Below are 137,262 nucleotides of genomic sequence, written 5' to 3' on the forward strand. Positions count from 1 at the left end.
CGCATTTAGTAGAATGTAAAAAATAATATATCATCATCATCATCATGAATCTAACATAACAGTAAAAAGTAAAATTGAGAAAAAAAATCGCCACGTGGCATCCATCTCACACTTGGCCACACACACACACACAATCATCATCATTAAGCACAAAAGGCTTCTACTAATTGAGAAGATACAACAGGGAATAAAAAACATACAAATGGAAATTGTGCAACAGTAAAAACTCAACCAGCAAATAAAAAAATCTGCTACTTTTTTCAGTAAATTGGTTTACAAAAAAATAAAATAAACAACAAAGTAAGAGTTTTATGTGCATATAGAGTACGTGTAGTCAGACAACCCAGAATTTTTAAATATACTCATCTTGCCTCATATGCAATAAGGAGAGTCTTAAGCCCAAAACCATTGTTTGTTTTTCTGTCACTCTCTCTTAAAACTGCAAAATTCATTATATAGATCAATACTAGAAACTTATTTAAGATATTTGATAGACACAGTTAAATCTGGACATGATTTTTTTGTGTCTATGTCTTCATCTATGTGTTTCTATTTCCACACATATAGTACAACAGACACGCACACGTATCCACTGGCGTCACAGTACATGGTTATACCGTCTAAATACACAACACAAGAAGTACAATGTAAAATCTTTCTCATTCTACAAAGACAATGGAGCAATGATGAACAGAAATCCTTCACTCCACGGCAATGCTAATCCTTCAGCGAGTGGTAATGCTATCCGATAGACGGATTTAGGGGAGAAGGTGTTTTCCCCTCGTTTCCTCAGCACTCGGCAGATACGATTACGCTAGCAGAGACAGAAGAGTTGAAATGAGGAAATGATTTTGGCAGAGTTCTCCTGGGCACTGTTGACAGAATATAAATTACTAACGTCCCTCCATCTGGAGCAGTTGATGGATGGAAATCGGCAATATCCTCGGCGAGCATGCGGCAGATTGTCTCTTTTATTTCCCCTGGTGTTAATCCCCTCGCCTGCGCCACGTTAATGACACTACTAATTGACTAATTTGGAGTGTGGAGAGGGAGCAGTGTGCATGCTTAGGCACGGTTCTCTCTGGTGACTCCATACACATATAAAGCACAACTAATGTATCTCCTTGTAGTGGCTAACCAAGAAGGGTGTGCAAAAAAAGGGCTAAGGAGCTGTATTTTGTGTGCTAAAGTTATCCTCGGAGGTGAAAACATTTATTTCATTGTTGGTCAAGCCTTAAATGAAAAACAAATGATTGCAACGTATGCACGGATGATATATGAAATGAAATGATTGGAAGAGTATTATATGCTCATTCTAAATCATTTTACAGTTATTAATATCTCAAGGGAAAAAAAATTATTAGTTTTCAATTATGGAATATCTGATATTTATGGGTTCTCATGTAATCAAAATTTGTGTGTGTGTGCATTAACAAACAATTGATTAAAATACAAATATAACAAAAATATAATACGCATTGGGAGCAACAGTTTTGCTAGAAAAAATTAAACAGGATCACTGGCCTATTTATTCAGAATGCCAACACATTTATGCATCCTCATCATCACCACCAATTGTCACTATCATCATCACACCCAAAATCGAAAAATAACAGTGAGACTTCTACCAATTCTAGGGCAATAACTGGATCAAAATGGTAAAATATTAAGCTTTTAATTGGTTTTTAATTTACTCTTTTATTTTTGAAGCGTTTAGCCTTATGGGTAAATGTGCATAAAGTTGGGTTTTTTTTACAGAAAGAATGCTTTACCTTCAGTTTTCATACAGATTTTAAACAGGTGATGAGTATTAACTCAGACCTTTATTGAATTTTACATCATTTAAATTATTGTGATAATTTTACGTTTGTGTAAACAAAATTCATGGTTCGGTACGTACCTCGGTTTTTAAGTCACGGTTCGGTTTAATTTCTGTACGGGTAAGGGGAAGAAATGCAACATAAAAATTGCTTGCTGTTTCTTTATTAACACAGTTCATTATTAACATTTGTGAACATCAAAAGTTTACATTTTTTTAACTATTTTAAATAAAATGCTTATTTGGATAAATAATATATAAAATAATATTTGAGAATATTCTATACAAATAAATAGAATAATTCAAATTAATGCAATACACTTTTTTTATTATATTGATTAAATTGAATAATGAATCAAATTGGCACAAATTAAATTGATTAAATAAAATGAAATAGATGGAAAGAATGAAATTAAATAGTTTAGGGCTGGAACGATTTTTTGGGTAATTCAAATACAAAAAATCATCAAGGCAAGTGTTTCCCCACAGACCATTATTACTGACGCACCACCCACTTAACTCTAAAGCTGCTCTTGACAGGTAAACACAGAAGACGCTCCCACAATTCCAACTTTTTTTTTACCCAATTGGGCAGTGTCACTCCCTCTGTAGTGCCAGAAAGCTTTACACATTGATAATGAAATAGGCTACATTCAATTGAATCGCATGGTATCAAACTAAGCCTCCAAACCCTAGAGAGAATTCTGTCTAAAATCAGCTCTGGAGGAGACTAAAGAACACAGATGACTCAGAGGAGCCTTGTTCATACACCAACAGCTTTAAACTTCAGGCCAACAACATGGTTACCTGTGGATGCACCAGAAATGTTGGATGTTTACGAGAAATAAAGTCGCAATTGCAATTTCTTTTTTTTATGTGGCAGAAACGGGCTTCCATAGATTCAGGCCAAAGAAAATTACAAAGTTTCCAACATTTGGGATCATTTCAAACTAAAACATAAAGAAAACACAGTGCAGTGCTTTGAAATAGTTTATTTATTTTTTAATCTGGAATTAATTTTTAGATTTTTATTTATGCTAGTGCTAGCGCTATGGATTCTTTTTCGCATTTTAATGTATGCGCAAAACAAATCTTATTTCCTGTACGGAGTGAGTAGCTACAGTGACACTGCGCTACCTCTAGATTTTTTTTATACATCCGACATTGTTGTGTATGTTTTCAAGTTTAATAATAATTTTATTTTAAAAATGCAGTAAAAGTGAGAGGCAGAGACTAAAAAACTTGCGGTCCACCACTGAATACTTTCCTGAGGGAACTCGGGTTTTAACTATGTTCCGCTGTAAAAAGGATTGCATTTGTTACCCCCGTGTACCCACCTGAAAGCCTTGTACCGAAAAACTTTGGTACGAATACGTGTTACACACCTAGTGCACACCTAGAAAATTGAAAGTTTAAAATGTTCCCATTTTGGGCTTGGGCTTAGGTTACGGTAGAGTAGTAACAGATCGAATTTCTGGAATCTCGACTTCAAACATAAAATTACTTAGACTTGAAAAAAAATCACAAATCAGTGAAAAAAACAAACTAAGAAAATAATTAAAATACCCTTTCAGTGTAACCTCTACTTTACTCTAGGGTTACACTGATATGTGTATTTCATAACTTGATAGTATACCTTTAGTGCATAACTGTGCACTTGCATAAATGAAATTCTGCTTAATGGAGTCAAAAGCGATTTGTGTATATAAACATTGAGTGCATGTATATATTGTTAAAGCTTATTTCAAGAGGGTTATGCATTCCTTCTATTACAATGTGTAAGTGTACCATATATCTGTCTCTCAGGGCTAATTTGTAGAGCTGAGATTTTCTTTAAGAACTATGGTAGAAACCACTAATAATATGTGGAAGCTGTGAAAATCATACTTGCATTATTTTTGTATTTGTTTTCAGCAGAGTAAAGGAAGGATCTCTCTTCTGGTACCAGATTATAAAGAAAGTGTAAGCAGCTGTCAGTGTTAATAATATTAGTGTACAGTGGAACCTCGGAGCTCGCGGCCTCAGCGCTCGCGACCTCGCATGCTCGCGACTTTCATTCCGACTGGCGACTCTCATTCAGATCGGCTCGTGAGCAACCGCGAGCTGCCCAAAACGCTAGTTTTAACATTTCTAATCGAGGTTTATCTTATTAAAATTGTCTAATAATTAAGTGTTATGGAGTGAAATAGTGTTATTTACTCATTTAAATCGATTTTGTATAGTGTTTTTTGGGTTTTTACTGGGTTGGAAGGGGCGTATCAAAAGGTCGCGAAAATTCGGAACTCGCGACCGGTCTTGGTCCCTAACCCTCGCGAGCTCCGAGGTTCCACTGTACATAATTTCCATGTCTGCAGTTGTTGCTGTGAAGATGGACATGCATGAATACTGTTCACATTTCAACTTAAAGTAAAATATTTGGGTGCTTACATAAAACTTTAAATTGTCTATAGAGCACTAAGTAATCTTTTCACAATTTCACATCCTGACCACAAGAAGCAGGTTATGTGCCTTTCTATGCAACAAAGTGGTTTATACATTGTTATAATTGTTTGCAATAATTAAATATTGCTTGTTAGTAATATGCTACTCCAACAGTTATAGCTGTTTGCCCATTTATTGCTATTTTGCTGGTAGGCGTGAGGGATATGGAAAAGAATACCCTTTCGCCTGCATTGACACAACCTTGAAAATCCTGCAGTCACACTAGCAGAAATTAGCATTATTGTGTCAGCAGTATTTAGACAGAAAAAAGCTACATATACAGTAAATAGCTGTTTTTTGTATTTTTTATTTAAATATTTTATTGTAATGTTTCTTTGTAATAATCTACTTACAAATTAGAACAGTTAAGATATTCATTCTACATACAAAGTACTTTGAACCATGACAATACACGAGGCACAAAAATAAAAATGGAATGTTAGAAGCAGTACAAACATCAAGTACAACAATTTAACTTGTATCTCTAAATACACTAACTTTCTTCCTCCATGATGCTTCCTGACTAGGAATGCTACGCATTTGTGACATTATTTTATGTCCAGCATAATGAGTATGCAGTAATCAGGAAGGCATTTAAAAGTATATATAACTGCATTATCTAGGGAGAAGGCAGATCTTTATGTGATTAGGTGTTTGAGTAGGTTATATGTGAAAGGTGTAATTGAGCTGAATAAAAAAAGAAGATAACTCATTTAAGTTTCTGATAAAATTATCATTGTGCCTTGTGGATTTCTTGCAATAAAACATACACAGTGGCTTTGCTGTTAGTATTCAGACTGTCTCTGCTAGTATATAATTAGAGGTTAATATTATTCAATTAATAGTCAACTTGCTGGTTTGCAATAAACAGAAATGGAGGTATTGTTTAAAATAGCAAAAGTAGATGAAGTATTCTGAGAATAGATACTGTGGAGTGACATATTGTCCAGAAAATATATCAGATTTTAATGTGTTATATTTAAAGCAGCATGTGCTTGGTGATCCAGGATATTAAAGTCCCTATGAAATCAAAACTGATTTTTGTTAATTTTTTTGTATGAATATGTGACAGAATTTGCATTTAGGAGATGTATGCATTAACAATGTACAGTCTCTCAGTACAACCAGTACGGAAAAACAACTTTGATAACATCATTCGGTACATTCTGTCTCATCAGATTTTCTGTGCAATCACAGGCACTGAAGAATCAGAGGTGACCCGCCCCAACAGCATGAAACTAAACTTATAAAAGTTGTATTAAAAAGAGGAGCAGCCACTCAATAAATGTCCACCCTGGCTTAGTGTTTCAGTTGAAATTACAGTAACACATTGAATAACAATCTGTGTTTCAGGATACTTTATATGGGGACTTTTTAGGATTTTATCTTAAATAAGCCTGCACTATATATAAACAATATTTGAAATGGCCAAACTAGTCCAAAACTTGTAATTCATTATATAAATAACCATGTTTTGCATGGTGTACACTATAAAGACTGAAATTAGGTGGCACTGAAAGTGCAAAGCAAACTAACAAATAGGAAAACACAATCAGCGCTTCAGCGGTAAGTATTTCATTTGTAAACTATAGCTACCTTTTTTGTTTTGTCGTATTTCTGTTGTCTTTTCTGATTTGGTATTATTATACTGTCTTTTGACTTTTGACATTATTTTGTTTTTGGAATTGTTATTGTATAAAGGAGCCAGTCAGGCTGCAGCAGAGACCTGCTTATTAGAATATATATGTCTATGTCCTTTTTATTAGTAGAAATTCAAGATGGAAGATTGTATTCTTTCACTAAAGGAACAAATGGATAGATCTAATCAATGCAATTGCATAATTCCTATATTGAATTCAATTGGAACCAAACCCAATTTTGTAATTTTCCCTACAGTAAATATATTCGAACTCTGTGTATGAACCCTATATTCAATACTAATTCTATATTTACCAGATCTTCTTAAACATGCCTCATGGTTGACTGGCTACTTGAAATCCTAGCATATGTAAAAATATAAATATAGTCAAATACTTTCTATTGCCTTATTCGATTTGTAATAAATCAAGTATAATGAGAATAACCTAAACCATAAACTAAGCAAAATTATTAAGTTCATGTGTGAAACAAGTAACAATTTCTGATGTCTAGGGTTATTAAGCTGGCTTATTGTGATCAGATAACAGAATATACTTTCTATAAGTGATTATATTCACTTTCTAAAATTTCTAAGACATTTTTGCACTGTAGGTAATAATTATGTGTGTAAATCTGCATGTGGTACCTTGCAAAAGGACTGTCTTATTGAAGTTGTATTCCTGCTTTAACTCCTGGAGTAGATTCTGGATCTCTAGTGGTTGCTTCTGGATCCACCACAACCCTGACAAGGAGAAAAGCAATTATTGATGATTAAAGGAATTAATGAATCAATCAATCAATCAATCAATCAATCAATCATTGTATGTACCAGTGTTAAGATGCAATATTTTTGCTGTCTGTTATCATTTCACACATTTCCAGCATTAAGTACAGTGGGTGTCAAATCTGATACAACACTTAGCCAAATAGGTTAAAGCAAATGCAAATATGGTTTGATTGACAGAGTTCTTTATTAATCCCAAAGGGCATATTTAGTGTAACAACAACATATAAACATATAAACACAAGAGCAACAGGAAGGACTAATACAGTGCAGATGCATATATAAAACGTTACTAGGTTACGTATGTAACCCTAGTTCCCAGAGGGAACGAGAGCTGCGTCGAAAACGCTTTGGGAACGCCTCGTGTTGTACACGCTTTGAATCATGTGTAAAATCTGGCCAATAGGCAGTCGTGATGTTTTTACAAATGTCCTGGAACAACACTCCAGCGGGCCAGGACGTAGATGCCACCATACCTCGGTTGGAATGACACTCAATTCCAAGAGGAGTGGGAATACCAGAGGCCTCATAAAACAGACAAATGGAATCCACAATCCATCTACTGAGCGTCTGCTTATTAGCCGGGAAACCTTTCCTGTGAGGGCCATAGCAGATTAACAGCTGCTCTGACTTCCTCCATGGATTCGTCCTGTGGAGGTATGTGTCCATGCCACGAGCAAACTCCAGGAGAGACGGGGCCACAGAAAGAGTTCTAACCGACAAATACCTAAGGGCCCCCTCGGCCAAGGGCTCGAAGGGGGGCTCAGATAGAGCACCAACACAACAGCCAAGTCCCACACAGGCACACTGGGTCGTAGGGGGGTCATGAGGGGGTGTTTCCCCAGCGACTGACCCACTGGCGGTAGCGGACACGTATTGTTCCTGCAAGAACTCCAGAACTGAACCAACCGGGCAGTTGACTGGGTCTTACTGGTGGGGCTTACCCCACGTAGTGAACCGATGCCATCTAGTGGCTCGGTGGAAGTGTTCCAGTGCCAAGAACACGGCCATCATCTCCAGGCAGTTTATGTGCCATGAAATATGTGACTTGTCCCACCGACCTTGGGCCACTCATGACCACTCCCCACCCCGTGAGGGATGCGTTCGTCGTTAGCATTACGCACCGACAAGGAGCTCCCAGGACGGGGCCTTCAAACAGGAAAGTAGGTTATCTCCATTCTTCTTAGGCCCGCAGGGCTTGCCGCGAGACCTTGATAGTACGAAACGGATTGCCCTTTTGGGAGAGTCTCTGAGCCACCACTGGAGGGGTCTCCAATGGAGGAGGCCAAGTGGGATCAAACTGGACGCTGCCGCCATGAGACCAAGCAGCCTCTGGAACTGCTTCACAGTCAGTGACTGGCCTGCTTTTACTCTCTTGACTGCAATGAGGATAACTTCGATCCGGGCAGGAGACAATTGTGCCCGCAACACAGTCAAGTCCCACACTACACCCAAGAAGGTGGTTTTCTGTACTGGAGAAAGCACACTCTTCTTTGCGTTTAGTTTTAACCCCAATTCCTTTATGTGGGCGAGAACAACATCTCGATGACAGACTGCCCGACGCTCTGATCGAGCTAATACCAACCAATCGTCAATATAGTTTAGAATGCGGATGCCCTGAAGCCGTAGCGGGGCTAGAGCCGCATTCATGCACTCAGTGAAGGTGCGGGGTGAGAGTACTAGGTCGAACGGGAGGATATTGGTAAGCTTTGCCCCCGAAAGCAAACCTCAGGCACCTCCTGGAAGAAGAAGGAAGGATGGCTATGTGGAAATAGGCATCCTTTAGACCTATCATAACAAACCAGTCCTCGGACTTGATCTGAGACACGTTCTCCTTGAGAGTGCGCTCAAGGAGAATGTGAAGTGTGAATCTTGAAGTGAGCGGTTCAAAGAGCGCAGATTTAGGATTGGCCGCATTCTACCATCCTTCTTCGGAACAATGAAGTACTAGCTGTAGTAGCCTGACTCTCTGACTAAGGGAGGAACCACCTCGATGGTCCCTTTCCTTAGGAGGGTGCACACTTTCCAAGAGACCCCCCTGGCATCTACGGTAGCACACAAACCGTTGAACCGGGGCGGAGGAGACCCCAACTGAATCGAGTAGCCCTCCTCTATTGTGGGCAGGACCCACCGAGATACAACTGGCAGGCCTTCTCAAGCTGCCAGGAAATCTCTTAGGCCTTATCGCTGGCCCTCTCAGAGCGGCTAGAGCTGTGCCCTGCAGCCATTGGGACCTCCTGAGAGGCGGCGGGTCTCCTCCATCCGCAGCAATCTGTTGGGCAGAAATGGAGGGAGACACCCTGTTGGGCAGAAAAGGGAGGGAGGCTGCACTCTGAGGCACATTATGTGGGAGAGTTAACAGCCTGGCCTCCCCCTCTGCCTGATCAGGAAACCAGCCTCTCAAGGCTGTTTTCTGACCCTCTCAGAATAGCTGGGGAGATCCCCTTCAGCTGTGACTGCTTCCTGAGCAGGCCCGGGTCCCCTCCATTCCCATGGGGACGGAAGGAGCCAGCCGGTGGACGGAGACTGCGCTCTGAGGCACGTCTTGTGGGAGAGCTAACAGTCTGGCCTTGTGGTGTCAAGGTGGTACGGGCACCGTATAATGAGGTGTAAATCACCCTCCCCAAACCACTGCCCGTTTGTTTGCCGGAGAGGACCATCCTCAGGTTGGCCGACCCCTTAGACTTGGGCTTTTGGGCTTCACGCCACCCGGCCATGCTGGGCCGGCACTGTGCCTGCCGAGCAGCTCTGTGCAGCAAAGAAAGTACCGCTGAAACACCGCCGACTGTGTTTTAGACTCCTGAAACCTGTCGACTAGACAAAGTGAGCCGCAGATGCATTTTCTGTGGCAAATAAGACTGACATGGAGCGACCGACAGCCCGCGTTTCCTTGGTGGCTCTAAGGGTTGGGTCGACAGTACATTGTAACTCGTTGATGTCGTCAGCCCCACAGTTAAAGTCCTTGTTTAAAACCTGGGGAGAGATAGCCAGCTAGCATCTCTTTAACCCTGGGCATCTCCCCATAGCCGCACTCCCTGAACTCTACTATATTCGCCTATAGCAAATACGGAGGAAAGGTACAGGCCACATATTGGGTCTCCCAGGACCTAGACACCTCGGTGTGTAGGTCGGGAAGAAACGGTAGGCCCCGGGGGTGGAGGCTGTGCAGTGGGACGCAGGAAACGCTCATCCAGCTTGCTGGAAAAGCGTTGTTTCTGCTTTTCGCTGGGCCAAGCTATCTCTAGCTTAGCAACAGCCTGTGTCACTACCTCCAGAAGCTCCTCGAACTGCACAGGCTGTGAGGAGTCTGTGGGCTCGCTAGCATCTGAAAACTCTCCCTCTTTGGAGGAAGAGATCTGGAGCTCCGCATTACCCGCGCCGGAAGAAAGGACCACTGAAGAGAGTGCTTCCCGGGGAAACAGGAGCTCCGCCCAGCAGGAGAGGCTGGAGATGGACTCATCCATCTTAATGCCTTCTGCTAGGTCGGCCTGTGAGCTCCAGGACCACGAGAGCCAATTGAGCATGCTCCACTCCCAAGCAAACATGCGAAAGCAAAGCTGCACAGATTCACACTCAAAGCGCTTACCTGAACAACTGAACAACAGAAGCGGATGTTGCTCCCATTGCGCTCCCATTTTGTAGCTTTCTGGTTTGCGCGACATTGCCCGCCAATGGCATCACGGCTGCTTATTGGCCAGATTTTAAACGTGATTCAGAGCGTGAACAACACAAGGCGTTCCCAAAGCGTTTTCGACGCAGCTCGAGTTCCTGAAAGGGAACTCACAATATACCACAAATAAGAAGAATAAAGGACATAAGAGAATGAAAAAGTTACAAGATACAGCTCTACATGAACATAAAAGTGGATGTGAGTTTTCATTTAATTTTTGGATTAATGAGGATTTGTTGGTTTCATCTTTTTGTGGTTTTTTGAACGTACAAAAACAGCCTCTGATCTGTGTTTGTGTTTCTTAATCTTCTGCAATGGATTACAATCCATTCTTTGTGGCTTTACAGAATAATAGGGATTTAAAAAATGAAATAAGAGGATAAAAGTGGAATGAGAGGAGAAAATATATATTTAATTGTATTTTTCTATTGTTCTACTCCAAATTCTGTTGTGCTTGATAAAAAAGTAATAATAAATAACATTAAATAACTTTATACCTGTATGCACCTTCCTCAGAATTATTTAGTCAGAAATGGTTAGTAACTTGACCTTGGTGTCCATGACACCTTAGGAGGCGAGTGACATTGATTGTCTTGACAAGCAGGTCATGCGTCAGCATTTTTTATTTTCGTCTTTGCAATTGGAAGCATAAACCTTGAATGTATGTATGTAGCACAGAAATACATTTATAAAATATATATTGATTAACAAGTGACCCTGGGATTGAGAATGATGCTGTATGAACATGATCTATGTGAGCATTTCCTTGCATTCATTTATCTCATTTGAACTGTCATTACCCGTTAGAGCTAGCAGTTATGTTTGCTATTGCGGTGTGTGTTCAGATTGCAGTTTACAGTTTGCATGGTCTTTTAGCCAATTTATTTTTCCATCCAGACTGTCTATGTTCCATGCGCATCTGTGCATTCAAGCAAACAACTCCTTTTTAGCTGACCTTTGCTTCGTGTCCAAATACATTATGTCATCATGATAAGGTCAAGATCAAAATTAAATTATAGAATTCCTAATTTCTTTTTTTTTATCTGTATCTTGAATCTAAAGAAAATAGCCTTGGTTTAAACTGGAAACATTTCTTTTTTGTTTTCTTTAAATCCCTCTTTGGATCTTACTTCAAATCCCACACAGTTATTATTTTTGCTTGTATTTAACATCTTTAGAAACAATGTTATTTTTTTTCCCCAAATCTGAAAAAAAAAAAAAAAAAGTCTCATTTGAGCAATTATCATAGTGTTTCTTTGTCCAGGAAACTTCATTTCTGACCTCTCATAAACATGAAAGTAAAAGCTCCCACTCACATTTTTGTTTTGTAGATCTCTTCATTTCAGACAGTGTATTCGTATTTGGTTATATTCTTGCTGTATTTTAGCAGTGCATTGTGTCTCAGCTGTGTGCGTAATGGCTGTAATTAATTCATTCAGGCTGGAAATCTGAAGCAGGATAAATTCTGGGGGCATTAAGGGTTAATCTATGCTGAGTGCTGGCTGTCCATGCTGCCTCTAGCAAGCCTTCTTCTCTTTGATGAGAAGCAGGTGTCCTGTTGTCATCGATGAAGCACTCATTGATCAAAGGCACGTCAGGAGCCTAGGCTTCGTCCGTCAGTCTCCAGCAGGCAGACAATGTCCGACAAGCGGAGACTGTCAGTGCTTCTCCTCCTTACGCCTCTCCTTATTCTCTCAGTCATCGGCAAAGAAAAACCTCCTCTGACAAAAGAAAGACTAGCATGAGGACTTCTTTGTTGGGTCTTGTATTTGTAGTGGATTGAATGAATCAAAATGTCTTCCTAAATATGTCCTGCTCTCTATGTATGTCCTTATGGTCAAAATACAAGGTTTGACAGCATCCCCAACAAATATGTGTTTTGTATGTGCCTTGGCTTACATAAATGTGTCCGAATGACCTACTTTGAGGTGCTGAAAATGGCCCACAACCCATTATCAGATGAACTCCCACACAGACACACCTGCTCAAACGAGTGGCAAAAAAGCTCATGTGGGGGCTTGGGAGGAAATGGAGCTCACGAGGAGGCCGCTGCAGTGCTGCAGCTGTGAAATGACTCTGAACATCACTCTTATTCAAGTGGTAATCTCTCAGCACAGTTCATTACCAAACTTTTCACGCAAGTGTATATTATCTTTCTGAAGTGCTCATATGCATTCTGCTGATTCTGCTGTATTTCTGTTGCACTGTGTCCAATGTTCTGTTTGTGTTAAGCCACTTTTTATTCAGTATTCTTTTGCATATAATTTTTCTCCCACTCAAAAAAAGCTACACTTGGAGACATTTTATTCTAAAGCTATACATAATTATTGATTTAATTACATAAAGTGTATACAATAATGGTGGTGAGCAATGACATTAATTCATAGTTTACTGTTAATTGCCTTTGTTTTAAATATTAAACAAACAGCAACTTACATTCGGTACACACTCACTGAGATTAAGATTACTTTCATGTTAATTTTCCCAAACTTAGCTGAATGTATACCATGTACATTCATGATTTGTTTAAGCTTATTTTCAACGTGCATTAAATGTTTTGTAATCTTTTTTGTCATTTTCAGTGCAAATGCCAGAGCATTATATAGTGTAAAGGGTTCTGATTAAAAACAGAGATTTTGAAATGAATAAAGTAGAAAGAATGTAGAAACATTTATTTTTGCATGCAATAATTTATTCTCCATTATTTATTTTGTACAAAATAGCTTTTCTGGCAGACTGTTTCTGCATGACGCATCACATTCTGTATAATTGGACATCAAATTCGTTCTGTACTTTTGTGCAGCACCTGTGTGTCCACGTTGTCTGTCTCGCCATGTTCCTGCTGGGAAGCACTGATTGCAGGAGCTCATTCGAATCATACCACGCTGTCCCTCTGCATAATGCTGAAGGACCAGCCTCTTTGTCAGTGTCATATCATCTGGTATTGCCATTCACTCGTTGCCAGTTTTCTCCTCAAGCAGTGCTGTCTATGACTGATGCATTCAGATTCCGTTGTCAGGCGTACAAAAGGAGCAGCGAAAATTGTGGATGTGCGATGTTGACACCACACAGCCAGCTCTGGACTGGGTGTCACAATGTCGCATAAAAGCGCATGTCGGGGTTAACGCCGAAGCCTTTGTCTCAGGTAGAAGTTAGCAGATGGAGCTGACACCATTAATATTTACAACTCCAGATGAAATGAATACATTTCAACTGTCAGTCACAGCTCAATGGAGGCAGTCAGCAGAAAACCGCTCCCTGGAGAGCTGCGTCGAAGGCACCGGGGTCTAATGAAATATTAACTGCGTACACAATGAACGAATAAATAACACCAAACCGGTTTTGACACCTCCTCAGACAAGTATTATTTAGTAATAGCCTGTATTCATAGTCACGAATACATGAAAATGAGCTCTGCTGGGCAAACAATGGGTGCGACATGTAGCTCTCAACCAAATTTTTGGCAGAAGGTGTCTTTGGGCTCTGGGTGTTTCCGTGTCCTATTTATACGGATAAAATTGTGGATTTTCAAGGCAGAAAAAAAATACATTGAAACTTGTCGAGTATTTTTTTTACTGGCCGTCTCTATCATGCTATAATCTCAGTGCAGGGATTGTGGTTTGTGTCTTTGGTCTACAGATACATCTTTGACTGTATTCTCATCTTGATTAAAATGCACAACTATAGCTCAAATACATTATATCCTTAAGAAAGCTGTCTGCCATTGTTACATTTTTATTTGGCTACTACTGTATTTTTAGTGCCTTGCTTTTAAGCTACATTCTGAGAAAGTGTTTTTTCCTTTATAGTCCTCACACCCCAAAAAACATCACATAGATTCCAGAGGGTTTCAAAGAGCATTTGAGTGACATCACTCAAAGGAGTTTCCTCTACTTTATTCTCATGCCCTGCACTGAGACAAGCATGTGTACTGGAACGTTGCCCCCTTCATATTAGGCTGTCATCTGCTGTCGGCTTTGGCTCTTGTGCCCCTGCTGGCTTCTAGACTCTCTATGGGCTCTTAAGGAGTAGGATTCCTGTCTTAGTGCCTCTCAGGCTCCAGTCGATCCTGCTGGATAATCCCATGCCTTTCTGAAGAATCCAGGACTAATCCACAAGTCTTCTGGGATGGTGATGGAAATTTGGTCAAATTCTCTCGGAAGGCCTCTAAAGTTAATAAGGCTGACCGATGATGAAAACAAGATGATGGCTAAACAAGCTGTGGTGCAGTGTTACAGTACAGCACACAGTTAACACAATGCACAACACATCGGTGGGTGTTTTTTATTTACAAAAAGGACAGGATTGTGGGGTCTAACAGTAATATTTCTAATTTTATTTACACACTTCATACATGTGCTTTTTAATTTACCAGCTTGTACTAATTAACTCACTAACTCACTGTGGTCCTGAGACCTGTCATTAGCTTAGGTTTTTTTTTTTTATTAAAAGGGAGGAAAGTAGCAGGACGGTATAATACCTTTTATAACTAGATAGCTAAAAGAGTAAAAAAAAAAATTAGGCAGCTCACCAACTTGCCAAAACATTAGATTTGTGATTACTTTGTGGGTTGGTAGCTTAAAATGGTTATTTTAGCAGCAGACTCTGTGCCTTAACTAAAGTAAAGAGCACAGAGACACACACTAGGAACAAGCAAAACAAGCTAATAAGTTTTAGAAACTTCTTGGTAGGATAGTGTGCAGTGAGAAGTGTGCAGTGAGAATATATGTAGTGTTAAAAGTAATCAATATAAAGATTAGATCCTACATATTTTCCTATTATATATCGTGTGCAACCAGAAATGAAATAGAGCAGTAGTTTACTGCTAAAATAACTTGAACATACAGTAGTTATATGGATCTTTACAAATGAATCACACATTAGCATGCTGTGTGTGTGTGTGTGTGTGTGTGTGTGTGTGTGTGTGTGTGTGTGTGTGTGTGTGTGTGTGTGTGTGTGTGTGTGTGTGTGTGTATGTATGTGTGTGTGTATTTGTGTGTGTGAGTGAGTGAGTGAGTGAGTGAGTGAGTGATCATGTGATGTCTGGGCTTTCATCCTAGCTGGAATTCAGTTTCATGTCTGGTCCATGCATATATGCCAGCTCGTTTTTCTTATCTGTCTGTTGACCCCTTCTTATTGACATTCATTTATTCAGACTCGACCTAATACAGCAAAGAACCAAAGCAGAGGAAAGAAAGAATCAGTCCTGGCGTATTTAATAGAATAAATAATACATATATGGTGAATGCAGACTGCAAAATAACACTAATAATTTGTATTTAGATTTCGATTGATGCTTCTCAGGCTTACCTTATTCTCTAACTCCTTTTTTGGTGGATATTAAAGCTTATAACAAGTGGCAATAGATTAACCACGTTGTGAATGCAATTCACATATGTGGTAGTGGTGTAACTTTATGGATTAATAGCTCTCCATATTTAACAAGACATTCAACAAACTGCATGACAATGTCGACTCTTCCTTATAAAATAGCTCTTATTTTATGTGAGATGTAATAAACATAAACAAGCCTGCATGTATTCCTCTTAAAAAAAAAAGTGGCGTCTGTGATTTATCATTAATTAGGACAGTCTGCAGGGGTTTAAAAAATACATCTCTTTAATGCATTGTTTTTCACAAGCTAGTACACTATTATGCTCAGGGAAAACACAAAACAACAATGGCTACGGTCAACAGAAAACATTTTGGATTTCTGGTTAGTTGTGATGCTGAAAGTCAGTGAGTCATGAACTAAAATGTTACACCGGTGCAATACCACAACCATGTCCACTAGAGGTCAACCTATATGGGCTATTCTCTGGTCGATACTGACGCCGATGCTATATAGAAAACACGGCAGCAAATGTGCACTTGTTAGCAGGTTTTGGTTCCCGAGCCTACCATAAACTACAGCTGGTTGAAGACTGGCTAAACAAATACAGTTCCAAAATTTACTCTCATTCTCTCTCCAAATGTTACTCTCATTCACTCTCCAAAAGCAGCATCATTTTTAACCAATAAAATATATAAGGCTATATTAAAACCGAATGATAAGAACTAAAAGCCCGTGAAGCACACCAAGCTGACGGTCGACCATTGGGGAATGTCAAGGGTTTTTTGAGTATCGCACGATTTATTTTCTTTTTGCACCGTTGGCTCGAGTTGGACAGCATTAGCTGTTTTTCAGCAATTTTGCTTGTTGAGCAGCGTTTGAGCTCGTCGGCGAGAAAGAGAACTCAGATTATCTAATTAGAAAAAAAAAAAAAGAAAAAAAATTAACAGGCATGTTGTCATTCTTGCTCTTATCTTTGCAACTTAGCATACATGATTGAAAAAAAAAATGACATGAATCCATTAGTAATGATCGCGGCAGGTGTAAACGCTGCATGTTTATATATTTATAGTTCTAGCTCTTCTGGTTTCCCCGTTTGAATGCAGAATACAGATTACTGCCACCTGCTAGTATGGGAAAGTTTTGTTCTCTCGCACAAGTGCAGAACGTGCACGCACGGTTTGGTGTGACGGATGTGCCTGCTCAAAAATCGTCCTAATTTGCAGCACAATCGGCCTATGCCGATTAATTTAAAAATAGCAAAACTCTGATCTATTAATCGGGTGGGACTGGACGGGTGCAGCTGTTTTTCAGGCAGCCTTTCTTCATTTATAGCAGCATGAAAATTGTGAGGTTTGTGACTGCAGATATGAGACTGTAGGTCTAGAGCTTTGAAACTTTAGTACTAAACAAAATAGATTTTCACAGGAGAACTAGCTAGTAACAGAATGTAAAAAATACTTCAGACGCACCCTCCTTTAAAATCACACCAGTAAAAGCTTTGCCAGAGAGCTAATGTTTAATGAACCTTGTATAATATTAATATTGCCATGCATTTACATTTATGCCGTTTGGATGCCCTTATCCAGAGCGCCCTCCAGTTATCTCATTAATACAACTAAGCAGTTGAGAATTAAGGGGCTTGCTTCAGGGCCTAGCAATGGCAGCTCGGTGGTGCCAGGATTTGAACTCAACCTTCTGTCAGAAGGCCAACGTCTTATCCACTGAGCTAAACGTTACTTCACTATTAAGTTTCAGTTTATTTCACTTTGTAATGTTAAATGTTTTAAGCAGTCGATAATGGAAACCTGAGGTGCGATTTTCTCTCACAGTGAATGTAAATGTATTTTGAGAGCTACATGACAAAATGAAGTCCAATCAGTTCTGTTTATGAACTATCAGCTTTGAAAATGTTCTTTGATGCTCATATGCTGTCAAATGCAAATTGCTTCTTTTCAGTTTAAAATGCTTTAAAACTTCACATGATTGAGGTACATGCAAAAGAGAAGCATTCGCTTTTTAGAAATGTATTTCTTGAAACATTTATGTCACATTCAGCTTATTTTTGCTGTATTAAGTAATATACACCCTTGTGTAATATACAGCCTTGCCGCTGTGTAATTGTCAAATGTCAAATTTCAGGTGTATCAGTTTTCACACAATTTTGGACACCCTATGAAGTCAGTACATCATAACACCCTTTTTGGCAGATTTCACAGCTTGTAAAGGCTTTTTCTAACCAGCTTTTCTAGATCAATGTATTTTCACTCACTCTTACAGAACACATTCTGAGATGATCTTGGGCTATGTTTCATGTACAGCATGTTTAAGATTCTCAAAGATTCTCAAAGATTTTCAATATTCTGTTGTAGAAGCAAGTCTCCTTTCTCAGCTTCAGTTTCTTTCAGGCTATTTACTGGAATCCATTGTTCCATCTATCTGTGCACTGGGTCCCTCTGCTTTGTAGGCTTTGTTAAAGAACTCATGGTTACTGAGTGTTAGGACAAGGTTGAAGAGCCTGAGAATTTATTATGCTGTGGAATTGGTATTCCTAATGACAATACTTGACCTGCTTGAACAGTCCTGAAAAGTCAATTAAGGTCTAAAGATTTAATTAGGTTCTAAGGCTGCACAACTTGAAAACATGGCACAGTAAATGCATAGGCCACAATAACATTTTACATTGTTTTATTAAAAAAAAAATAATAATAATTTTACATTCGTAAAATTTTAGGTGTGTATCTTTTTTGCAGAAAAACTCCTGAAGCCTGAACAAATAAATGTGTTGAAACCCAAACACCAGTGTGGACTTTAATAACATATCATCATCATCATCATCATCATTGTAAGGCTAATATGTATTACTTCAGGATGTATTTATTAAATTAAATAAGATTTAAATTTATTGTCAAGTACAAAGCCAATGGATGCACTAAGCATGAGGTAGTGAGTAAGAATCAGCTTAGTGCAAATGACACGGTGTACAAATATAGAGGTGCATTGTGATGAGAAAGGAGGTAAAACTGTCCATTAACCATCATGTGTCTGAATGTAGTAGTCAAACAGTTGTGCTAATGACAAGGAATAAATTGGTTTAAGAGTGCAAACAGCATTAATATTGCGCAGTACTGTTTTTTCTAATATATGATAAGGCATTTAGCATGTGTGTATTTGCACTGGAAAGCAGAAACCTCTATTTTAGCTTGAGCACCATATGCTCTTTGAGCTTTTAACTGCTTACTCATTGTCCCTCACTGACCCACAACACTGACATTCTGCTGCTTTCAGTTAACACTCACATACACACACACATGCCCACAGACTTTTTTTTTCTTTTATATATATATATATATATATATATATATATATATATATATATATATATATATATATATATATATATATATATATATATTTAAAGAATTCTTCTAAAAAAATCAACTAAAAGTCAAGCTGATAAGCATGTGCAAAAAAACTAGTATCACTCCTAGTCTATACTGAATGTGGGATTGATGCCTAACAGACTATTTTATAATTATTATATTGAAACTATATCTGCACTACACTAACGGTCTGATATGTTTTTAAAGCCAGGTACAGTATGAAAAATGGTATAATAATATGCACACACTTCCTGATCACAGCACAGATCTTTTCAGTGACCATTATTTAGTTTATATTTTAACTTTAGATATTAAGCACATTAGGCAGATGTGTACCATCATATTTAATTATTGCAGTCATTAGAGATTTTCCATCCTACCGACTGTTACACCGACATAGAATATGTGCTCACCAGCCACTTTAATAGATATGGCTGTACATTAAGGCAGTTATCCAATCAGCCAACGTGACAGCAGCACAACGCATAAAATCATTTTCAGGTTTTGATCTAGGTTTATGACACTGTGCCAAATGTAGACTCAGATTCTTGTTCTTGATTGACTTGTGAAACCAGACATTATCTTCTGCTTTTTATAGCCCATCTTGATGTGCATTTTGAGATACTTTTCATCTTGCCTTGGTTATAAGAGTGGCTGTTTGAGTACTCATAGCCTTTCTGTCCACTAAAACCAGTCTGTCCATTTTCTCTGACCTTTCGCATAACAATTCCTTTTTCAGCGGTGCTCACTGGATGACTTTTGACTAGTATTTGTGCCATTCAGTGTAAAGCCTTGTGGATCGTTGTGTATGTAAATATTAGATTTTCCATATTCTGAAATACCAAACGACACCCTAGACAATTGTCAGTTTGGGGAAGAATGGAATATAGCCGGAAAAGTCGGGTGTCTTTTTCCCATATAGTGTATGTAAGTTGTCCTATGTATTGTTACCTTTTGTGCATCCTGCCATTTGTGTGGTTGCATCGTGTTGTTCGTGCCAGTATTGTACATCACATTCACTTTTCTGACATGCTGAGATTCAGTCGAGTAGTAATGAACTGGCTTGAGCTCATCTCTCAGCATAACTCTGCAGTTGCATCAGAGTGCATCAGGCCACCTCTAATGGATATTAATATTTCTCCTGCTGTGTGAAACGACACAGAGAGTTACTCAGCCAGCGTCCTGCTGAACTAAGCAAAGGCAGGAGTAAAGCGGGAGTAATAATAAAAGCTGAGATATAGACTCCTCAAAGCTGGCTACAAACTCTAATCCATGACACAAGACCTGGAAGAGTTTGTTTTAATACATTATGTAATTGCAGTTTTCTGAAGAAAGATGCTACAGTGCCAGTGACCTCTTCATTTAGGAGAAAGATGAAATACATTGCTTTTTGTTTTTTTCTTCTGGTTTGTTGTACACTGTGCTTCAGAATTATTATCAATCTTCATGAAAAATGAATTAAAAGAAATAAGATGCAAGAAAGTGATATTTTAATGACAGTGGTATAGTGTATAAATATGATAACATATAGCTACATTCAACTATCTAAAACATCATTTTTTTCCAATTAAAACAATATATATATATATATATATTCTTCCTAAAAAATACTGGTGTTTATTAAAAGTAATAGTGTGCTTTGCTGGTCCAAGAGGTTTTGAATTGTGGTACTTAACAAAATTCATGATGCCATAAATATTCCAAAAAGCCCCTGAACAAAAGAGCCACAAAACATTTACGATCCACCCCCATATTTTATTGTGGGTATCAGGTGCAGGAACCCTTTTGTTGCTAAATGTGCTTATTTCATGCACATGGGTCCTATTACTGACAAATTTCCAAATGCAATTGTCATGTGATGACAGTATAGGAACACATTAAAACAAAAACAAACAAAGAAACATGTAAAATCTTGATATCTTCTGTAGTCTTTGTATCTTAGGCAACAAATAAAAAATACATGCAATACAATTACTATACCATGTAACCACATGACTTGTAAGTCCAATTGTGAGAGAAAAAGAGTTAAGTGCACCAGTGGCTGACCATGCATTTGGTACCTGGGCCTTTAGTGGGGACGTACCCGACTTAATCCGCCTCTTAATACCACCACTATCACGTCACAACTTTAGAAACTGTCAATACAATACAAAAACACAACATAACAACGCGTGGCATAACAGCAAGAGAGGCATTTCACATATAGAGGGTGAATACTATTTTTACTAAAGCAAGAAACCCAGTTAAGACAACTCCGATCCTCTCTACTACAAATGCAACTGTGCCACCTACATCAGCTGGAGCAGTTTAGAATCAATACTTGTTTAATAACATGACAAAAACATTACAAATTTAAATTAAATACAAACTACTCACCAGAGATGCAGACTCATAATTTGCACTGCTGTAAGCCAGTTGTACGGCTCATATTCACTGGTCTGGAAGTTGTAAACAAACCCTTTCCTGGGCCAAGACAAGCTAGCTTCGGGGTTGGCCGACCTCTCCTCACGATGTCTAGCTTTTCTTGAAAATGGATTTTTAAGTATTTCCGAGACCAAATCAATTTATCTTCCTCTGTGGGCATAAAAAAAGTCTATCTCTAATGTATTAACGTGACCTGTGACCTACAGACCTGTTTTGGCAATCAAACTTGGCTGTACCACTTTCCCTCTGACCAACCAATCAGAGGACGGAAAAATTATGGCGCTATTCTGGGCCAGCTAGCTGGGCCTGTGAGGCGAATTTGAAATCTGATTGGTTAAAGAATCAGAGCTATTTCTTAGGAGAGGAGCTAAAGAGACTATGGTTCATCGGCCAGCAGGACTGACTTTGAAGGCCCTGGGCAGATTAGATTGACATGGCAGCACACAGAGGCTGACGTCTGATTGGACAAATAAAAATCTAACATCCACATAAACGTACTGGTAGCAGTGCAGCCAAGAGAAATGCTACGAAATTAAGAGAATTAACTGTTGGGAATTCATTGATACAATTTCATGGAACAAATATTTGAATTTAGGTTGTGAATATCTTTTAGTGCGTCTGAAAGTGTTTAGGACAGCAGAGAAGGCTTTTCTGATCTGTCATGAAATATACACATTTATGTATCAAATAAGCTATGCTCAATATGTTTAAAAAAGAAATGAGATGATAGTAATAGAGGTGGTGAAATTATATTGTGCAGAATATGGCATATAAATCGTTCGAGTTGAAATTGAATCTGCTGATATGCAACATCTGCTTATGGCAGAATGCTGATTTTCATTGTATAGAAAGTGCTGCATAGTAAATGTATTTTGTTTGTAAAACAGAATAGGCTAATATGGGCTTATATAAGAACACTTGAGCCTTTTAATAATTAAAGTTCATAAGCATTCTATATGGACAAAAGTTTGCAAACACCTGACAAAAAGATATGTTCTAATAACCTCCATCCTTCTAGGAAGATGTTGTACCAGACTGTTTTGTGGTAACAGATTGGGAAAGCACCACATATGGCTTGAAAAGACAAATGTCAAAATAATTTTGTCCATGCAGTATATTTGGCATCTACAGTATAAAGACGTAAACTAATCTCATATATGTTTTCAGTATGAATGATCGTGATCATGCCATCATACTTGTCAGATATAAGGTCGGAACTGATTCTGCACACATTACAGAAGCATCATAAACAGAGCTGCTTTTACAGATTTTGAAATCACACACTAGAACAGGGCTATAAAATAAGGACCAGCAAATTCACATTCTGTCTTCACTGTTTTTTTCTTATTCCCAACTGCTCCTTAAACGATTTGTACCGATATCCAGTACATGGCTTATAAATTAACAGGATATTGCATTCCTTGTTCTTTGTTGTGTTGCTCCCTGTGTAAGCTCAGATGTTAAATCCCATTCCTGTATGTTCATGTTTTTGCCACTCACCCTTCCGCCCACTGGAGCGTAACCACCACCCCGTGCTGGACCTCTTTCTTTTTGGCTAACTGATGGCCAAATGTGTAATCCTCATATCCCTTCTGACGGAAAGCAAACGCACTGTCATCAATCAGACTTGGAAAGATACAGCCAAGACTAATGTTCTGCTGTCAAAACCCACCGTGAGATATTAGCCTAATAGAATGAGCTTCATTGTGTTCACTCAAGCTCGACGTGTTTTCTGGGAAGCAGACTGCCACGCACCTACACAAAATGTGTCACGTATTTCATTTGCCTTTGTTCATTCCTAAATGTCAGACGGACCTTGGTTATTATTACTCTATTTTATAGAAGAGCTTGTTTTTGTATCGTTGTACTGATGTTGGCTGGAAGCTGCTGATTGATTTGTAATGAGGTGTTGAAGGATGATGTTCTCCAGGAAGATAGATGAGAAATGTTTAAGACTACATTACCTCACATATTCCAATGCAACAGTTGCATATCATATCCCATTGCCACTTATAATCAGCTGTCTTATTCCCTAAAGGTTTTTGTTTTTAAATAAGCTACCTGCAAAAATAAACAAAAAACATGCGGCGATGTCCTAACATGGTGTACAAAAGCACTGCTTGAGCAAAATAACACACCACAGCCTTTTCACGTCTGCTTTAATGAACAGGCAACTGTTTTTTTACCTAAAGAGCAAAACACATGAGGTTTGAGTGCAAATAGATTTATTTATCACTGACAGCAAGCCTGAAAGTCCTCACAAATGAGTACAACCCAAGAGCAGATATAAAATCTGCGTGAGCCCATTTCCACCATTTGAAAGCAAAATAAATGCATTATTTTTAAAATTAGCTTCTAAAAAAGCACACATTTTCACGTCACCCTTGTAAAGTTTGTTTCACTTCATGTTTACACCTCTGATGCCAACAGCATTTGGGTGTGAAAAGCTTTTATGCATTATATAAACCAAACACATACTCGAGGCCACACATATATTTTGTGTTCATGTTGTATTAGCTGTAATTTTATGTGTCTCGAAACAAATAACTGCGTAATTATTGTTTTATCTGTAATTACTGTCTAAATTTACTATATATATTTATGTGCAGTTACATAATTACATAGGACATTACAGCTATAAGTTCTAAGCTTCATGTTTCAGTTTTTTGTGGTCCAGAGCATTAAATATAGACAAAACAAAATCATAGAATTTTTCTTTCTTTTTTTACTACTGAACTTGTATAATTGCACGTTTTATTTTGGATCTTAATAAATAAGGGCTAAAATGTATTCATATTGGGATTTAGTGTAATTCTTACATATCACAATTAGTTCACAAATTATAACTATCTGGATTCATTTGATAATGATCATGAGAAGTGCTTAGTTTTGTATTAAAGCATTAGTGCATTGAAATAAAACTAGGTAAATGCACACAGAAATTTAGAACTGGCGTGCTTTTGAGTAGGGGAAAATGGATCTGGAATTTTTCATCGCCTTTGTGAGTGTAGTCGGATATTTCTAAGTAGAGCTTTGCTCTTTGTACATCAAACAAAAGCGGAACAGTGAGAGGCCAAGCTCACCAGCAGCACCGGAGGCCCATAAGAATGCATTATGATCGCTCAAGTCTCCGCTTGACTATGGATTTATCGGCAGAAAATAAAATCAGTATTCTAACACATAATAATGGACTTTGGCTTAAAAACAGAACTTTTTTACATGATTACTCAAAGTTTGTCTTACAGGTCTTAACCTAATTTGTCGAAAATGTTGTTTGTTTTTTTCCCAGCATGCCCCTCTGGATTTTTCAAACAATCCCAGGGAGATCAGCCGTGCCAGCAGTGTCCTATCAACAGCCGCACTACCAATGAGGGCGCTACCACCTGCGTCTGCCGCATTGGCTACTACCGCACCGATTCAGATCCTGCACAAATGCCCTGCACAAGTACGTTGTTTTTTAATGATTTAAGGCCCATCAGAGTCAACAGTGGTGTGACCCACAAGCACAGATCCGCTGAAATACTTAATCCTTCATATTGCATATGCCTAAGCATGCAGAGCTATGCTGTTTCATCTCTGGAAACTCCTGCCATTTTTTTTTAAGAAACAGTGGTTAGTAGCTGTAGCATACTCTGAATGAAAATGTCACTCTCTAGTGTAACTGAATAGGAGCCAAGAAATAACAAGCCCAATCGGATTTGCATAATTCCCGGTGCTTTTTAGAAGAGTGGCCATTTGTGAATGAGAGCAGCACTCTGTTTGAGAGAAGAGAAGTAGAGAATACTTTTCTCCCAGTGTTGCTTTGCATTATAATAAACACAATGCTCTTTTCATCACATCACACATTAAAGAGCTTGCATGAGGAGCAGGCTGCTTTGATTTGATTCATACTAATGGAGCAATCAGAATGGTGTGAATAAAAATCGCCTTGTAGTGTATAGGAAGGAGAATAGTCCCTTAGTGGCAATACATCATTGGAGGAATGATGCAGGCTGTTGATCCTGTTCCGTGTTGGACTACTCGTTTCGATCACTCAGAATTCACAACTGGAATATTAAAGATGAGATCAGTGGTTATTTAAGTTTTTTTCCCTCTCAATCTGCTGTAAAATGTCTGCTTATTGAAAAAAACTTCTGGACTTTTTGTTATGTCTCTCCATTATCCAACCAATCAGAACAATTAGTTTTTCATAACTTTTTAAGCTTGAAGTTTGATGTTTCCTAAACAGTTTAGCTTTAAAAAAAAAAATTGTAGAATATTTTCCCTCCAAGGTACCAGATGGAAAGCTTATCTCATATGCATATTTTTAGGGGTATGACTTTTGAGAGAATATTGAAGATATGTGAATGAATCTTGAGCAATAAACCACCGTTCTACTCCTAGCTGATAAAGTTGCTGACTGCACATTTAAATTTGAGCATTTTGCAGATTGGTATGGCTTTGATTTTGTTGTCTGAATTTATTAAGTGATGGCTGGCTGTACTAGTAAATAGTCAGTGCTTATCAGTATTACCCAGTGATACCCTGTGCTGAAGGTTGAGAGTTGAGGCTATAAGGCTCTAATCATAGGCATAGGAATCGTGTGGGAAGAAAAGACATACAAACAGACGCACGCACATTGAAAAACAGGCAGCTGTGTTTATGCTTCCTAATATTTAGAAGTCAAGTTTCAAAAGTTTGTGATGTCCTGCTGAGCTCAAACTATGTCCTTTACGAATAACAACCATGCTGTAAAGAAACTTCTTCTTCTTCTTCTTCTTTCGGCTGCTCCCATTAGGGGTCGCCACAGCGGATCATCCGTCTCCATACCACCCTGTCCTCTACATCTGCCTCTTTCACACCAACTACCTGCATGTCTTCCCTCACCACATCCATGAACCTCCTTCTTGGCCTTCCTCTTTTCCTCCTACCCGGTGGCTCCATCTTCAGCATTTTTCTACCAATATAATTCATGTTCTTGCAGATACCCTACTATCACAAATCACTCCTGTCACTCTTCTCCACCCACTTCACCCTGCCTGCACTCTTTTCTTCACTTCTCTAACACACTCTCCATTACTTTGCACTGTTGACCCCAGGTACCTGAACTCCTCCACCTTCTCCACCTCTTCTCCCTGCAACCGCATCACTCCACTGCCCTCCCTCTCATTCACACACATGTACTCTGTCTTACTCCTACTGACTTTAATTCCCCTTCTCTCAAGCGCATATCTCCACCTCTCCAGGCTCTTCTCAACCTGCTCTCTACTCTCACCACAAATCACAATATCATCTGCAAACATCATAGTCCAGGGAGACTCCTGTCTGACCTCGTCCGTCAACCTGTCCATCACCACTGCAAACAGGAAAGGGCTCAGGGCCGATCCTTGATGCAGTCCAACCTTCACCCTGAACCAGTCTGTCGTACCTACTGCACACTTCACTGCCGTCACACTGTCCTCATACATGTCCTGCACCACCCTCACATACTTCTCTGACACACCTGACTTCCTCATACAATACCACAACTCCTCTCTCGGCACCCTGTCGTACGCTTTCTCTAAATCCACAAATACACAATGCAGCTCCTTCTGTCCTTCTCTATACTTCTCCATCAACATCCTCAAAGCAAATAAGGCATCTGTGGTGCTCTTCCTCGGCATGAAACCATACTGTTGCTCACAGATGGTCACCTCTTCTCTCAGCCTGGCTTCCACTACTCTTTCCCATAACTTCATGGTGTGACTGATCAACTTAATTCCCCTGTAGTTACTGCAGGTCTGCACATCTCCCTTATTTTTAAAGATCGGTACCAGCACACTCCTTCTCCATTCCTCAGGCATCTTCTCACCTTCCAGAATCCTGTTAAACAATCTGGTTAAAAACTCCACTGCCATCTCTCCTAAACATCTCCACGCTTCTACCGGTATGTCATCTGGTCCAACCGACTTTCCATTCTTCATCCTCTTAATCGCTGCTCTCACTTCCTCCTTACTAATCCTATCTACATCCTGCTTCACCAACTCCACATCCTCCAACCTTCTCTCTCTCTGATTTTCCTCATTCATCAGCTGCTCAAAATACTCCCTCCATCTTCTCAACACACTCTCCTCATTAGTCAACACATTTCCCTCTCCATCCTTTATTGCTCTAACTTGCAGTACATCCTTCCCAGCTCGGTCCCTCTGCCTGGCCAATCGGTATAAATCCTTTTCTCCTTCCTTAGTGTCCAACCTCTTATACAACTCCTCATATGCCTTTTCCTTGGCTTTCGCCACATCCCTTTTTACCTGCTGCCGCATCTCCTTGTACTCCTGCCTACTTTTCTCATCACTCTGTCGATCCCACTTCTGTTTTGCCAACCTCTTTTCCCTAATGCTCTCCTGCACTTCCTCATTCCACCACCACGTCTCCTTGTCTTGCTTTCTATTTCCAGATGTCACACCAAGTACTTTTCTGGCTGCCTCCCTCATCACTCCTGCAGTAGTTGCCCAATCATCTGGCACCTCTTCACCACCACCAAGCCCCTGTCTGACCTCTTCCCTGAACCTCACACTACACTCTTCCTCCTTCAGTTTCCACCATCTTATTCTACTTTCAATCCTTACTTTCCTCCTCTTCTTCTTCGCCTCCAAAACCATCCTACAGACCACCATCCGATGCTGTCTAGCTACACTGTCCCCCGCCAACACTTTACAGTCTCCAATCTCCTTCAGGTTGCATCTCCTACACAGAACATAATCCACCTGTGTGCACCTTCCTCCACTCTTATACGTCACCCTATGATCCTCCTTCTTCTTAAAATACGTGTTCACCACTGCCATTTCCATCCTTTTAGCAAAATCTACCACCATCTGCCCTTCCACATTACTCTCCTTAAAACCATACCTACCCATCACCTCCTCATCACCTCTGTTCCCTTCACCTACATGCCCATTAAAGTCTGCCCCAATCACCAATCGTTCTTTCCTAGGTACACCATCTTCCACTTCATCTAATTCACTCCAGAATCTTTCCTTCTCCTCCATCTCACAGTCAACTTGTGGAGCATAGGCACTGATGACATTTATCATCATCCTTTCAACCTCCACCTTCACGATCATCACCCTATCAGAAACTCTTTTCACCTCCACTACACTTTTACTGTACTCTTCCTTCAGAATCACCCCTACACCATTTCTCTTTCTATCCACACCATGATAAAACAGTTTAAACCCACCTCCAATGTTCCTGGCCTTACTCCCTTTCCACTTGGTCTCCTGAACACACAGCATATCTACCTTTCTCCTCTCCATCATATCAGCTACCTCTCTCTCTTTACCCGTCATAGTACCAACATTTAAAGTACCAACCCGAACCTCCAGTCTCCTACACTGCTCCTTTTCCTGCCGTCTCTGTAGACGTCTTCCTCCTCTCCTTCTCCTCCTTCGGCCAACAGTAGCCCAATTTCCACCGGTACCCTGTCGGCTAACGATACCTGTGGCGGTCGTTGTTAACCCGGGCCTCGACCGATCCGGTATGAAATTCTCATTTGTGATCCGCATATTTGATTTGGCACATGTTTTACGCTGGATGCCCTTCCTAACGCAACCCTTCCCATTTACCCGGGCTTGGGACCGGCACTAAGAGTGCACTGGCTTGTGCCCCCCTAATGGCTGGGTTCATGCTGTAAAGAAACTAAGGAATCTAAAACTATCACTATTGTTGTTTGTCCCCTAGTGTCAGTCACTTAGTCAAAGTTTTCTCTCCCAAACGATATTGAAAAATTATAGGTTTTTTTTTTTGTTGTTGTTGATTGTATTTTACATGCGCCTTTTGAGTCACCACTGATAATTGGTTTCATATTTGGCATTGAAGCAGACTTAAAAATAAAGAGGCTATCAAAAGGGTGTTTCACTGTAGGTAATTCCCTGACACTCTCTGATAGTCTATGTAAATCTAATCTTCTTGCTAGAAAGAAATCAGCCCTACCAGCATACCATTCTGTGCATTTTTCTTCTATTTATTCATTCTTAACAATCAGCTTATTAAACCATGTTATGATTTTCTTTGAAAGAGATTTAGGGCTTTATCTCGCTAGCCCATTTATAAGCCTCCTTTTAATTGAATGCATTGGTGTACACTCTACATGGAATTTGTGTGTTTTGCATAATGACCCAGAACCCCTGGGTATCCCAGAATGCTCAATAATGTTATCGTGGCTGTTTTTTTCCTCCCACAGCTGTGCCCTCCGCCCCTCAGAGAGTCATGTCCAGCGTGAACGAGACATCCTTGAGGCTTGAGTGGATCCCACCTCGTGACAGTGGTGGTCGAAATGACCTCGTCTACAACATCATCTGCAAAAGCTGTGGCTCCGGTAGAGGCGCCTGCACACGCTGTGGAGACAATGTGCAGTTTGTGCCGCGGCAGTTAGGCATCACTGAGCCACGCGTGCACATCAGCGAGCTGCTTGCCCACACACAGTACACATTCGAGATCCAGGCTGTGAATGGAGTCTCCGATCAAAGCCCCTATTCGCCCCAATTTTCCTCGGTCAATATCACAACTAATCAGGCTGGTAAGTAAATAGATTTTCAGCAGTTTATTAGACACTTGGAAATCAATGGTCACGAAGTGTCATGAAGAACTAAGAGCCAAAGTCTTTTTTCATGGCTTCAATGGCTCATTTGAAAGATATTAAAATTTTACAATTGCTGCGATGATTTACACATCAGTCGTTTTTAGACACCTGGTCATATTTCACATTTTCTTACATTTATGAGCCCAGAGAAGCAGTCAGAGTTCACCCCACATCGACTGGTGCATGGACTGAAAGTAAGATCTGAGGAAGCAGCAGTTCAAGGGAGCATAGTGCACGTTAATAGGGCATTTTAATGAGAGCTCTGGACCGGTCTGTACTGCAAGCAGCGACCATGCTGGTGTGCCTGTCAGTGTGCATTATAGCCTTACTGTTGCTGGAAAGCTTCATCTCACAGCATCAGCTATCTCCAAAAATCGGGTAGTCATTCAGTGCTGAAATCATAGCAAGCCTGCCTGAAAAGTGCTATACACGTGAGAGTTTCTTAAGTATACAGTGGAGTAAATGAGACCATAGTGGTGTAGAGCAACAAAAGAAAAAAAAACACAAAAAAGCAGTCTAGCTTCTGTTTTGTTGTGTCTGTCTAACCTGGAATCTTTCAATTCACTTGGCACTTCTAATTTAAGTAATCTTCACCTGCTATCCTGTATTGATTAAGTAAGTAATGAGTAAATCTAGTTTTTCTGAACATAGACAGACCTCTGAACGTCCTGCAGCCAGCATTATTCAGGTTTTATATTTTTATTCGATGTTTTTCCCTTTCCATTTACTTCCCAGGTTGAAAATGCTTACTGCTCATTGTGCAGTCAGGCATGGCCTAAACAAATGCTTAGGTATAATTACTATTGATTGGCATTTAAAACTTCATAGAACAAACTTGCAAAGTCATCAAATTTTGCATAGAGCACTTAAACTTTAGGGTTAAAGTCATCAAACCTGTTAGAAAAAGTGTTGAGTGTGATGCTCTCTCTACCATTTAATGTTGATCTTTGTGCTGAAATCCTTTCAGAAAAACACTTTTCTCTCCATACATTTACCTCATGCAGTTACATACAATAAGTGAGCAACTAAAGAATAGTGAAGCTAATAGAAAAGGTATGTCATGTATAAGTAGTATAGCGTCCAGATTTATTGGCACTCTTCATGAAAATGAGCAATGATTATAGTGATATTTTGAACTCCTCATATCAATTGCTTTTAAAACATAAAATGTATGTATTAATAATTGTGCAGTTTAAAAAAAAAAAAGATTACTGACTACTAACACTCATACAATTAATATTTTATGACGCCTGCCTTGTGACGCCTGTCCTGTAGAAAATAACAACGGAATAATTTCCTGTGATTTCTAACAAGTTTTGAAACACTTGTGAGAAGGATCTTGGTCTAGTCCTCCATGCAGCATTGTAAGCTCTTTTATAGTTTCTACAGTCTTTATACTTGTTGTCACAAACTACTTTTCACATCAACCACTGCACATCACAGAACAATTTTCCATCTGTTTAATCAAGCAAATGGTTTTCATGTTAATTAGTATTTGTGTAAGTAAACCATTCACTGCACTTTTGGTCTGTTGTATGTCTTTCACGGTTGTTTTCATGCTTAGATTTTGATCTTTGCTCATGTGTTTGGTTGTTTGTTTTTCTTTTATGTATAGTTGGTGCGAGCACTTTAAATAGTACATCACAGTGTTTCACAGTCATAGAATATATGTTAAGACTCAAGTGGCGACTGTAAAACCTTTATGCAACCATTTTTTGGGTTAGTGGTGGGGGGGTACCCTTCCTCACCACTATGTGCATTCATAGAGAGATTTCTGACAAACTAATACATTTGTGACTGCATGTATTTTTTCTATATCTGGTACTTGAGTATTTGCATGTCCATAACAACGATCTATCTGATTTTGTATTTTTGTTGTTGTTGTTGTTACAATGGTAATTTTATATGTGCAATGGAAACGGGGTATCACTATGGCAATGGCAATGTGGAAACAAAAATTTCCATTTCAAAAAGGCCTTATAGTTATGAATAATATTGCCACAACTAGTGCTAATTTTTCTTATTGGTAAATGTTTGTTATTTTTGTTGAATTCATGTTTATGCAGTTATTTCTACTTCTTGTATGAAGGCTGCCAATAATTCTGGAGCTCTCTGTAGGTCTGAACTCACTGATGGGTCTTTGGAGTGTAAGTTATATCTATGATATGAAATAAATATCCTCCCACATAACATTAAACCTCTCATGTGCCCTTTTACATGGTGTGTAGGTATATATTTAATAAAGCCTTCTTTTATAGGAAATAGCTTCAAAGCATGATTAACTAGGATATTACTTTTTTCATGTACTGGAGTGGATTTCTTTTGCCAAGCACAGAAATCTTTGAATTCTTTACAGATGGAAACGTTCATAATTGGTTCCTCTGGTTTTCTACCATAATACCGCAAGGACATATACATTTGTGTGAAAGCACTACTTGCATTTTTCATAAATTGAAGGCCGAGCAAGGAGTTGAGTGATAGAGTACTGCTTAAAGCATGCTAGGAAATGGAAAATAGATCACTTCGGCAGAGCTGAAGAATTTTCTGAAAATATAAAATATTTTTGGCTACATTTGTGTGGCTTTTTCTGTCAGTGGGACCTGCATCACAAAACACGACGAACAATTAGACTCAGATGAACCATGTAATTCTATCCGTATTATTCAACTTGAATTCTGCTGGTATTTGCTTGCTATTCTGTGGTAAAAAAAAAACAAAAAAACGTTCTTATTCTAAACTAGGACATCGGCCTCATATTCATAAGATATATATGGTATATGGTGATTAACCGCTATTTAATCGCACATTTGATCTGTTCTAAACGTTACCTTAAATTAATACTTTTTATGTTTTTAATACTCTATTCAACATTTGCATGGTCAACTATGGACTATGCTTTATGCAGTTGTATGTTTATTATTAGTTAAACCACACTTAACATAGAGCATGAAAACTAGACATGTTTTATAGGTCATAGATGTTTTTTCAAGAACTTGTTCCTGTCTGTTAGACATGTGAAAATGAACATAGAAATGCCAGGTTCCCACAAGCCTGTTCACATTTTCAGATGACGGGGCAGCTTGTAAAAATACTATTGTAAATGTTTTCAATTATGGTGGTTTAAATGACATAAATCATTAGGACAGCAAACTAAACTTCTGCTATGTTTCCACACAAACGGTTTTAATTGCCGGATGTGTGCAACACGGCAGATTTTGGTGCTTGATTTGAGACTTGGGGCATCAGTAAAACGAATGTTTAATGATTAAAAAGTATTTTTCGGTGAAGTATTTTTTATATATATATATATATATATATATATATATATATATATATATATATATATATATATATATATATATACTAGTAAAGAAAGGATTAGGTGAATAAAATTCATATTTCGTCTCTTTTATTTATTTATTTATTTATTTATTTATTTATTTATTTATTTAATAAAACTTTAACGTTCATCAATTTCCTGAAATTCATGGAGGGGAATAATGTCCTCCATTTATGTAAAGTGTTGCTTTTGCATGCTGTGGTGTCTTAAATTATTATCTGGCCCCTGATCAGCAGCCTCCTAAGTCAAAGGGAGCTTTACAGCCTGGAAGCCATGACAACAATGACAACTCCTTCATGCCAACAGTAAATAAATAAGCGCTCATGATTTTTACTGTGTGCATACTATTTAACTGTGTGTACTTTAAACAGGATCTGGTTGCACAAAAGAATGGTTGAAGGAAAAATCAATTCAATCTTGTTTGTTTGACGTCATATCAATACATGTAATGGTTCATTTGAAAATAAATGGAATCTGAAATGCCAGGAAAGTAGTAGGATCTAATATTCTTGCTATGCATCCAGCAAGTCAGCATTTGTCTTGTAAAATGGCATCCCCTCTTTTTGCGGTCCAAAACCTATCCATTCATGACAGACTAAAGATAACAGAGCAGGAGAGAAAAAGTGCATCAAAGATGGAGAAAGGTTGCTTATCTCTGCAGAGATAATGTGCAGTACTGTGCTGCCCACTGCTGATGACCTACTAATGAAATGACAGAAAAAAAGAAAATTTGTCTGTGAAACTGCATTGCGTTTTTTTGGAGGTATCTATTTTTATGAAATCAGCAATGTTCTTGGCATATAAAATTTATTTGTTGGATTTTAGGAAATGTGTTTCTTTGTGAAGAATTTCACTGAGAAATGACCCTCATTATCTTTTATGTTTTCTCTCCACAGCTCCATCCATGGTGTCCATCATGCATCAAGTCAGCCGGACTACTGATAGCGTTACACTGTCTTGGTCTCAACCAGACCACCCGAATGGAGTCATACTAGACTATGAGCTGCAGTACTTTGAGAAGGTGATCTCACACACACCTTTGCTCACATAAACATATTAAACCAAGGCATTCATTTATGTATTGCACTTGGCAAAAAAATTCTTCTGATCCTTTTCCAGCTTTGATGGTCAAAGTGTGGTGCACTCATTGCATCAGGTTGTCATTTTTATAGTGTCCTCTGATCTCTTTCAGAGCACGGCTGAGCTCAACTCTTCTACGCTGAGAAGCCAGACAAATACAGCTGTAGTCCGAGGCCTAAAGCCAGGTACCATCTACGTGTTCCAGGTTCGAGCTCGGACAGTCGCCGGGTTTGGACGCTTCAGTGGGAAGATGTATTTCCAAACCATGACTGAAGGTATGGGTTTTTAAATAGACACTCAAGTTTCTTTTTTCATCTTTAAAGAAATATTCGCTTTGTTTTGTCTCTGAACATACTACATCAATCTCAATTGAGTCATTACCAGTTGCATTTTTGTCAGCAATTAGTCTGATCACATGGCACTAGCCGACAAGCTACAGAGTGACTGTTTTTAAATCACTGCCAGTCTTAGAAATGACATTTACTTCAATAAGATTATGTCAGTACATCTCTGTGCCAAGAGCATAGCCAAGTAACAGATGTCAAAACTCCCGTCCCAGCATGCTCCTGTGTTTCCAAACGTGAACTGGCGCACTGCTCCTTCCCTGCTACTTTTTTACACAGTTCTTATAAGCGAGCAGAAATAAAAGCTTTGCCAATTGGCAATCATATAGCTTTAGTCAACATTTAAAAGAAGATTTTACCAAGTGTGGGGTAATATTATTAACTGCCAACACCCAAATAGCTTTAGTGTAACAATTGCCAAGATATAACTTTAGGTTGAATTTAGGCAGATTGGCCCATTTGGTTGAAGAGTTGAAGAATTTATGAAGTGGGAACTGTCCAGTTGGACATCTGTTTTATACTATATGTTGTTTCCATTGTGTGTGTCTGTGTGTGTGTAGAGGAGTATGATTCCAGCTTGAAGGAGAAACTGCCTCTCATCATCGGTTCTGCTGCTGCAGGCTTTGTTTTTCTTATCTCAGTCATTGTCCTTGTCATTGTATGCAACCGGTGAGTTATCGTACATCCTCACTGGAGAAAATTTTAAACTTTGATTTTTCGAGGCATTCTGGGATCTTTTGTTTGGTTGCTCATGTTTTTCTGGTTTGTCCCAGGAGAGTGAGTGACAGAACAGAATCCGAGTTCACAGACAAACTTCAGCATTACACCAGCGGCCACTGTAAGTAGGCTTATTATCCCAAACCTATAATCCCATGCCAGTATAATCTCATTATGCCCAACATGCAATTCCCATACTGCAGATCTGGTTAGATTCCTTCTTTGTGAATTATTTTTCCAACCTGAAAAATATTGCAGTTACTAGAGAAAATGGGTTCAAAATGTTAAAATTAATTTAATAGACAGTGTCATTTTGTCTTTTTTTTTGGTTCTTTTATAGTTCTACTGCAAATAGATTAGTTTCAGCTCTTTATGTTATTTTTTCATCTTATTCCATTCAAGTGTCACCAGGTATGAAGATTTACATTGATCCTTTTACATATGAGGATCCCAACGAAGCAGTGCGAGAGTTTGCTAAAGAAATAGACATGTCCTGTGTGAAGATTGAACAAGTGATTGGGGCAGGTAAATAAAAGTTTAATAACATGTTTAAATCTACATTAGAAATAATGTCAGAAAAAGGTTATTAATCAGGTGTTGCCACTGGTTCTCCTTCAGGAGAGTTTGGGGAGGTGTGTAGTGGAAACCTCCGCCTGCCTGGGAAAAGAGAGATCCTGGTAGCCATTAAGACACTGAAGACGGGCTACACAGAGAAGCAGAGGAGGGACTTCCTGAGTGAAGCCAGCATCATGGGTCAATTTGACCACCCCAACATCATCCACTTGGAGGGCGTGGTGACAAAAAGCTGCCCCGTTATGATTATCACTGAGTTCATGGAGAATGGATCACTGGATTCCTTCCTGAGGGTGGGCCTTGATATGTCTAATTTTTTTGCTTAGTAAAGCTATAATTTACTGACGCATAATCTGAAACTGTCAAACTACATTTCTTTCTTTGTTTCATGGCATCACAGAAGGAAACAAAAATAATTTTGCATTTAGCTACACACATTTATGGTTTGCTTTTCATTATAGCTTTCATACTGTGAAAAGGCATTCATTCCAGTTTGGCCTCCAGATGACTGGCATCCCTATAGACAGGGACCAGATGTGGCTGACTTGAAGGCACAGCTGGAGGGGGCATTACAATTCAAATGTAGTACCGGTACTCCTGGGCTGCAGTGAGAGTTTTATTATAAAAATGGGGGAAAAAAAAAATGTTTTGCAGTAGAATAAAAAAGCTGTTATCGCATATCTAGTGGAGTCATTTGCCAGCAATTTGGGCACATTGGTGAAGTTATTTTGTTGCATGTACTTTCAGCAAAACGATGGGCAGTTTACAGTGATTCAGCTGGTTGGCATGCTGCGTGGAATTGCAGCTGGCATGAAGTATCTGTGTGATATGAACTACGTACACCGAGACCTGGCTGCTCGCAACATTCTGGTCAACAGTAACCTGGTGTGCAAAGTGTCTGACTTTGGACTTTCTCGCTTCTTAGAGGATGAAACATCAGACCCTACCTACACCAGTGCTCTAGTAAGTTTGTCTTTCAGTTGCTGAAATTTTTAGCCCAAGCATAAAGTGCACCACATTTTATACACTCTAAAATAAACATACCAACTTTATTTATCCCTGTGAACAGTTTTTTTACCATCAACAGAACATCTTTTTATTTATATTTTTAACATAACTTTAGATATTTGTGTTTTTGACTGGAAATCTTGAAAGTTTCAAGTCACTTCTTTGGTGACATACATTAGGGTCATCTACCTTAAGGTAGATATAATTCAAGATTTAAAGCATGCACTTTTCCTGGGTAGAAAATGCATACTTAAAGGCACTAACTCAGTAAAAATACTGTAGTGCCTTTATTTCAGAAAATATACTTGACATGATCCAAAGACAGACCAAATCATCTTTAACATTTCAACTTGCTTATTTGTTGTTGTTGTTTGTTTTATTACAATAGTATAGTTCCAAGAAATGTATTCCAATTTATTTTAAGTAGCATATATGCTTTAGAATAATTATGCATTTCTTACTCGTTTAGTAGCAAAGTCCTGGGGGTGCAGTCATCACTTCTATTCATACCAGTGGTGTTTAGTAGGGTTGAGGTCAGAGCTCTATAGCAGCACACTCAGTCATTCACTCCAACCCATTTAAAACCATATTTTCACAGAGCTAGCATTGTGCAAAGGGACATTGTCATGTTGGAACAGGTTTGAGTCTCCTACTTTATGTGAAGAGAAAATGTTGCTACATCCAAGGGCAATCTTAACAATTGTGTGGCTCCAACTTTGCATTAATAGTTTGGGGAAGAACCACATATCGCTGGAAAAGACAGGTGTCCCAATACTTTTGTCAATATAGTGCAGTATCCCTAACATAAGCTTCTTAAGTATGAGACATGAAAGTTTCCCATTAGCAATTGTTTTATTTCATTTTTATTATAATTAATAAAATAAAATGCCCATCTGAGTCAGCATGTGTTAAGTTTTCCGACACCTGCTAAGTGAATATTCATTTTCAGGGAGGGAAGATTCCCATCCGATGGACCGCACCGGAGGCAATCCAGTACAGGAAGTTCACCTCGTCCAGTGACGTGTGGAGTTACGGCATTGTCATGTGGGAGGTCATGTCCTATGGAGAGAGACCATACTGGGACATGAGCAATCAAGATGTAGGATATTTGTACACCCATATCACCTGGATAGTAAAGAATCATTAATCTTTCCTTAATAATAGTGCAGCGACCTCTAGTGGAAAAAATTCAGTTCAGCTTTAAATGATGTTCTGATAAAGTGCATAATTGAAGATATACAGTTTACTAAGTTGCATTGAAATAGGTAATAGCTAATAGCATGGTAATCGTTATTTACCAGCTGAAAACATGGTATACTGTGTTCTAATTGTTTTAGGTAATAAATGCCATAGAGCAGGATTACAGGTTGCCTCCTCCTATGGATTGTCCCAATACATTACATCAGTTAATGCTGGACTGCTGGCAGAAGGACAGAAACAACCGGCCTAAGTTTAGCCAGATCGTGAACACCCTGGACAAAATGATCCGCAACCCTAACAGCCTGAAAGCCACCACACCACTTTCTTCAGGGTAAATATTTTCAATGTGATAGAACATATGATAAAGGCTATTATGATGTCCTGCCTTTAATGGAAATTATATCTACTTTGTGCATACTAAAATATATAGTATGTTATTCTGATAATTCCATTTTTTAAACATTCATGTTAATTACTTTCGTAAATGATGCATTAACTGCTACTCTGTTCTGCTGTATTATACTCTACAACGTTTTTATCGTTTCCCACCAGTGTACATCTACCTCTGCTGGACCGCAGCACTCCAGACTTCTCCAGCTTTAATAGCGTGGATGAGTGGCTGGACGCTATCAAGATGGGCCAGTACAAGGAGAACTTTGCCAACGAGGGCTTCAGCTCCTTTGATGCCGTTGCACAAATAACTCTGGAGTAGGTTTCTTTGTTTTGGATTTTAAACCAGGATACTCCTTTTAGGTAATGGAGCATTACGCGATTAGACACACAGTTAGACACATGTCTTCTTGAACGAGGTATTTTTCTGGCATTTATCTAAATGCTACCTAAGTGCATTAATTAATCCATTGAGTCTAAACATACATAAACGGATATATCTAATCAGTCAAATCAGCAGTACATGTTATGAAATCATGCAGATACAGGTCAAGAACTTCAGTTAATCTCAGACGGTATCAGAATGGGGAAAAAATATTTATTCTTTGTCATTTGGACCATGGCATGGTTGTTAGATATTCCAGAAATTGCACATTTCTTTGGATTTTTTACACACTACAGTCTCTAGAGTTTACACAGAATGCCTGAACATAACAAAAACAAAAATCATTCAGTGAATTCAATAACTGAATTTATTTGATTCAGTGAATCAATTAGACATTCTTACAATCAACAAAGCATAAGACTATCGGGTTTCAATCCTTCTAGTTTAGATCGGGAATTTGCAAGCAATCTATGAGGCTATAAGGCTTAAAGCCTCACTAAAACAGAGCAGCTTTAGATTTATACCAGGTTTTGTCCAGTTTTTGCGGTCCACTTTTGTTGATCCTGTTTCCAATGTAGCTTTAGATCTTTTGCACTTTTTTAACCATAACACTTCCATCTGGCACCATCAAGCATGAGGTCACGTGACAAGTTACTAAAGTTAATGCATAATTTCATACATCACTTTGCTGCAACTTATTGGATAATTGCACAAATATGCAGGTACTCGAATTATGCTTTGAGCTTTATTGGGATTATATCTATTGGATCAACACATCTGAAGTACAGTAATATTACTCCCACATGCTCACTTTCAATACCCACTTTACGGGTTCAGTGGATCTGGAGCCTGTCTCAGGAACACTGGGCTGGAGTACAGCCAGGATGGTACACCAGTCTATTGCAAGGGCAATTTACACCCGAGGGCAATTTAGCACATCTAGTTTACTTATTAAAAGCTTTTTAGAGGTGAAAAGAAACAGAAGAACCTGGAGAAAACCCACTGGGCATGCAGAAATCTTCATAGACTGTAATGCAGACTAGGGAATCAGCTATGGACTTGGGAGCTTTAAGGCAGCAAACCTTCCAACACTGTAATTTGCAAAACTACACAGACATGCTTATTGCCGCTCATAACAATAGACCCAAGCCACCTTTTAGCTTACAGCTTCAAGAAAAATATTTCAAACACTACAATGAACAGTCATAGCATGTGAGTTATACGGTGTGTAGCTCCATAGGTGCAAATATCTGAGTGTGTGTTTGTGTGAGTGTGTGTGTCTGTGTCTGTGTGTTTGTGCATGGTGTTTATGATGATGCTCTGTAATCCCACCTGCTTTATGCTCCTGGGATGGACGCTGGAAACGTTTTCCCACTTCTTTTTAAATTTGTCCTTAATTTATCCTACGTTTATTTGTGTTTCTTGTCTTTACAGTGACATCCTAAGAGTGGGAGTCACTTTGGCCGGCCACCAGAAGAAGATTCTTAACAGCGTGCAAATGATGCGAGCCCAGATGAACCAAATCCAGTCGGTGGAGGTTTGACCCTCATGTTTTGAGACTCTCAGACTGACTTCCTCCTCCACCAGCTCCCTCTCTACAGAGTTCAGATGTTGTCCTTCCTGTGGAGATGTCGCCAGCAGGGCAGATCTGCAGGACGGACTCCCACACAGCAAACAACGCACCCACCCCACAAACCGCCAGCACGCAGCAGACTGGATGGAGTTGGACACTAATGTATGGAGACCTGCTCGTGCACTGTATTATGACAGTGGTGATGATTTTATTCATAACATTAAAGACAGTAACAGTTTAAGAGTTCAAAGGGAGACACTAATCATCACCAGTGTCAAGTTTTGTTAGTTAAAGTCCCTTTAAAAGGAAAATAAGTAAATTCCAATTAGTTTTGTCCTCTATAACGGTACCTTTCTCATAATAAAAACCTTTAAGAGGTTTTACCATGAGTGGCGTAGAGTGGCACGGTAAAATAGGAGGGAAAAAGTCAAATGGACCATGGATTGGTAGCATAAAAACAAGCCTCATAGACTCCTGTTGATGCCAAATGGTAAGGAAGGATCCATGTGGCAACAAAAGAAATGTAGAAATTGTGAAAATTAGTGAAAAACTAGCCTGAAATACTCTTTTATTTTAAGAATATTGTGGTGATTTTAAAATTCTTCGTTTTTTTTGTATATACTTACTGGTGACTTTGCTAGGAACACCATGCTAATCTGCATAGAACTCTGCTTTGCTGCAAGATAGCCTCGACAGCCTCATACATGGCATGGATTCCACACAGTGTTAGAAAATATTTGAGAATTTAATACCAGGACATGACGTGTCACAAGGTTACTGCAAAATTGTGAACTGTACATTCATGCTGCTAATCCATTGTTCTACCACATCCCACCGGGTGCGCTATTGAATTCAGTTCAAGTCAAGTCAAGTGGGTTTATTGTCATTCCAACCGTATATAATGGCTACAGTACACAGTGAAATGAAACAGTGTTCTTAAAGGACCAAGGTGCTACATAAAACAACATAAATTTACATGCTATGCAGATCTAGAGACTAAGGAGTCCATTACAATGAACTCTTTGTCATAGCATTCAAAAATGAGCTAGTATTAAAGGGACAGTGTGTTCCAAGAAGGCATTCCCCACTCCTCTGTGCCACCCCACCAGCTTGCACTGAAGTTTGGGTGAGTTTTAAGGGCCTTACTTGCACTGTAGCCTTAGATTCCTGTCCAGGACATAAATAAGTGAAATCTAATGTGATTGACTGGTCTTGTAGTCCATATTTTTTTAAATGTGAGCTACTTTTCTCCCACCACAGTTGTAAAAAGTGGTTATTTGAGTTAAGACAGCAGCTTTCCTGTCAGCTCAAACCAATCTATCCATTCTCCTTTAACCTTTCACATCAGCGTGGCGTATTCGCGCATATAAATGCTACTCATTTAATTTTCTAACATGGTTGTGAAAATCTAATTAAATCAGCAGTTTCTGAAACACTTAAATAGCCATTAGACACTGAAATAACATTTTTGGTATTAACAGTAACTGGTGCACTTGTTCTGCAAGAGTTAATTCATTGCACACACAATTGGCTGAATGGATAAATGCATGAAAGTGCAGGTGTTCCTAATGAAGTGGCCAAGTGAGTGTACAGTATATGTATTTATTTTGCCTTTTTAACATACGATGTAAGAAACCATATAGCTATTTCCAGATGATGTACCACATGCAGACATATCAGAGACACTTAACTTTCTCACTTCATCATTGTTGCCGATTGCCATTCAAGTGCAGTCTTTGATCTGATTTTCTTTTCTACCTGGTATTAAATATGGTACCTGCACCTTAGTGAACAAAGTAAGCATTCTCAAGAATTTCTCTTAAGATGCTGTGCAAAGTTTGGATTCTGCTTTTCCTGTACTTGTTTTGACACAAAAATGAAAGTGTACAGCTGATTGGGTGCTGTTGTAAAGCAAAGGCAGCTTTTTAAATCTGAAAGATGGCCTGATACAGGGCTGACACTGACACTTCACACAACACTGATTTTCAGTTGGCTTTTTAAAATCTCTGTTTTGTAAATGCTAAAACATTGTGAGTTAATAATGTATGTACATTAGGCGATATAGTCTAGGGCAGTTAATTTGCATAGTGGCATGTCAGCACTTATGGCTGTTGTGTGTACAGATGGGTAAACACATCATGGTCACTTGAAATCATTTAAAACTTTCATTCATACCTCTACCATTTTTTCAAACAGGCATTCTAAGTTTTCATATGATGTCTACATATGATAGAATTTCACTGTGGGGTTTCTTAAAGTGAGTCCGATTGAATCTGTGATCATGTACAGTATGAGAGAAAAAAAATCTGTAAATCTTAGCATTTGCTTATAGATTTGTATTTTCAAACGCACCCTCCTTCCCGTTCCATAAACATGGACAAGTACCTTTACCTGGTGCAACTTGTCCTTCCTATACTATCAATTAGAATCAATTATTGATTCATTCATTTGTAAAAGAGTATATAACTCGGTTTCATCAATCTGTTGTGAAATGCTTTACAATCTGTAAATCTTTTTATTACTGCTTTTTTTTTTATTTATTTGAAATTTCAACTCAGATGTTTCAAAATACTGCTCATTTCTAACACAAACCCAAATCCAGTTGTTGAGTTTTTACTGTGACAAACACATGTCTCCTATCAACTTGGTGTGCTTCCTTTCATTTAGTAATCCAGTCTTCCACTTTTCACTCACATTCTCAACATTGTTTTTGGTTCACCTAATAGAGATGTGGCATTGTGCTATTACATGTGAAATGTCTGGGATTTTTAGCTGTATATTCTTTTCTTTATCTAAGGTACAAAGACTGTAATGATAGGAATGCAAGGGTCTTAACATCTCTCAGGCATGTCCATGATGTTCTACATGCACTCTTTGCTCTTTCTACACATGGTGCACATCTCAGCCCTGTTTGGACCAAACTTTGCCATCTTGTATTACTGAGAAAAGAAAGAGAAATTAAAGGAATTAAACAATCAGTGTTGGTTGCCCTAAGTCATGATATTCGGTCATTGTACAGTCTCATTCTTTATAATTATAGAGCATTTAGAGTGCTTTTTAAACCCATGTGTCACAGCTAACAGGATGAAACAGGGTTGTATTTTGCAATCTAATAAAATAATAAGCTGAAGTACAGGAAGGAGTGTGGAAATCATGAATACTTAATTAACTTGTGAATGTATATTTTGGATTTCTTCACGTTGATGAATTTATAATTTTGAAACTTGGTGCCAAATGGTTTTCACACACCCAGGCATTCTTATTAAAAACTTTCCTGTACTTTACACCTCTCCTGAACATTAGGGCAGCTTTTCTCAGTGGACCACTTTTACCACAATTGCTGCAGTTTCTCTACATCTATGTGTGGCAATATCTATGGAGTCTGAACACAAAGGAAGGGAAGCATATTAATGGAACATTAATATGTCAAACAGCACATTTTTTTATTCAACACTGGTCACTCAAAAAAAAAGTAATTATTTGAATTTAATTGTATGAAGTTGAATTGCATGAATCTTTCCCACTGGGTTAGTAATAGCTCCAGTGTGTTATCCAGTCTCAGCTTTTGTCAAATAACTGTTAAAAATGGTTGCTGTACAGTTTCTTTTGTTTTCATGGTCTATTCTTTTTCGATTTCAGCCACCCCCTGCAATGCTTGTTAAAATTATTTTTTTGGTAACATAGTCCCCTCTGCGATCCGTCTGTCACATAAATTTCCTTACACTTTCCAAGGCTGTCTTGGGCTGGCTGGTGTATTCTGCCACCCTCCTAAATTTGTCCTCTTCCCAGCCTTCATTCTTGCTATCTCCTGTCTAACTCAGCAGCCACCTTGTCCTTTCTCAGAGCAGCGTTTTGCTCTTTGTTGTGCCACCGCTGATGCTAAGAACTCCGGTATTCACCCATCTCTGTAATAAGATGTTGTTCTGTATATTCATAATACTAATTCTATAGTAAATATACTGTATACAGCATTTCATGTGTCATTCTATTCACAGAACACTTTTTTTTTTTTTTTTTTTTTATTAGATAACGGAATAGTCTTACTATTTTCTGGCCACTAGATGTCAGTGAGACTATAACTGGGAGTATGTATATCAGGATTAGCAAGGATTGAAAAGCAAGGACTATGAAAAGAATGAATTATCTAATACATAAACGGAAATGTGTGTACAAGCATGTATTACTATTATTATTGGTTTTTAATATCTTTTTATGTTTCTGTTTTTACAGTTCATGCTTTTGCCAAATTTTTTCCAGTCTTCGATCACTGTAAAGTCTAATTCGTTGACAGATGTAGTCTTTTGCTCTAGTAGATGGGCTGCCTCAAGGTTTGATATACTGTTTGATAGGCTTACCATATTAGTAAAGAGTGGTAATTTGAGGTACTGTATAATTCCTGCCATCTTGAACCAGTCTGCCTATTAACCATTACACGATTGACTGATTGGATGAATAAGCAGGGGTCTACAGGTGTTCCTCAAAATGTGGCTGGTAATAGTGTGTGTATGTGTGTGTGTAAGAGAGAGAGAGAGAATGAGAAAGGATGGATGGATTGATAGATAGACAGGCAGACAAACAGACAGACCACGATCATGTGACCGTATAATCATGACTCTTACTCACAGAGTGCTGGCTCAAAATTCACAACCTAACAGAAATATATTTTTTCCTTTAGTAATATCAGATTAAATCTCTCACGTCACAGAATGCAGTTCCTGAGTTTATCTTTGAAACAAAACTGACAGAGGCTCCAAGGCTGCCATTAGGATTAATTACATTTGCACTCATCTGTTCCCTGCAGATGCTCAAGCATTGCCCTCTTTCCAAGGCAGCAGCAATCAAGAGCTCGCTGTGCTTCTTACACCCTATAATCTTCTCCAGCTTGTTTGGAGGTTATTTTCAGAAATTGAGCCTGCACATCCCCAAAACCTTTTAGATTGTGACCTTACAATGACAAGGCCACGAGACTGCCTAAATACTGCCGCCTGCCCCAACTTGTCCATCTTCATGACATCAGCTAGCTCTGGAAAGACTTGGAGAGAAGCAATCAGTGAGGGACGTAATGGGGTATTAGCCAGAAGTCAATCTGGAGAAAGGACTCAGGAGATGGTGCATGATGGAGCTGAGGAATACACACCAACTGCTCTGTTTTAGATTTTAGTATCAAAAATCACATCAAGTAGCAGTAAGTTAGATTTATGTGTCAGGCTTCAAAAATTAGACACACCTTTTTTTAACAAGCGGACATAATTTATAGAGGGTAAGCAAAGTCAAATGGATAACAGATAGATTGCTGCCAAGCCCATCTGATTAACCTAAATGTCACTGTCTGCTGTGGTAACGGTAAGGTTTACAGTAAGCTTAGATTGGTTCTGATTAGTATCCACTTCTAATTAATACTTTGATGTTGTAACACCAATTTCAATACCTTCTGTAATATTTTTAACATGTACACTCTTTATACAATGAAATGAACATTTTGTGCCAGGTAACATGAGTAACTTGCAGCTCCAGGTCCCTCAGTTTAGTACATTTCCTGCAAGACATGCTAAGTATGCAGATGGATTTGCTACACTAAATTATTTCTAAATTGTATGATTAAGTGTATGTGCGGTGCCTTGTAATGTACTGCAATTGCATCTAGGGTGTATATATTTGCACCAGATCCTAGGATAGGCTCCGGATCCACCGCAGCCCAAACCCCAATGACCCAGTTACTGGAGATGAATGAATAAATAAAGAAATAAATTTTGAATGAATTGCTGGTCATGCATTATAAAAGGCGTCGAATACAGCTCATTCATTACAATGTCTAAACAGACGTTCTATTTTTAATCCATGTTATTTTATGGCAAATGATTTATTATGCCAATTGTTCTCACATTCAGGCATCCTTATATTCTAGCAGCATAGTCTCAATCTTGGCAAAGGTGTGAGATATCACCTGAAGTAAGCTGTCCAGCAGTTTCAAGGCTTTTTGAAATATGTTGGCCCTCTGTTACCTCATACACACATGCACCATTGCACACAGGAAGGTAAGCTCATGTTTCCAATTGCCAGCCAGGTTTCAAAGGTGGATTCCAGTCTGGCTATGGAACCTGACTGGTGTGCCTCGGCAGCCTTACATGTTCACTATTCTTAGTCTGTTTAGTGTTTACTGTATTTTCCACCCTTGCACTTCCTTTAGACCTCCTGCCAACTGTAATGCCCACTGTTTGCAACAGCATGCCACTCCTGACATTCATCATTTATTTAGACGCTGAATATTAATAGCTTATGGCATGTTGACTGAACCACTGGCACGATATTCTGCACTTGCCCCTCATCCAATAATGAAAATGTTGTTTCCTGGGTGTCTGTCAAATGAACAAGGTCAGAGTCATAGATAGAGTGTTTCTGAGGGATATCTTCTAATTGTGTTTTGTCTGCGAGCCTCTAGCAAATGTGCTGTTGGTGGGATGTAACGTGTTCTCAGGATGTGTGTGTGTGTGTGTGTGTGTGTGTGTGTGTGTGTGTGTGTGTGTGTGTGTGTGTGTGTGTGTGTGTGTGTGTGTGTTTAGGGCTAAAGGATTTATTTTCAATATATGCTATAGAATATCAAATATCTAAACTCTAGTGATAAAGAGCTAAACAACAGCTGAGCAGAAATGTCATACTGTAAATGCTAGGATAAAACCATAATGTTAGTCACTAGTGACTTCTTAGAGTGTAATATAAGGAATGCAATGATGTACAGCCCTAAAAAAAAAAAAAAGGTTATCCTCCCCAGGGAGACTCATGGTCACACTGACACTCAGTATCTCACTTTTCCAGACAGTAATCTGCATGCAGATGGCTCCGGGTTTGCGCTCATCACCATGGCAATGGAGCTGGAATATGTATTCATATGCCGACTGCACGGGGAGGACAACAGAAAGGAAGGCATTACTGTCTGCAAGCAGGACTGCCTTCTGTGCATCTTCTCTTTCCAACTGACTTGATGGGTGTGATATTTTATACCCAACAAGCTGTGCATCACGCATACTAAACAACAATAGTGGATGGAATAATGGAGACCTGCCCCACTAAGGATTCACCCACAGACAGTCTATGGCATCAGAACTGACTGTGGTATTACCCAGACAAGCACACATGCCTCTTTGTCACCCCCCACCTTCTACCCAACCCCCTTCACACCCCCGGCTTGCTTCTATTTACCTCTCTCTAAATCCCTAGCATCTCTCTCTGTCTCTGTCTCTCTCTCTCTCTCTCTCTCTCTCTCTCTCTCTCTCTCTCTCTCTCTCTCTTCTTTCTAACTCCATCTCTCTCTTGCTCTCTCTTGCTCTCTCACTCCCTCTGCTCTATCCTCCTCCTTCGTGCTCAGAGCGAACAGGCTGCCATACGACCCACACTGCCTGCTATGTGATCTCCTGGAAAACAGCGTTTTGTGCCTTCGTGTCTGTGCGCTCTTATGATGCTAAACCCTTATTTGCATTGTGATCTAACAGGCGAGGAAAGATGTCTTCGCAACAAACCTGACTCCTTTCTCTTCCTTATGCTCCCCCCTCCCTTTACCTCTTCTTCTTCCCTCTGACCCTTCCCTGTCTCCCCTCTCCTTTGCCCCTTTCTGAACCTCCCTTTCCTCAACCCCCCTGTTCTCCCTTTCATTTTTCACCCCTATGACAATGTTCTCATGTGTTCGCTGGCTTCAGCCTTTTCTATCCTTGCTTTCCTCTGCCTTAGTCACTTGGGGTCAAAATTGTCCATCCAGCTGCATGTGTCCAGATCATCACACCGTCGACTGCACCGGCCGAGGGCTTACCCATTTACCAGACTCCTTCCCTCTGGACACACGGAGGCTCATTTTGTCCAATAACTGGATACCTCAGATCCCCTCAGATTTCTTAGTTCTCTACAGTGATCTCGTGTACCTGGACCTGCGGAATAACTCTCTGACAAGACTGGAGCCAGGGACACTGACCAGCTCTTCTAGGCTTGTCTACTTGGACCTTGGAAGCAACAACTTAACAGAGATCCCCTCTGGGACTTTTGGAGAATCCCGCAGCCTAATCAAGCTTCGTCTGGGTAACAACCCCTATCTGAGCATGGTGAGCGAGGGTGCCTTCTCAGGCCTCACTTCTTTAAGAGAGTTGGAGCTGGAGAAGAACGGACTCTCTGGTCTGGATGTCAGAGTGCTGAGCCAGCTGTCTTCCTTAAAAGTAATAAATCTGGAGGGAAACCCCTGGGTGTGCAATTGTCATTTTGCCAAATTGTTTATCTGGCTGAACGAAAATCGTCACAAGCTCTCAAGTGGTAAGCTGTATAGAAGTTTTTGGTCTTGTCTACACACATGTACTTTTAAGATTTAAACTACTGTAAATCTGCAGCCTTAGCTTTGCTTAGCTCAGGGAGCATTTCACATCTCAGATTTTAATAAGCCATTAAGCACAAATAATAATTTACATATTGTTGATATTGTATTTCATTATATGAATTGTTTTTATATGGAATTGAGGTAGTCGTATCATAGCAATCCAAAGGCTGCCTGATCATCATTCATCAGGTGCTATCGGGTACATGGGTACTATCAAATTCAATACATGTTGTCAGTGTTGCCACATCTTCAAATGTAGGATATGTGATGTAACATTTCATTGACTAAAACACTCTTAATTTATACATGAGAATAACAAAAAGACTAGCGCTGAAGGCGATTCGAATATGCAAAATTCTCATGTGCATAATTAACACTCATGGCTTTTCCTTCTACTGTTTTCCTTATAACCAGACAATTTATACATAAAATATATGGGAACGTCTGAACCTGAGGCTAATCTAGACACAAAATCCCTCGTTTGTTGATCACTGGCTCCGTATAATTAAGGTCAGGAGGTATCAAGTGTGATTTCAAGGTCTTTTTCGGTTTCGGATGACCTGACAATGCAGACATTGTGTAAATGGGTAAAGAATGACATTCACTTTCTTTCCCTTTTTTCCTTGCATTGGTTCTTTAACTCACTGCACGAAATCAGTGTTATATAATAAAACTACAAAAATCAAGTATTCAAAATCATTGGAGGATACAGCTAAGAAAATCTGTAGTCATAATAGTTTTTTTAATATGCTCCTTGATCAGATTTAGATATTACTCACTAAGTATAATTTGCCATAAACTGTTACTATGACAATCTGATCACTCTCTCAACGCACAATTCTGTTTGACGTTTCCTCTTGTTTAATATATCAATAAATCAATATAAAAGAGGTGAAATTAAATCCTGTAAAGCAACACATTTATTCATGACGTCCATTCTTTACTCGGATATATATAAAAAAAAATAATCCACCAAAAATATTTTTTTAATCCTGATGATTTACATAATTTAAAACACCATAGTTACTTATAACATTTACAAGAATATTTTGTCTTCATGCTCTATGATGAGTATGGTTTGACTAATAAACATACATTTGCATAAAGCATTAAATTTGTCCATGTATATATATATATATATATATATATATATATATATATATATATATATATATATATATATATATATATATATATATATATATATATATATATATGTATAGCCTGTTATCATAACAGACTATATGCTTTATAGACTTTTATTCTAATAAATGTGCAACAGTTAAACAGTAAAAAGCATTACAGGTAAACATGAATCCAAATGAAAGAGGAGCAGTTAAAAATATAGTTAAATCAATGTAAAAATCTGTTTCTATTTTTTGATGGAATTTGCATTTTGTATCCTGAGTTATGCACACATAGTACAGATTTAATCATAGAATCTGAAAACATTATATATTTATACCTCAAATGTATTGAACAATCTAACTTTTATTGAGAGAGCTATGTGAGAACTGCACACTGACCTAGATTTAAACTCATATAGCTACTATAAGTAGGGTATACTGTATCAAGTGCTATTTTAGACGCTGCTGACGTAATGCCTTTTTCAATTTTGGCTTCAATGGAAATATTTTCATTCATGGAGTCAAACGAAAGTGTAATCAATATCAGCATGACTGTAGATACTTGTGGCATTTGATCTGCAGTCTCGTGCCTATGACTTTATTATGAAGTTATTATCCTACAGATATTCACAACAACCATAATGTGCATTTTGTAATATTATGTAATTAGCTAAATGTAACAAGACATCCAAAGACAAGATTGGATATTGGTCTGACCAAGACAGACTAATATATCAAGATTGACCATTGATCTGACCAGGACAGACCATTATACCAGGTTAGACCTTTAGTCTGACCAGGCAGACCATTATTTTAAGACAGTCTTTAGTTTAAATTATAACAAGCATGCAAGACAGATGAAATCAATATTGTTTTTGTCAGTGTCCTTCAGCTGCTCCTGGTATGGGTCATCATGGCAGTCGAATGATCTGCATATTTGATTTAGCAGAGGTTTTCCCTCCAGATGCCCTTCATGATGCAACCCTTTAATTTTATCTGTGATTGGGATCAGTACTGAGAGTACACCCCACCCACCCAAGTAACAGGGTTACTGCAATACAAATATCAAACTTAGACCACCTCGGTGAGAGCTCAGGTTACTTAAATGATAAACACTAAATCCAAATTAACTCAATATAACTTCTTTAACTATAACAACTTCCCTAATATTCCCTAATTTACAGTCAAATATAATGTTAACAGAAAATAAAATGTGTATCAACCAGGACAGCAGTTTAGCTAATCTTCATAAGTTTCTTATAAAATGAAAATATGCATATAGACAGACATTCCACATATTTTAAGGTTTTGGGTGTATGTATTAAGGTACATCCAAATGCCATCTTAGTTGTCTTTATTATATGGAATACATATCAAATGTTATTGTTTGAACATTATTTTACGTTTTTAAATTGTTTGCTTTATAATGATGATTAAATAGAAGATAAAGCATGATAGAGTGAGCTGTTAAGTAATAAATAACTTTGCAATGTGGGCATTAACACAACAAGGTACTTTTCTTTTCAGTGACATGCATTGCTTTGATCCCATGCACGTTTATGTCTATGAAAGAGATTTGTATACTTTGAGGTAGCTGTTGTTCAAGACAGCTGTATTCCTCCATGACATACCTAAGACTGCAAGAGTGTGTGTAGCTGAAAGGATGGCCACGTGATAAAGGAGGCACGGGTCAATGAATCTTTTGTGTGTGGAAAAGCCCTTCTGGTTGGACTGACTCACACACTCTTACTGCCTCACTCCATGATATGTCTGACTTCTACCAAAGACACTATGTCAGTCACACAGGCATCTCTCTCATTATAGGATGTGGTATGAATAAAAACATAAAAAAAAAAAACAGTGCTATTTTTTAGCAGTATACCAAAGTGAATCAATTCGTCAATTAAAAGGGAGAAAACGTGGTTTTTATCAACTTTGTTTTTTATAAATATGGTAATCTAGTCTGTTGCCTTATAGTAAACACTGGTTTTAAAATGGCACAATGAAATAATAAATGAAGCACATTCGGATATGCTGTTATATAGGAATAATCAAGGACAGGGTGATGTGATGATACTCAATGTAAAGCAGAGATATCTTTACTGAAGTAGATTTTTTTCTATAAACATACATCTTTCCAACCCCTCTACAGACCCCTCTTACAGCCCCACTACATCCAATACACCCCTCCCATTTTATTCAGGATATACAACAATTTACAAATCTTTCACATATTAAAGGATGAGACATTTTATTTTTAATCATTTACAATCAGAATTAATCTCAGAAACATCCCCAGTTTCTTACATTACAGAATAGTAATGTACATAAACAGTAAATCTCTTTTTTTAATTTCAGCTTGTCCACTTTCCTGTCACCTGAAATGATATCTTCACCACTGCCTGTGACACTTAATGCTCCTAAAACTGACATCTATTCACAGAAAGGTTCATTATATATACACTTGATTTTTAAGATGTTTGTGAACAACTGTTTATGAGGAGAGTGGGACGAGGATAAGACTTTTGAAAGGTCACAATTTCAAATTCCAGAACTACTAAGTTGCCACTTAACCCCTTAACTGCTTAGTCGTATAAATAATATAATCATATGTCACTATATGTAATAATTTATAATATATGATATAAGTATTTGCCAAATGTCATAAAATGTAAGGAAGATGTAACATAGAAGTTATTACTATAGAAATGTAAACATGTCATAATAGCAGATTATATAGACATGTCTATGCATTGAGGTTGTTGGTGTTACATTATACTGTACACTATATTTATCTCTGGTATAATATTATAAGACAAACACTGATACTTAACATCTATTCATACAAAAGTTGATGATCACTATGATTGAACATGGTTTTAAGCTGTTATTGGGAAGATCCATCATACAAGATATAACTATAGAAAAGATACTACAATAATGCAATGCAACTGCATTAATAAAATGTGCAAAGATTAATAATAGATTGATAGGTAAGGAGGTGAACTACTGCTTGTATGGCTGAAAGGTTGAATCTCAGCACGTCCAAGCTCCCATTTCAAAAACTTGAATGTTCTTAAATCTCTACTGCTTAGTTGTATAAATGCAAATGTGTCTGTCTGCCTTAACTATATTTTACCTATCATTATTGTTATGGTACAAACAGGTGATTTGCTTTGCAGCCTTAACTAAGGTCTAATTCTGGTTATCGAACATTAATAATTGCCTTCTGACCAATCAGTTCTGAGACTTGTGCACTGAGCTTGAGCCTCCTAAATATTTTACATCGATGCCACTTGTCAGAGGTTCTACTACTCGATGCCAAACATGACCTCCTCCTTTATTTGTGTATGTATATTATTTTTATATGTCCTTTTGTGCATATAGACTGTTCTCATTTAATTCAGGATTTGTCACAGGGTTTAAAATGGTTTAAAATCCTGCAGAATTAATTGGCCATTGCAAAAGATAATTTTTGTATACCTCAGCCATCCGGTGTTCAGCGCTGCATTCTGTGGGTTGCTCTCACAAAGGATATTTATTACTGCTACCAATCCAAGCTGTTTGTTTCTACCGAGGTGGCAACTCGCATTTTTGCAACAACAATTTCAACTCTGCAGTAAAACTATAAAATTCTTTGAGGCCTTCTTTGCTGCTTTTAACATCCTCCACAATGTGTGGGGGTTCTGTATGCATTTAAATTCCTGCCAGATTTTCAACTGTCTCAAGATATTTGTAATGGCCACGATTTCACGAAACACTATATATGGCATTTTAACAGATTTGAAAAAAGAATGTTTGTCTTGGCAGGATTGTTTATGTATGCGGGAAGAAGGAAGGAGCAGTGACATTATATTGACAACGCTCTTTAAACCTGTAAACACTCTTTAAACGCTGTATGTATTTTTTCCCCCCCACAGAGTCCATTTCAGTGTGAATGTGATTCATCAGAAAATAACAGTCTAACAGTGTGATTATGTTACATTGGAGATGGGCCACTTTCAATCTATCATCTGTTATTGTTGAAAGGAGATTAAAGTATTTTTTGTAAAGGCCAACCTGAAAACATTTGCAAATGACTGAATAAATACAAAGAATGCAGTAAAATCCCACATTTTACTGCAGTGTAATTGGCCTTAACTAAAACATAGTGATATTATTTGGAATAAAAACACTGTCACTATCTATTTGTGGTATGATATAACTATATACAGTAATGTATTTATAGTATATTCTGAAGCTCGTTTCTCCCTAAACTTATAATAAATGTGTCAAAGAACATGAACTCGCAGTACAACGCAGCTTTGAGGCAGAAATTTCAATGCACAACTGATTCAATCTGTGTTGTACTAAACACAGTGTTACATTTTTCCTGCTAATTTAGACACAATTTAACAATTTCTAACATAACTGCTGAATTCAGCAGACTATTCTTAACCAAGGTCTTTAAATCTACACAAGTAAATTGAGATACTTCCAAATAAGGTCCATATATATAGTATGTATATATATATATATATATATATATATATATATATATATATATATATATATATATATATATATATATATATATATATATATATTATACATGATATTCACTTTCATTTCTACACAATAGGAACAAAAGTATCAGGACACCTGACTTTTCAAGCCATATGTGGTCCTTCCCCAAATTGTTACACAAAGTTAGATGCACTCAATTATGTATGGGAGATGTCTTTGGATGCAGTAGCATTACATACTTTCTTTATTTGAACTAGGAGACCCAAATCTGTTCCTGCAAGACTGTGCCCCTGTGTACAATGCAAACTTTCCCCAAGCTTTGACCTCAAGCCTGTTGAACATCTTTGGGATGAACTGGAATGCTGACTGCACCCATGATCTCCTCACCTACCAGGACTTGGCATTACTAACATTCTTGTGGCAGAATGAGCACAAATCTACACAACCACACTTCAAAATCTAGTATAACAGGAGAGTGGAGGACTGCAAATGAGGACTGCATGTGGAATTGTATGTTCAAAATATACCTTACAGTCGGGTGTCCACAAACTTTTGTCAATGTACATGTAAATGTAGTATCCATGTACATCAATATTCATATTCATTTTACCATTAATATTTATATTATTATTATTATTATTATTTGCAGCATTCTTTTTTGTCTTTTTACATTTAAACGTTTGAAATATATTACTAGAAAATTTTTTAGATTAAATCAGGTTTATTTATACATAATATTTCTAAAATATTGTACAAATACTGTACTAAACAGTTCAAATACTGTTTATTAATAACAATATGGATTTTACACCTTACTTCTGGTATCCTGCATAATTTCTTTTCAACAAGGAAAACACTTGCTAACATTACATTCTACATGAATTAACCACTTAATTACTGAATTAATAAATTAATACTTGGATTTTATTTGTATAGTGCTGTTAACAATGGACATTGTCCCAAACCAGCTTTACAAAAGTAAATGGATGAATATAAACTTTTAATGTAAAAATTTGTCAATATAAGTTTATGCCTAATAAGTAAACCAGTATGGAACAGTGGCAGAGAAAAACTCCTTGAGAGAAACCGGACTTAGAGAGAAACCATCCTCATCTGGGTGACAAAAAAATGTCCATTCATGTCATTACTGAGATTATTACTTCTGATTTACTTTTGAATGCAAAAACTGTTAATGGCAACTGTAGTCCTTAACCACTGTAGCAGCACGGTTTACATTACAGTGCATATAGCAAAAGACTAGTCAGTGCTTTATATGTTAATAGTTATATAGTTTATAATTTTATAAACACTGTATCAATAGTACTTTATAATCAATGCGAGATTTGCCAATGTACGGTGGATAAGACAGGGATGATGTGGTCATAACAATTTCACAAAAATGTAAAAAAAATATATATGTATATTTTTTTTCATGCTCATGTTACATCATATTTTTTTATTTTAGCAATATTTCCGAGATGAAAGGAGGATATCCTAGCAATAGTATTTACATGAGCTTCAAAGTAAAGACTGGAGTCAATAATTACACCAAGGTCTTTTACTGTTGCACACAGCAAGACAAAAAATTCCATCCAGAGATATTATATAATCAAAAGGATTACTTCTAGCTGCATGTGGCCCTAAAAATGCACTTCCCTCTTATCAGAATTTATCAGAAGGAACTTAACTAGCATCCACTGTCTAATGTTGTGTACACAATACGCACCATAATTATCCACAACATCTGCCTTTGCTTAAACATACGACTGTGTAATGTCAGCATAATAGTGGTTACTAATACTATATTTCTAAATCATTTCAACCAAAGATAGCATATATAAAGAGAAAATCAGCGAGCCTAAGACAGATCCTTGTGGATAACAATAATAAAGAATGAAAAACACAAGGCAAAATAAACAGAAAATAATCTGAAAAGGATTTACAACTAAGTCAAGGGCTGTGCTATTCATTTTATTATTATTAATTTTTGTTGTCATTATTATATAAGGCAACAGGAGTATAGAAGTTATGAATAAATGCATCATATCACATCACATTAAAAAAGGGTGGTTTAAAACTAAATATTAATATGATTTTTACTTTGTGAATATCTCAGTTGTATCCAACACATTAAATGCTTTGTTGGTATAAAATATATTTTTGTTGTCTTAATTTTGTTCTTAAAGTATGCAAACCTTTGCAGTTGACTGAAATGACTAGTCAGTGACTAGTTGTCTATTATGGAAAATAATTTTGACTGTAAAAAAACGTCATTAAAACATTTAGCTTAACTAATTATTATTTTCCTTCGACGTGTCTCTGTAACCTCTGCAGGACTGGAGGGCATGGAGTGTTCACTCCCAATGGACGGACAGCAGATCTCTCTAAGCATGCTTTCGGAGGAGAGCTTCCGGGAATGTCGAGGAACGCTGACTTCTAAAGACTATCTCATCGTTATTTTCTCTGGGATCTGCATATCCATAGCTGCCATTATTGTCAGCTTCTTCTTGGCCTCTCTCATCCACTGCTTCCAGCGGTTTGAAGGAAGGAGGACAGATGAGGAAGAGGCGGAAGAATGAACTTTAAAACTTTGTCCTGGACAGATTCACTACAACTGCACCTCAGTTAAAATGACGAATGGGGCGCCATATGTCCACATAAAAAGTCCCCAGATTAATATATTGAAGTGAGTATGGTAAAAGCTGAATAAACCACCATATGCGCAGTGACTCACAATCTTTGAATGATGCAAAAATTCGGAGCATTTATATACTTGAATTGATATTACTACAAAAAAAGCCTTACAATGTAAACTGTTCTTCTAACAACACTGGATAAATGTGTTCCAGGTTCCAGGTATGCAGGCTGTTAATCACTAAGGTACTGAGCAAAATCATTCATAGCATACTGTCAAGGACTTGCTATTTTTATGTAAATCTGCAAGGTAACAGTTTGTGTTGTATATATTTTTTTGCTTATGTGGAATCGAATCTAATTGAACACTAGAAAGGTTTGTGAACTTGCACTTTAAGCTAAATGATAGATTGCACATATTCCCAGTAAGCCATAAAGTAGGCTGTCACATTGACTCAGGTCACCAAAGAATTTCCTAGAAATGAGTATTTTGTTACTGAGACTGGAATGAATGGATGAGGGATTGAGATATGCATACTAAAGCTCGAGTCACTGATATTAATCGAAATGTACAAATTTATCTAGACTGCTTTGATATCATGCTTCCCATTTACAAGATGTACTTTTATTTCAGTTGTACCCAGAGGTTAACCAGCAATTTAGGCAAAATTTCAAGAACAAAACTATGAAATCGAATGCATTGCAACCTTTTCCATTTTTTTTTTTTACTTTGTGTACAATGGAATAAAGGGTGACGCCAAACTGATAAACCATTTTCCAAGTTATTTTATACTTATAAAAGCAACTACACATTTCCTTTTTTGTATGTGGAGTGGAATTAGACATGAAAACTGGATTTCCACAGGACCCAACAGAAAACATTTGGATCTACACTCTGTAATTAGAAACCACAATTCTGAAGACACAGCAAAATTTAAGAACTAATAATTTTTACGTTTAACAAGTTTTAAAATGTTATATAGATTAGCTCAAATACTATGTAGATGGAGGGTCCTCACGAATCAGGGGCCTATCCTGGGAAGGACATCTGTCTTTGCAGGGCATAGATACATTCATTTACAAAGGGGATGATGGTGGCTGAAGCTTATTGGCGTATACTGGTTTAAAATTAACCACAGAATTAGATGTACAAGTGTATCTCTGAGCCTCAAGTTTTTCCAAGATATGGCTTAAAACGTACAATGTTGAGCTACACAGCCATTAAGCCAGTCTGACTCAAGTCTTTGGCAGTAAAATAAGTTTGAATTTTCTACAAAAAAAAAAAGGTTTAACTTCTTGTTCACTTCTCTACAAAACTCCGGTTTGTTCTGTTTTGCATCTGCATTTAAATGTGTTGTTGTACAACAAAATTAGAATAAGAAACCCTCAAGTAAAATCAGTAGTTTCAATAGCTCTGGTGCTTGGACCCTGAATATAAACTTTAGATTTGAGCCGAATTGTCCAGTCTAATCTGTGGGAGCAAATGGATTTGAACGAAATTCCTTTGGAAAAGGACAGGAAAAGGATTTTGAATCATTAAAATCCCATGTACACCTCTGCTGTGGGTTAAATATATCTCATATATGACCAAAAGAAAGATTTTAATGCATTACTACATGTTGCCTGTTGTCAGTGAAGCTGTGTGTGAATGCTAAGTAATGTGCAGAAGTAGACTTTGTTTTCTGCTCTGTGCCGAATGCTGTTACATGTTGTACTTTTGTGCCTACTTGGGTCACCATTAGAAAAATCCAACAGAACCTAAAACTCAGTTTACCGTAGGTTAATCTGCAATTTTATACAATAATAATACAAAAATCATTCGCCATATCATTGTAGTTATGTAGTTATGTCACAGTTTATTAATATAAATAAGACAATTAGTGTAATAGTAGAGACATTTTCTGAGAGAAGACCAACAAAATGAGAGGTGTACATCTGCAGTGTGTGGGAGGAATACTCTTACAGCACATGTACTGTAGCAACAACAATCTGGTTGCGCATCTTTGATTAAAAAAAAAAAAAGAAGTAATATAAGATAGAAAATAGTGCGATTTATAGCATTTTTGCAGGTTTGAAATTTTATCTTTTGATTCTGCATATTACTCATAATCACAGCATCGTGCTTTCCATTCTCATTCACGTGATTGTCTTGTATCATTCATTATATTTTACGTTATTCGGTTATATAAAATACATTATATTTCTGCATTTAAATAGGACCCAATTACTAATGATAATAATAATAATAATAATAATAATAATAATAATAATAATAATAATAATAATAATAATTACACTCGTTAATTTCAGTTGATGAGCTTAGTCACATGTATAAAGAGAAACTTTGGGGATAGAGGGTGACCCAGACTGCACAGCAGTGATTTGTGTGCTTCGAAGCAACCTGACAGAGCACACTTTTAGCTTCAGGGCGTGATGAAGCATACAGGCTACAGACAGAGCTTCAGACAAAGCCATGTCTGGATGAAGCTTCTTGACAAAACACAACACTGATATAAGATAAAAGCACTACCATTATTATTAACAATTCTTTTCTGCCCTCATGTCCCCGAGGCAGGTAGTGGGATGAGTCAGAAAAGTATATACAGATACGAGAATCCTTATTGGTCGAGTTCTTGCTGTCGCCATGGTTACATGGTTGTGGGCCAAATGTGTTGAGGAAAGATGCAGTCACTGAGGCACGAGGTTTGTAGATTTGCATCGTCATGTGTCTCATTTTGCTTTCACACCATGTCAGACTGCAAGGAGATGCACGTATTTTCAAAAAATGATGCAAAAAGAAAAAAAGAAAAAAATAGCACTCAATTCATGCTTGTATTTCAACACACATTTAGAGCACATGTATAGGAAAGATGGTTTAAATGAAATTTTATTTTTATGATTTATTATTGACACGTTGTACTGTATATCCCTCTTTTGGAGCTATGAGATCCTCTGTGATAGAAGTACATAAACTATGAGATGTAATTCTAGCTTCATTCATCTACTGAGTCAAACAGTAATTTTTTAATAATACAAAAATAACACAAGCAATAACTAGCAAAATGTAATACGATTTCATTTTTAGTTACTGCAGACTCTTAAATTCACCAGTCTGGTGGCAAACCAGACTGACCAGTGATACGTAAATGGATACGATCAAGAATTACTGTGAACATGGGGATTAGGTCACTGATCCTGCAAGCATCTGACTCATTATTGACACCAGGAGAACGAAACGCAGATCTCTTTGAATAACAGCAATGTGACCTTGCTTCCTGTGTTCATCTCTTGTTACTGACACAGATGCTGCTGGACTTGCACAGGTTGTGAAAGAATATCCCTCAGCTGCTGTTTTAAACAAGCCACAAGTCAAATGCTTTATGTTTAGACAAACATATTTACATGGGAAATAAGAGCATTTACAAATTATAATTTTATAATATATCCATTTCAACCCTTAACATACAAATGACATGTATTTTTTTTAAACTTTAGTGTTTGGCCATTTTAATAGAAGTAATAGGAATACAGTTATTGTTCATTCATGCAATCCACTGATATTGTGGCAGCACTTTCACATTGAATATCATTTGTGAGATGTGTTCCACTGACTTCATGACAGACAAGCTAGTTTGAGTACTGGATGTGTTTTCACCACAGAGTTTAAACAGAATGCTGTGAAAACCCAAGATACATTTTGTTAGCGAGTGAGCACCAGTTCTGCATGTTGAAATAAAGTTTGTTGATAATACAACACATGAATCCACTCTTTGCAACTGTGGTGAGCTGAAAAGCATCTCAGAACATACACCTCATCAAACCTTGTTGTAGATTGGTAACAGCAGCAGATGACCACATCATCTGCTCCATGACTGCTGGAATCTGAAGCTACAGTGGACAGGGCACACTTTTAGTAAAAAGACATGGTGATGTTTTTCCAGCTGTCATCATGTTGCTGCCATTTAATGTATAAATAAGATGACTATATGAATATGAAGTCACACACACACACACACACACACACACACACACACACACACACACACACACACACACACACACACACACACTGAACTGTATTAAAGTACTGGATTATTATTCTAAAAAATATTCCCTAGCTTTGTGTTTTGATTACGGTACTAGCCAACGCTAACATATAATATTTCAATTCCATTTGCCTCAGAATAGGGCCATTGTCATGCTGGAATATACGCACTCCCAATAGGATAGAAATGTTTCAAAACAGGATAAATGCCAAAATAACTTTGCATTCATTTGCTGGGCTGTTCCCCTAAGAGGACAAAGGGATATATGCCATGCAAGCAAAATTCTCCACAGCAGTGATTTTTCCTTTCATTAGTCCAATGTCTATATGTAGAACCATACAGTAAGAACTTTTCTTCCAAGTGGAGTCGCTTTGGGAAGATAGAAAACCCTGCAAAATGTATGCTTATGAGAGAGAGAGAGAGAGAGAGAGAGAGAGAGAGAGAGAGAGAGAGAGAGAGAGAGAGAGAGAGAGAGAGAGAGACTGTTCCTCTCACATCGTCCAGATGTGGGGTTGAACATGTGGCTCGCTATGCCTCTGAAGCTATACTGTGGATTACGTAGTGGCTCATGACCAGTCAGTGCATCACAGAGTTCTGCAATGTGCTAGGTTCATTTCTGAGCATTTTATCTGAAAGCAGTAATTGTATTTGTAAGGTGTATCATATTATGAGGTACAGGTTTTGTCTGCATTTGCAATGCATGGGGGTTGGTTGGATAAGAATGGCCTCTGCTAGGAGATTATACAGTGGCATCTGAAAGGATCACTGTGATTCAGTATTTAGAGTTACAAATTTAGATCACACTGTAAAGCTGCATGTAAGTTGAGTCATGAGAGTTAAAGGTGGCACGTAAACTAGAGATTCATATAAGAGTCTGTGTATAGAAACGGACAGTACCACACAGAACCAGAACAATAATAGAGCATATTTATTTTCTAATAGAATAATAAGTGCAGTCAAATAATACACATAATCATAAAAATAATACACATATCAGCATATTTCACATTTTATGACGAAATATAAATCTAGTAGTTTACTATGTGCCATCTGTTCCACGTTTTTTTTTCCTTAAAAAAACCAACCAGCCTGGTTTGAAGAAATAAACCAATTTCCCAATTTCGTTGATTTAACTGCTGATTATTTCTCTCACACACACACACACACACACACACACACACACACACACACACACATAAATGTAGGCATTTTGTGATACCATATACGTCAAATACTCAAGTTTGCACAGAATGAAAATGTATATGCAATTGCGACACGACGTGTACAATCCTGGTACTACACATTTTGAAAATACAGTATCTGTGGCTAATACACTATTTCACTATTTTTACAAAAACACACACACACACACACACACACACACACACACACAATACGTATTTTCAATGGTTCAACTTTTTCCTTTTTCCTAACAGATGTTTTTATTTACTTGCATGAATGACCTAATTGTTTGGTTGTGGTTTCTTTGAGTGTATACACATTATTTTAATAGAGAAAGTCATTATTGAGGATTAATGAAGGACAAAAATTATATAAATCCTGCCATTCATTGCGCCTGTCATGTCTTTATTTCCCACTAGAGGGCAGCGCCTTACATTTTGAGGACCACTGATATAATCTAACCACAAACATTGTTAAACGTATTAAATAATTAGGAATGCAATAAATGATAATCTAACGCAAAGATAAATTTATTAACGCACGTGGTGTTATACGCTGTTCTTGGGTTTCTTGGCTTTGTTCTGCCAAACGGTTTATCACCTCTGCAGTTCGGACACCGAAAAGAAGCTCGGGAGATCAACACTTGGTTTATTAAATATCAAAGGTAAAAATCATACATTAATCACATTAAACAGTGCATCATCTCATCTCTCTTTCTCTCTCTCTCTCTACACTCTCAAAACTCCCGTACAGACTCTTCATTCCCGCCATTCCAAATCACTCCAATCTCCATATCTAGTTTAAAGTTCTAATACATCATTTATTATTATTTACCTTATATATTTAATCCCTACAATTGTATAGAATCCAGTTAGCAGTGTGATTTATGATTAGCATAGACATACAGATTTACCCATACATGCAAGTGCAATGAGCCCTAATAACCTCCCCAGTTACCATAAGAGCGAACCGAACAGAGGACATTTTTAACAGCATTGTTCCAACCCTGACCAAACACAAGCTAAATATCTTTCACATTGTAGGATCAAATTCTTCAAACTTTTCCACTAAGGAATTATTTCTAGGCATCCAGATTACGATATGTCTTTACTGGTACTTCAGGTAAGTGTTTAATGTTTTACGAGAAATGTTGTCGCTTCAATGTCTGATTTAAAGGCTCAAGTAATTCCACGTTATCATCTATTTTTTAGCTTTTATAAATACCTTAACTGTTCTGTTTAAGCTAGACTAAAAAAGTGCATGTTAGTTATTTAGTTTTGACAGGTCTGTACTTTAAAAATGGCCACCGGAAATACTTTAGGACCAGACATGCGCAATATCACAATATCATAGCAGTGCAGAAAGAGAGAGAGAGAGAGATCAGTGTAACATGCACTGAAAAAAAAAAATAATAATAATATACAGTAATTAAATGAGAACAGAATACATTATTACATTACTACATTATTATATATTTAAATCCCTGCTGCCAATATGCATGCATTTCTTGCTTCACTGCTTCTTTTACAATTTTATTTACAGTATTATCATGCTAATGGCTGTATATTAACTTCTTGAAAGAAAATCTCTAAGTGAAATCAGACATTCAGCACCCCATCGTTTCATCCTCGTCTTCTAATTCCTCTGCGAAGATTCGACTGTGAGATTAGTAGTCGAATCAGGCTCCAATATGGGTCACCCCTTATATAAATACAGTAACGTGTCACTCGATTTTTGCTTTGACACAGACACACACACACACACCCCATTTTCTTTTTCACAATTTTCCCCTTTTCCACTAAGTTTACAAACACGGTATGCTGTACTATGTTTATGGTATTGCTGTTGTACTTCTTTTATTGCATTTCTCCAGCAGTTGTGCTGTGCGTTATTATCGAAAGCATTTCTGCGTATCGTATCGACCGAATTGTTCAAACAGTAAACAAACTCCGTTCATCCGACCATCAGCTCCTGTCGCTTCGGGCCTCCGGCCACTAGAGGGCTACAATCACAGTCACGTGGTCGATGGGGCGTATTGTTTTGGCACGTGACCGGAAAAGCACTGTTGGAACTTCGGTCGTTCCCGGAAGACTTAGGAAACTGTAGGTTTGACATGTAGCAGCCAGCAGGCGCTAACATGCCCACTGAGAGCTGTGCTGAAACGTGTTTTCTAAACGGGAGAAGCGGACCGTGGTGACGGTGATCTCGGGACATTAACACGGCGTTCGAGCTGGTTTCATATCACGCTTTCAAAGTTGTTGCTTGTTGGCTAACGAGCCATGCTAGCTAGCTGGCGGGCTAAGTTCAGCTCGCCTACACTGCTGCCCCTCAGCACACTCGGTCTCGGTGTCAGGGTCACTGCTCTGCTGGGGTAAGCTTTTTCAGTTTCGTTTTCTGTCTCTCTGGAAAGTGTAAACATGGAAAACTAGCTGTGTATTATGTCAAAAAGAAGAGTGACGTCCTGACGAATACAGACCCTCCATTTCCCTCACAAGGACACCGTTTCCTCCAGCTCATTCCCTAAAGTCTCTTATATCAGATACACAGTTCCAGTTGTGTGGATTAAACAATAAACCAAACTGCTTTCTTCTGACCTGCTGCAGAACCGCTGGTTGTTCTCGTTCCAATACAATGGTAAGTTTAAATGACACATCTGATGAACGAGTATCAATGATGTCTGATCTGATCAGATGATAACTGATCTGTTTAAATGATGTCTGATCAGACTCCTACCTCAAAACTAGCTGTGTACCACTGCAGTTGTCAGCAGCAATGCTTCTTTAACAGCTTTGTGCTTATTTGTCTAATGACATGTGCACTTTGTTTCTCCAAAGATCTACATAGATATTGTAAACCAGGACTCTCCTGTTATTCTGGTTCTGGTACACTGGGTTACGTACACTTGGTGATTTTTCTTTAAACGTCCACTGAACCTGACACTTCAGTTTCAACGCTCCAAAACCTGTATTGGGAAATCATAGACCTTTTTTAGGGTCATGTTCTTAAAAAAAAAAAAAAACCTTGAGGAAATCATTCAGAAGTGTTTAAAGTATCGTACACGCTTGTGTTTAAGCACGTCACCGGGACGTCTGTGACATTTTGCATAACACGGCATTGTTACTGTGAGGATATCAGTTTCGAGTATCAGTCAACAGAGTCTGTTCTTATACGATTGTTATAGAAGAAGTGGAATGCGTGCTTCCACCTTTTTTAAGATCTGACCAGTCAATTAAGATCAGGAGTCTTAGAACGCATAATGTCATGTCCTTATCAGCAGATTAAGTCTTATTGATACCAAAGATAGCAATCAACAACGCTTTGGCTGGATACATGAAACTTACGGTACAGGTACAAGCAGGATAGTGGAAATGTAAGCAAAAGAGAACTCCAACAAGAAGTCTGCTTCTTCCCTCATTTCATATCTCACTTTCCAAATCGGTTTCCGCTCGTGCCATCCCGTTATTAATTGTTTATGTGGGCAGAACATTTTCTTTCATCACAGGTTTTTCACAAAGTATCTTCATTGTATCGTGTCTGTCATAGAGGACACTGTCTGGGTTAACATTTTATTTAGATCATTTCATACAGTGTGATGAATAAAACACATTTGATGTTGCACAGCCAATTATCAGATTAAATGAGTGGTTCAATCATATAAACCCACTGGTTTACCGTTACAATCACTCTTACCGTGATTTTCTATTGCGTTTGCGCAGGAGAAATGTGGTCTGTAACTCAACAATTCAGTCCCAGAACAAAGATTCTTTGTTTGCTGAATGTACAGCATTTACAATGGTATGTATATTGTCAAAGGTAACAACCAACTCAACTCATATGTCCTCTGTGCTCTCTCTCTCTCTCTCTCTCTCTCTCTCTCTCTCTCTCTCTCTCTCTCTCTCTCTCTCTCACTCACACACACACTGATATCTCTCTCTTTCCACACACATATACACACACACACACACACACACACACACACACACTGATATCCCTCTATCTCTCGCTTTCTCTCTCTCTCTCTCTCTCTCGCGCTCTCTCTCCCTCTCTCTCTCTCTCTCTCTCTCTCTCTCTCTCTCTCTCTCTCTCTATATATATATATATATATATATATATAATCAGTTTGATCTGTTGGTTATATTTTACTCTGAAAATTTGGTTTTCTTTTTTTTTATGTTAGACTTCAAATGCCTGGAGTGAGCATTGATTGTAAAACCTCTTTCCATTGTCATCGAGGATCCACTGCTATTTTTCCCTCTCATCATGTTAGAGGGACTTGTTACCTGGGTACTTAACACATACCTGGGCAAATATGTCAGCAACCTTAACACTGATCAGCTCTCTGTAGCTCTTCTCAAAGGTAGGAGTGCTTTATACATCCACCTGCATGACATGCTGCTTTCAGTCTGTAGTTTAAAATATGGCGTGAAATGACGTGTTTATTTATGTTCCAGGAGCGGTAGAGCTCGAGAATCTTCCTTTAAGGAAAGATGCACTCCGAGAGTTTGATCTGCCCTTTGAGGTCAAAGCAGGTGAGAGTTGACTTAACATTTCATGTATGTTATAAATGTGCAGCTGATTTATACAAAGACAAAATACGCACTAGTATTTTCATCATTGTCTGTTATCTGATAAAAGGAATGTGGGATATGAATGTAAAAACATAAAACTCACTTTTAGATGATGAGGGATTCAACACTTGTCCTAGTACTATCCTGAATATGAAAAAACATTGGCTACATTCAGGGGTCTGTGTAGCAGGTTGTATTGCTTTCTCGCAGCTCCAGGGTCTCTGGCCTCGGATTACTGTCTGTTTGCATTTTTGCATGTACTCCCTCTTTATGCTATGTTTTGCTTCTATACTTGCCCCAAAAACACTGGCATTCTGAACCTCCGACTAGCATCCTGGCTTATGGCCAATGTTCCCAAGATAAGCTCTGAATCGACCCTCTACCCTGAACAGGAGGAGCTAACTGAAGATGAATGCATTGGCTACCTTCATGTTTTGAAAACAGTTGTTTTACATTTCTTCTTTTGCACAGGCTTCATTGGGAAGATTGTGCTTCAGATACCCTTCTATCGCCCTCATAGTGATCCATGGGTGATCTCCATGTCACAGCTGAACCTTATTATTGGCCCTGCTCATCCCCAGGAATACAATGAGGAGCAAGAGAGGGAAGCAGAGAGAGAGCAGAAGAAACTGTTGCTCAAAGCTTTAGAGGACAAATGGAAGGTAGAGGAACTAGACAGTGTGTTTTGCATATTACTAAATGCAAAACTGCTGAATTACATGCTTTCAGAAGGATGAGAAACTTAATCTCCCTTTGTCATTCAGAGTGAATGTGAGCAGAAGGGAGAGTCATACTGGTACTCCGTCACTGCATCTGTGGTCACCAGGATTGTCGAGAATATTGAGGTAACCCTTTTTACCAGTATAAGGCTTGTTAATGCGTTTGAATATGTTGCTATTTAAATACAAATCCCATGTCTATGGACTTTCTCTGTGTTGTAGCTGAAGATTCAAGGTGTGCACCTAAGATTTGAGGATAATTTTTCTAACCCAGAGAAGCCCTTTGCCTTCGGGGTGTGTATTAAGAATGTATCAGCACAGAACTCTTCCAAAGAACCGGTGAGATTATATAAATGTAAAAAAAATATATATTATTTATATATATATATATATATATATATATATATATATATATATATATATATATATATATATATATATATATATATATATATATAAGGGCTGTCAATCGATTAAATATTTAATCGTGATTAAATGCATGATTGTCATGAGTTAACTCGTGATTAATTTCAACTGAATCGCACATTATTATCTGTTCTAAATGTTTTTAACATCAACATGACCATGGACAAATATTAATGCTTTATGCAAATGTATGTTTATTATTAGTGAAACCAGACTCAACATAAAGCATTAAGATTAAATATTCTTGTAAATGTAATTATGGTGTTTTGAGTAATGTAAATCATCAGGACAAAAAAAATCATCTTTTCCACAAGGACGGTTTTAATAGCCTGATGTGTGCATCATGGTGGATTTCGGTGCTTGATTTAAGACTTGGCACATCAGTAAAAACAAATGTTTAATGATTAAAAAATGTTTATGGTGGAGTTTTTTTTATATCCGAGTTAAGAAATGACGTGAATAAATGTGTGTTCCGTTGAAGGTTTTAATTTTGCCCCTATATATATATATATCTCCAACTAATACAACATTTCTGTGCACAAAGACTCAGAAGCTCATGCGGCAGAAGCAGCTGGAGATTGAGGAGTTCAGTGTGTACTGGGATACGCAGGTCACCATGCTTGGAGATCTTCCTATGGCTGAAATACAGGTAGTGTGTTGGATGCTATAATCATTTTGCTATAATATTTTAGTTATAGATATAGCAGGTTGTAGCAGGTTGTTTTCTGCTATAATATAAATGCTCTCTAATTACGTTCTGTTTAATTCCCGATAGGAATCTATGACCATGTGCATGCAGAGCCGGGAGCATCAATACATATTTGAGCCTGTGTGTGCGTCTGTATTGCTGAGGAGAAACGCCTCAAAAGAACCACTGCGATCCCGCAGCATGCCTCGTATCGAGGGCCAGGTCCAGCTGGAGCCCCTTTCACTGCACCTCTCTCAGGTAATGCATGACGCACACTGTGGCACTTTTTTTTTTTTTTTTTTTTTTTTTAAGTTAATGCATGATTAGCACTTATGTCATGTTTTGCTTTGTTTGAACTGGTTTCTTAATTCCTGTTAAAAGTTCTATATGAGCGAATTTTGAATAAATCTTTCATACAGGTTCAGTACCAGCAGATTATGGCTTTTCTCAAGGAGCTCGACAGGCGAGAAAGGGAGCTGCTTTCCCGCAAATGGAGACCTAAAGTCCCTGTCTCCACAAAGTAAACCATATTACATTTAACTACATGAAGTAAAATTGTGTAAATTTGTACTGCAGCATTGTAAATGGTGGTGTTTTTGGTGTAGCTGCCGGCAGTGGTGGATGTTTGCCATCAGTGCTAACCTGGAAGAGATCAGAGAGAGGCAGAGGCGGAATAACTGGGATTTTGCACTTCAGCGAGCACGCGATGCACAGCTGTACACAAAACTATATGGGCAGAGGCTAAAGGGAGTTACTCTGAGTATACAGGAGGAGGTAACATTTCCTAAATAGCTGCATGGATTCAAGTGATTCAAGAAGTAAAATACTCTATAATTATGCTTTCATTTTCAAATGAGAATCAAAATAACCAGTCTAGTATAATAATGTGTATATATACATTACTTATACAAATACAGTAATAAAAGTGGCTGTTTAAATGATGGTTAAAAATACATGTGCCAGATTCCTAAATAATGTCTTTATTTGTAAATACGATTTAATGGGAATGATATTATGATAAACTTGAATTTGTTTGTTTATAGAGATTTATTCTCAGCAGCATGTTTATTTTTGACATATTTTATCGATCTTTTATTTGCAGTAAGTCTTAGTGGTTGTTAGCTACAGACTAATGGAGATTTGTCTGTCTTCTTATTAACAGAGTGAAATCGAAAGGATGGAAGATGAACAGACCCTGGAAGAGTTGCAGATTCTCAGGGAAATTGTTCACGAATCCTTTCGAAAGCAAGATGAGATTGCTGAGGTAAGCTCACGTGGCTTATTTAAATAGATAAACAGAATAGCCTTATTTGTCACAAACATTACAGCACAGTGAAATTAGTTCTTCGCATATCCTAGCTTGCTCAGAAGCTGGGGTCAGAGCGCAGTGTCAGCCATGATACGGCGCCCCTGGAGCACAGAGGGTTAAGGGCCTTGTTTAAGGGCCCAAAAATAGCATCTTGGCGATATTGGGGCTTAAGCCACTGACCTTCCGATCAGTAACCCAGAGTCTTAACCACTGAGCTCCTCCAAAATGCTTTCTGAGAAGCTTTAGCGTTTATAAACTCTAAAAACTTGTCAAGTAACATTTAACAAAGATGCCGAATTGTCAATGTTCTGTTCAGTCTATGTTTGAGGCTGGAACATTTCTGTTCATCAGCAATTAGTTACTGTTAACATTTAAAATTTTCTGTTTGCTTTTTTTTTTTTTAGAGTTTACGAGAGCCCATGTCAGAGCCAGCAGCTTCTTCACTGTCTAGCTCCATTCCAAGAAGTGGCAGTTCTGGTATGATTCAATACCTGCAGTCTTGGTTTCCTGGTTGGGGTGGTTGGTATGGAGGTGCTGAGAGAGGTCCTGATGGCCAGCCAGTGACTGATGAGCTCATGCCAGGAAGTAGTCAATGGGATATCCTGGGTGAGTAGTGAATATATGTATTTTCTATACAAATGATCATATAAAACATACTAAAGATAGTCTTCGAGTTGCGAAAGTTCGAAGTACGAATTTTTCGATGTTACGAAGACTTTCGATACAAAATTTGTAAAAAAATTATTTACATTTTTGCGCAGCATTAAAATGTTTATACAATGTGCTGGACACTGCCAGGATGTCCAAATTCATAATAATACACATTATTGTATTAAAGTGACAGATTGTCTAGAGGAAGGTACCATAGGGACTGCAGTGGGGTTTGTCCAAGTCTGAGACCGTATCCCCCGTGAGTTCCGGGGGCCACTCTATACTATAAAGTTTATAGATTATGGTACTAAATTGCTTTGTTTTGCTAAATTATGTACTATATATTTGTTTTTATTATTATTAACAAATGACAGTATACTACCCCATACTGATTCTTTAAGACTCCCGGGTAGGCTAGGTCATGTCTCGATATTTTGGTCTCATTGTAAGTTGCAGACTACCTGTATATTATATTCTGTAGATGTTGTACATTGAATTTAAATGACTCCTGCTATCCCCAGCTGAAACAGATGACCTTTTTGATCCCCTGGAAGACTCTCAAACACTAAATACTTTTACTCGGAGGGATCACTTGTTCGCACGACTGGATTTCCTCTTAGAGAAAGCCACTGTCACTCTTTTCCAGGAAGACAAGTTGAATCGTTTATCAAATGACGGTGGTGTTATTCAATTGGAGTTTTCAGGTGTGTTTATTTCAACATACTGTTTAAATTCTTTCATGAAGAAAACCATATAAAGTGTTTTTTTTTTGTTGTTTGTTTTTTTTTTTTTTTTTTTTTTTTTTAAACCTAAATCCAAATGTTTTGTCTTATGATTTGCAGGAGTGAAGATTGGTGTTGAGTCTCTGCCCCGCTCAGAATCATCTTTACTTTCGGTAAAGCTTGGGGGGCTGTTTCTCAGAGACCTCACCACTCAGGGATCCATTTTCCCTTTCTTGGTTTCACCAAAACCGGTAACTTTCTTAATATTCCTATTATAATTTTTCAATAAATCTCTTTTTTTTTTTTTCTATTTATTTATTTGTTTGTTTGTTTGTTTATTTATTTATTTTATTTTTTTATAAAGGATTCAGGTGTTAAGTGTTTCATCCTCTCTATATTTCTAGAAAAAAATCGCCCTCGTTGTCAATCAGCCATTTGGACAGAGTAGTAACACAGACAAAAGCACTGGTAAGTGACTCAGGAAGGGGAAAATCAAGCAGTATGCTTATTTTTAACAAATCAATAAGTTATCTGTTGGCTTCTGTGTGTTGCATCAGAATAGCGCTTGTGCCATTTTTGAAGTTTGCAAGCGATTAGTAAAAAGTGTCCAACAGATATGTTTTTTTATGTAACATTGTTTTGTTAAACAGATAATGTACCCATTTTCAAATACACGTAATTTTGGAAAGGGGTTGTTCATTAACGTTTGATCAATTTATATGGGGATTAGTAAGACATTTTCCTATACACTTTGTCCAGGGTCTGACACGGAATCTTCTGCATCGCCTGTCTTTGAGATGATCTACGAGCGTAACCCAATAAGGAGCAAGTTTGAGAGGAGACTGGAGGTCAATACCAGCCCTCTCAATATCATCTACAATCCACAAGCTATCAAGAAAGTGGCCGACTTTTTCTACAAAGGAAGAGTTCATACATCAGGTGTTGTCTGTTTGACTTATTACACTGTCACTCATAGTCACTACATAATTTGTTTAATATTTAAATGGTTCTCATTAAAATATATTGTTTTTTCAGGCTTTGGATATCAGTCAGAGTTAGAGTTGAGGGTGGCTGATGCAGTAAGGAGAAAATACAATAAGCTCAAAATACAGACCAAAGCTGAAATCCGGCAGACAATAGACCAGCTGCTAGTCGGAGAGTTCATAGTAAGACATTTTAGCATACGCAATTATTTTTAATGACTTGTAATCCTGTTAGTTGAACACATTTTGTTTGATGCTCTTTTTTCCTACAGGAGAATAGCAAGCGATGGACCATGAAATTGGATATATGTGCACCTCAAGTTATCTTTCCTGATGATTTCCAGTCTGAAGACCCCATGCTGGTGGTTGTTGATCTTGGTCGTATCCTTCTTACCAACTCCCAAGGTGATGAGAGTGAAACTGTGCTCATTTTACTAAAATTTGCTTACTGTTTAATGTTCTGCCCTATGTTATAATGATGTGTCAAGTTAATTTTTATGTTCTCATTTTGCAATTACTGAAGATCCAAACACAAAGTCCAAAGTTCAGTCAGAAGAAGAGGAGTTTAGTGACGAGGAATACCAGACTCCACCAGCAACACCTACTGCGTCCCCCCCTCCTGAACCAGAGACGGAGTATAAAGGGCCGGAGAAGACCTCTGATCTCTCTAGCCTTAAATCAATGGAGGAACCTCAGCCTTTTGGCAGGATTCTTTATGAAAAGTATTCCTTATCATTTAATGACTTACAAATCATGGTTGGTCACTACAAAGACAACTGGAAGCATTTACATGAGAAGGAAGTAGGGCCCACCCATGTAGTGGAGAAATTCAATGTCCTTTTACAACTGGAGCAGAGGCTTCGTTACACCTCAGATCCTCAGCTTCCTGGTGCAGTTCTCTCAGGTACCTTACCAGACCTTAAAATACACATCAACCTGGAGAAGATGACTGCATTGAGAAGCTGCCTGGCTAGACTGGGTGGTCCAAGTGCAGCTGAGACTAATGCAGGCGAGACCATCAAGTCACCTGAACCTTCATCGCTTCGCCATGAAAAGATTTTTGAGAGGGAGGACAGTCAATGGAAGCTCCAGGAGTCTGACAAAAATCTCACCAAGAGTGTTATGACACTTGAGCAACACACACGTGAGGTGCTTGTTGAATCTAAGCTTCTCCTTGCAGAATTCAACATCAACTACATGCAACTTGGTGTGGAATGTGAAGGGCAATACATATCAGTCCTTAAGGTGTTTGGAACAAATGCTCATTTTGTGAAACGGCCTTATGATGCTGAGGTTTCCCTCACAGTCCATGGACTTCTTCTGGTGGATACACTTCAGACCTATGGGTCCGATTTTGATCTGCTTGTTGCATCTCATAAGCACCTTAGTTTTGATGTCCCCACTGGCAGTCTGAGAGAGAGCCAGCCTACATCACCTGTATCACAAGATGGGAAGACCTCTGAGACTTCAGACTTGGACCTGCCTTTTGAGAAACTATCTCCATTTAGTTCGTTTCTTAGGAATCAGGATGCTCTCATTAAACTGGAGTACCAGTTTGTCAGCTCAGACTGTCCATCAATGAATTTGGAAAGCTCTCTACAGGTTACTTCCTTGCAGGTGAACAATTTGGATATTATTCTCAATCCTGAAACCATTGTAAAGCTGCTCAGCTTTCTTCAGCAGTCCTTTCCTAAAGAAGAAAGCTCGTGGACTCCCTCAGTACCGCAGATGCCACCACTGCCCAATGAACAGGACCAAGAGGAATTCTATCAGTCTACTTATGATCAGAATAAGGAGTTTACTGTAGAGATCCATAGGTTAAATCTGCTGCTGTTGCGAACAGTTTCAACTGGAAATGCCTTAGGCGGAGAAAAGCGGTGCATGAAAATTGCTACAGCCGGTATAAATGGGACAAAAGTCAACATATCGATGGGAAGTCGACTAGAAGTCAATGGTTCACTCGGATGTATTCAGCTTGTAGATTTGTCTCAAGAAGGTGGAAGAAGTCAATTTGTGGTCAGTATTGGAAATGTGGAAGATAGCCTTTCTGCAGAAAGTGCAGCATTCCCTAGTTCTGTGTTAATGACCGCTTCTGAGGCTTTAAATTTCCACTTTCTGGAAAAATCTCAGGGAGAGTGCTCTCTAGAGCTTCACATGGCATCACTGCACTACAATCACTCAGCCAAGTTCTTGAAAGAGCTCAGTCTTTCTGCTAATGAGGTAGAAGACAACTTTCGCTCCATTCTTAAGACTGCTGCAACGAAAGTTGCTACTAAAACTGCAGAATATAGTGGTATGGTATCTCTCTTTGATACCCCATCCAGAAGAGTTCGATCTCAGAGTCAGTGCAATTGGGCACTGGACTCCTTTGAAGACAATAATGGTCCTGCTGATCATGAGATAGAATTAAGTGTGGACTCCTTTATAGTCAAGCTTATCCTAAATGTCAGTATAGAATCACCTGTTGTCTCCATTCCTCGGAAACCTGGTCACCCAGAGCTTCTTGTTGGCCATCTTGGACGCATTGAAATTCAGAACTTTGTCCCAGGCCAAGACTCCGAACAGGAAAAACTACAAGTTAAGGTTAAGAATATTAGGCTGTATTCGGTCAACACAAGTCACTTAGTCCTGAGGAAAGGGCAAAGCTCAAGTCAGTCGCCCTCTCATAAGACTGTTTTCAGCTTGGATGAACCACAGTTTACTCGCCATGATTTCTTTGAATACCTTAGTCTTGGAAAAGGTGAGGATGTGTATAACTTAACCTCCATTTTTATGATACTGTTTAACATTAAAATAGAAGAGATTTATTCTGAGGTTTGATTTGGTCAGTTTTTGTAGTTTGTCTGGATAATAGCTGATTATTTATTATAATAATAACAGAAGTTGGAGACTTGGAAATCTTGTAGACTTGAAATTTTTTTTTGGCTTTCTAATTAGATACTGTTGGCAATATTTCCTTTCTGTTTTTTTTTTTTCTTTCAGCTTTTCACATTCTTAAAGACACCACGATCCAATTTACACTTGAGAAAGTTCCTGCTGCTGAAGACACACAGTTCTCCTTTCAGACATCTGATGAACCGTATCACAGTACAGGATTACTGAGAGTTGAAGGCAAATTTGTAAATGCTGTTCAGGTAAGAAATTCGAAAAAGTACAGTAGGTATGTTTGCCTATGACTTACTTTTTTATGGCATTTTTCTTACTTTCTTTTGTTCTGTTTTTTAGGTTTTTCTTTGTAAACCGGTGTATGAGCAGCTCCTCCAGACTCTAGATAACCTATCTTTAATCGAGGATGAGAAATTCATTACTCATCAGCCTCCAACTCCACCACCCCCGACACCCTCCTCTACCAAACCACATCGCTTCCCTGATCTGCAGGGTGGGTTGTTCCCCCGAGATCCCTCTCTCACCTTGTCTTACTCTTCAATATCATCCTCCCTTTCAACCCCTCTTCCTCTCAAGAATCACAGCTCTTCTGTCGAGCTTCCCTCTTTCACCCAGGTCAGAGCCACTTTCAAGGTGTCTGAGCTCCAGGTACAGCTGAGTGCAGATCTTTGCCAAGGATCTCAAGACCTGGTTAGTCTGCGTTTCCAAGACCTGGAAGGAGATTTCACTAAAGACCATCCTCATACCCTGTCAATTGAACTAGCTCTTCACTCTTTGCTGATGGAAGACCTTTTGGAGCATCCGGAATCAAAGCATAAGCACCTCATGGTTTCCCGAGGTGCTCCCAAACCATCCAGCTTCAACCCTAAAGAATACCTTTCCCAATCTTGCCCGTCAGCTTCTAGTGCTATATATCCGGAAATGCCGCGCTCACTGCCAGCTCAAATGGAAGAAGCGCAGAACGTCTTTCAATTTTACCAGAGGCACCCCAGTACTCCTGCATCTAGCCGGAAATGTAAGAAGGACTCAGAATGCCCCATCACCCCTCCCCCATCGCCTTCTCACAACGTGCCATCTCCTGACCCTCTGCCAGACTTAGATGACTCATTGGTCCACATTAATGTGCTTCTGGTGGACAGGAGGCATCCGGAGTTTCAGACACGCTACGGCGGTATCGGGCGTAGTGTAGATGTAGACTTTAATTGCCTAGATGTTCTTATCACACTGCAAACCTGGGTTGTCATCCTGGACTTTTTCGGCATTGGTTCTACTGCCAACAACCATGCTGTAAAAGTGCCTAGTACTTCTCAGTCTATGCCTGGAGAAGTTCTATCCAACATTGCCGATCTGGCAGATGTCTTTCCTGAAAGTAATGAAGAATCGGAGGAGACGGTCAATACTAAGCTAGATCTGAAGGTAGCCAAATAGTGTGTGTGTGTGTGTGTGTGTGTGTGTGTGTGTGTGTGTGTGTGTGTGCGTGTGTGCGTGTGTGTGTGTGTGTGTGTGTGTGTGTGTGTGTGTATGTACATATATATATATATGAAGCTTAAGTGTTTTTGTGTTTTTAATGAGACCTCTTTCTTCTGTTACAGGTTCATTCTTTGTCTCTAGTGTTGAATAAAAAGACCAATGAACTCGCTAAGGCTAGTGTGTCAAAATTGTTTACACATCTAGAAATGATCGGTAAGATCGGTTATCTAATTTTTACAGCTTGTAGCTGTTTTCTCGTTGCTGTACTTGACCACTTGTTAAAATAATGTATGCATGATGCTATTCTAGAGGGAGATCTTGCCTTACATGGAAGTCTGGGAAGCCTTTCACTAAGTGACCTGACTCCACATGGAGATCTGTACAGGGAACGCTTCACAACACGTGGTGGAGAGGCACTTGTTTTTAACATCTTCAAGTAATTAACTGCTACATTCTGCACTTCACAGGACGATTGTCCATTAGAAAGTGCTAATCAGTGTTCTTTGTGCAGGTATGGAGAACCTGACCCTTTCCTAGTGAGGGAGTGTGATATGAAGGTGTCTCTGCAGATGGCTTCAGTGCAGTATGTACATACACAGCGTTTTCAGACTGAGGTGATAGCATTTATTCAGCACTTCACCCAGTTACAGGATGTTCTAGGCAGGCAGAGAGCAGCCGTGGAGGGTCAGGCGGTAAGCAAGCTGCTTTTATTTCTTTTGTCTACACTAAACTTTGGACAGGATATGTTTGAATGGTTTATTTAGTGTCCTTAACCACTTTTTTGACCCCTGTTCATTTGTGTGCCAAAATGACAGACATTCTTAATAACAGATTTCCTAAAATTATATCCAAATCCTAAAGTAATCAAAATCCTAATATATCGACTTTCTTACAGTATCGCAAAATATCGTATCGCAGCTCTATCGAGATTCTAATCGTATTGCCGGATCACAGCCCTAATCACACTGTATATTTAATAATTAGTATAGTTGAGCACTGTGACTGTGCTTCATTTAGAGATTCACTGTCATGTTATGTTTCATTTAATCTGTTCCTCTAACATGCTTAGTACATGTTCTGCAAGCAGTAATGCAGAGATTTCTTGAAGCAACGCCAGCTCCATGAACACATGGTTGATATTGGTTAGAGTAAAAGATCTTGAGTGGCTTCCTAAAGAGGCCTGCTCTGATTTTAACCCTATATTAAAAGGGTTTCTTCACCCTGTACCATCAGTACCTGACTTTTCTAATGCCCTTGTGGCTGAACAAGCACAAATCTCAACACTCACACTCCCAAATCCATCTTCCTGGAGGAGCGGAGGTTTTTATAACAGCAAATAAGGGCTAAATGTGAAATGAGATGTCCGAATAGCAGGTGTCCAAAAACATGTGAACGTTTACTATGGTAATTGCAACAGAAAATAATAATAATATGCTGTATTCCTTCCCAACAAGCATTAATTAGTTGCTTGATTACTAGCTGTATTATGCCAGCTAAAGTCTTATTTAAATGGTGTGTGTATTGTATTGATACTTGTCCTTTTTCTCTCTGTAGGTGCGAGAGCATTCACAGCGAGCCTCACGTGTTCTCTTGGACATTGAAGCAGGGGCTCCTGTCCTCCTGATTCCAGAAAGCTCGCACTCAAAACGCCTCATAGTGGCCAACTTGGGCCAACTCAAAGTGCGCAACAGCTTCCTGCCTGCAGGCACCCGCGGCACTTTTTCTCTCAAAGACAAGGTAGAGAAACTTACCATGGCACATACCTTTTTCCCATCTCTGGTGAGTCCTGCCACCCATTATTTAAATAACGCACGCACGCACACACACAAACAGCAGTTCTAATAAACTGCACCTGCTGCATTTATGTTGCATTTTCCCTCTGCAAGATGTGACCACCTCTGAGTAGGTTTATTAGCTTTTAGGATGTTTGTGCTTTTTGTTGTTATTTTTACTGCCACGGCCATCTGCAGGAAAAAATTGCCTCATAGATGCAGCCCCAACTTTCACGCATGAGTAAATTTTTGCTGGTATATCTCACTTTTTTTTATTTTTTTTTATTACTTTGTTTTATTAGTTCATTAGTTAACAACAGTGAATAAATGGTTCCTTTTTATCATACAGACATTTACAATGTCATAACTTTGTTTCCTAAGAATTTGATTTTGCATGCTTATTCATACAAGGACCCATCCCACTATAAGGTATTTGTCATTGGTGATTTTAAGTTTGGGTGTGTTTGCTTTGCACTTCATATTCCTATTACATCATGGTTTTACTACTTGGGTGACAAATATTTATCTGTCTTTTTACTTCATATTCTCTTCTCTAAACGCCGTGTATGAAAGCAGCTTCCTGGTGCACTTAAATAATGAAATCAGACATTCTGACTTTGTTTTACGATCTGCGCCACAATGTGGCTCTGGAGTACCACTTTTCCTGTGCATTTTCTTCCTCCAGCACACCTCTTCAACTTGGATAATTAGTTGAATCAGGTGTGTTGGGAGCAGAAAAGGGGTCACTCCTCTGTACAATGGTTTAATGGTTTATTTTTTTGATTTCACCTACATTCTTTAAATCATTCTTTTTAGGCATCTTTTAGTACTGAATCCAGTTTACCTTTTTTTTACCTTGTTAATGCTTTTGTCTTACCCAAAAGGATCGAGTAAAGAATGCCCAGCCTGCTTCTGGGAAAGTGGGTGAGGATGTTCCAGCAGACAAAGTCAAAGCCTCTAGTACAACTACTTCTGGCTTTACTTTAGGCAGGCCTCAGCCCACCATGGGACACAACTCTGATGCAGATGTATTTCCAAGTCCAGGTTAAAACTTATTCTATATGTGGCATTAAGCTAACAATCTACACTTTTATTATATGATGTGCAAGTAAATCTGTACTATTTATTTTTCTTTGTAGAGGATCATGTGTGTCTGCTGGACTGCATTTCTGTGGATCTGCAGGAGATGGATTTATTTGCTGCAGAACGACTTCCCTGCGAACCGTGGGACAGTGGAGGGAAGTTCCAAGACACAGACCTGGTTTTCCCTTCCTATTCAGTGCGTAGAACTGGAGGTAGCCTACTGAAAGAGCGCTGCTATCTTAAACTTAAAGTGGAACGCAACCTAGACAAGTAAGGTGGCACCTGTTGATTGTTTTTTTTTTTTTAATCACATTATGTCTGATTTTAAGAAGCAGTGATCTCTCTCTATCAATTTAAATCTTCAAATAGCAATCAGTTTATAGTTGGTCTGGTTTGCTTATGCGACCACTGTATAAAATGTTAATAAAAATAGAACGCAATGATTTGCAAAAAACCCATATTTTCATATCAAATGGAAATGTACTAGTTTAAGGAAAAAAAAAAAAGTAATTTTGCATTTGATGGCAGCAACACAACTCAAAAAAGTTTGAACACGCCAAAAAATGTCTGGAAAGAGCAAGTGCTAAAAATTTGAAGAGACATTTCGCAACTAATAAGGTTAATTGACAACAGGTCAGGATGATTGAGTGTAAATAGTGTTAGTGAAACAGAATTTTTCAGAATAAAAGATAGACAGAGCATCATTAATCTGGGTCTATACAGAATAATGTTTCAACATAAAATTGCAAAACAGTTGAATATCTCATCATTTTCAGTACATAATATCCTTAAAAGTTTCACAGATTCTGGGGAAATATCTGGATCATGTTTACACATGCCATCTTCTTTGCAAATGTTTAGTGTTTTTAAAAATAGTTGATGGTCTTTTCATTTGAGAAAATATGCTTATATCATAATTTTTTTATTGTCCTTCTTGATGTGTAATAATGTTAACACACTGATGGCATCAATACTGTGATTCATTTCTACTCTGTGCATCATACATGTTCTCCACCTCTTTGTTTTTACCAAGAAGTTTCTAATTTGTGTTTTAGAGAGCTGAGCCATGCAGTCCCAGACATGTCCATCCATGGCAGTCTGTCTTCTGTACACTGTTCCTTGGATCTGGAGAGGTACCAGCTGATCCGTGGTTTGCTCGAGCACAACCTCGGGGAACCTGTGGAGGAGTTCCTAAGACCATACAACCTACAGGACCCCAGCACCTATGTAAGATCCTGGTTTTATAATTTCACGCCTGCATATTTTGCAGAACCAGTGTTACTTTATATTTTTATAAATGCATTTCTTGTAAGTATATTTACAGATGGATTATTTGTAGGTACAGCTGTTTAGTATTTTATGACCTGATGTGCTAGTGTTGAATTCTTACAGTCGTGCGTCACTATCAAGAGACTCATTTCAGCAGCTTAATGTCTTCTCCACCTCTACATTTCTCACTGACAGACGGTGCTGAGTGGTGATGTATATACAGGCCTTTCTTTCTTAGTTGACATGATGAATGTCAGTCTGGAATTGCTGGATGGCCCCAAATCCTCTGGACATAAGCAGTCTTTGGCCAGGTATTTCATTTTTTCATATATTTCTGTAGGACAAGGGAATCGTTTTATAGATTGCAGCAAAGATGAGGTGTCGTCTGTTTTTTGCTCGACAGGTTCGACTTTATGAAATCCAAGTTGCTGTTTGAGAGTTTCTCTGACGGATCCAAGTCTGTAAACCTGGTGTCTCATTCGCTCTTGGCCTACGACACACGTTATAGTGAACCCAACAAGGTCTCAGAGGGAAAGCACAATGTTTTCGAATGTATTTTGCAGCCATCTAAAACCGGCAACAATCGAGCATCACTGCAACTGGAGCTACATTACAGGTACTGTTGATCAGTATTAGACTATGGGTTACTAATATATGATTTTTACTTGACTCCTGTATTTTACATCAGACTTCTAAATTTGGTCCCTTTATGATTATTTCTAAACCTCTTGTCTTTTAGATCTACCAGAGAATCTTCATGTTTCACTGTGGTACTTAACAACCTGAGAGTGTTCCTGATTTTTGACTGGCTTCAGTTAGTCAGGGATTTTCTGCGTATGCCAGTCGAGAAGGGGGCACCTACTCGCCAACGCTGGCCCAGTGGCGGTAGTGACCCAGGCACAACAGGGGTGGTTATGCCCAAAACTGTCAAGAGTGGAGTAGTTACAAAACGCTCAACTGTTCCCGTCACCCTGGAGAAATATTTGGAGGTTAAACTCAACGCTACGGGTAATTTTGTTTTTCCCCATGCTGTAAAATTGTATTGCCTTTTTTTTGGTCAGGTTTTTTTTTTGGTTATAGTAACATGTCCTGGTCGGTTCTCAACAGGGACTGAGTTTGTGGTTGTGGAAGATTCATCATGTTTAGATACCAATGCCATCATTCTGAAGGGCACTACTGTTCTCACCTATAAGCCTCGTCTTCTGGACAGACCGTTCTCTGGGTGCTTGGCTGGAATTGAGGTGAATCATTTCCCATGACACTGTAATCAGTAGTGCTGCATCAGTGCAAGTTTGCTAAAAGCATAGTGAACTTTAGTTTCATTTTTGCTTCCTATCAATTCCCATGTTTTTAGGTGTATTCCTGTCGGCTGGGCAGCGAGCAGGACACAGCGCTGTCTATCATTGATCCTGTAAATGTGCAAATCGAGCTGTGTGGCAATCCCACCTATAGAAGGAGTTCAGGCTTGTTGGATGCCTTCAACATGGAAGATTTTCCTCCACTGCTAGAGGTAAAAAAAATAAATCCCAAACTGGTTTTTAAAATAATTTTATTTCTTTCAAATTTCTTTTGGAATATTCTCATCATCACTTACCTTCACAGATCCAGTTTCCTGCTCTGGATATCCGGTTGTCCTACAATGATGTGCAGCTCTTTCTGGCTATTGCTAAGTCCATCCCCACTGGCTCCTCAGGTGTTGCTGACCCTGCTTCTGCCTCCGAGGCAGTCCAGGCCACTGCAGGCACAGAGACTACCACTAAACCAAAAGACAGTTTCAGGCATCAAACAGAAGCCCTACTGGGTAATGATTTTGTTTTACTTACCAGAAAAGGTTGAAATGTTTTGTTTAGGATATGTATGAGGACAGTGTGACAGCAGTGAATTGTGCAGTAGGAACGATAGGCTGGTTTAAGGTGAAGGTTGGATTGCATCAATGATCGGCTCTAAGCCCTTTCCTGTTTGCAGTGGTGATGGACAGGTTGACGGACAAGGTCAGACAGGAGTATGGACTATGATGTTTGCGGATGCTATTGAGATTTGTGGTGAGAGTAGGGAGCAGGTTGAGAAGAGCCTGGAGAGGTGGAGCTGGAGAGAAGGGGAATGAAAGTCAGTAGGAGTAAGACAGAGTACATGTGTGTGAATGAGAGGGAGGGCAGTGAAATGGTGCAGTTGCAGGGAGATGAGGTGGTGAAGGTGGATGAGTTTAGGTACCTGGGGTCAACAGTGCAAAGAAAAGAGTGCAGGCAGGGTGGAGTGAGTGGAGAAGAGTAGCAGGAGTGATTTGTGATAGAAGGGTATCTGCAAGAGTGAAAGGGAAAGTTTATAGGACTGTGGTGAGACCGGTGATGTTGTATGGATTGGAGACAGTGGCATTGATTAAAAGACAGGAGTTGGAGCTGGAGGTAGCAGAGCTGAAGATTTTTAGTTATGAGGTTGGACAGGATTAGAAATAAGTTTATTAAAAGGAGAGCACATGTAGGATGTTTTGGGGACAAAGTGAGAAAGCCCCGACTGAGATGGTTTGGACATGTGCAGAGGAGGAACATGGGGTATATCTTTAGGAGCATGATGAGGATGGAGCCACCAAGAAGGGGGAAAAGAGGAAGGACAAAGAGGAGGTTTATGGATGTAGTCAGGGAAGACATGCAGGTAGTTGGTCTGAAAGAGGCAATTGTAAAGGACAGAATAGTATGGAGACGGATGATCTGCTATCTACTGAAAGAAGAAGAAGAAGTTTGAAATGTTTTGTTTATTAAATTGGTGTTTTATGTAATTTTAGAAAGTTCGCTCGCTCGTCTCCAAGATCTGGGATTCAGGAGGGAGGATTGCCGGCAAGCTCTCATTTATTGCAAAGGTACAATATTGTATTCGACTGAGTACTCCACATGTAACTTTCCTATTACTTAATAGTGTTAAAGAAACGTGGTCAGTAGAGTGAATTTTTAGATTGTGTTGTTGTAGGTCAGTTGGATCAGGCTGCCACATGGCTGCTAGAAAACGCAGTTAGCACTTCTGGCAGGACTTGTGCCGACTCGGATTTAGGCTCCCACTCGGCTCATCCATTGTCTGGAATAGAGATTAAGGCTGAAAGTGTGTGCATCTGCTTCATTGACGACTGCATGGACTGTGATGTCCCTCTGGCTGAACTCACCTTCTCACGTGAGATTACTCATCCTTTCTCTACATTGTAATATTGTCATTACGGTTCAAGTATCAGCATGTCACATGTGACATTATTGCCTTTATACCTTTTCAGCTTAAATAATCATAATACTTAGAGAGAACATTTGGGATCATTTTAAAAATGTGTTTTGCCTCTATGTTAAAGGGCTGTCGGTGCTGCAGAGGATTGGCTCTACACAAGAAGGAAAAGGTAGTTTCACCCTGGCTGGAGATTACTACAACAGGGAGCTCTCAGGTGAGCTGGAGTTTTGAAAAGTGTATAATAAGCCAGTGTTCTCCATCTACTCAATTCACTTTTCAAACTAGTAACAATTAGCAGATAATACGGGGAAAATAACAACTGTTAGTTTCCTAACAACACAAAGTGCACATGTGCAACATTTAGTGCAAAAAACAAAACAAAACAAGAGGCAACATGAGACAGGAAAAAGAGTAATATAGTGGTGCCAACCAGTACAGCTGGTTGTGTGAGAAGGATTGTCCATATACATGAAGATAAGGTTGTGTGCAAAAATACAGTACAGAGGTTGTGCAAAAGGGATTGTCCCTATACAGATCAAGACAAATAAATAGTGTACATACAAACATTCGGCTAGATGTAAACTTTTGGTTCAACAGAAGTGTGCAAACAGTAGTCTATGCAAACAGAGTTTTTTCCTGTTGATTTTGTGTGTATCAGTGCAGTTCCTTCATGTTGAGGAGTCTGATGGCTTGTTGGGAAAAAAACTGTTGCACAGTCTGGAAGTGAGGCCCGAATGCTTCTGTACCTCTTTCCAGATGGCAGGAGAGTGAAGAGAGTGTGTTGAGGAGTGTGTGTGATTAGCCACAATGCTGGTAATAAACAGGTCTTTCCTCCAATAAAATAACATAACCAACATCTCAGTGTTGCATATCACAGTAATCTTTTGTCATATAATCCATCCCAAACACCTTCAAAGGTGTTCTTCACTTGTTGGTTATTTCGTTCTGAGCTTTTGATTTTATTATCCCAGAGCAGTTTAAATGGATTTAAGCTGTTCCATGCTAGCTATCACTCCAGCTGACTGTTTGATCTATAAATAACTCTTACAGATTTTGGATGTATGCTTTGGGTCATTGTCTTGTATGGTGATATTAGTTCCAATTAGCTGCAAACCAGATGGAATTGCATGGCACTTAACTGGTCAAGCCACCAATTTGAACTTGTTTTGATTGCTGCTTGGTGCATAACATGCAGTTTAGCATCAGTTTGAAGCAAGCAGAACTTTTTGAAGAAGCTGGAAAAAACTTCTGATTAACCTGCCATGACACCTGTGGTTTTATTTGCACGACTGTTTGACGTAGTTAATAAGGTTTTGGGCTCATGATCATTTTAATAGATATCAGTGTTTGAATCATTAATATCATTCTATTGATAGACTGGTGTGCTAAGAGTAACATTAGAGTCTTTTCACATAAACTGAGCTGATCAAGCAAACGTCTTGTGACAGAAGGACATTAAACAATATTAAATCATATTACTTTGGGTGCCTAAGTACATTTGAAGGAAAATACTTTAGGTACTTTGACTCAAGTGAAAGTTTGTACTTTGTCCACCACTGGGAACATGATATTTCTTAAAAATTATTAAAAGAAATTAAAAAAAAGGCGTGTTTCTGAATTTTTGGCAGGCACTTTATTATTATTATTGTTATTATTGTTGCTGTTGTTGTTGTTGTTATTATTGTGTAAAGGTTTAACTGCACATTTGTTTGGTAAGTAAAGCAGAGTTTATAAGACGGTTTGTCTATCTGTATGTGTGTTTGCAGGCTGGGAGCCATTTATTGAGCCCTGGCCCTGTGTCCTGGATTGGCAGCAGCAAGCGGCAGGCCGGCTCCATCCCTCTCGCCTGAAAGTGGAAGTACATTCCAAGCAGAGACTAGACTTGAACATCACCTCCGTCTTACTCGGTAGCCAGTCTGGGTCAAGCACCATATACATCTCCCTTCGTTTCTTTAACTGTTTACCTTCATATTTATGAGTGGTGTGAGGTTTTTCTCACCCTGATGTGGGCCTGTCGTTTCGACACACAGACCAGTACAGCACCACCAAGACTTCATGGTTAGCAGACTACTGTAAGGAAGACGAGCAGTCGCCACAGTCCTCCACCTCCGTGTCTTGGATGGGCTCTTCGGTGGACCCCCCCTCTTTTGCACAGAGTAAGTAACAGGCAAGCGTTCAATCCTGACTCAGAGTGAAGGCTGGAAAACATTCTGCACGTTATCATACTGAGAAATACATTTTTTTTCTTGCATTCTACTGAGTGTTTTAGATGATGTTTTTTCCTTGCTACTGCCACCCTTGAGTCCAGACCTGCATTTTTTTAAGCTGCTTTGTGATGACTGTTACAAATGACAAATTAGTAAATAAACTGGCTTAAAACATTTCAAAACCAAATTATATTTTTGAGAATATAATAAAAATGTGATTTTTATAAAAATAAAAAATTATTAACTTTTATATATAAAGAGTTTAGTATACTTCTATTAAGAAGAGCTGTCTAAAGACTTTTTAAATTCATTTACTGTAGATAAAATTCTAAGTTTCTCTTGGTTCTCCGGGTCTTCATCGCTTTTGCATGTCTCTTTCGGTGTGTCCTAACTTGCATGTCTGTTTCTCTTTTCTTGTCTTCTTCCCTAACCTTCTCCTGTGCTATCAGGTGCTCCTCTTGCTCAGCTTAGAACTAGGAGCACTGCCAGCTTGACTTGCCTTGAGCAACAGATTCGTGCCCGAGGTACATTTTGTAGACTTTAGCAAGCCATTAGCTGTCATCTGGTAATTCTAAAACGATTTGTGTTCTAGCCTTTACACTTTAACATTGTTTGTTCTTTCTTTATTTGCTCTTTTTTTATTTTTTTTATTTCAGTAGCAGGCATTGTTTCTTTTATTTGCACAATCATGTCATCTTTCCTCTCTTAAAAAAAATTATATTCACGGTCATTTGTGTTCTTACATAAGATCCTTTCTTAACTATAAATATATGAGAATGTCTAAATTATTTAAGGCCACCAATCAGACATAATATTTTGACCACCTGCCTAATATTGTCTTGGTTCCTTTTTTGCTGCCAAAACAGTCCTGACCAATCAAGCATTAACTTCTTCAGCAATTTGAGTTTTTCTGTTGACCACACGGACCAGCCACGTGCATCAGTCAGCATTGGCCGCTGTCATGACCCTGTCCCCAGTTCACCCCTGTTCCTTACTTGGACCACTTTTGATGGATACTGACAACTGCAGAACAGGAACATCCCACAAGAACTGCGGTTTTGGAGATGCTCTGACCCAGTCGTCTAGACATCCCAATTTGACCCTTTTTAAACTCACTCAAATCCTTAAGCTTGCCCATTTTACCAGCTTCTAACACATCAACTTTGAGGACAAAATATTCAATTGCTGCCTAATATACCCCACCCACTAACATGTTCCATGATGAAGAGATAATCAATGTTATTAACTTTACTGCTCATAACGGTATAATGTCATAATTTTATGGCTGTTTTTTGTAAATGACTAAATTTCTATTTTTTATGTACCCCCCCTTGGGTACGCCACTATTTTCGAGCTTTTGCTAATAGTGCGTTTCCTTTTTTGATTTAAGCGGATGCGAAGTTGTCCAAAAGGCGGCAGCCTTTTATTCCCTACGCTTTGCGCAATCATACAGGCTGCACCATGTGGTTCGCAACTCTCACTACCACCCCAACCAGGTCAGAATGGCTAATAAAATCCATATTGCATTTCTACTACTGTACAGCAGCTTTTTTGGTGAACATGATCCTTTTTGTGTCCACAGAGTGGCACTGTCTCACAGCAGCAGCGCAGATTCTATATCAGACATGCATGGACCTGGGACAGATGACACACACAACATCAGTCAGTGGACTGAGGTGCTGCCAGGGATGGAGATTCCATTTGAGTTTGAGGCCCGTGAGAAACTTAGACACAGGTGTTTCTAGTATATGTTTGGTTTCAGTTGAAAAATGTTTCAGACCAAAAATAAATCACATTTTCATAACTTGCAAGTCTGTCATAAATATTTGCTTTTCTGCTTTTAGACATACCCATGAGCTGAAGCTTCACCAGCTCCTGGTACGTGTTGGAGGCTGGGAGCAGGTGAAGCCTGTCTCAGTGGATAAGGTTGGTGTGTTCTTCCGATATGCTTCTCCTGATCGTAACAACCCGTCCAACACGGTGAGGTTTGAGTCTATTATATAACAATTTACATTTCAGAGCTATAACGCTATACATTAGCATTGTATCTTACTTTTTATGTTTGCTGTTTAGGTCGGTAGTCCAGTCAGCAGAACCAACATCATACATCCACATGTATATGTAAGTCTATTTACATTTATTTTTAGTCACTTTAATCATATTTGCCATTAATTAATTATTAAGCTTCATATATCATGTGCAGTTCTCAGCCTTGCCTCCTGTCAGAGTGGTGTTCTCCATCACTATGGAGGGCAGTGCACGCAAGGTAATCACTGTTCAATCCGCTCTCATGGTGAAAAATCGTTTAGAAGTGCCCATGGAGGTCCGGCTAGACAGCCCTTCTGCTCCAGACAGTGAGTGTCAAACTGTTCTCTTCTTCATCAAATTCATTTGTAATTTAAGAACAACATTTGGCAGGTAGAAATTCTGGCTTATGAGAATTATCAAGAAAGACCCTTGTTTAAATAAAAGTGTGCATTTCAGGAGTTCTGATTGAATTTGCCAACAGAGCCTGTCGTACTTCCACCTATAATGCCTGGAGAAGCTTTGGCAATTCCCCTACACCTGACCTCATGGAGACTGCAGGCTCGGCCTAAAGGCTCTAGGCTGTTCTTCTGTAAGGCTACCATCCATTGGACCAGTGTGGAGCGTCCTGGGGAGGTCAGCTGCAGCAAGAGGCAATGCCAGTCAGCTGACTTTGATGACCAAAACAAGCGTAGCTTCAGGTAAATCCTGATTTCACTTTAAACAATATTTTAAAAAGTGTTAGACATTAATGCAATAGTAATATTTATTTTGTATGTGTGTGTGGCTTTTTTAGGTTTTGCGTGGTTATTAAGAAAGAGAACTATCCTGATCAACAGCCAGCTAAAATGGTTCCTGGTAGTGCTAAGCAGATTTACAGACAGCCAGGTCACACCATCTACCTCTTACCCACCTTAGTGCTAATTAACCTGCTGCCCTGTGACCTTAACTACTACATCAAAGGGACCTCCATTAAGGGAACCATGAAGCCAGGCAAAGAGGCAGTGCTCCATGCGGCAGATACCTCACAGAACATAGAGTTAGGTAAGGCAGAGGCCAACTTGTGTCAAAAGAAATCAAGAAGTCAATTTGTTTAAAATGTAAAAAGAAAAATCCTAACATTTAGATGCCTTATAACACTGTTTCATACACATATTGTGCTAATGGGTTGTTGCATATAATTATAATTATTGCATACATTGTGTTCATTACACACTTCAGCATCGTCGTGTTGCCAGCTGAGTCTCTTCAAATAATATGAGACAGCATAGTGTCTCAAGAATACACTGTAAGCCAGAGAAAACCATTTTTGGTTTAGAGTCTGGACTCTAGGAGTCAAAAGATTTAAAGTACTAAACTTGGAATATGCTTTAATGCAGTAAATAAAACACACACAGCTTAAAATAAGTATCACATATTCAATATTTATAATGGAATATTTTATCTTAAATAACATCCATTTACTATGTAAGCACATCGACAGGTGGCATCGCTCCTGAACCTTACCTAATCTATCTCAGGTGTTCTTCTGGAGAACTTCCCAGTGTGTAAGGAGTTGCTGATTCCTTCTGGCACTCAGAATTATGTGGTACCAATGCGTCTGTACGACACAAACAAGCGGCTGCTGTGTCTCACCATCCGCATCATTCTTCGAGCAGAAGGGGCACTCAAGATCCTCATCTCCGCCCCTTATTGGCTGTTAAACAAGACAGGTGACCTTCCCTGCAGTTTACCAGCTGTAGTCAAATAACTGAGAAAAATGGTGTAATCTTTGTATGACATTACATTCAAAAATGTGTATTGTGGGCTGCAGGGCTGCCTCTGATCTTCCGCCAGGACAACAACAAAACAGACGCTGCTGGGCAGTTTGAGGAGCATGAGCTAGCAAGAAGCCTGAGTCCACTTCTTTTCTGCTACACAGACAAGGAACAGCCTTTCATGTATGTGTACATTACATACAGGTTAACACTTTGCATACAGGTTAACACTTTGTTCATTGTTGATCATTCATACTGACTTAACTTGTCTAACGGTGTCTATCAGGTGCACTATGCGTGTTGGTAAAGGGATCCACCCTGATGGTGTTCCAGGCTGGTGTCAGGGTTTTTCACTGGATGGAGGAAGTGGAGTCCGTGCAGTTAAAGTAATCCAACCTGGGAACAGACCGGGACTCATCTATAATATAGGTGACTGGAATATTCTCTCATCTCTAATGTTTATAATAGTTTTCTCAGTTATTTGTGCATAATGTGATTTAACAGTTGTGATATGGTCTGTTTAAGGAATTAATGTCAGAAAAGGGACGGGACGCTACCAGGACACACACATTGCGACTTTTGCACCTCGCTATCTGCTTGACAATCGGTCTTCGCACAAGCTGGCTTTCTCCCAAAGAGAGTTTGCAAAAGGAAAGGTAAAAAAAAACGTGGATCCCTGGCAACATGCTAGAAATGTTTATATCACCATGTCAGCAATATGATGAAAAAGATTTCATATAACCACATACTGTACGCACTCTAGGGCACTGCGAATCCCGAGGGCTATATTTCCACTCTCCCGGGATCAAGTGTGGTGTTCCACTGGCCCAGAAATGATTATGACCAACTACTCTGTGTCCGACTTATGGACGTTCTTAACTGCACGTGGTCTGGAGGGTTTGAAGTCAACAAGCCGAAATCATTCCATGTGAATATGAGGTGACAAGAATTTAATTGATTGAACATGAATGTCAGTTGCTAATGACACTAAATAAACATGTATTTTATTTTATTTTGAAGAAATAAAACTTTATGTATGTTTGTGTATTTCTTTAGGGACACCTTGGGCAATTGCTACTTTCTGCTAGCTGAAATCGCTTTGAAAGGAGCAACCTATCAGATTTCATTTAGTGACACAGACCAGCTGCCTCCACCTTTTCGCATAGACAACATTTCAGAGGTGGGAGATAAATTTTTTATACAGACTTGCTTAGAGCATACATACTGTAATGCTTTTAGATACACTAAATAGACAAAGGTATTGGGACACCTGACCTTTCCTGCCATATGTGGTTCTTCTCCAAACTGCTAAAGGCACCTAATTGTGTAGGATGTTTGTGGATGTGGTAAAAAAAACATTTTGTGTTCACTTGAACTTGGAAGCCCAAACCTGTTCTAGCATGGCAATGCCTTTGTGCACAAAGCGAGCTTCATGAAGATGTGTTTTACATGGTTTGGAGAGGAAGATCTTGAGGGGTCTGCTGTAGAGCTCTGATCTCAACCCAACTGAACATATTTAGAATGAATTGGAACACTGACTGCACCCCAGGCCTCCTCACCTCACCTACATCAGTACCTGACTTCATGATCAGCTGTAGCCGATGAACACAAATGTCCACAAGCACACTCCAAAATCTAAAGGAACATCTTCACAGAAAAGTGGAGGGAATTTTAAGAGCAAATTGGGACTAAATGTGGAATGTGACGCTCAAAAAACACACACCATACTTATGCAGGTGTCTGCAAACTTTTGGCAATATAGTGTATATAATAATCATAACATTTAATGGAATCATAAAAAAGGATTGCCATAAAAATGCTTTTCTGCCTCTTTTCTGTAAAAGGCACAAAGCATACATATTTTTCAGTAAGGCAGTGGGGTTAATTACAAGTTGCAGTAGTTGTAGAGATGCTTTTATTTCCTGTTTACAGATATATAGTTTAAAAGAACTAAAATATCAATATAAAGATTTCTTTTGGGGCTCGTTGTATGAAATGGTGTTGCTATTTCAGGTGCCAATCCAGTTCTGGCAGTACCAAGTGGCAGATATCAGACTGCACACTGAAGTGAAAGCTGGAGAAGTACTGGACTATGCCTGTGACGAGCCCACTCTTCCCCCTTACCTCGCACTGACTGTAAAAGGAGCTGGCTCCTCTGAGGTCACCGCTGACATGAACTTCTTTAGAGAGTGCAATAAACTCTACTACGAGAACTTCATTTACATCGCTGCAACTTTCACATTCTCTCAGTGAGTGTTCTCTAAGAGACTAATGTAAGCTGGCATGTGATGTGTAATTGAAAAGCATGATTAAGTATTTGCTTTGACCTCAGGGATGCGAGTAAAAGGCCAGGAGCAATGAAGCATAATGCCAGCTGCGCTGAACTAGTGCTAGATGTCGAGACGAAGACACAAAGAGTCATTCTAAAGAAAAAGGTTATGATTTGTCTTTTAATACCTTTCTCATTTAAATTCTTAGGAGACCTATTGTCTTACCAGTCTCAATTTGGGCTTTTGTAGGAACCAGGAAAGCGCTCTCAGTTGTGGAGAATGAGTGGAAAAGGAATGCTTTGTCATGAGGGTTCCTCTTCCCCTCAGAGTAAACCCGCCCAGCCCCGACCTCTTGAATGCTCCATGGTGCTGGACATTGCTGGGCTTGCTGCGGTTACAAACAACAGGTCAGTCAGTGCTACAGGCTGCATGAGTTTTTCTGAACAAAAGATTATCATATAACATCAGTGTAGTATTTAATTAGTTGAAAACATTCAATTCTGGTGAATTGTTGCCCATTTCTCTCTCTCTCTCTCTCTCTCTCTCTCTCTCTCTCTCTCTCTCTCTCTCTCTCTCTCTCTCTCTCTCTCTCTCTCCCCCCCCATTTTGTCATGCAGCTATGAGCCATTGATGCTGAAGCGACCAGACCCTCGCCGCAGTACTACCCAGACATGGCACTTCAGCTCTGGCATGCTGACCTGTGGCTTACCCAGACTAGTGGTGCAGGTCTGTCATTGTTTCGTGATGTTCATCAAGTGTTCTGGTTGTAATTACAACCAGGTGTATTACTTCAAGGTTATACACCTGGTAAGGTTATATTACCAGGTGTTTTAACCTGTTGACCTTTTGCTCTGTCTTTTTAAAGGTGAAGGGAGGTGTCTCTGGGCTGTATGATGGTGCAGAGGTTGTGCTTGGGCCAGACTCAGACCAGGTTGAAAATCCTCCAGAACAGCAGTTTATTAATCAGAAAATGAGGCCTGGCTCTGGGGTGCTGTCTGTGCAGGTTTTCCCTGACGGACCCACTCGTGTACTGCAGGTGCGCAGTTAACAATGTGTGTGTTACATTTTGCACTTGGCTTATGGTGGTTATCACACTAAACAGTTATTATTTTCTTTCAGATCAGTGACTTCAATCAGCGGCGAATAAACAGAACGTCTCCCAGCACAGAAGAGAACCAGAACAAGGAAAAATCACAAAAAAAAGAAACAGAGGAGGAACTTGAAGTTAGTTAAATCTTTGCTTCGATCTAGAGAAATAATTTAAATTCTTATCATATTCTGTGTTTATAAGTGGATATGTACATGTATGATTGCTCGGATGCAAGCATGAAATCAGTGATCCTCAACAGTAATGAACAGTCCCTCTACAGTTATTGCTGCCGTTCCAAAAACATGAGCCAAAATAAATTATTTAAAATGTTCACAGAACCATATGGGGAAAAATGTTTTTTTATTAATTAATAAAAAGTTAATATGTCTAAAACAGTAGGCAATTGTTAACAGTAAGCACACCATCTTCTCACACAGTAAGGAGGATGCCAAAGAAGGGGAAAAGGTCAAATTTTTAGTGTGCCTGAGTGCAGAGATTAAAAAAAAAATATATATATATATATATATATATAGTTTCTTACTTGATGGTTGATGGTTATGAGTCTTACTTATTGGCCGAACAGTGGCAGCTTGGTGCTGCTGGGATTTGAACTCACTTCCGATCAAAAGTCCATCGTCTTAACCCGGCGAGTTACCCCTAAACTTTTGTATTATTGTTTTCGAATACTAATCATCATTACCGGTGCCAATAATACCGCAGGGCCCTGTACATGTGTTTTGAATAAGTTTTAACGAAACAGAATGAAAGTCACTAATATGCCAGGTGGTCTTAGAGTTTCACTTTCATTTATGTGATTTTTGTCAGTCCAAACATCTGCGTTCTGATTCCATTTGTTTACTGTTTACATGCACCTCACATGTGGTCCAGATTTATGTAAATTCATGCAAGCACTTGTTTTGTACCATTGAGAAGTTAACAGTGCTGAGTTTGAAATTGCTTTGCATGTTTACACAATGTCTTTCCTTTCACTGTTTGTAGGTGTTGATAAACTTGGAGGATGGAATAGGTTTGTCCCTGGTGAACAAGGTGCCTGAGGAGCTGGCGTTTGCTACACTGTCTGGCATCAATCTGCACTTTACACGCACTGCCGCCAGCCAGGTCCTTGAGCTCAGTGTGCAGACAATTCAGGTGACTGAAGTTGGAAAATATAAAAACGCAGCATGCTGATTTCCTGATTTTACATGATTTTACTCTCTCTCCCTTTCTCTGGATTTATCCCTCAGGTGGATAACCAGCTCCTGGGCACCACACAACCAGTGATGCTGTATTTAACTCCCAACACCACTGAAAGCACTGTGGCGGATTACGGATGTGCTCTTCAAATCAATGCTGTCAAAGTGCCCAGTAGTCTCATGCTTACAGAGCTTTTCAAGGTAAATCCTGATCATATGATTTGGTGTTTTTTTTTGTTACAATGATATTCTTTACTAAAATTGTTATTATTAGCTCTTCGTTGTAAAATATTTTAACAGGTGTATTTAAAATGTATTGATTTGGACTATTTTTCTTTGCCCAGCATCTTTTGGTCACTGCTCGCCGCTTCACTGTCATCATAGAAGAGAAGCTCTTACTCAAACTCGTGGCATTCTTTGGCTATGGGAAAACAGAGGGAGGTATGCAAAGTACTCTTAATTTTTTTTTTTATATGATGATTAGTACTTTTCCAAAGATGTGTGTTACAGAACAACGGGGTTGTGTTTCAGAGGTCGAGAAGTTGGATGAGAACCTGTATGAGAAGGCCGCTGAGGAAGCAGGACCTACAAAACGCTATTACTTTGAGAACCTGAAGATCAGTCTCCCCCAGGTTAAACTGAGCGTCTTTACGTCAAACAAGCTGCCTCCAGACCTGAAGGTAAAATAAACACATGAGCACCAGTTAAGTTTACTGCAAATCCAAGCTTTAGGGAGGGGGAAGCTTAAGGAAGTCTGCATAACAAAATGTATTATGCACACTTCCTGGGCTTGATACACTTCAACACATTTTCTAGTCAGTTAGCATTTTACTGCAGGCAGACAGGTGCTGGAGCCGAGCACGCTGAATTAAGGCGACAAGCCAAGAAACAGTGAAGTGATGGGGTCGGTAACAATTATTTTTGCTTAAATAAAGCATTGAATTAGGTACTTACAAATTCAATGCTGACATCTTTCGATTCAGTTACTGTGATCAAATTTAAGTGTGAGTTTGACTGACATGACATTGATTTTGCCTTGGGGTTGTTGTAAAACAAGTTGAAACCACAGCTGTAATATGTTGGCTCTAATTTGGCAACAGAATCTTACATGTAGCATGTATATTGGTATTTGAATTATAATAAATGGGATAGGTATCTATAGATTCAATCATAAATACATAAAAAAAAGGATAGAATAAAGGCGGTATTTATGATTGCCAGATTTTTCAATCTGCAATAGTAAAAGGGAAAGTTTATAGGATTGTGGTGAGACCTGCGATGTATGGTTTAGAGCAGGGGTCACCAACCTTTTTGAAACTGAGAGCTACTTTTTGGGTACCGATTAATGTGTAGGGCTAACAGTTTGATACACACTTCTAAAATAAAAAAAATTTGCTAAATGTACCTTTAATTATATATTTTAATTGATAATTAATGATATTCATCTATGTGAGGACACTGATCATATTAAATATGTTGGTGACCCTTGGTTTAGAGTGGCATTGGCTGAAAGACAGGAGGCGGACCTAGATGTGGCGATGAAGATGCTGAGATTTTTATTGGCACTCCCAATGGACAGGATTAGAAACTAGTTTATTTGTGGGACAGCGCATGTAGGACATTTTGGGGACAAAGTGAGAGAGGCCTAATTAAGATGGTTTGGAAATGTGCAGAGGAGGGACATGGGGTATATAGTTAGGAGAATGCTGAGGATGGAGCCGCCAGGAAGGAGGAAAGGAGGAAGGCCAAGGAGGAGGTTTATGGATGGAGTGAGGGAAGACATGCAGGTAGTTGTTTTCATAGAGGCAGATGTTGATAACAGCGGTGTGTGGAGACGGATGATCCACTGTTGCGACCCCTAATGGGAGCAGCTAAAAGAAGAGGATTTTGCAATACCTTTATTTAGCTTAAAAATAGTAGAATAGCTGTTTTTTGTGGCTACTGGTCTGCAGCATAATTCCATTTCTACCTTGTGCAGGCACTAAAGGGAACTCTGGGAATCCCACTCATCAGATTTGAGGATGCAGTCATTAACATGTATTCGTTCACTCGAGTCCACCCATATGAAACCCAGGAAATTATCATCAATGACATACTTAAGCACTTCAGAGAGGTAAGAGCATGCCTCCTCAGTTTTAATCTGCATTAGCATACAAGAGGTTTAAATGAACCTGTACATTCTGGTGTCATTTGTGCTGTTTTTTCTGGTGATGTGTGCAGGAGCTAATTAGTCAGGCTGCTCAGATACTTGGCTCAGTGGACTTCTTGGGCAATCCCATGGGCTTGCTAAATGATGTCTCGGAGGGCGTGTCTGAACTTATCAAGTACGGGAACGTAGGAGGCCTGATTCGCAATGTAACACATGGAGTCTCCAATTCAGCAGCCAAGGTAATGCTCTAAATCTTGCTGATTAGGTCTTAATATCTATGGCCAAAGGTATGTGTACACCTGCTCTTCACACCCATATGTAGTACACCATAGACCCATTCATATGGTTCTCCCCCAAACTGTTGACATAATGTTTGGAGCATAGAAGTGTCTATTTTGTGTGCTATCTTAAGGAGGCATGCTGTAAATTTAAGAATTTGGTTCACTGGAACAGAGACACAAAACTGTTCCAGCATGCTAATGTCCCCGAGCAAAACGTGAGGTCTTAGTTTGGTTATGTTGCTTTGAAGGAACCAGAATGGCCTGAACAAAGCCCTAACCTTAACCCTATCTGAACACATTTTGGCTGAATTGGAATGCGGACTGTATACAAGGATATTTTGCCCAACAAGACCTGACTAATCCTGATTAATGCGCAAATTCACACTGCTGCAGTCCAAAATCAAGTGGAAAGCATTCCCAGAAGAGTGGAGGTTATTATAACAGCAAAACGGGACTGAATCTGATATAGGATGTCAACTTTTGGCCATATATTTTATGTTTTTTCCTCCCAAACATTTCAGTTTTATTACCATTCTCTTTTAGTTGGTTGTTCTTAGGGCTTTTATGTTTGATTCTTCTTTTTCCATGCTATTGCTCTTTTGTGGCTGTTGTACTTGCTTACAAGGGCCACATTCAGTCCAATCTTTGCTAACAAAGCTATTGTAAGGTTTTTAAAACCGGACATTCATTTATCGGCTTTTGTTGTTGTTTCTGTCTTGTGTTCAGTGCTAGGCTGGCAACCTAGTTTTTTTTTGTTTGTTTGTTAAGTAGCTATTAAAACATTTCTTTGAGTTATTCTTTGCAGAATAATGATGCAACAGCAGAGAATGTGCATGTCATTGCTTTGTTCATAAACCTTATTATCTTACAGTATGTCGACACATTATCAGCTCGACTCTGCAATGGCTTATTTTACTCTGCTCTGACAGACTGTTATAGCAGATGATATGTACAGTAGCGTGTGTGTGTGTGTGTGTGTGTGTATGTGTGTGTGTATGTGTGTGTGTGTGTGTGTGTGTGTGTGTGTGTGTGTGTGTGTGTGTGTGTGTGTGTATGTGTGTGTGTGTGTGTGTGTGTGTGTGTGTGTGTGTGTGTGTGTGTGTGTGTGTGTGTGTGTGTGTGTGTGTGTGTGTGTGTGTGTGTGTGTGGTCCAACCAATGCCCTTGTCCAGCCTGCATGTCCAGTCCTGTAGCCAGCTCCCAGCATGTATGGTCCAGGTCTCTCAGTGGCAGCCAGCTCCCTGTCAGCTAGGCCCTTTCTGTGTTTCCCTTCAGTCCTCCCCTTCTGGTTAACTGTTCTGGTCAGGAGAGCATGCTGAGAATGCTGGCTTTATCATCAACTCCTACCCTTCATTACACATTCCCACAGTAGCTTCTTTTCATTAATCATTAAGGCACCGAAATGGTTTTCAGCTCATTAACTTGATTAAGATCATAACATACCATATGCTATAATAGACTGCAGCTAATGAGCTTAAAAAGATTTAGAAATGAAGAGTGCTCTCTGACGTGACTGATACCTGCGAAGAGTTTCCTCTCTTAATTTTTTCTGTTGCCACTGGCAAATTTCCTTTAGAAAATAAAAGTATATTACTCCCTGTGCACGCATTTCCAAGAATGGGTCAAATAAAATATTTCGCCAAGGCCTTCCCCTAACTCATAAAAATCACATGCCATCATGTTCAATAGGGAAAAATCTGTTAAAGCATTTAAGCGCTTTTGATGATGCATCTAAGAGCCTTTAGTTTTATTTACATGGGAATGAATTAAAAACGTTTTCTGTTTGTTTGTTTTTTTGTAACTTGCCCGGAAGGCCGAAGCATTCACGTGTTTCTTTTTTGCATTGTGGACCACCGTTATCAAGTATGTACCTGTCCAACTATGCTACTGACATGATCGAACACTTTGACCATTGTGTTTTTCATAGGCTGTGAATCTGTGGCATCCACTGGAAAGGCTTTAAGCTATACTTAATAATCTGTAAACCTTAAGTCTTAATAGTTTGGGCATATTTTTACCACATACATTCTTACCTCTGATTGCTGCACCCTGTGAGCAAGTTTATGACAGTCACACTTTGGCTGGATCCCACACACAAATGCAGAACCCCACACACACACATACACGTTAAGAGTGACTGTTCCCTCCAGCTAAACTAAAAGAACTAATGATTTGAGCAGGGAGATGGGAGGGCTGTAAACTTGAAAGCATTCTACTCTTGCTCACCCTCCCCCCGGATTCAGATCTGGTAAGTGTATTGGTTTAGTTTCACAGCAGAGCTTAAATAAGACAGAGGAGTAGGAGGAGAGAATCGGAGCTGGCCTTCAGTTGAACTCACTAGGGACTTTGCTTCGAGAGGTCATCCCAAGTTCATGCCTGGCTCCTGCCGGAACTCTGCAGAATGCGCCTGTGTTTATCCAGAGCTCAGGCTCCAGTAGGGAGCTCTCTCAGCCTGTAACACAAACCCACTTCCAGGAGGCACCTGCTGGGGATTGTGAGTGTGTGTGTGGGGGCCCTTTGGGTAAAGTCAGATCGACTGTGCTGAGAGGGTGGGAAGCCACCCCGCTAGACAAATTACTGCCTGATATATTTGACAGCTGAATGAGGCACTGTGAAAAATCAGCATCATCATAGCTCAGCATCGGGGGGGGACCGAGCTATGAGAAGGAGCACTCCACTGGTGCAGTAAATGTTTTCCTAGTCATGGGTTACTTGATGTTATGAAAGATTGATGCACCATTTATCTTATGAACGGTTAACAGAGCATCGGCTTCATTTTTCATCAATTACATCGAATCGCAAAACCTTTTTTCTAATTTCCTACCGAAAGTCATTAAGAAAATTTTTTTCCCTCAAGACTAAAACTTCTGTGTATACTACCGGAACAAAAAAAAGCACATTTTGAATGTGTGACTGAATGATACGGCTTTCTGGGTCATGTGTATAGAAGGACCTTTGACTAAGACAAATGTGTTATCAATCACTTCACACTGGGAGCCACAATAAGTCACTGATGGTGTCCAAAGCAGACTGTCCACTCCTTAAGGACTCTGCAGGAGGCTTTTAACAGGCTGAAAGGGCCAATGTTGGCATCACAACTGCTTGTTACTTTAACAGACACGCTCTTGAATGGGATGAAGATTTATTGAGACGCGAATTGAAAAATCACGTGTAACCTTTTGAGCGGCTTGAATTTGTCAGGGCAGACATTCACATTACGAACGTCCAGCTGACGAGTTTGAGATCAATTTTGGACGATTCTTTGAAGCACAAAGCGGCTCAAAATGCTGACGTGAGTTTGTGCCAATTGATAAATTGTTCCACGTTGTGTTAGCGCTCAGGGAATTGTGCAAATATATAAAACACAGCAGTTCTGACAGCTGATGTCTTTCCAATAAGCACACTTGGTCTTTTTAGCTTGTGTAACAGAATTTGTACATATTTGTTCAGCTTTTTTTTTTTCTTTTTTCTTTTTTTTTCTTTTCTTTTTTTTTTTTGCAGTGGAATTGTAGAGATTTTCCTTTGAGGCAAAATGTTCTTCTCAGAAACTGGGCACAGCTGATTGATTTTCTACCACAGAGGCTTTGCAGAACAAAAAAGTTTCCCATTGTAATTTTGCTGAATAGCAGTTAACTCGCTAGCACCTGGAAATCAATAGCTATATTTGTCATTCGAAAAGTACTGTGAAATATAATTTTGCTGCTTTCCAAGTATGATGCTGATGAAAAATAACATGGTTATAGGTACAACCTCTTGTTAGGAGAAACACGTTACAGAGTTGCAAAGTACAAGCTTTACACAATACATGCATAACCCATTAATGGGATAAATGCAATGCAAAATCTGTGTTTGTTGACTCATTTACTGAATTCTAATGCAGAACTTTTTAATGCAGTTTGTTACAATAGAAAAATCCAATTTACACTAGTAACTAAAAGTTATTTATCTGTATGTTCTTTTCAATCTATTTTATCTGTAGGTTTGTTTTGATCTATAAGTGATGGAACCCTGAACGTTTTATTCAAAATTAGTAATTAGCTGGCCTATTTCCTTTGACTTTGCTCTCAAACTGAAATGGCTACAACATGCCTGCTTTGGACAATGGAGACTGGGTTGTGAATAAAGGAGGATGACATGCATAGGAATCTAAGCCGAGATTTTCATTCAATTCGGTTGTGCAGCGGTTTTGCTAAAACACTCGTATTACCTTCTTTATAAGCAGAGGTTTTATTGCATTTGACAGTGAGCACTTTTCTTATCCACTCTACTAAAATGCTACCATGCCTTTTGATCTTTTTGTGTTCCCTGCCATTCATTGTGAGTATGCGTGTGTGTGCGCGTGTGTGTGTGTGTGTGTGTGTGTGTATCTAAACCTGTTGTGTTAGCCCCCAACCTTTGGCAGACCATGTACAAAAAGCTGTGAATGCCAAATGCATCCTACTTTCTTGCTTGACAAAATAGTTATTAAACTAGTCAAGTCAAGATGTTTTTGTAATTTCAACCATATATAGCTGATGCAGTACACAGTGAAATGATAAAACGTTTCTCCAGAAACTTGATGCCAGTAAACCTACTGTATGTTATTCAGTACAATGTGCAAAAGAGAGAACTGTATACAGGAGTGTACTTGTAATAAACACGAAATGTAAACACAAACAGTTGTGCAAAACAGCAATAGCAGCAGTCAAATAGAGGTGCTAAAACAGCATGTAAACCATTATGTAGTTATAATAAAATAATAATATAATATTTGTGCTGCTGAAGACATGGCTGTGTGAAATGAGGAGTATACTTATATAATAAAAGGTTTTATTAAATTATATATATATATATATATATATATATATATATATATATATATATATATATATATATATATATATATATATATATATATACTTTTTCCTAACACTCATTCACATGTACACTTCCTGTGTATGTATATCACTTATCTGAATATCTTGTAATTATACACTGTATGAACATTGATCTCAAGGGACACATTTTCCCATCCTCTCCCTTCCTGCATCTGAATAGGAAATTCTAGAATGTACATGCCAATTAAAGAGCTCTTTATAAACAAATAGGAAAAGTAATGATCTAGTTTTATAATCAGATGGACTGCAACATCAAGAGTTATCGCTCCAAATGTCCCCAGTATGTATGCTAATATGAGACTTGGTTTGATGTTTGCAGACAAATAATTATCCTAAAATCTCCTGTGCATTTGTTTTCTAGTTTGCTGGTACCCTTTCTGACGGACTTGGGAAGACTATGGATCACCGACACCAGAGCGAACGAGAGTATATCCGTTACCATGGAGCAACTAGCGGGGAGCACTTGGTTGCAGGCATTCATGGGCTTGCTCATGGTATGCTAATATGTTTTTTTTTATTTTTTTTATGCATTCACACCGTCGCTGTACGGCCTTTTGTAGAACATCTCACCATTATCATGTTATATTTTGTATTGTGCAGGTATTATCGGTGGCTTGACCAGTGTGATCACATCCACTGTGGAAGGAGTGAAGACAGAAGGTGGTGTAAGCGGCTTTTTCTCAGGTCTTGGCAAAGGCCTTGTTGGAACGGTGACCAAACCAGTGGCAGGGGCATTGGATTTTGCCTCGGAGACGGCACAGACTGTTAGAGATATGGCCAGTCTGAGCAACCACAGGTAAAGACATTGTATAAACCATCACCCACACGTACACACACGTGTGCACACACACACACCTACATGGCCTTTCTTGCTCTTTTCTTAATGTTTAAAGCATTCTGGGTGGTGGTGGTGGTGGTGGGAACTCTCCATAAACACCAGATGTACCTATAAATCCCATCTGCTTTTTAATTAGTTTTCTTTGGTGGGGTTTCCTTTTTAATGAACTCGTCCTAATGATTCCCACTACCACACAAAAGCACTCAAATCGGCTCTGCTGGCTGGTTTAAAAGCCTTCCTTCTGGGTGTGACCCCCCCACCTCTGGTTCCAATGGCTGCCCTACCTGAGCTTTTATGAGGGGGCCCAAGAGCAACTTCTATTACACAGAGTGTCTGGTATGTAAAGCCATTTGTTCTGCATTTGCCTATGTATATGTGAAGCAGACAGGCGTCGGCAGGAATCGGTACTCATTGCGCAGAGTGTTTGTAGCTTTTCTGATCCAACTGGGGAAGGAATGAAAGCGTTTCCTGCCCTCCAACCCTGAGTGTTTGTGTGTGGGCGTGTATATGTGTGTGCGTGTGTGGGACCCGCTGGTGAACTGTGCGGTGGGGAGCTGTGGAGGGTTACGGGGGGAGCATTCGGAGCGTGCCTGCCACAGTGCGGCGAGGAGTTCAGCCAGAGTTCACACCAAAAAATGTGCTGGATCCATGGGTCACAGTAGATGCTGTCTGACCGCTAGGACTCTTAAAAACACATTTTGCAGGTACAACAATTTTTCATTTCCGTATTGCTTTTTTTTTTATGGACGCACAAACCTTAAACAGCACTATAGATCAGTTCTATATTTCAGCTTTCCAGCACAATAGTCCCCATTAAACTTCCCCTCAGGCTCGTATAAATCCTAGGACAAGAAACGTCTGTGGTTTATTTGTGTGCTAACATTGCTTTGAATACGATGTGAAGCTCGCAGGGAATTGTTTATTAAAACGGGGTCCTCTGAAGTGCAACAGTCCCTTTACATCTACGTGCCCAGTTTGATCACAAACAGGAAATAAACAGCTAAATGAGAAGCAGACTGGAGCGGGCGAAGAGTAGTGCAACTGTCCAAACGCATCCATTGCTCTTTTGCCCTGCTAGTGAACTCTCCCTTCTTCATCTCTCAGCGACCAAACCCCCCCCTAAACACCCACCAACCTCGCACAAACACACACGCGCACACACGCATCCTCATCACTTCACTATGCAATCCGGGCAGGCTTCCAGAGCCAGCTCAGTTACAATCCTCGAAACAAAGCATGGAAGTGTTGCAGGGGCAGCGGCAGGGGCCCAGTTTTAGGCCAAATAAGCACCTTCTCCAAACTCATAACTGTCAGTAACGTTTAAAAAGCATGTCGCTTCCTTTATTCCTGCACAGCATATGAAGTTTTCTTTGCAGTTGCATGTGGACTTTCTTTACATAGCTGATTGAAACATTGCTGGGATGTGGCCTGGATTCCTTCTCAGGCTTCTGATTAGATAGTTATGCATCTTTTTTTCTCCCCATCTGATTATGCAGGTTCATGTTCCATTATTATTATATAGTCTGCATACCTGAGGAGGAATGTTGGTTGGATTGAGGAGATGGTACTGGGTTTTTCCTTAGATAAACATGACAAGAGCCGCACATGCAAATAGGAGTTCTGTCATAACACACATGCATCCACTCCATCACTAAAACACTTTCATTTCAATTCATTAATTAATTTATTATACATTTTTTTTTTTTTATGTAATTCCTGTAAATAGTAAAAGAAAGTTTCCAGATATTTGTCATTTGTAGATCATTTGACAGAGAGCTGGATGTCCAAACGTTCTCTCCACATGTGGGTGTGGCACAGTGTGCTGAGAGAAACACCTCTGATGAACTACTGGATTAGTCTCAGGCTCCGCCCTCAGGTCTGCCGCTCATGCTTTTTTCTCGGAAGTGAGCAAGAATTAAGAGATGTTTGTTTGCACCCATTGACAGCTGATTGGCGGGACTCCAAGCCCTGAGCCTGACCTGGAGTTGAACTCTATTGTTCCAGCAGCACAATCGAGCGTATGGCATTATGTGCAAGTGCCTTTAGAGCGAAGGGTGAGGCTAGAGGGGGAGAGGTTAGCAGTCTCATTGGATACTTGCAGCCAGATCTTATGACTTATGGTTATGATTATAATCCATGTCTCAGAAAGACAGCCAAGGACATGTGGAAATGTTGGGTTCTCATTTTTAAAACAAATCCTTGGATAACACTTAACCATATACTGGTTTCATCTTGTTGTTAAGCTGTTTGTTTCTCAATCGTTTTTACTACTTACAGGTTGAGAATGTTTTAACTTTTTATATGCACCTCATATTTTCCCAGATTTACTACAGCCTAACTCTGTATTCTCAAATACTAGCTTCTGGTTTTCAATTCATTAAAGTCAATAAGACTACTTACTGTTTTTTTCCCCCCTCAACTAATAACTAATCAACTAATAAACAAAAGTAATTTCTTGTCCAAAGGCCTTTCTATTTGTGCTTTTTCCCCTCGTGCCTTTCATTCAAACCTCAGGTTTAGATTAGCAGCGGCAGCTGCAGAAATGCAGGGCACAGTTTAAACAGAACAGAGAAGCGAAATACACTGGCGTCTTTGTGAATCAACTGGAAACCATCAGCTCTAATCAAATGACTGTGAGTCCAGATTTAAGCCAGATGTAGGAATTTTAGTTCAGCCTGCGCTGGCAGCCAGAAAGAGGGTCAAACTTAGGAGACGTGATACTCAAGATTTGCCTTGACATTGGAACCACTTTGGGTTGTCCTGTTTGACCTAAACTTTACTGCTTTAGTGGCCTACTCAAAATGAACTGTGCTGATCGTCTGTTCGAGTGTTGGGCCGTGGGTGTTACTTGTTAATCATTAATCTAATAAGACGAGAGGAAATAACTGATCATTGAGCAAGCTTACTACCAGCACATTGTCTAGAAGTACTTGCACTTCTTTCACTGCTCTATAGACTTTTTAGCAATGTATAAACAGTGTCTCACAAAGGGGTTATTGTGAACCAGAATGGAGGTCAAACAAAATATTGTTCTCTTCGTTCATGTTTGCACAATGTTTATTTTGATTACTGGCACAAAATCAGAATTTGCCTCTAGAAATTCTTTAGAAAAAGCGTACATTTGTCCAAAGTTGCCTCTCAAGTATCACTATTACAGGGTGAATGCAATAACAAGAATACTTTGTGTGTTTGTTAGGATGAGTGTGCAGCGGGTGAGAAAACCTCGTTGCTGTAAAGGCCCTCAGGGTCTGCTCCCTCGCTTCTCCTTCAAGCAGGCCAATGGACAGGAGCAACTCTTTTGCCTCACAGATAACATCCACTCTGAATAGTAAGTGTGCAGCTCAAATTTTTTTTAAATCCACATCACCATGCTAATGTATCGTCTTATCTGAGCTATAGTATACAAAATGGCTTTTTTATAGTTAAAATGAAAACAGCAGTGCAGAAATGCCTACCTTCAAGATTCTTGCATAGTAGAATAGTAGTAAAAAACATTTACTTTCGAACCTGTGAATTCAGACTTTCGAAGATACCTATCAAACTAGAGCATGCAGCAGCTTCAGGTGGTTTCAGTTTTTGCTTCTGTGCTTGTAGTTAAGCCAGGGTAGCTGTTTGCTTCTTCTGTGGGGTAATTCATCCAAATCAGCTTCCCTCCTGTGGCCTAGCTGACCTCTCTCCCCTCAGAGGTGCCACAGAAGCCCTTATTCTCCCCTGCACATCACCAGACCCCCTCTCACACATGCACACAAGCACACACACATGCCCTGTGTCTCTTCTAGAAACACTGCCTACGCTACGTACTACATATCTGTAGATGCCTGGTTTAATAATAAATCTACATTTGCACAAAATGCCAGGCTTTATTAAATGCTATCTGAGAAGAAAAACGTTGTATGCTTTCAGTGGTCAGTGGAGAGGAAAAATAGCACAGGTTGATGAAAGCATTGCATTTTTGTAATAGCTATACATAAAGCAGCATATTTATGTGAATGAACATAAAAAAACTAAAAAAAAACAATTTTGTCTGCATTATATAATGTATGTATGAACACATTATATTGTGTGTGTGTGTGTGTGTGTGTGTGTGTGTGTGTGTGTGTGTGTGTGTGTGTGTGTGTGTGTAAGTGTGTGTGTGTGTGTGTGTGTGTATAGTTTCACTAGCTAGCTAAACACACTATATAGACAAAGTTTTGTGGACACCTGACACCATTTTTTGGTCGTTTTTTGAACAGCTGGTTCCACTTTTAGTCCTTATTTGCTGTTATAATGTTTAATATTACTGTTAAAAATGTTTCACTACATTTTGGATTTGTACTCATTCAGCCACAAGGGCGTTAGTAAGGTCGGGTACTGATGAAGGTTGAGGAGGGCCGGGGTGCAGTCATTCCAAAGGTGTTTAATAGGGTTGAGATCAGCGCTCTAGAGAAGGCCACTCAAGATCTTCCTCTCCAATCCATGTAAACCAGATCTTCATAGAGCTTGATTTGTGTACAGGGGCATTGCTATGCTGGAACAGGTTTTTGTCTACTAGTCTAAGTGAAGAGTAAATGTAATGCTAAATCCTATACAGCTGTGTGCCTCCAACTTGGTAAAAGTGTGGGGAAGAACCACATATGCTTGGAAAAGACATGTGTCTCATGTAGCTTATGGGACAAACACACGTGATGTGCATTAGTAACTATATAATCTGATTAATATAAATAATATAATTGATCATGCTGCTTTAAATTAAGCTCCTGCTTTGTTTATTTTTGGGATACAAAACCCACAAATTCTTGCTTATTATATAGTGTAGGGCTGAAAAGATTCCTCGAGTAATTATTTGCCTCGATGCTTCGTTTAGTCCATGTCACTACACACGGAGCACTGTGCTTTCCCCGCGGATTATTACTACTGGCGCACTAAACCCTGGACCGCTCTGAAGTCTCATTTATAAACACTTTCCACGCAAAGGTTGTGCACACTATCTGTGTCGCCAATCCCCATTTTCGCCTTCTGTTTATAAATCACAACCTTTGCGTGAAAAAGTTTCGTACGCAAGTTTTCTGCCTTGTTTTGTGCATACGCCACGTTATTAATGAGACCCCTGGACCGTTAAATGCAGAAGATGCTGCAGAATGAAAAATGGAGTAACAGAGAGAAAATGACGAGGGGCGAAGGGAAGAGTTTGGGATCATTTCGACCTAAAACATTAAGAAAAAAAGTGCATTTAAATTATTATTATTTTTTTTTTTTTATATAAAGTTGTTTTTTATTTATTTGATTTTTTTTGTTATATATCTGAAGTAATATGGCAATTAAATTGCTGTAAATGGGAATTAAACGATGGACTAATCAGTAGAATACTCGATTATTAATATAATTCAAAAGCTGCAGCCCTAATGTAGTGTGTTTGAAGCTGTTCTAGAATGTTTTTCCAGCTCTGTTGAATATTTAAATCTGTATTTCTCTTGCTTTTAGCTTCATTGCTGTGGAACCCATAGACACCTACAGTGTGCTCATCTCCTCTAAAGTCGTGTACTTCCTTAAGCCCGGGGAATATGTGGACCGGGAATCCATTTTTCTAGAAGTAAAATACGATGATCTTTACCACTGCCTAGTCTCCAAGGATCATGGAAAAGTGTATGTTCAGCTAACCAAGAAGGCTGAAAGCACTGGTAGCGGGGTTGCCATTCCAGGCCCGTCACATCAAAAGCCAATGGTAAGGACATGTGTTCTATATTTTGGCTTTGTCTAAATAATTTGGCCTGTAAATAAATATCGCATAAACTCTCGTTCTTTCTACCAGGTTCATGTAAGGAGTGAGAGCCTGGCAGTAAAAATCTCGCAAGAAGTCAACTACGCCAAGAGCCTTTACTATGAGCAGCAGCTCATGTTACCCCCCAGTGAGAACGAGGATAGCTTACTGTTGGACTCCTGACGAACTTAACTCGCGTTTGGCAGATGTCAGTTCGTTTTCCTTGCACTGTTTTTAAAGGCGTATATGAAGAGTGAGTACATACCTTTAGGCAGAAATGCTCTCATGTTTCATGATGCAAACAAGTCTACTGAAATATCCGCCCCCATCAAGCACATTTAGCTGGCAAATATGCAAGATTTTACTTCTTTGTTCAACATCGAAGATCTTATTTTGTTTTACAGATGTTTATATAGTTTATCAGTGGTTACTATTGCTAAAAACAAAAAAGTAATCTTGTATATGTGTTTATAGGGTAGTTAAAGCCAGTATGAAATTATTGTACTGTACATATTGTGGAGAAATTTAAAAGAAACGATTCATGTCCAAAACTGCCTTTAAAATAGTTTTCTATAGAAATGAGAGAAATGATGGTCGAGGAAATGCACTGATGTAGATGTTTGAAACTGCTGCTGCCCTCATTGCTTACTGTAGAGTAAGTACAGTTAATATTCACACACACACAAAGTTAACAATTACAGGGAAGTGTAAATAATATATCACTGCATTTATCACTCTTCATGCAGTAGAAACCCTGAGAAAGAAACCTATAGAATTTTAGTTATTTATATATTTTCTTTCTAGAAGCTGTTTTTCATGTTCGTGGCACTTAAATCAGAATTGTGTAAATTCTTGGTAATAGTATTAATATAATAATATTAAAATAATAATATTAATATCTACTGCTTAAAACAAATAACGCACCAAAGCCTGTGGCACAGGATTATAATAATAATAATAATAATTTAAACACTTCAATAATCAGTAATATGTGGACATTTGGCCTGGAAATTGACTGCATAGATTCATTGCATTTGTTTCCAAATAAACTGCTGCAAATCCTCAGAGATTTCAAGTGCAAGATTGTTCAAGTTTTGGTGCCTTTTTTCTTTTGCTGTTTATCTGTTGGTGTTGGGTTTTTATTTGTTGTTGTTTTTTTGTTTTTTTTGTTAATCCCTTCTTCCTCTTGCATCATATATTATTATTTCAGTAATTGAAAATGTGTATTTCTAATTGATTTTTATTTATTATTTATTGCTTACCACTAGATTTAATTGTGTGTGGCAGCCTGAAAGAACTACTCATGTTAAATGAAAAAAAAGCCCAAAATGGCAAAATATCACTCTTTTTATCGTCTTAACAACAAATCATTGGTCAGAAAATGTACCTGTGATACCATTTGCTCATTTTCTTCAGTCAACTGTTTGAGGAAAACCCAAAATGTATTATAATGATTAAAATATTTGAAGTAACACACAAAATTAAACACATGGTATGATGTACAAATTTATATATATAAAAAATAAATCATCTAAATTTTTTATTTTATAAGTCTAGTCATTATTTGGTTAGCTGCTGCACCTGGTGTAGTTTATCACAGGCCTGATAGCAAGCTAATAAATGGATCTAGGATTGAAAGAGCAGAGAAAGAGAGAGATCAACACTTTGTTTAATTATTGCTGATTTAACTAAAGACTAATGATGTGTTTTCTGACTAACTATTTTGAACTTGGTCCTTTTTTGAGGTTTTTGAGTTTGCCAACTTTTAATACACTGTATGGACAAATGTATTGGGACATACCTGACTTTTTTTTTTTTATCCATATCTGATTCTTACCATGAAGTTTGGAGGCACATAGTTGTATAGGACGTCTTTGAATATCGTATCATTAAATCTGTTCTGTCACTAGAAGTTGAAACCCAAACCTGTTCCAGCATATTAATACACCTGTGCATAAGTCAACTACATGAATAAATGGGTTGACTTTACTTATAACCTTGTGACTGAATGAATCCACAAGCACATTCCAAAATCTAGTGTAACATCTTCCCAGAGATTCGAGGTGATTTTAACAGCAAATGAGGACTGAATGTGACACAAGATGTTTAAAAAGCGCATATGAATCTTTTACCCAGGTTTCCAAAATTTTTTGTCCATATGGTTTAAATATATTATTGGCCATTTTCTAAGATTCAGCTGCTGCGACATCTGACAGGTTTTCCCAGACTGCCATACATATGATTCAATTTAAAAAATGCAATGAATAACTGCACTCTAATGATAAGTTGAAGGCCTTTATTTTTTTATTTTATCTCTTAATATTTTTTTTCCTTCATGTTCTTTTCATTTCAGACTGTATCCTGCCACTGCTATTAAAATCATTTGACCTACACTGATCTATGCATATATGTATGTTAAGTTTACAAGTTTATAATTGTGTATTAACAGGTTTACAAATGACCAAAGATCAGACTTTAGAAATCATTTGTTCATCCTTTTCTATTTTACTTTGTCTGCTGTGTGTATTTGAGCTCACAATGTCCTAAACCCTCCAATCCCAATTACTCGAAATGTAGAACAGGTGACTGAGAAGTGTTGCACTTAATGATTAGGAGTTTCAGTGATGCTTATATTAGTCAGCCTGAACATTTGTCAGGGACTTTTCTGTGTATTAGTAGTATTGTAGACTTTGCCCACATCAGTGAGTGAAGAAGTAGCACAGCTGTGACAGCAGTGTGAAATAGTAGTGGGGAAATAAAGATGCTCAGAAATGTCAGGTGATTCACACACTGTATAAATTGTTCTACGTGTATATATTGTAAAGCCTAATAAAACTTTTTTTTTTTAGATTCAAATGTATAATTTTGTTTTCTTTCTTTAGTTCTTTATAACTTTTCCATTCATTAATAATATACAACCTTTAAACACAAATGTTTTGGAGTAGATTTTTAGATGCATGTAGAATCATTTTGTTTGTTTTTTTCTGTTTTCAAACATTTCATAAAGTACATTATATGGACAAAAGATTGTGGACACCTGAACATCAGATAGGTATGTGCTTTTTTTTTTGTTTGTTTTTTTAACATCCTGTTCCACTGGATTTTGGAGTTTGGTTGCGGAGATTTGCGCTCATTCAGCCAAAAGGGTGTTAGTAAAGTCCAGCGCTGATGCAGGGTGAGGAGGCCTGGGGTGCAGTCTGTGTCTCAATTCATCCCAATGGTGTTTAGTTGGATTGAGGGCAGAGCTCTATAGCAGGCCACTTGAGATCTTTCACTCCGTCCCATGTTAAGCATATCAGCTTTGTCCACAGAGGCATTGTCATGCTGGAACAGGTTTGGGTCCAAGTTCAAGCGAAGAGTCAATTGAATGCTGCCGTGTCCAAAGTCTTTCAATACGATTGTGTGCCTTCAACTTTGTGGTAACAGTTTGCTGGAAAAGTAATGTCTGTTTTTTTGTCCATATAATCAGTTTTTATTTTGATTGATATTCTGTGGTTTGTTTACCTATATAATCTATCTTTTATAAACCAGTCCTTTGTTTAATAATTATAGGAAATGGTGAAGCTCAGAAAACCATCATTGATTTAAGAGTTACATAGAACAACTCGGCTTTGCTCCTGTTTTCCAAATTATTTTACTAATAAGTCTTACATAAGTCTTTCACTACCAATGCTCTTCTGCAGACTTGTGTGAACTCAGAAACATGTTGATGTGCAATGTGATGTTCTGCCTCAATTCTTCTTCTTGATTGACAGTGTAACCGCGGTTCCAGGGTCTCCCCCTCACTGAGGAGCAGTTCAGAGATCATTTGTCTCTTTCCCTAGCATGCGCACAACCCAAATGATGAATGTAGACAATGCCAGCCGATCCACGGAGTCCTGGCTGTTAACACCGGCCAAAAGTTTGGTTTAAGAATTTCACTGTGTATCCTGAATAATCCTTCTGAATGTTATAATATAATGAGTCAAACGGGGGTAAAAAGTTGTCAGCATAAGTTCTGGATTGTCCGGCAAATCTGTCAGTGTTCTACCTGAATGTGTTCAAGAAATTGAACTGGTAATTTGGTCCGTTTAGACGATAACATTTTACATTTCAACATGAATTGTGCAAGTAGAGCAAAATTCTTGAGAAAATATTTTAATAAACAGGGTTTGAAAAGAAGTCGTCAAATGAAGACTAGCAGAGTCTGAGAAATCTAGCAACAAGAACAGTCCTACCCATTGTTCATATCTACGACTAATTTGTTATCCTATTCAGATTATGTATTGTAACAGGGTTATGACACGCCTTTTCAATGCCTCTGAACAGCCGATATGGTCCGTCTTTTCCACCTGTGCTGGTTTTCTGGAAGCCCTTCTTATTCCCTTGACAGAGGAGTTCATCACAGGGTGAACTGTCCATCCAACAGCCTCCTAACATTAATCTCCTATTTGGCTAACCTTGCTCTGAACTCACCCTCTGAGATTCTAGCTGACTTCTCCAACACACGTGCAGCCCATGACACAGTGATATGTCATGATCCCACATGAAAAAAAAAAAAAGAACTTCTACTAGCAATAGTGGCTGTATAAAGATCCAAGGTTTTACATTGAAGTGCACGCTTTCGAATGTCATGCTGGTTTGGGGGGAAAAAAAACAAAACCTGTCAACAACTGATAGTGCTGAAATTGGAACTCATAGACTTCCCCTGTATCTAATCAGTTGCTCAGATTCGATTCCATCCTAAAAACAAAGACGTTCAGCCTCAGTGCTTAAATTACATAAATTACATGAAAAGGTTTTATCGGGGGAATTTAATACGTGTATGTTATAAATGGCCCTGATCTGAAGTAAAAAAAAAAAAAAAACAGATGCAGTTTCCAACATGTTTGACAGAGCTTAAAATGATGAAGGTGAACCATGATTATTTGCATAAACCCAGTGAAAGGCCTCCATTAGCCCTCCAGTGGTCGACCCCTTTGCAGCGTGCGTTCCTCTTAAGCACAGCCTGTGTTTGACATTCCCTACCATGAGCGCCATGAGCTTATATTTGGCCGCCCTGCGGCGCAGGAATGCTGACCATGAAATGCCTGTGAGTTTTGGCCTAGAAAGAACATGCCTGCTGCCAGGGACGTACGATTCTAACCCGAATGAATCCACACAAAATACTGCTCACTGGCATCTATTTTATTATCCAATACTGTTTATTTAGTTTCGACAGTAATGTTGAGATAGATACGCTGGATTTATTTACAACATGCTGGAAAAGGAACTTGCATCGAGTTACCTAAAATAAAAATTAAAAAAAAGCATGTAAATTTGGTAAGTGTTCTACACTAAATCCATGGCATCTGTGTGAAATTGTACTTGAAGGTGTTTCCAAAACGTCTTTTTTTTTTCTCCTTCAGAAAAACCAAATCAGTTATGCAGATCGATTCCCACCGAGCTCATGGTGCACACTCATCAGCAAGCCTGTGCGTCTTTCAGACTAACACGTCAACACCTCCAGCAGACGCAACTACAAATCATGACTTCATGACGAATTACATCCATTGTGAAATTTAGGCTGGATTATCATGGCACCGTGTTGCACCAATCCCCAGGATCCTGGAGTTCTTTTGCTACAACTTGTTTGCTGTTCCAGGGACACGGTGCTTGCATTCAGTTTGATTAAAGGATTTTTCACATTCCTTCATTCCCCACAGTTACATATTTAAGTCCGTCCCTTGAATGTGTTCATGCATGTGTAGCTCCCTGCAAACTTGTGGATTTCTTCCAGAGCACCCTGTGGCAAGAGGCTGTGGCAAAAACAAAAAAGCATTCAGTGTATATATACATATGGAGAGTGTTCACTTTTTTTCAACAGTGTAACAGCAGTGCTGGAAAACTGACCTCTTGAGGATGGTGAGAAAGTGCATGGTCCATGGCAGCACAACAAATGCAGTGTTAGTCCTGACTGCATCTACAGTCCTGTGAGCCACCATTTCAGGATTCAGTGGAGGAAAGAGCTGAGGAAACCTGCCAAACATGACACAGAAGCGGGCATAATGACATTAATTAAACTATTTCATTCCCACCATTTGGACAGGTCAGACTTTGATCACACTGTAGTACCTGACTCGCATGCCCTGAAACATCTCCGTGTCTGTGTGGAAGGGAAGTATGGTGGTGCAATCCACTCCTGGACAGTCCAGCAATCCCAGAGTGAGACTCTCCATAAAGGCGTAGGCTGATGCTTTGGACGTGCAGTAGTCGATGGCCCCAGGGATGGACGAGAGCGAGAGGATGGAGTTGATGCACACCACGTGGCCATGGCGCAGCTCCAGCATGCGAGGCAAGAAGGCCTTTGTGGTCTGTAGGGAAAAGAGATAGGACCCATTCCGCATTGTTCAGCTTCTTCAGGCGGTTCCTACAGCTAGATTGAGAAATTTCCAATAGCGGAGACGGAAGGCCTCGGCACAACGCGGCTCGGGTTGTTACGACGCTGTGGGATTCAGTAAGTCCCGAAAATCACGCGGCCTGCTAAACTGATTCATTTAGCAGATGTTTGAATTTTGGCCCGCGTTCGCCGTTTGATCTCGAGTCAAAGGTTTAATAGATTGCGAACTACTATTATTACATCTGTCCATTGGCCTTGCAATGCCCCAGCATATCAAAGGCTCCTCTTTCAACCCCTTCATGTGTTTTAAATTAGGAGCCCAACAAATTAACTACCACCTTCGGCAGTGGTTACTTAGCATATATCTAAAACATATGAACGTCACCTCTGATTATCGTCGCCTATAAATTTGTTCCGAGCAACCCAGACGAATGTTGGACTGAAAGAATTGACCCGATTTTTCTTCTGAGCATTCCTGTAATGCAGTCTCGATTCACTCTTGGTGTTTTATTGGACATGCAGCTCTGGGACGTTTTTTGAAGAGCAGCCAATTATCATGACTGGGTTTGTTGTTTCCGAACTTTTCTATAAGAGTCTCTTGATTGTTTCATATGAGGAATGTAATGTTTGAAACAGATTCCCCCCCACCACCCCCTTCTTGGCAATAACATTGATTAATTACGAGGGGAATATTCCAAAACAGATAGCAAGCCAAGCGATTGGAAAGTGTTTAAATAAGTATGAGATGTTTTGAAATCCACAAAGAAGCCCATGTGCAATTGTTGGGTTCAGTCGAAGGTTAGTGTGGAGTACAGAATAAGCCTGAGCACTGGTGTTTTGTGCTTTAGCTTACCCAGAACTGCCCGAGTGTGTTGATGTGCTGCGTTTTCAAAAGCGCATCGTCGTCACTGTTCATCAGACTTTTCCCGTGAACCACTGCTGCATTGTTTACCAGAATAGTCACGTCCCCGACCTTCGAAAGATGCAGAAACAGATAAATATATATTATCCTAGGCACATTTATCATTAAACACATCTTTTCCATACCCTGTCTGATAACAACTTTAGGTTTTTTAAGCCAATTCAGCTGTAAAACCGTCATTTTCCTGTCAACAGCTCAGCCTATAAATTTCAGCCTATGCAACAAACCCTTGCTTCAGTTTTATTACGCTTCAAATATGAGCCTTTCTTGTTTGTTAAATCTGCCTTCAGGTGTTTTGCTGGTGTAATCGAAATCCTTTAATCTAAAGTTGGTGGATCATGTGCCATACAGCGCTGCCTTTTCATTTCCTGCAATAAGATAAGGTAAACTGAGCGGCTCGAACATGGTGTGTTTTTGACATTACCTTTTCCCTTAACACCTTGGCCTGCTTGTACACCTCCTCCCTATTTCCCACATCGCACACAAAGTAGTGGCATTCTGTCCCCGTCATGGAGATCTCCTCACAAGTCTCTTGCAGACACTTCTCCGTGCGGCCCCAGAGGATTATCTGAAGGAAAATTAAAATCAGAACAGGGCTTTTAGAAACCTACAGGAAGATTAAAGGAATATTCCAGCTTTTATTTTCCTTTCTCTTTCATCTTTATCGTTATCCAGTTCATTAGACGGTCATGGGATTGTTACACTCTGCGATTGCATCATACTTCCTGTTGAATCACAATACATTAATGGAAGTTTGTCAGTAAGGGTTCCTATGTGATTTCTATGCTAGCAATAAAGTTGTAACTTTATAGTTAGCATGTTTTTACAGTATACCCATGTGCAATAAGACCAGACTTGTGGTCATGTAGTCTCAATTGATCTGAAGGCTTTGAAACATATGTTTATTGATTCCCACAACAACGGCTCTTAGACCGAAGTTTCGATTGACAGATTTTCCATTATTTTCAATGTGAAAATTACACATTCAGTACACTACAGTTGTCACATGTAGCCATAAGCTCAAAGGACTACAATATCCCTTTAACACAACCCAGAATGCAAAACCCTGTGATCGGCAAAAATCATTACACAAAAAAGAGCTGCAGTTCCTTTGGGGAAAAGCCGGAGATGTAGTCCTGAATCTTGCTGCAGAAAAAGCAAGTGAGAGTGATAGCAGATGGGGTCGGCCTGCGGGGGCTGCTCCACTCACTGTCTATTAGATATGTCATTCAGAAAGGGTCTGAGAAAGGTAACACAAGAGTGAGTCCTCCTCCCTCAGCCCTGCCCATCCTCATCTTTCTTACTCATATACAAACACACACACATGCTTAATGGCATGTGTGTGTGTTTGTATATGAGTAAGAAACACACACACATGCTTAATGGCATTACACGGTTCAGTCGGCTGATGAATCCTTTCTTGTCTGCTTAATTTCTCAGCAGCAGGAGAAAACACAAAGAGAAAGACAAATAGAGAGTCTGAGAGAAAGAGAAAGAGAGAGAGAGAGAGTGCCTGGATCAGTAGAAAACAGGTGTGGGCTCTCTTAAGTACCGCAAGCCTCCTGACTCGTGCCTAATCAGTGTCACAATCAATACTCACAGATTCACTCACACAGTGTCCCATTATCAGTAAAAGTTCAAGCAGCAGGGCCACTGGAGCAGTGTTGCTGGGGTCAGACTTGGGCCACGGAGCTCCTGTCTCAGCACTTTTACCTCAACATGACACCACTTAGATACTCCACAACTTCTTGTGGGAATTGTACTTTGTAGCTCCATGGCAGAATTCGTTTATTTATTTATTTATTTTCACATCGATAGGACAAACTTGATATGATGAATAGGCTTTTAGTCATATGAGTTCACACAGTTGCTTTCACTGTGTGAGTCAACATGGAAAATATGGAGCAGGCAATAACAATCTCCTCAAGGATCAAACCAATCTGCAAAAGAATCCATTATATGTTCTGGTTTATCAGTGTCTGGACAGCAGATAAGTGGCATGGTTTCCCTGACATATGTGTATGCCTGCTTTGGTTGGTGTCCACACACACACACACACACACACACACACACACACACACACACACACACACACACACACACACACACACACACACACACACACACACACACACACACACACACACACACACACACACACACACATTCACTCAGCTCTATTCCTGTGGCTTTCAGTTTGAGTCTTTCTGCAGCCTGCACAATAACACTGATGACATCACCAGCCCTACTCCACTAAAACTGGCTGACCTACCAATGAACTTGGCTGTAATAACCAATCTGTAAGGTGTTTTTTTTGCCTACTACACCACCTGCATGTGATCCATTCACACACCCACACACCCACACACACAGATGTACACGCCTACACTCAGGAGCAGGATCTCTTCACGTACGCTCACCTTGGCTCACACGCACAGTCCCATAAAGTAGAACAGTTATTCCTGTCACTCAATCTGGCCACAAAAAAAGATCCCCAACTTGATATTAGATATCCCTCAGTAAGATTTCAATAAGGTTCTCTTTGAACTTATTAAAGGATTGTTCTCAAGCTTGAATTTTGTCTGTGCTGCCAAGAAAATCGTAGCCACGATGCGTTGAACTTCGGTTAACTTTCTGAAAGGTTTTTTTCTTTCTTTCTTTCCCCACTCAGTGAGGACAGGGAAGTTATAAGGGGAGAAGGTTAAAAAGTCACAGATCATTTAAACTCAACAAAACAGTCAGTCTTGCTTGTCAGCACTCCATTGTGGGGCATTTGTAAAGGCAGAAAGGCTTAGGAAACACCTGTGTTTGTGTGCCCGCAGAGGAGAACCTGAGGAGGCACATGAAACACAACCAAGTCTACATTCATCTGAACCCCAGTGCTATGACTAGAGTCTAGACACATTAACTCATGCCATCACGTGCAGCAGGTATAGCAGATTTGAAGTGAAGTGGATATGTGCAACATTTGGGAAGTTCTACATGCCCCTGGTGAACAGTGAAAAAGTGATTAGAACCTATTACTCCAGTAGATTGAACAAGGTATGCAATGCCCTTGGCATGTTCCTGAACTTTACCATCACATGCATGATAGAAGGCTGTGCCAGGATTGAGACATCTTGTATTACAGAATGGCAGATTTTAAATTTGTTTCAGGTCTTTCGGTTTCACATTGAAATCCAGCAACAGTCAGATCTAGCCAAGAGTTACCGGCAGAGGGACACGCGCTCTCTAACAGACGCCTTAAAAAAAAAAAAAAAAAAAAGAACAACGCACCCTATGGCTCTGTTGTAACCCTGGGGGGATTTTAGTACCTTTTTCGCTCCTTGCTTGGCGAATTCTTTGGCCAAGTGTCGTCCGATCCCTCTGCCTCCTCCGGTGATGAGAACCACGTCCACGCCGAGGTCTTTGCGCGCCTGCGGCATCAGCATACGCGCCGCGGATTTTAGGACGCACAGGAGGATTTGGATGGGGAACAGCAGCGCGCAGCAGAACACCTTCAAATCCATCATGTTTTCTGATCAACAGAAATGCAATTGTTCGGCAGTAACGCTTGAAGAGTGGTTAGAGGTGGTCAGTCTCTTGGAGCCCCCCTAAAAAAAACAAGACCTGTAGTGTGGATTAACCTGTGTCCCAGGTGTCCCAGTTGAGCTGCAGCTTGTGGGAGTGAAGTGTGTCAGTGACTGACGCGCCCGGAGTTCGGTGTTCTGAGTCTGACGCACTGAGAAGTGAGAGAAGTGGGACGGTGCTCTTATGTACCGCCTCAGCATCAGAGCGCACTTTGGCTGATGGAGTCACTCGATCGAGGGCGCCTCATACTTCACACATAATTTTAACATTATTATTATTACTATTATTCATCAATAATTTTGATTTGAAAAAGAAAACACACTCCACCAATGGAAAGAGATGTAAAATCAGGTTTATTGATTTTTCTCCCTCGATTGATCAATTAACGGTTTGACTACCAGCATTTGACTTTAAAATACACATTTTTAGAGATGATTTAAGAGGACACCCCCCCCCCCCCCCCCCCCAAAAAAAAAAAAAAAACATTGAAAATATCTCCATGAATTATTTCTGTACTGAGAAGTAGCTTCCCCTAAGCTATTCCTTTTGCTTTTTGGACAGTATGCACAAAGAAAAAAAAACCTTTCAAAGTTCTTCAGGAGTCCTCTGGGCTTTGTGAAAAAATCTTACAGACAGGAAATCTGCTGGAGAATTCTGCATGTGACATATGAAAGGTTCCCCCAGAGACACGACTAAAGATGTACTGTTTTCTGTGTGTCTTCAGATGTTCTTGTGCTAAAAACCCTGAAGGGCTCTTTATTCATTCATTCATTCATTCATTCATTCATTTATCTCCACACACACACACACACATACATATATATATATATATACAGTGAGGAAAATAAGTATTTGAACACCCTGCAATTTTGCAAGTTCTCCCACTTAGAAATCATGGAGGGGTCTGAAATTGTCATCGTAGGTGCATGTCCACTGTGAGAGACATAATCTAAAAAAAAAATCCAGAAATCACAATGTATGATTTTTTTTAACTATTTATTTGTATGATACAGCTGCAAATAAGTATTTGAACACCTGAGAAAGTCAATGTTAATATTTGGTACAGTAGCCTTTGTTTGCAATTACAGAGTTCAAACGTTTCCTGTAGTTTTTCACCAGGTTTTCACACACTGCAGGAGGGATTTTGGCCCACTCCTCCACACAGATCTTCTCTAGATCAGTCAGGTTTCTGGCCTGTCGCTGAGAAACACGGAGTTTGAGCTCCCTCCAAAGATTCTCTATTGGGTTTAGGTCTGGAGACTGGCTAGGCCACGCCAGAACCTTGATATGCTTCTTACAGAGCCACTCCTTGGTTATCCTGGCTGTGTGCTTCGGGTCATTGTCATGTTGGAAGACCCAGCCTCGACCCATCTTCAATGCTCTAACTGAGGGAAGGAGGTTGTTCTCCAAAATCTCGCAATACATGGCCCCGGTCATCCTCTCCTTAATACAGTGCAGTCACCCTGTCCCATGTGCAGAAAAACACCCCCAAAGCATGATGCTACCACCCCCATGCTTCACAGTAGGGATGGTGTTCTTGGGATGGTACTCATCATTCTTCTTCCTCCAAACACGTTTAGTGGAATTATGACCCAAAAGTTCTATTTTGGTCTCATCTGACCACATGACTTTCTCCCATGACTCCTCTGGATCATCCAAATGGTCATTGGCAAACTTAAGACGTGCCTGGACATGTGCTGGTTTAAGCAGGGGAACCTTCCGTGCCATGCATGATTTCAAACCATGACGTCTTAGTGTATTACCAACAGTAACCTTGGAAACAGTGGTCCCAGCTCTTTTCAGGTCATTGACCAGCTCCTCCCGTGTAGTTCTGGGCTGATTTCTCACCTTCCTTAGGATCATTGAGACCCCACGAGGTGAGATCTTGCATGAAGCCCGAGTCCGAGGGAGATTGACAGTCATGTTTAGCTTCTTCCATTTTCTAATGATTGCTCCAACAGTGGACCTTTTTTCACCAAGCTGCTTGGCAATTTCCCCGTAGCCCTTTCCAGCCTTGTGGAGGTGTACAATTTTGTCTCTAGTGTCTTTGGACAGCTCTTTGGTCTTGGCCATGTTAGTAGTTGGATTCTTACTGATTGTATGGGGTGGACAGGTGTTTTTATGCAGCTAACGACCTCAAACAGGTGCATCTAATTTAGGATAATAAATGTAGTGGAGGTGGACATTTTAAAGGCAGACTAACAGGTCTTTGGGGGTCAGAATTCTAGCTGATAGACAGGTGTTCAAATACTTATTTGCAGCTGTATCATACAAATAAATAGTTTAAAAATCATATATTGTGATTTCTGGATTTTTTTTTTTAGATTATGTCTCTCACAGTGGACATCCACCTACGATGACAATTTCAGACCCCTCCATGATTTCTAAGTGGGAGAACTTGCAAAATAGCAGGGTGTTCAAATACTTATTTTCCTCACTGTATATATATATATATATATATATATATATATATATATATATATATATATATATATATATATATATATATATATATATATAAGTATGTTTTTGGGAACAGAACAGAAACCCATTGGGACACACAGAGAACATGCAAAGAAACTTCCCACTATAAATAAGCCATTCTCACGACCAAACTGTGCACCCTTGGACTATGATACTTCATCACTTCCCACTGCACCACAGTGCCACCCAGGGCTCTTCAAATTCCACACAGACCTCTTATTTTCAGATATCTTCTATGGAATAGAGTACTTCTCGAAGTCTGCTCAATAAAATAATTTCTGTTGTACATTATTAGTATAAGTAGTAATTTATTTTTAGGGTTCATAGAATTATTCACCGGTTTGACTAGTCATGTAAAACGAGTGGGTTTAGTCCAGACCTCAGTAACTTAGAAACCTAGAAATAACAAATGTAACCTTTAGCTTAATGTGTTTTGTCGGTAAAAGTTCAGGCATACAAAGTTACATGATATATAATTATCCAAACTTTGGAATAGTTGGATTATTATCAATCTGTGCCAAGAGGTTTTGTGGAAAACATCCCTGGCTGTAAAAAGTTTACAGCGTCCTCCTTTCTTACAAGGACAGAAAAAAAATGTGTCTATGTGCCAACAGAATGGAATTGTATAATTTTGCTTCTTTTAACTGAGAAAAACCTGTAAAGGTTCTATGTAAACCCCTACAACCGTCCTTATTTACACACTTTTAAATGAACCAGTGACCCCCCCCCCTTTTTTTATTTAATTTATTATTATAATTTTCTTTTCTTTTTTTATTTTTAATAAGGGTGCACTCAACTCCTCTATAATATAACAACTGACCGAACTTTTCATTGGTGGGTCTGGAAGTCTCTACTGCCATCTACAGGTCAGATCTTGCAGGTGAAGTCCATTTTGACAATGGGCTAGATGGCAGCAGTGCTATTTTGCACTTTCATATGTTGTCGCTCACATGCACAGTTTTTCATTCAGGAGCAGAATCGAATCTCAGACTGTCTCTGTATTAAGCCTTTCCAGGTTGAACGAAAGATGTCTGGGAGAGAAAAGATGCGGCTCTTGTTTGCGTTTGTTCATGTAAACTCCAGGATCAGTGACAGCAGGAGGGTGGCGAGTGTGGGTCCAGATACAAGTCCGCTCGAGTCAGCAACTACAGGCAGGAACACAGATGCCACTGTTTAGGCACAATCTCACAATTTAGGATAACATCTAGGTCTATCTTACAGTTAGCATCTAGCATAATTATATTTGGTCTCACCATATGTCTTACCTTTTAAGTGTTGTGTCTCCTTCTTTATTCTTGGATTCTCTGTTTAAACACAGTGGAGCATTATTTATATTCTGTTTTTTCTTATATTCAAAGCCAAATGCACATGCCTTGCTCAAGACACAGTATGTCCTAAGACTATGTGTCCTAATTCTGTATTAATTTACTTAATTAATTTAGTGTATTTAATGTGTCTATAAGGAGTGTGTGTATATTAGTAATTATAAACATTTACATTTATACCATTTGGGAAGAAATGCTCTGAAGTGTCTATCAGTAAATACATCTTGATACAGGTTCACTAGCTCATGAACTAAGAATACAGTCTAAAACTGTAAAAGTAATATACTGAGGAAAGTTAAGAATTGTTTCAGTATTGTTGACATTGTTGCAGATTTATTAAAAAAGAAAAACTTAAATATCACATGGTCCTAAGTATTCAGACCATTTACTGTGACACTCGTATATTTAACTCAGCTGCTATACATTTCTTCTTATCATCCTTGAGATGGTTCTACACCTTCATTTGAGTCCAGTTGTGTTTGATTATACTGATTGGACTTGATTAGGAAAGCCACACACCGGTCTATATAAGACCTTCCAGATCACAATGCATGTCAGAGCAAATGAGAATCATGAGGTCAAAGGAACTGCCTGAAGAGCTCAGAGACAGAATTGTGGCAAGGCACAGATCTGGCCAAGGTTCCAAAAAAATTTCTGCTGCACCTAAGGTTCCTAAGAGCACAGTGGCCTCCATAATCCTTAAATGGAAGACGTTTGGGACGACCAGAACCCTTCCTAGAGCTGGCTGTCCGGCCAAACTGAGCTATCGGGGGAGAAGAGCCTTGGTGAGAGAGGTAAAGAAGAACCCAAAGATCACTGTGGCTGAGCTCCAGAGATGCAGTCGGGAGATGTGAGAAAGTTGTAAAAAGTCAACCATCACTGCAGCCCTCCACCAGTCGGGGCTTTATGGCAGAGTGGCCTGACGAAAGCCTCTCCTCAGTGCAAGACACATGAAAGCCCGCATGGAGTTTGCTAAAAAACAGAGAAATAAGATTCTCTGGTCTGATGAGACCAAAATAGAACTTTTTGGCCTTAATTCTAAGCGGTATGTGTGGAGAAAACCAGGCACTGCTCATCACCTGTCCAATACAGTCCCAACAGTGAAGCATGGTGGTGGCAGCATCATGCTGTGGGGGTGTATTTCAACTGCAGGCACAAGACGACTGGTTGCAATCGAGGGAAAGATGAATGCGGCCAAGTACAGGGATATCCTGGACGAAAACCTTCTCCAGAGTGCTCTGGACCCCAGACTGGGCCGAAGGTTTACCTTCCAACAAGACAATGACCCTAAGCACACAGCTAAAATAACGAAGGAGTGGCTTCACAACAACTCCGTGACTGTTCTTGAATGGCCCAGCCAGAGCCCTGACTTAAACCTAATTGAGCATCTCTGGAGAGACCTAAAAATGGCTGTCCACCAACGTTTACTATCCAACCTGACAGAACTGGAGAGGACCTGCAAGGAGGAATGGCAGAGGATCCCCAAATCCAGGTGTGAAAAACTTGTTGCATCTTTCCCAAAAAGACTCCTGGCTGTATTAGATCAAAAGGGTGCTTCTACTAAATACTGAGCAAAGGGTCTGAATACTTAGGACCATGTGATATTTCAGTTTTTCTTTTTTAATAAATCTGCAACAATGTCAACAATTCTGTGTTTTTCTGTCAGTATGGGGTGCTATGTGTACATTAATGAGGAAAAGAAATGAACTTGAATGATTTTAGCAAATGGCTGCAATATAACAAAGAGTGAAAAATTTAAGGGGGTCTGAATACTTTCCGTACCCACTGTATATGTGTGTGTGTGTGTGTGTGTGTGTGTGTGTGTGTGTGTGTGTGTGTGTGTGTGTGTGAGACGCTAACCAAACACTATGAGTCGTATGTGCACGTTGGTGGACCCCAGCGGGTTCTCAGCAGTGCAGCGATACATGGAGCCGTTGAGTTCTGCAGGAACTCTCTGGAGAACAAGAACCTTGCCTTCCCACTCAGCGCTGCCACCCAGCAGGAGCCCACCAACACGCCTCCATGTGAACAGCGGCTCTGGGAAGACCTCATTCTGTACCGTATGCAAACACACAGAAATCTGCACGTTTAATGTAAATCACTGGTACCAGAACCCATCAAATAAACCACACAAGAACTGGTTGGGTTTAAATTCATAAGAGCTAATTACCGCAATGAGAAATACCAAGATTAGCAGGCCAAGATTAGCTCTAATGTAAACATCCATAATTAAAAGTTAATACGTTTGGAATCTCAGCCAAAAAACATTTAAGCCCATCACATAAATCCAAGTTAAAAGGCGAACACACTTTTATTTATTCTAGCTTTAGTCTACTTTCATGCTTTTGTTTTTGTTGTTTTTTGTTTTGTTTTTTTGCTTCATGCTAGTTTTTGCCCTTTGCATTATACTGATTGATGTTAGCTTTTCTATTCGATTTATAATAATTTGCAGTAAAATGACAAATCCAGTGTGAAGTTCCTTTGATTTATGTTGCATCCCATTGGCAAAACCATGCCTGATATTTTAACTTTATATATTTATTTATTTACTGCATTTGCAATCTGTGCCAAAAAAAAAAAAAGCATCTGGGCTCATCGCTTCGGTCCAAAGCAAAAATTCCTTTTTATATTCCAGCTTTATCCAAGTCTGATGCCTTATTGATTTTCTCCACCATGATGGGCATAAAAAAAAGTAAAAATATCAGGTTTGTTGTGCTCGTCGGATGCAACTATTGCAGCATAAATCAAAGAGACCAGACATCAGATTTGTCATTATTATTCATTGTACTGAAAAATAAAGCTGAGTATAAAAACAAGCATCACTCTGTCACTCTGAATTATACAAAATATTATATTTATCATAAAGCAAAAAAAAAAAAAAAATCAAATCAAATCAGCAAAGAATCAGACTAGGATAAAGCTGGCATATACAAAAGTGCTTCAGGGACTGATTGTTTTAGATGGTTGTTTTTTTTTTGGCCCAGATTCCAAATAACATTAAAACCTTCAATTATGTTGCATCCTTTTTTTTGCTCATCTTTATTAAAAAACATCAGGATTGTTATGTCAGTCAGATACAAAGGTTACAACATAAATCAAATAGACCAGATATCAGGTTTGTCATTTTCCTGCAAATTGAATTTGTAAAAAATCGAGTACAAAGGCTTTGATCACTGATTTATACGAAATTTTGTGTCTATCGTGGAGCAAAAAAAACAACAACAACACATGAGACCAGAACAAAGCTAAAACATACAATTATTCTAGTTGTTTAAAAAGACTGATGCAAATAGATTTAGATGATTTTCTTTTGGCTCAGTTTCCATTTCGATTTCAACTGTGGGCCGAGGTGAATGCTCTGCTCTGGCTGGGTTGTGACTGGGTTTTTGTGTTCAGAGTTCACAACAATCATTCCTTTGCAGTATGTGGGTAAGATGAAGCAGTAAACATGTGCCATTTCTTATTTACTATAAAGACACCCTCAGGTTCTTCAGGACAGTTTGGATATGTAGAGATGGAATGGATTAGAAGCTACACGTAGAAGCAACAAATCTTTTGGTCATTGGTTGCATGTACGGAATGTAATATTTGGCAAAAACCTTCTCTATATATATATATATAAACACATATTCCTTTACAAACTATACACAAGGCAAAACACACCAGGAAGTAGTTGTATAGACAGATGAGGTTAATTTGATATTTTTGGCTCTAACAGAAGAACTTATGCAAAGCAGAAAACAGGAGAGAAGATGTTAGCAGTCTGCCTCACACCCACAGTCAAACATGGAGGTGGAAGCTTAAGGATTTGGGGTTTGTTTTGGAGCAGGGAAAGTTGAAGTCTTATTCTTAGTAAAAGAAATGCTTAAACAACATGGCTACAATTCCATTTTTCGATGACATGCAATAATCGGAACCAACTTCAAAATACTTGGAACCAACTTTTCCACTTTTCCCAATCCAGCCTATTAAGGAACAGTGAAAATCGTGTCTCATGCCCTTACCCCCTTTGTTCCTACTTGGAATCCCTCGACGGTGATGCGTACAGTGTCTCCCACTTTCACTCTGCTTGGAGTCATGGAGAGGTTTGGTCCCTTTGGAGCAGCTTTATATGATGCAAAAGATGACACAATCCTGGTTAAAATGATCGCTTAGCTGTACAAGCAAGGACCATTTGTTTCATTTTTACATTTTCAAAGAAAGTGATATAGAACTATACACCGACCAGACATAATATTATGAAATTATGACATTAAATATACATTATACATATATATATAAATTGTGATGGCTAGACAACTGGGTCAGAGCATTTTCAAAACCGCAGCTCTTGTGGGGTCTTCCTAGTCTGCAATGGCCTGTCAAAATCTATTAAAAGTGGCGGTCAAGGATCACTGATGCACCTCTGGAGGGACGGCTTTCCCGTGTGGTCCGATCCAACAGATGAGCTCCTGTAGCTCAAATTACTAAAGAAGTTAATGCTGTTAATGCTCGTAGGGTCACTGTTTTGGCAGCAGAAGGATACCAACACAATATTAAGCAGGTGGTCATAAAGTTATGCCTAATCGGTATATATATATTTGTATATAAGACTAAGGTTTTAGAATAAGTATTCAGTTATTCGGTAAGTAAAGTTTATAATAATTTTTCTTCCAAAAATAAATTGTAAAGAAAATCTGATTTTGTCACGGATAGTCTTTTATGGCTACAACGTGATCATGACTTTTACCACATTGGGAAATGCCACTAGTTCTGGAAGAAATCTGCTCTGGTTGTTCTTTATTTTAGCCATAGAACAATTAATGATATGCAAACTGTTGCTATCGACTGTATTTCAAATGTTGTACTCAGATTTCCTTATTTCCTGCAGGTTATACATCATTCCAGAGTTGTTTAATGGTTGGTATGATTTTATACTCACAGAGCGTGACCTCGGCCTGCATAGGCATGGAGAGAGCTGGGTGCTTGACTTCGCAGCTAAACAGCGCATCGTTGTCGAGCTGTGGGTTCAGGTGCCAGGTAAGCATAGCCTGTGCCTGCATGGTGCCATCCATGAGCTCAGTCTTTGTGTGGTTTAAGTAGTAGAGTGGGCTGGAGCTGAGAACCCAGTGAGGAAACTCCCTGCTCACCACTGTCTCTGGGATGATCTCAGTAGTGGGACTGGCACCGGCACCCTCCTGCCCCAGAGCTGTGTAAGTGAGGCTGTGGCGTGGACGAGCCCTGTCCAAACTCATCGGCTCAATGTCCGGCTCCAGGTGAGAAAGGGACTTCTGGCGCTTGGTGTCATCAAGCTCTCGGCTAATCAATGGCCTGCTGCGTTTAGCCGAGTGCAAGCCTCTGTTTTGAGATGCCTTTGATGGCTGGACTGGTGGAAGCACCTCGATCAGCTCGCCATCTCTCTTAAAGTGCACCTGAGAGACATTTACATTTACGGATTTTGGCAGATGCCCTTAGCCACAGTGACTTACAATCATCTCATTTATACAACTGAGCAGTAGAGGGTTAAGGGCCTTGCTCAAGGGCCCAGCAGTGGCAGCTTGGTGGTGCTGGGATGTGAACTCACTTCCGCTCAGAAGTCCAACACCTTAACCACCGAGCTACCACGTCCCAGAGATGAGAGAGGGCAAGTGTGAAAACATAAAACTGTTGACAAAGGTAAAAATAAATTAATAAAAACAATCAGATACTAATCTACAGCAACACACACAAAGGCTAAATCACATGGTCTTCATTTAAAGATGGTCACCAAAAGCTTTGTATCATTTCATAATAAAAAAAAAAAAATAAAAAAAAACTTGTCAGCAGGAGAATTCTGATTGCATAAAAATGTCCTTCATACCATTTATTATTAACTAATATCATTTTTAATACATGGGAAATATAATATTTTCATTGTTAGATAATGAGTAGAACAAATGCTAATGCTATAAATGCTGGAAAGTCTGAAACAGTTTTGGGGAATTACATTTAATATTTAATAAAAAAATAAAAAAAAAGCAGTTATAATTTTTTTAAACGAAAAATCACACGTACTATAGGAGCGGGTTTTCCTCCAGTAACAGTGCAAATGAGTGTGAAGTTTTGAGCCTCGTAGCGATTGAATCGTGCCGGTGGATCAGCTGCAATTACAGAGATGGATTTCGGAGGGGCTAAAACGTGAAAAAAAAAAGTTAATTTGTATAATCAGTTATCTGGAACAGAGTATTGATACAACTTTAGAACATCCAAGTGGTCAGAAGTTCAAAAAGGCAGTAGAAAATACCACAGTCAAGGTTTCTGCATAATTGTTTAATCACAGAATTAATTTGCAGCCAAAGAATGATCAGACCCTTAAAAAAAAAATAAGTAAGCTAATAAAATATTATATTATAATTTTCCCTATTTTATTATGAACACCTGTACAAGCAAATATCAACCAATCATGTGACAGCAACACTTCACATAAAATTACGTGGTCAGGAGCATCAGGTAATTCTGATTTTGAACATCAGACTGGGGGAAAAGTGTGATCTAGAAAATAACAGTATTTGCATCCTGAATGATGAAACAGTTAAGCTTGTTTAGTAAAAGGTTTAAAATGGAGCAGGTCAGGAGGTACCATCATTGATCTTACTGTACAACAGCTAATCACTGAGCTGGGACTTTGCTCTAACTCTGTTTTAGGATTAGTTTATTGAACAATAGCTCAACATAATTGATGAACTATCCACTGTTTATATCCATACATTAATTACATTTATTACAACAATGTTTCCACTTTGTTAAAGTTTGCTCTATTATCAGCAAATTTCACAACCCCACTGCATTCCCGTCACACCCTTACACTGTATCTATTTCTTCATTTGTACACACACACACACACACACACACACCACACACACACACACACACACACACACACACACACACACACACACACACATATATATATATATATATACAGTGGGTACGGAAAGTATTCAGACCCCCTTAAATTTTTCACTCTTTTTTATTTTGCAGCCATTTGCTAAAATCATTTAAGTTCATTTCTTTTCCTCATTAATGTACACATAGCACCCCATACTGACAGAAAAACACAGAATTGTTGACACTGTTGCAGATTTATTAAAAAAGAAAAACTGAAATATCACATGGTCCTAAGTATTCAGACCCTTTGCTCAGTATTTAGTAGAAGCCCCCTTTTGATCTAATACAGCCAGGAGTCTTTTTGGGAAAGATGCAACAAGTCTTTCACACCTGGATTTGGGGATCCTCTGCCATTCCTCCTTGCAGATCCTCTCCAGTTCTGTCAGGTTGGACGGTAAACGTTGGTGGACAGCTATTTTTAGGTCTCTCCAGAGATGCTCAATTGGGTTTAAGTCAGGGCTCTGGCTGGGCCATTCAAGAACAGTCACGGAGTTGTTGTGAAGCCACTCCTTCGTTATTTTAGCTGTGTGCTTAGGGTCATTGTCTTGTTGGAAGGTAAACCTTTAGCCCAGTCTGAGGTCCAAAGCACTCTGGAGAAGGTTTTCGTCCAGGATATCCCTGTGCTTGGCCGCATTCATCTTTCCCTTGATTGCAACCAGTCGTCCTGTCCCTGAAGCTGAAAAACACCCACACAGCATGATGCTGCCACCACCATGCTTCACTGTTGAGACTGTATTGGACAAGGGATGAGCAGTGCCTGGTTTTCTCCACACATACTGCTTAGAATTAAGGCCAAAAAGTTCTATCTTGGTCTCATCAGACCAGAGAATCTTATTTCTCACCATCTTGGAGAACTCCATGCGGGTTTTCATGTGTCCTGCACTGAGGAGAGGCTTCCGTCGGGCCACTCTGCTATAAAGCCCCACTGGTGAAGGGCTGCAGTGATGGTTGACTTTCTAAAACTTTCTCCCATCTCCCGACTGCATCTCTGGAGCTCAGCCACAGTGATCTTTGGGTTCTTCTTTACCTCTCTCACCAAGGCTCTTCTCCCCCGATAGCTCAGTTTGGCCGGACGGCCAGCTCTAGGAAGGGTTCTGGTCGTCCCAAACGTCTTCCATTTAAGGATTACGGAGGCCACTGTGCTCTTAGGAACCTTTAGTGCTGCAGAAATTTTTTTGGAACCTTGGCCAGATCTGTGCCTTGCCACAATTCTGTCTCTGAGCTCTTCAGGCAGTTCCTTTGACCTTAATGATTCTCATTTGCTCTGACATGCATTGTGATCTGTAAGGTCTTATATAAACAGGTGTGTGGCTTTCCTAATCAAGTCGAATCAGTTTAATCAAAAATTTCTGGACTCAAATGAAGGTGTAGAACCATCTCAAGGATGATCAGAAGAAATGGAGAGCACCTGAGTTAAATATATGAGTGTCACAGCAAAGGGTCTGAATACTTAGGACCATGTGATATTTCAGTTTTTCTTTTTTAATATATCTGCAAAAAGGTCAACAATTCTGTGTTTTTCTGTCAGTATGGGGAGCTGTGTGTACATTCATGAGGAAAATAAATGAACTTAAATGATTTTAGCAAATGGCTGCAATATAACAAAAAGTGAAAAATTTAAGGGGGTCTGAATACTTTCCGTACCCACTGTATATATATATATATATATATATATATATATAATATATAAAATATATATATATAAAATTATTATTATTAATATATTTTAGTTTATTTATTTATTTATTTATTTATTTTTGCCAGATAGGCTGGTTTGAATAAATATCCAATCTCCTGGTCTTTTCATGCACAAAATGGTGCAAAAAAACATAAATTGATGAGAGGTCAGAGGAGAATGCTCAGACCAGTTTACGGTCTCAGAAAGCCTACTGTAAATCAACTAACCTCTATTAGCAGCTGTATTGAGCAGAAAAGCCTTTTAGAAAACACATCAAACCTGGAAAGAAATGGGCTAAAACAGCAAAAGACCATATCGGGTTTGACTCCTGAACCTAAACAGGAATATGAGGCTACACTGAATAAAGTAAAAAAAATAAAAATACGATGATGTTCCTAATGAAACGGTCGGTGAGGGGATGTGCAAAATAACTTACAAAACACATTCAAATAGTGCTAAAGCGTTTTACTGTTGATGTTTAGTACAATAGATTAGGAATAAGCAATTCTCACTTATGAGTTATAAAAAGAGTTTCTGAACATATCAAACTGTGCTTGTCACAGCATGTTCATCCTTCAAACATTACACACTCAATTAACAAAACAAGCTAGCAAAGGGCGATTAACAGCCTGTAAGTTCCCCAAGAGACTTAAACCAGTGAAAATAGCAAGCACTAAATTCAGATTTGAGCAAAATGGTTTATCTTGTTTATTCGTTCCAAATTAGAGTCAAACTCAACTACAGCCAATATGTTCAATTTACAGGAAAGAAGCGATGCACTAGAATATAGATGCATTAGACTGCTTAGAGCACTGCTAAATGTGCATGTGGGTGCAAATAAAAGGGCAGTTAATAATACATTGAATAATAAGGGACTTTGTAGGGAGTGAAACCTACACATAACAGAAAGTGTTATGCTTCCAGATGCTAAGACCACCCTCTCTCTGGACGCCCTGTCGTAGATTCCCACGTGGCATTCATACGGCCCATTGTCTTCCATTCGTACCTCGGGCAACCTAACACACAGAGCAAGCCGGTTTAAACATCAATTAGAGAGACTCTAAGATCCTCACAGGGAAGCAAAAAACAGGACGCATTCGTTACCTAACAGTTGACTGGTAAACAAGGTCTTCTCTTCTGCGAAAGTCCTCCATGTGAGAGAAATTGGTATTGTACATGGCATCATAGGTAAAGATTTTCTGCTTCGAGCTACCACCTTCTGTAACCTATAAAACATTCAATAGTTATTCAGAACAGTGGGCCATTTTAACTGTGTGGGAGAGGTTTCATCACCCTGATTAACAGATAATAGAAAATGAAGAAAATAGAAAATAAATCGACACTTTGATCGCAGTCGACTGAAATGAGTAGGGATTTATGCTTTAGCATGGATTAATAAAACAAAAACTAATTCTGCTGTGTGTTCTGCAGATGAAGTTGCAACACTTTAATAAAAAATGTCATCACATCATGGAAAGAAAAACACTTTCCAGCAAACTGCAACAGCCCTGAAATTGAATGCACATACACACAAACTCATCTGTCAAAGCTGTGGGCTGGCATGGGTGAAAAAAAATCAGAAAATGAATAAGGTTTGTCCTAGGACCACTGAAGCATGATCTTTTAATCCTGAATATGATTTTCATATTTTTGGGGCACTTTCATCGCAGACTGTATCAGAATTGGGGCAGTAAAACTTATGCAAGCAATGAACAACTGTCTCTTAAAGCAACTAATATAAATTATGGCAAAGCTTAGCGTTTACTCACCCGAAACCACACGATTTCTCTCAGGTTGCCGTCAGTCCTGAAATTGCACTTTAAAGTCACCGTGTCTCCCATGACCACGGGCGGGAGAGGCTCAATACTGACTGTCAAATACCCTGCAAGCCAGAACACAGAACACACTGAGCTGTATCCCCACAAACCACCTTCTCTCTCTGAACATCTGCTCGAATTCATGTCTCTTAAATATTTTTTAACAGTGCTGAACTACAAAAGAATGTAAACATAAAAACAGTAGTGAAAACTAATCTTTAGTGAGGCCATGAGCAGGCCAAGAAACAAGGTCCCACCACTTAACGATGTCATGAATATTTAATGCGGAATGAATCCAGAAGGCGAAGCTCCAGCTGTTAAGCTAATGTTTATCTACTGGTACAAACTGAGTAAAATAATTGCAAACGGTGTGCCTTTGGTTATCAGTAATGTTTCATCATCAATATTTCATAGGTCACATGAATGCTAGGTTATCGTCCAATGATAACTTGAGCCTTCAATTCTTATCAATTTTATTTGTATAGCGCTATAAATAGTCTGTACAGAAATCCACATATAAATTTAGCTACTAATGGAACTAATGGGAAATTCATCATCCTTGGGGTATCACCAGATAGTGGGACAATAAATGTGACCCTCTGCATTGGTAGAAGCTAAAAAGATGCTTAGTATAAATATATTGTGAATAAAAGTTTTTATGATTGCAGCTCATGTAGGGACAAATCTAAAGTATTCCCCAGAAATTATAATGAAGCACAGTTGAGGAAATTGCTCTTCATGCATTTATTCTATATTAAAAAATAGTCTTATTCTACATTAGTGCTTATGTATCTGCCAAAATCTTCTGCAGCTTGCCACAAGGTCAAATGTATTTATACAAAGTTTAATATGAAAGGGAATAAAACACGCTGTTATAAAAACTAAAAATCAATACTGGAGTTTTGTGATGCAAAAGGACAAAGGGTCATCACTACCCTGAAGTTGATTCATTTACTATAACAACTAAAAGTTTTTTACTTTTATACCACGGCAACTGGTCAACAATTACAGTTTTCGTTTTTAATAAAGAATCACCATCATGATTTTTGCCTACATTTAATTTGGGGGAATGTTCTGAGTTACTTCTTGTTACTACTTAAATTATAGCAGCTATAAAAAGGCATCTCACCAGCCTGTTTTTTTAATCTCACAAAAGTAAAGCAAAAAAAACAACAAAGCACCTCTTTTATTACCGAGAAACAGGAAAGCGGAAAATGTTCTGTCCTGAAGGATGTCTTGTGGTGGAAAAATTGCCGGATTTTACAAATTGCTATTACAGGAGACCATAAATAGGCTCCATATACAAAAAAAAAAAAATCACTGTATAGACAATTACACATCATAAATAATAATAATACTTAGAAGCCTTATTGTTTTACGTGAAGTTAATATTCACATATCTGTGAATAAGCTTTTGAAAAATTACAATGGACCAGTACATTAAAATAAAACATGATTTGAAATACAGTCTGGACTATTGCCAAAGCTGCTTTACTACAATTCTCTAGAACGATGAAGATGCTCATGGAAACCTCCTGAACAAACCCATATAATAAGAACTATATTATTAGATTCACCTGAAGCATCCACCACATGCTGACAACCCATTTGCACTTTTATACGATTAGCAAGAATGGACCCAATTAATATGCAATGCAGAATAGCTTCCACTACGGTACAAAAAAATGGCTCCCATATAACATGGACAGAAATATTTTTGAAACAATTGCCACAAACAAAACCATGCACAATATGAATGCAAAACCAGACATATTTTTGTGGGATGCTTTACAGTCTGTCTTATATTTAGTGGCCTACAAAATCCACCACTTGCTTGGTATTCGTTTGTGCACTGTGACGTTTTTTGCAGACGGATTATTTTTCCTCGTATTTTCCCCTTTTCTCCCTAATCCATAAGCTCTTCTGCCATCAACCAAGTGGTTCTACATGAGAGACTGAGGCCAGAGTGTCCTGTAATCCTACAGCCACTTAATGAACCAAATAATGTCAAAATTCCAACGCATATAACTTCAAAAATGACCCATAAATGCAGCTTCCAATAAATGAAAATGAGCTCTTGCGAAAAAAAAACTGAGGGCATGCGATTTGAACACATTTGCAGTGGTATTAGCCGGATCTAACTGCATGCTTTAGTGCACCGTTTCTTAATCCTGGAGGCTGCATTGCATATTTAAATGCGTTAGAATTAACAGAATGTAATTGATCAATTAAAAGATTTAGTCTTTATATAAGTATATGGTATTTCATGCATTGCTGCAACGAAAAGAAATATCCCTAACAGTATCCCATTATCATACACATGTATGCTGCAAATCCCCCAATTCTACTACATCCCAAATTACTCTTTTGGATTCAGAGCTAATGTCTGAAAAGGTCACTGAATTACACCGTTTCTCACTGCCACGTTCATGGAACCAGTCTGGGTTTGTGTTTTGTGACATGGTGCATTATCATGCTCAAGTAGCTATTAGAAAATGGATAAATTGCGGCCATAAAGGGCTGCACATGGTCAGTAAGCAATTCTCGAATCGGACGTGGCAGTCAAACAATTCTGGATTGATTATTAAAGGGCCAAATGTGCCCCCTTCAGCCTGAACTCTAATCACAAGGCAGGTTGGCTCCATGGATTGATTCTGTTGATGCCAAATTCTGATTGTACCATCTGCATGTCCCGGCAAACAAACAGAGATTCATTAAAACCGACTGCATTTTTTATATTATTATTTCTTTTTAGTATGCCTATGCCTAATGTTACCTCCTGTTTTTGGCTGACATGAGTGGGCTTTGATGTGATTTTCTGCTATTGTTGCCTTTTTCAAGGCTAGAAGTGCTGTGAGTACTGAGACACATTTTTGCTCATCACAGAGGTTATTTGAGTTTCTGTAGCCTTCCTGTCAGGCAGAAACCAGTTTGGCTAAACTCTGACCTCCGACTAGACCTTTTTGGTTTTTCCAAAAATCTATGCAAACTCTAGAGACTGTTTTGCACAAAAATTCCCTGGAGATCAGCAGTTTCCAAAATACTCAAAGGATCCCATCTGTTATCAACCACCATGCTACAACCAAGTCACTGGCATTACATTTGAATAGTAACTAATGCACTATGGCTCTATTCGATTCATTTTTGAAAAATTATATACACTCACCTAGTTCAGCTGCTTCAGGTGAACTTCTTTCTACAGAGTTACTAAATAAAGCCTTCCACTTGCTACTTCCGAAAACAGCTACTGAAAACTGATTGTAAAAAAAAAAAAAAGAAAACGACCACCACTTGATCACCACAGTCCAGATATTATTTGGGTTTTGGAGAATTCTCAGCACAGAAGTGACACTGCATATTTCATGTTGTGCTGGTATAAGTATATAAAGCCAAGGATCACTGTTAAAGTTTTGAACACTGTATTCCTATTACTGCTAACAT

At 39.0% G+C, this 137,262-nt stretch overlaps 5 protein-coding genes across 10 annotated transcripts in view; 3 read left to right on the top strand and 2 right to left on the bottom strand.

Annotated features, from left to right (window-relative positions):
* Positions 1-43,718, top strand: part of ephb2a (eph receptor B2a) — a 60,200-nt gene extending 16,482 nt beyond the window's left edge. Inside the window, exons 4-16 of the mRNA XM_083569803.1 lie at positions 24,821-24,976; positions 29,732-30,067; positions 34,367-34,491; positions 34,663-34,825; positions 35,455-35,563; positions 35,668-35,732; positions 36,014-36,136; positions 36,230-36,477; positions 36,932-37,147; positions 38,142-38,291; positions 38,530-38,723; positions 38,945-39,100; positions 40,602-43,718. Coding sequence (XP_083425929.1) covers positions 24,821-24,976; positions 29,732-30,067; positions 34,367-34,491; positions 34,663-34,825; positions 35,455-35,563; positions 35,668-35,732; positions 36,014-36,136; positions 36,230-36,477; positions 36,932-37,147; positions 38,142-38,291; positions 38,530-38,723; positions 38,945-39,100; positions 40,602-40,710 — 2,150 coding nt within the window. The 3' untranslated portion in view covers positions 40,711-43,718. The remainder of the gene's footprint in view (positions 1-24,820; positions 24,977-29,731; positions 30,068-34,366; positions 34,492-34,662; positions 34,826-35,454; positions 35,564-35,667; positions 35,733-36,013; positions 36,137-36,229; positions 36,478-36,931; positions 37,148-38,141; positions 38,292-38,529; positions 38,724-38,944; positions 39,101-40,601) is intronic.
* A 3,966-nt stretch (positions 43,719-47,684) lies between these two features.
* lrrc38a (leucine rich repeat containing 38a) lies at positions 47,685-58,130 on the top strand. The gene is made up of 2 exons (XM_083570416.1): positions 47,685-49,032; positions 57,061-58,130. The coding sequence occupies exons 1-2, from the start codon at positions 48,399-48,401 to the stop codon at positions 57,303-57,305; spliced, it is 879 nt and encodes a 292-aa protein (XP_083426542.1). The 5' UTR covers positions 47,685-48,398; the 3' UTR covers positions 57,306-58,130.
* A 6,519-nt stretch (positions 58,131-64,649) lies between these two features.
* Positions 64,650-109,842, top strand: vps13d (vacuolar protein sorting 13 homolog D). 6 transcript variants are annotated; one of them, XM_083570300.1, is made up of 72 exons: positions 64,668-64,959; positions 65,084-65,222; positions 66,305-66,383; positions 66,766-66,945; positions 67,040-67,117; positions 67,628-67,818; positions 67,921-68,001; positions 68,098-68,214; positions 68,846-68,950; positions 69,077-69,247; positions 69,409-69,509; positions 69,595-69,763; positions 70,152-70,253; positions 70,703-70,904; positions 71,471-71,653; positions 71,792-71,922; positions 72,076-72,139; positions 72,431-72,610; positions 72,707-72,837; positions 72,927-73,059; positions 73,178-75,394; positions 75,637-75,788; positions 75,880-76,956; positions 77,133-77,223; positions 77,320-77,446; positions 77,522-77,702; positions 78,565-78,789; positions 79,164-79,211; positions 79,667-79,826; positions 79,922-80,135; positions 80,921-81,092; positions 81,330-81,445; positions 81,538-81,750; positions 81,874-82,142; positions 82,242-82,375; positions 82,489-82,644; positions 82,737-82,935; positions 83,914-83,988; positions 84,096-84,293; positions 84,463-84,552; positions 86,105-86,245; positions 86,369-86,494; positions 87,936-88,041; positions 88,128-88,280; positions 88,390-88,525; positions 88,619-88,666; positions 88,749-88,899; positions 89,055-89,271; positions 89,367-89,614; positions 90,091-90,282; positions 90,384-90,510; positions 90,614-90,756; positions 90,853-90,983; positions 91,091-91,266; positions 91,384-91,507; positions 92,341-92,576; positions 92,660-92,762; positions 92,847-93,004; positions 93,215-93,323; positions 93,463-93,633; positions 93,717-93,821; positions 94,687-94,836; positions 94,932-95,081; positions 95,225-95,321; positions 95,412-95,560; positions 96,859-96,993; positions 97,101-97,268; positions 102,548-102,680; positions 102,787-102,982; positions 106,221-106,352; positions 108,485-108,725; positions 108,813-109,842. In XM_083570300.1, the coding sequence occupies exons 4-72, from the start codon at positions 66,849-66,851 to the stop codon at positions 108,942-108,944; spliced, it is 13,134 nt and encodes a 4,377-aa protein (XP_083426426.1). In that variant the 5' UTR covers positions 64,668-64,959; positions 65,084-65,222; positions 66,305-66,383; positions 66,766-66,848; the 3' UTR covers positions 108,945-109,842. The 6 variants fall into 6 exon arrangements, with proteins under 6 accessions (XP_083426425.1, XP_083426428.1, XP_083426429.1 ...); XM_083570299.1 differs by having other exon boundaries at positions 64,650-65,222; XM_083570302.1 differs by having other exon boundaries at positions 64,650-65,222; positions 78,565-78,747.
* Positions 109,843-113,912: 4,070 nt separating this feature from the next.
* Positions 113,913-119,838, bottom strand: dhrs3a (dehydrogenase/reductase (SDR family) member 3a). Its single transcript, XM_083569935.1, has 6 exons — positions 119,356-119,838; positions 116,466-116,609; positions 115,973-116,092; positions 114,855-115,093; positions 114,633-114,758; positions 113,913-114,538 (listed from the first exon to the last, which is right to left on the bottom strand). Exons 1-6 carry the CDS (start codon positions 119,551-119,553, stop codon positions 114,454-114,456), a joined length of 912 nt encoding a protein of 303 aa, XP_083426061.1. The 5' UTR covers positions 119,554-119,838; the 3' UTR covers positions 113,913-114,453.
* A 2,881-nt stretch (positions 119,839-122,719) lies between these two features.
* The window catches only part of igsf21b (immunoglobin superfamily, member 21b), an 18,236-nt gene continuing 3,693 nt past the window's right edge, over positions 122,720-137,262 (bottom strand). Inside the window, exons 2-10 of the mRNA XM_083569902.1 lie at positions 133,774-133,886; positions 133,109-133,230; positions 132,902-133,020; positions 129,454-129,569; positions 128,342-128,831; positions 127,425-127,525; positions 125,281-125,473; positions 123,361-123,399; positions 122,720-123,240 (exon numbers count right to left, since the gene is read on the bottom strand). Coding sequence (XP_083426028.1) covers positions 123,164-123,240; positions 123,361-123,399; positions 125,281-125,473; positions 127,425-127,525; positions 128,342-128,831; positions 129,454-129,569; positions 132,902-133,020; positions 133,109-133,230; positions 133,774-133,886 — 1,370 coding nt within the window. The 3' untranslated portion in view covers positions 122,720-123,163. The remainder of the gene's footprint in view (positions 123,241-123,360; positions 123,400-125,280; positions 125,474-127,424; positions 127,526-128,341; positions 128,832-129,453; positions 129,570-132,901; positions 133,021-133,108; positions 133,231-133,773; positions 133,887-137,262) is intronic.

The sequence above is a fragment of the Silurus aristotelis genome (genome assembly GCF_946808225.1).
Source record: "Silurus aristotelis genome assembly, chromosome: 19".
Classification (NCBI taxonomy): Eukaryota; Metazoa; Chordata; class Actinopteri; order Siluriformes; family Siluridae; genus Silurus; species Silurus aristotelis.

Excerpts from the sequence above, each read along its gene's own strand:
- dhrs3a (XM_083569935.1), bottom strand. The coding sequence starts at position 119,553 with ATGATGGATTTGAAGGTGTTCTGCTGCGCGCTGCTGTTCCCCATCCAA. Across the intron at positions 116,610-119,355 it reads CCAAGCAAGGAGCGAAAAAG|ATAATCCTCTGGGGCCGCAC; the intron begins GTACTAAAATCC and ends ATTTTCCTTCAG. Across the intron at positions 115,094-115,972 it reads ACACACTCGGGCAGTTCTGG|ACCACAAAGGCCTTCTTGCC; the intron begins GTAAGCTAAAGC and ends TTTTCCCTACAG.
- vps13d (XM_083570299.1), top strand. The coding sequence starts at position 66,849 with ATGTTAGAGGGACTTGTTACCTGGGTACTTAACACATACCTGGGCAAA. Across the intron at positions 90,283-90,383 it reads TTGGCTGTTAAACAAGACAG|GGCTGCCTCTGATCTTCCGC; the intron begins GTGACCTTCCCT and ends TGTGGGCTGCAG. Across the intron at positions 93,822-94,686 it reads AAACAGAGGAGGAACTTGAA|GTGTTGATAAACTTGGAGGA; the intron begins GTTAGTTAAATC and ends CACTGTTTGTAG.
- lrrc38a (XM_083570416.1), top strand. The coding sequence starts at position 48,399 with ATGACAATGTTCTCATGTGTTCGCTGGCTTCAGCCTTTTCTATCCTTG. Across the intron at positions 49,033-57,060 it reads TCGTCACAAGCTCTCAAGTG|GACTGGAGGGCATGGAGTGT; the intron begins GTAAGCTGTATA and ends TAACCTCTGCAG.